The following is a 118,690-nucleotide window of genomic DNA, read 5'->3' on the forward strand; positions in this document are numbered from 1 at the left end:
TGAGGAGAGAAAGAGAGAGAGGAGGCAATGTGCTGGAAAGGGGAGGGTGTTAGTATTGGAGAGGGAGAGAAGGGTGTGTCTGTTGAGTGGGGCGGGGGGTGGTGGTAGATTTTGTGTGCTGGGGAGGGACATAGTATGTACTGGGGAGGATGTGTGTTGGAGAAGGGCAAGTGCTGAGAGAGGGAGTGTGCTTAGGTTTGGTTACGTATTGGGGTGGGTGGTGAGGGGGGGGGGAGGAAGTATGTGAAGTGTGTGTCCTGGGGAGGGTGTGTGATGGGGAGTGTGTGTCCTGGGGGAGGGTGTGTGCTGGGGAGGGTGTGTGCTAGGGGAGGGTGTGTGCTAGGGGAGGGTGTGTGCTAGGGGAGGGAGGTTGTGCTGGGGGAGGTTAGTACACAGATCAAGGGAAGGAGGAGGCAGAAGGATAGACGGTTAGTAAAACAAGATATAAACATGTCTTGCAATAATTTATTGTTTAAGGTTTCAACATGGAAAAGTACAAATATTGCAATACAACCAAAACTACCTTTGGAAACGACAACAAGATCGATCTGCATCGCTGTGTACAAAAATTGGTCAGGGGCTTCTCCAGCTCAGCCTGAGGTTGTGCAACTGGGGTGGGCTCTGGGGACCAAAGCGGCCAACAACTTATTATTAAAAAATACATTCACCTGGCAGGCAAAACCATCAAGCCAATATCACATGTTTGTTTTTAATGCACTGTTTGGGGCTGGTTTTACTACTATTATTATATTTTGGTGAATTAGCCAACTTGATGAGAATTGTAAGGGAGGCGGCACCCCGTGACCAAAGGGTTAGTGAGGGAGGGTGCTCGCGCACGTTGGTTCTAATTATTTTTATTATTATTAAAAAAACAACAACACCTGCTGGGGGTTATGATCCAGCTCGCTCTTCCCCCAGCGGCCCTCACCCACAGTGCACCAACCCTCGCGGCCTAAAACATCGGTAAATAAATAAACAGCGGTGGAAAGCTCCCTGCTCAACTTTTTGGTTAATTGTTCAGGTCCTTGCCAAAATCACAATTGCCTCATTACGAGTGACAGGAAACATGAGGGCAAGAAGAACGCGGGTGGTGGTGGCATTTTGGGCTGCAGAGCAAAGTTTGGGGCACCTTGCAGGAGGAGGGGGAGGACCAGGATAGGGGTCAGGAGGGATGGGGAGGGGGTGTTTTAAAGAGGTATATGACAAATAGAAAGTGGAGGAAGAAAAAAGAAAGAAGACAAAGGGTGGGCGAGGAAGTGGAGGAGGCAGAGGAACAGGAGAGGCTCGGCCGGTCGGCGCGCCTCCAAGAGCGACTGACAACTCAAAGATAACGGAGACCGGATCCCAGCGAAAATTGAAGGGGGAACTTACATGAACTGGCAAAGAACTTATGATCTACAACTTTGTTTAGTGTCTAAGACTGCTGGAACACAAATACACGACAAAACCAATGGTTAAGTACTTGGGTAATACGAGCAGTACAGTATTCAAACCAAAGTCGATGGGAGAGAGTTTGGCCATTCCAGTTGTGGGCGTAGGGCAGCAGTATGATACCTTCGTGGCCGCGCGCGGGGGCGGGCTGTCTCGGGGGTCCTCGTAGGCTCTGCTAAAATTATTTCTTACTTCATATCTCAAATTACAAATATGTCATCTGGATTTTCTTTTAATTTCCTTTGCGAACATGTGACCAAAATAACCAAAATCCAACCCATGGCTCTACACTCGACAAGTTAAACAAGCAAACAGATAGACTAATGACACATTAAATATAATAATATTAATAGTTAGACTACGGTAACTTATACAGAAGCGCTCATACTATATGCCTGTATATCGGATTATTACTCTAAATAAGAAGAATGATAATTATCAGGAGAAAAGTCTTACGTGCTAAAGATGTCAGGAGACAAAACCCGGGTGTGGGTGCTCTGCTGTCCCCGCCCATGCGCATGGCCTGGTGAGGGCGGCGCAGGCGTGGTGATGGTGGGTGCCAGGGCGGGGGGCAGCGCGTACGACGCCCGGAGGTAATGTAAACCATACACACAGACACCTAGCGGCGGCACTCTACAGAAGCTGAACAGTACAGAAGGAGGTGGCCATTCCATGACATGTGGCGGGGCATGGCGTGGGCGGCAGAGCTGGCTGCCGCCCACTCGGGGGCAACACAACAACCAAAGTGGCGCCTACAGGCGGCAACTGAGTCAGCCCGGGCCAGCGGTGGTCAGGCCCCCGAGCCAAGATGAGCGGCCGGTGCGGGCCGCCCGCCCGCCCTCGCCCCCACCTATCCAGGCCAGATGGATGGGTGGCGTAGGTGGGCGGGTGGGTCAACAACGGGTGGTGCGGTGACGCCGCAGGGAGGCTAGGTGAGGCTGCCTGTGCTCCCCACCACAACGGACTGGTGACGGCAGGGCTGGTAAACAATTGCATATGTAACTAGAATGGCCAGTCTAACACCAACAAAGTCCTGCCTGGTTTAACGGGCAGAAAAGTAAAGGTGGCTGCGTGACGTGGCTGGTCACCGCGGCGACCAGGGTGACCGGGGTCCCGCGGCCGCGCGCGGCGGACACCCGTGCCAGGCGGCGCGCTAGCTGGCGGCTGCCCGACACTATCATCATGTACTTCACGTGGCAAATCAAGAATTGGCGGGTGTGGAAACATACGGCCAAGGCTCGGGTCACCATCCCCAGCGGTATTTGCTCAAAAATTCATCTGTAACACTTACAAAATAGTTGTGCCAGAGATGGTGTCCCAAGGCGTTTTATAATAAAAATTTAGATTTGAAACCACTACTTCTCTTTGGATGACTTTTATTATAATCTTCATAGACTACTCTACAATAAGAGTCGGATAAAAGACATTATTGCATCATTTGTTGTCGAGGTATTCGGATTAGACCCCCAAAGTCGTTAACAAGTTGCAGTTTAGACTCAATACAAACACAGACACAGAGAACATGGAATGATTGAGTGAGAGCTTGCGAAACAACGTGGCACCAGAGAACTTCCCTCCAGGACGCACGCACGTAGACACGCACCCGCCACGGCCGCCCTCCCATCCCCACCCTCGCCGCCCGCCCGTCCGCCAGCCATCGCCGCCACTGTCACGGAGGTAGTGGCGGCGGCGGCGTGAGGGGACGATGCGAGCTGCGGTGCCGGGGGCGGAAAGGGCAGCACTGGTGGGCGGCGGGCGGCGTGAACCAAGCACCAAGACGGGCGTAGCGGGCAGCATTGGTGACGCCTGCGGGTGACGCGGCGTGCAGGGCCCGTCAGCCGGAGTGGGAGTGTGGCGTTAAACCTAGTAGGCTACAACACACAAAGAGGAGAAAAGGTTTACATTACATATACAATAAATCCAAGTGTTGGGAGACATGCGGAGTGTGGCTGTAAGGGCCATGGTGCGGGCGGGAACCGGCGTGGGCGGCCCAAGGCGCGGGTGGTTTGTGCTATCGACGGGTCCCGCCCACGCGCGCGCCCTCGCCCCCACCATCGCCCGGGAACCAATTTGGTTGGGTACACAATCTGGAGGCGAGTAGGAGACTCCGCATGCTCCCTTCTAAGAGGAATAATAATATGAACAATATTCAAACTAGACTTGAATAATATACAAGAAGATGACAAATAGATACAATAATATATTATAAATTACGATACTAGATACGCGGTAAAATGCAAACTGAATGCATCGTAATCGACAAACACATTGACAGACTGGGTTTTACGTGTGCGGCAGCGAGCGAAGTCGGAGTGCCGCACCACCACCACCAGTCGCGCCACATAGTCACTGCTTGTGGCAGAGGGGCGACGGCTCCGACTCGCTGCACCGCCCGCGTTACTAGGGCAGTGTCCGCCCACCCCCGTCCGCCGCCGCCTACTCGGGGGTGGCCACACTGCCAGCCACGTGAAGGGGCGCCGCTAGGGGAGGGCGGCACCGGGGAATTTGCATCCGTAAAGTCCTTCACTCTGTGGCGCGGTCCGGTGGTGGACAGCGGGCCGCACCCCTGACCAGGAACACGGCCCCAGCCAGAGGGGCGGCCCACCTGGCCAAACACTCCGCCTGAGCAGGTAAACTATCAACCGTCCAACACTTACACCTGCGCCCAACTTTTCCTTTGAACGAACATTATTCTGAGATCCAACTGTTAATGCACCTTTGGTTACACTGAGTATAGGATTTATCATGCAATACACGTGTTTACCATCTTAATAAATAAATCCTGAAACCAAAGTCTGTGGGTACTGACTCCCGCAAAAATGTATTGAGGGAGGCAGCGTGGCCGACGGGCGGGTGCTGCGGGCGGCGTGGGCGTGGTTACATCAGCCTCAGGACTTCCCTCACGCCCATCTCTACCTCACATCCCACTCACAACCCGCCAATTCCCCCACAAATTTACTTCCATTAACATTTAATTGTTGCTTACCGAAAATATCCCTGCAGTTCCGTGAGCAAAGGCTTTTAATGCTAAGATTTGTGACTTAAATTCCTTGCCCTGAAATGAAGCAACACAATTCATTTTGCTGGTGAGGGTTGATTAAGTAGTAGAGCTAGCGAGCGAGCGAGCAAGCGAGCAAGTGAGTGAGTGAGTGGGTGGTGGTAGAGGTGGTGAGAGCGTGAGGGAGGCACCGCTGGGGGGATAGTGGCCCCTACCCACCACCACCTATCCCGTGTGGCACCGCCGCCTAGCCTCGCGCGAGTCACCTTTGGGGCAGTCGACTAGAACGCAAATATTTGTGACGGAAAGAGGAATGTATCTGTTCACCTGCGCTTCATTAACATCAAATCTATTCAACAAGAAGTACCATTATCAATATTAATCTATTTCGTTGATTCATTCATAGAGGGATAATATGAACGGGGGTGATAGCAATCTTTCATATATATTCTCAGCATAAAAATACCTTCACAAACTACTTTTCAACAGTCCTAACAACAACTGTAATTACCTCATAGGCAACAGTCCCCAGAGTACAAACCATCTACATGTCCAGCCTAGAGAGACCAGCATCCACACCATCCTTATCTAAATCTTGGCACCGTACACCAAGAAACCCAAAACAGTGGCACCCATCTACGTCAAACCTTTGCCTTCCAGACCCTAAGATATTTTTTGCTCAATTTTTTTTTTTTTTTTACTTTTTGTATGTCCTTGCTTCCTTGATGTTTAAAATTGGGTACATGTGTGTTACATTTGTTGGCCTTCCCAAGAGGGCTTTCAACCACTTAATAATTATAGCCCCACAGACATAATTATTATAGACAAGTGCCGACAACTAGCCTTTGGTACTGTATATAAAAAACTGATAAAACTTGTTAAAACCCTCTATGAACAGAAGAACCACCGTGTCTGTTCTTAACGGGTGCTTCGGCGGGTATATAAAGAGGAGTTCCGAAGACTACAATCTCGGTAGAAAAATATCACCCGTACATACACATCTGACACTGAGTGAAATGTAGGGTTGAATAATCTGATGTGCTTCAGAAAAGTCACCCTTACAAATAGGGTGCGCGAAGGGTGAGATTCAAAATCAGACTGCAAAATTCGGAACTCGAATCACAACACTGCCATCTACATATGCTTAACTTATATCGATTGATGCAGGAATAATAATAATAATAATATTAATAATAATCATTAATTATCATTATCATTATTATTATTGACTTATATCGATTGATGCAGGAATGTTATTAGGGTTCTTTATCTAAATTTCTGTACAAAAATAGACACATTTTCTCAAGATAATCTTTAGGTTTGCATGGAAGTTTCCCTTATCCTTACCTTGACAGCAGATTAGTACAGAAGGGTCGATCGTTAAGTAGTCTTTATTGTGACACCTGCTCGAGGACCACGGCTCGAGGACAACCAGTACTTTGTGTGCTTAACTTGCGCGGTTTTATCCTCAAAAACCCAAAACACAAGTCCCAAGAAGCAAACCAAGACGACCAACTCAACGCAACGGTTGGTTATGTGCCCACCATGACGCCCTCGCCGATGCCACGCTCGCTACTCCTGCTGGGGCGGCATGCAATGGGCGGCGGGTGGGTGCGGCGAGGAACATGGGTGGCAGCAGAGGACGGGGATCCTGTCACCCAGCCGCCCGCCCTCACAGCCGCCAGTGTCAGCCTGAGTCCGCCCACTTATTAACTTGGCAGGAGCGGGCGTGGTGCGGGCGGCTGGGTGGCACCACCCCCTACTGGTGCTGTAAACACACATGTGAACAACTAAGGGACCCGTGCGTAAGCTTCGCCGTGCAACGTGTTAGTGGGGAACTAAAAGGGGCCAAATAAAGTGACAACTAAATAAAAAGGCAAACTCAAATAAACAAACTAAATTTATTTCCCAGCCATTCAGAACTAAAATGGTGATTGACATTTGGTGTATACAGAAATAAAGAAAATGTGACAATCATAAAAGACAAGAAATAAACCTTTTTTTCACATTGAAATTATTGAAAAACGTGAAACTACACCTAGGAAAATCAACCTACGATACATAATTGACTTGAAATAAAGACTAGAAAACTTGCTTACTTTTAAGCAAGAACACAACCTAAAAGAAAAAGTGAGATTCTATTGCTGCTCATTATTGACAAGGTAAATAAACACAAAATACTAAACTATTTTCCTTGACAAGGTAAGAAACAAAATACTAACTATTTTTCCACAGACTGGCAAAATAATTCCGTTACACTCATTTCTTTAAGTGTACATTAGTAAAGACAATAAAAATACACTTAGCCTTAAATATGAGATAAATATCAATAAATAAGAGCGCGTGCTTGGTGTGTGTAGGCAGGGTGGCGCGGGGGTGGGCGTGGTACATGCTCACACACACACGCCCACACCTCCCACGCTCACGGGCCTGCCTACACCCACTTCCAGCAGCGCAAACCCATTCACACAAGGTTTTGAGGACTCGACAACTTGACAACTTACAGTATTAATGATATCAGCGGTGAGTGGCGCTCAACAGAGCCCACTACTGGCCTTAGTGCGACTAGCACCTTGTGATACATCCTCACTTAGCCGACTAGTTCTGCTTTGGGATAATCAGATCATATGACTCTTGATAAATTGTTTGTAGTAAGTACGTTCTAATATACATATATTTGGATGGCGGGGGGCGGGCGCAGAACGACCTCCCCGCGAGGGCGCCTCACATGTAGTGCGGCGGGGGGGGTGTGGGGGCCCAGTCCGGGTAGCAGGGGGCCAGGCTGGTGGTGGCTGTGTACCTCAGCCGCCGGTAGCCCCTGCCGTGGCTGCTACAGACATTCCTGTCGCTGCTACAGCTTTTACTGCTGCCAGTTACGGAGTGGGACACCCCAGGGTCCTCTGGACCTGACTAGCACATGACCCCCATGGTGTGGGCCACGCCGTCGTGGGGGGGCCGTGTGGACCACACCCGCCACCGGGAGGAGACGAGTGACGTGGCGGGCAGCGCCTGTGCTGCTGCCCGCAGAGGGCAACAGCTGTGGCGCCCCCGGGCTGCAGCACCGCCACCACAGCCCGGACGTCGGGTAGCGGCCCACCTTAACTCTTGTGCTTGTTGGTCTTGAACGAAACTTGGAGAACACGGTTGCCAAGCGTGTAGCCGTTCAGAGACTGGATGGCGACCACGGCTTCGTCGTAGTTGGTCATGGTGACAAAGCCAAAGCCCTTACATTTGTTGGTCTGTAGGTCGCGGATAACCTTCACGTTCTGCACGGCACCGAAGGGTCCAAAAAGCTGCCACAGGATGTTCTCTTCGGTCTCTGGCGCTAGGTTATAAACGAATATGCACCAACCGGAACCGTTGAGGGCACTGCCGGGGAGGAGGGAGTTCCCCAGCAGGTTATCACCCGACCCGGGGGAATACCTGCGGAGAACACCATCCCCAGTTAGCATCAAACCACAACTCGTGGCACTCACCCACCACCCCATTCACACTACCACTCTTTTTTGTTAACACTCAAACAGCCTGCTTATATATATATACAAGGAAAATCTGGGTGAGTCTTTTAAAAAGTATTGCAAATATGATGAAACTTATTTAAGGCATATTCTCAAATTGAAGCGGCTGTAATTATGATGATATGACGAAAGTGACGTAGTCGTGGTACAGTCATCCCTCCACCCATGCCGGTGCACGGTGCGCCTGGAGCCTGCTGCTCCCTCTTAGTTGCAGCTGTCACTTCATAATCTTGTTAGTGACGGGAGGAATGATGCACAGATGTAGGTAGGGACTAACAGTGGAGGCTCCAGATGCGCCGGTGCACGTGTCATGCTCGTCAGGCCGCTAGTGGCCACTAGTCGCAGGTGTAACCTCCCCAGTGCCACCAGTCGGAGCTGCCAGCAGGGATGCTTGGTGCAAGCCACGCACCACTACAAACCTTCCACCAATCACCAACTATCTAGCCCTCCACCTTATCATTACTACTTTACATCTACCTCCTAGAAAAAATATCTAAAGAATTTACAAGCAATGTTCCTCTAGCCAGGAGGTAAACTTCTACACTGGGTTATGATCATTACCGGCATTATTTGGGAGATAATTTTACTCCAGCATCATCTAATATTAAAACATTAACCAGCATCAACTCTGTCATTACTGCCAGTATATAGTACATAATTTAGCCTATTCTAAGACAGTCACATGTGTAAATGTTTAATGTTAAATTCAATAAACTAAATTTACGTCTAAATTTGATTTGTTTTTCTAAATTTACACATATGCTTCTGCTTGACGAGGAACTATACAAAATCCTATTCTTTAAATTTTAAAATTAAACAAAAGATGTAGCTAATGTTAGGTTGTCTGGCCAGTCACTAAGTCCTATAGCCCTTAACCCATCTGCCTGTCAGTCACCGACACCCTACTACCACCACCTCTCACTACTGGGCGGTAACACACGTTTGTCCTTGCATTACTTAAGCCTATCTCCCCCCACCCACCTGCTGTAAGTGCCTTCTGTCACTCCTTAGGTTCTTTTAGATCATTTGTCTCTCCATACTTTTCTACACGACTCCATGCTCAATGTTTTATTTTTATATTTAGTGTTAGTCCTGTACTTTCATTTCGGTCATTTAATTCACAGCACAAATCAGCCATTTTCGCTCTCCCACTTTTATTCTCACCATGAGGCTAACACCACCCTTCCTTCTCTGTCACCCCGCCTCCCTCCCCACCCCGCCTACCCACCCACCCACCCACCCACCCATCTTCTCTCCCCTCTTGCCCACTTCTCCCCATCTTCCCTCTGTCTTCCACTCCTCTTGATCTCTCTTCTTGGGTCAGCTTCAGGGCCCCGGTCAGCAGGCGACGATCCTTGGCCCTAACTCGTTCCTCCTACAAGCTACCCACCTCCCTACCACTACTACAACAATTCAACAAAGTTAGTCAACATTAGTGAGTTTAAAATTATAACGTGTTAATAACACTAACATTAAGTTAAAATAACCACTCAATACAACAAAGAGCCTTAGCCAGGGGTAGTTCAGCTTGCACTTGGCCTAGGAGTAAGGAACACTCACTTCAGTTATGCTCCCTGGATATGGCCCAGTCATCTACTGTCAGTGAGTGTGCTTCACCTCGTCTACTGTTATCCCACCTACCTGTTGCTACCAGTCTGTTCGTCGCTGGCCTACACTCTCCTACCTTAGTCCCCCCCCCCTTTCCCAGTGACCTTTTTTTTCCACACCACCGGTGCCCGTGACTAACAAGTGCCCTTAATATTAGACAGTACTGGCTATTAATAAGTTAGCGGCTTGCTGTGTTCGGCCAGAGTTGAGTTTGGAAGGTGTGGCCATTAGTGTACAAGGGCCGGTGTAGGTGGTGATGGTGGTGGGCCGCCCTCCCCCCACCCCTCCTCCCCGTTACTAGGTTAGTCAGTGCCCGTGCCTTGGGTCTGGATCATCATCCCCGGTTGCCATTTGAGGATCGCGACCCCTGCGTGCAGCTCCCGCAGGCGTCCTGGAAGTGGGAACCCTGCAGTCACAACCACCATCAGACTAAAGTCAAATAAAGTCATGCACTGATACAAACTCAACTAGAAATAACAAAACATGCAACACAAGTTTTAACAAAGTTAAGAAAACCGGTTAACTCGTTGTTAATGTGGTTACCAAGAAAACCACCAACGGGGACCCATTAAAACCAAAATCTAAATCATTAGTAGCTACCGCTGCTCAAAGATTTTCCTTGGTTTTGTTGCCACTTGCTCGGACTTGAGATTTGAAGTCAAGCCGCGTGTGGAAGGCGGCATACGTAGGTGGGGGAGGGGGGAGTCAGGGGGGGGAGGGTCACTCAACTTTGGGTTTATCACAACTGGTAATTGAGGCTGTTACTGCAACAGGGCATTATCACTCAACTAAACAAACTTAATTAAATTATTAATACTTTGGGCAGGTTGGACACAAAACCATGTCAGATGTGTGGGGGGGCAGGAAGAGGATGGGAGGGGAGCTTGGTGGGGGGTTGAGGTAGGGGCGCAGCCAAGCGATGTGGTCCGCCGCTCTGCGCCTCATGATTGCTGTTAGTGGTGTTAGTTTGACAGTGGTAGTTGCTCTAAAGTACGGTACAGTCCCAAGCTCATGTCCCAAGCAGACTGTGAGGGTCTCGACGCTGCGCCGCCACTGACGCCGCCCACTCACCCGCCCGCCGCAGCACCGCAACTGAGGCGGGTACGGTAAAGTGGACGGGCGGGGGGTGGGTGGGAGTCAGGGCAGCACATGCGTGTCAAGCCAGTCACGACAGTCGAGTCAGGTGACCTGTCATGGCACTTACACTAACTTGCTTTTCATATCTTGGGCAAGATTTGAGGGCTCCTCCGGCAGTGAATCTATCGTTTTCACTTGAGGGAACACCAAGGAATGTCTGAAAGAGACGAGCAGTCGTTTGATGGTGTGGTCAGTGTGGGCGGCTGGCAGTGGGCGGCGGGCAGTGGACGGCAGCGGAAGGTGTGGTGTTGGTGGTGAGGGACACTACTAGGACCATCCAGGCCAAGACAGTTGCTCTGCCAAGAGTGGCTAATGCGCCTGCTCACACATTACTGTAGTGCAGTACTGAGGCTCTGCTGCCGTCACCACCGCCGCCGCCATCTGCGGACGTGGCCGCCGCGGCGCAAGTGGCAACAGTTTATCCAATCTGCTCTTCATACATCCAGGGTTGCGTTACTCAAAAAGCTAAATAAATAATAGAACTTAAAGCACGGCCACAAATTAAAAACTTAAAACAAAATAACAAAAACAGATTTAACATTAAAATATGGAATTTATTGACAAGATCACTAAAGACTGTACCACAACAAAATTAATAAATTAATGTATGGCAAACTAAAGGTAATGAGAACAAAGGAAAGAGTAACAACCACTGCTGAGTTTAAACAATGAAACATAGGTGAGCAGTATGGAGAGTGGCTACATATGCCAAATGAGATGTACGGGTTACTGTGGGGCAACAAAGCGCCTCTACACAAAACACTCACCAAGTCAACAGTTACACATTGCTTATGGGGCAAGATCTAAGTGTGTGTGTGTGTGTGTGTGTGTGTGTGTGTGTGGAGGTAGGTGGGTGGGTGGGTGTGGGAGAGAAGAAAATAAGAGGGGGGAGGGAGGGGGGGGGAAGGGACTATGTCAAGGTTTACAAGTTGGCAGGAACAGAGAAACGAGAGAAGAGAGGGGAACGAGGAAGAGGGAAAGTAAGAGTGAAAGGAGGTGCAGTTTCATCAACTTGGGTGGGCAGGCAGTGTTGTGTGTAGAGGATGTGAAGATGAGTGGTGGCAAGACACTGATGATCATGTGAGCAAAATCATAGGCGGCCCGCACCAAAAAAGGCTTGGCCACTGGTAAAATAATCTAACTGTCCTTCTGCAAATGCGCACTTGTATCACATATAAATTAATCTGAAATTCTATCAAAATATATCAGGGGGATTTATTCAGTATGAAGGAAGCATTTAAACCTAGCGAGCAGGACGATCGCCCTCCCTCTCATCTGAAATGTAAGAAAATCTATGTAATATAAATGCGCATCAGCTTCAAGAACAATTTATATATCTGCTAAACACGAGCAGACTTACATCATTAGTAAAGTAACATGGGGACTCGGGGGGAGCTGGAGGGAGTATAATTGATCAGATGTTTGGGGGTAATGGGTCAATCTTCAGTACAAATAAAAGATGGGAGTGGCCCCACACACACACACACTAGCCACCGAGATAAGGAGAATAACGAGAAGAAGAAATAAAGAAGACAGGAGAGAGAGAGAAAGAGAGGGGGGGGTAGTTAAGAGGAAATAACATGACAATAATACACAAGAACTGCACAGATTAGATCTTTTAAGACGGCAGAGACGAGACCCAGAGGAATAGTCAGGCATAAAGATTACCACCAAGACGAAGTGACACTGTTAAGAAAGAAAATGGAGAACTATTAATTAAAATGTAACAATACGGAGGAGGAGGATGCATGTGAAGGAAGGAGGAGACATTGGGGGAGGAGGATGCATGTGAAGGAAGGAGACATTGGGGGAGGAGGATACATGTGAAGGAAGGAGACATGTAAAGGAAGAGGATACATATAAGGGGAGGAGACATTAGGGTAGGATACATGTGAAGGAGGACACGGGTGAAGGGAGGATAGGAGTGAGGGAGGAGGATACGTGTGAGGGAGGATACGTGTGAGGGAGGATACGTGTGAGGGAGGAGGATATGTGTGAGGAGGGGTGTGGAGGGAGGATACGTGTGGAGGGAGGATGTGAGGGAGGAGGATATGTGAGGGAGGATATGTGAGGGGAGGAGGATATGTGGAGGAGGAGGATATGTGTGGAGGAGAGTGAGGATATGGAGGAGGAGGATACATGTGAGGGAGGATACATGTGAGGGAGGATATGTGTGTGAGGAGGGTGAGGAGGATATGTGAGGGAGGATGGAGGAGGATGTGAGGAGGAGGATACATGTGAGGGAGGAGTGTGAGGGGAGGAGGATACGTGTGGAGGGAGGATACATGTGAGGGAGGAGGATATGGGAGGATACATGTGAGGGAGGAGGATACATGTGAGGGAGGATACATGTGTACATGTGAGGAGGATGTGTGAGTGGGAGGAGGATATGTGTGGAGGGAGGATGCGTGTGGAGGGAGGATGCATGTGAGGGAGGATACGTGTGAGGGAGGAGTGTGAGGAGGAGTGAGGGAGGATACATGTGATGTGTGAGGAGGAGGTGAGGGAGGATACGTGTGGGGAGGATGTGTGCGAGGAGGGAGGATACATGTGAGGAGGATGTGTGGAGGAGGATACGTGATGTGAGGGGAGGATACATGTGAGGGAGGATGCGTGTGGGAGGATATGTGTGGAGGAGGAGTGTGTGAGGGTGCATATGTGAGGGGATGATCGTGTGGAGGGGGAGGAGGATACGTGTGGAGGGAGGATACGTGTGGAGGGAGGATACAGGAGGAGTGAGGAGGAGGATACATGTGAGGAGGATACATGTGAGGGAGGAGGATGTGTGGAGGAGGAGGATGCGTGTGGAGGAGGATGTGGAGGGAGGATACATGTGAGGAGGAGGATACGTGTGGAGGAGGATGCGTGTGGAGGGAGGATACGTGTGGGGTGTGGAGGGGTGTCGTGTGGAGGGGGGATACGTGTGGGAGGGAGGACATGTGTGAGGGGAGGATACATGTGGGAGGGGAGGAGGATATGTGAGGGAGGACATGTGAGGGGAGGAGGACATGTGTGAGGGGAGGATACGTGTGGGAGGGGATACATGAGGGGAGGGAGGGAGAGGGAGGGAGATAATGTGAGGGAGGGAGGACATGTGGGAGGGAGGGATATGTGGAGGGAGGATATGTGGGGGGAGGACATGTGGGAGGGAGGATATGTGGGGAGGGATATGGGGAGGATGTGGGGGGGGAGGACATGTGGGGAGGAGGATGTGTGGGGGAGGATGTGGGGGGGAGGACATGTGGGGGAGGATGTGTGGGGGAAACAATGCAAGATAGAAAGGGAGAGACGAGAGACTGCATGTAGGGGTAAAACGAAGGACCATGATGGGGGGGGGAGGAGGACCATGATGAAACGAAGGAGACCATGGGCGGAGAGGACCATGATGTAGGGGGGGGAAGGAAGACCATGATGTAGGGTAAATGAAGGAAACATGATGTAGGGGCAAACGAATGAGGACCATGATGTAGAGATAAATGAAGGAGGACCATGATGGGGAAGGAGACCATGAGTGGGGGGAGGGAGACCATGATGTAGGATAAATGAAGGAGGACCATGATGGGGGCGAAGGAGGACCATGATGGGGGGGGGAGGAGGACCATGATGTAGGGATAAACGAAGGAGGACAAGGTGAGGGGGGTGAGGAGGACATGAGTGATGAAGGAAACAAGGAGGAAAATGAAGGAGGACCATGATGTAGGGGCAAACGAAGGAGGACCATGATGTAGGGGGGCGGAGGAGACCAAGGAGGAAATGAAGGAGGACCATGATGTAGGGGGCGGAGGAGACCAGGATAAAATGAAGGAAGAGAAGAGCGGTGGTTGTGTTCGTGTTTATGTCGCCATAAAACTCAAATGCAACTATGGAAGGTCCCGTTGATAAAAGAGATGTATTGTCACTGTGACCACTGACCTTAAGCTGAAACAAACACAAAATGAAGTTTAAATATGAAAGTTGATACTAAAGATAAAGAAAGAGAACGTTATATATATATATATATATATATATATATATATATATATATATATATATATATATATATATATATATATAAAGAAGAATGATGAAAGCAGCAGTTCAAGCCAGGGTGAAAGAGCAGACTAAACTGCCCTCTCTGAAGATGTGAATTACACGAAAGCGCTTGGAACTTGTGTTTTCTTTCTTGTGGTTATCACATTTACCTAGATCATGCACTACAGTGATTTACATATATATATATATATATATATATATATATATATATATATATAAAATTCTCAAAATAAAAGAATGGGTGTGGGAAGTACTCGAGAGGTGTACACGGGTCGACATGAAACGGAGAGATGTATGTTGGTATTGAGGAGTCAAGGAAATGGCGAGTGTTAGACCAAGGACATAAGAGGGGAGAAGTGGGCACAGGCGCATCCCGAGGTGGACACGGGAGAAGTAGGAGAAAGTGGGTAAGGAAGAAGGAGAAGCAACATAACAGGTGATATGCTGACACAACACACACACACACACATGGGACACAATGGGTTCTCGCATAAACACTACTATACTAATATTAAGAAGGCTGCTGGGCGGTACTAGTGAGCAGAGAGTGAGGAGTAACATTTGGAAAAGTGCCACAGAATAACGTGCCGAGTTGGGGGCGGGGTCTGTCATAGTACAATGATGGGGAGTTGGGGATAATATGACAGTGATAAGAGTTGGGGAAGGTGCAATAAAACTATGTTCGGCAGTAATGGTGCCACAGAACAATGATAGCCCTCTCGGAAAATGCCACAGAACGAGTAGGAATTGGAAATGGTGCCACAAAACACTGGAGGGGATGGGGAGTACTACAGAACGATGGAGGATTTGGCTATAGTGTTTCAGATCAATAAGGGGAATATACGAGTACAACAGTGCCATAAAGCAATGAAGGTACTGGGATAGTGCAAGGGAATGGTGGGTGGGAGAGAGGATTGCCAGGAAACATGATGAGGCAGCCATCATGACACCGGACTAGAGGTCGGGGTAATTGTGTGGGTCTAAGAGGAGATCCAGAGAGGGAGAAAACCGTGCGTAGGTAGGTGACATACTGCAGGTGGCAAAGTGGTGATGGCGGTGCGGGTTGACTAATCAAAGGTTCAGCTACAGCAGCTAAAATACTTCTCTTTAGAGACTGCAGTAAAACATATGTAAAAAGGACTGAGGTGTGTGTGTGTGTGCTTAGGGCTGGGAGTGAGGAGGGGTGGTGGTGGTGGGTAGTAGAAGATGAGGTGTGTGTGGTGGTGAGATGGAGGGTGTGTGGTGGTGGGAAGATGGAGGGTGGTGGTAGGTGGATGGGTGGTGGTGGTAGAGGATGGAGGTGGTGGTGGTGAGGATGGGAGGTGTGTGTGGTGGTAGAGGAGGAGGTGGTGTGGGAGATGGAGGGTGGTGGTGGTGGTAGAGGATGGGAGGGGTGGTGGTGGTAGAGGATGAGGTGTGGTGGTGGTGGTGGGAGATGGAGTGGTGTGTGGTGGTGGTGGTGGTAGAGATGGGAGGGTGTGTTGGTGGTAGAGGATGGGAGGGTGGTGTGGTGGTGGTGGTGGTAGAGATGGAGGTGTGGTGGGTGTGGGGAGGATGGGAGGTGGTGGTGTAGAGGAGGGAGGTGTGGTGGTGGTGGTGGTGGTAGAGGATGGGAGGGTGTGTGGTGGGATGGAGGTGGTGGTAGAGATGGGAGGTGTGTGGTGGTGGTGGTGGTAGAGGATGGGAGGGTGGTGGGTGGTGGTGGTGATGGGAGGGTGGTGGTGGTGGTGGTAGAGGATGGGAGGTGGTGATGGGAGGTGTGGTGGTGGTGGTGTACAGGATGGAGGTGTGTGATGGGTGGTGTGGTAGAGGATGGAGGATGTGGCGGTGGTGGTAGAGGATGGAGGTGTGTGGTGGTGAGTGGTGTGTGGTGGTGGTAGTGTGGGAGGGTGGTGGCTGAGGATGAAGGGTGGTGGTGGTGGATGGGATGTATGTGGTGGTGGTGGTAGAGGATGGGAGGGTGTGTGGTGGTGGTGTGGTGAGGAGGGTGTGTGGTGTGAGCAGGAGGATGGGAGGGTGTGTGTAGTGGTGGGAGGTGTGTAGAGGATGGGAGGGTGTGTGGTGGTGGTAGAGGGTGTAGTGTGGTAGTGTAGAGGGTGGGGAGAGGTGGAGAGATATAGGTGGGGAGGGTGGTGGTAGAGGAGGGAGAGTGTGGTGGTAGAGGGTGGGGGTGGTGGTAGAGGATGGGAAGGTGTGGTAGTGTGTAGAGGGTGGGGGAGAGTGGCGGAGGAGAGTAGGTGGGAGGGTGGTGATAGAGGATGGGAGAGTGTGTGTAGAGTGTAGTGGTGATAGATGGTTGAGGAAGGAGCTGCCAGCGAGTGTTGACGTAAGGTTGTCAGTAAACTGACATACCGGCACGTTGCTGGACTAAAGTGTTTACCTGTACTGACATCTCAACGGGCCAAAACTCATGATCAGGTAAGCTTCGTGTTAATCTACACCAATATTCATTTAAATTATGACGTGACAGATGGATCCAGTATACCCCCCGAAATCATTAAGTGACCTTAATAGAGAAATAAGCCACTAAACTATCCTCAATGCAGGAGATAAAGCGGACAAGTTAGGCGGTCTGTGACAACAACACTCGCCAACTTTATCTTCACTTGCACTAATTTGATACGTCTTACACGGCGCAGTCAAGAAATAAGCCACCCGCACCAACACTTTACTCAAAACTTGTTGAGCAAACTTGGAGCTAAGTAATGGTGCAACAATGAACAAAAACTGGAGACCTTGTTCAGGGAGTTCTCGCAGTGTTGTAATGGTAACACACCCCGTTACGGCGTGTTTAAGTAAAGCAATGAGGCCAAAACCTATGACTGGGAAGCCCACGTTGAATGCTTAGCGGCGGTGCTATTATGGTTTGAAATTTTAAATATAAAATGACGCTATGTAGCACCACCGCACGTTAAATCCAGATAACTCCGGTAATGATGGCACTATTACAAAGGATACATTCGTTAAAACTTCCTGCTACTCTGCAACAGTACATTACCAGAGTCCATAAGTTGGGCTGCTGATACGGCACCAAAATGTACGAGTCATAATTCCATTAATAAGATGAAGCAAGCTTAAGAGGGTCTGATGTAAGAAAACTGACAGTTGCTTGCAGAGCCTGGATAAATGTCGTCCCTTCTGCATAATAACGAAGACCACATTTTCTGCCTGGTTCTGGGAACTTACTGACATCAACACAGGAAGAAACAGGTACATGGGGAGAAGTGCAGGAACAAGAGAGGGGGGGACAAAGAACAGGGCGGATACAAGTGAGAAAAAAGAAAATAAACAAAAGAGGGCGAGTACAAATAAAACAGGGTTGGAACAAGGAGCAAGGCAAGCAAGGAGCAAGGTGATACAAGAAATTATAAAACTAAGCCTGGTAATGAAAATGTCTAGCGGAAATAAACACAAAAAATGCCTGAAATGAATAAAACTCTACACGTGGCAGGAAAATGTTAGCATAAAATACCCAATTATGCAAACGTAAGGAAAAATTTAAAAGGAAACAGTAAAGTGTATGTAATATACGACTAGGAAAATACCTGTAGGAAATAAGAAATTGTCTAACAGGAAAAATGTTCAAGAAATATTAGAAAGGCTGTAGAAAATAGGAAAAGTGTACAAGGAAATAGGAAATGTGTACAAGGAAATAGAAACTGTGTACAAGAAATAGAAATGTGAACAAGGAAATAGGAAATGTGTACAAGGAAATAGAAACAAAAGGGAAATAGGGAATGAAAGAAAAAGTCTGCAAGGAAATAAGAAAGTTCTGCAACAGGAATATTGCCATGGAATGAATTTTACCCAAACGTGTTACAGGAGGAAAAAAGTTGACAATGGAAGAGGGACACAGAATAAATAATGGGGGGCACAAACAGGAGAAGGATGGAGGGAGGGGGACAAGGAAGACAAAACAGGGGGGAGGGGGGAGGTTCACGGCACAAACATGGGAGGAAGACAAAAAGGAGGAGGAGGGGAAACACAAACAAGTGGAGAAAAAAATTAGGGGATGAGGAAAGATGCAGGTAAGGGAGAGGGAAGGAGTACAAACAGGTGGGGGGAAAGTGGGGACAAAGAGGGTGGACTGGAAAGGGAGTGGGGTGCATGTTCTTCTCCATGGGTTAACCGTAATGAGAGGAGAGTCTTACATGAGGTTTGACGATAAAAAAAAAGAGGGAGAGACAAAAATATTTAACAATAGGGGGGGAAAAACAACTAGGACATTTATAAAGGAAGAAGAGAGGAGGAGGAGGGGAGGAAGAGAGAGGGATGGGGGAGGAGGGGATGGGGGAGGAGAGGGGAGGGGGGGAGGGAAAGAGGGGAGGGGGAAAGGAAGAGGAGAGGGGGAGGTGGGGAGGAGAGAAGGGGAAAGGGAGATGAGGAGGAGAGGGGGGGAAAAGGAGATGAGGGAGAGGTAGAGGGAGAGGAGGAAGGAGAAAGAGAGAGGAAGAGAGGGGGGAGAAGACGACCTAAGAACAAAAGCTTAAAATATAGGAAAAGGTCGGAACAAAATCTAAGAAGGATGAAGACAAAAAGATGTACAGTAGAGTATACAAACTTTTCACGGACGAAATAGTGACAACAGGTAAAAGGAATGTCTCTGGGAAGAAGGAAGTGAAAGGAGGAAGAAGGGAAAATGAAGGAAAGGAAGGAAAAAACGGAAAAAAGGAAGGTAAAGAGAAAGGAAGGAAAATGAAAGAAAAAGGAAAGAAGGAGGAAGGAAAAGAAGAGAAATGAAGGAAAAAGAAGGAAGAGGTAAAACAAAGAACACATGAAGGAGGAAGAGGCACACGTTAGAAAATGTTCAGGTAAAAGGAGACAAAGATCCAGCCGGAATTAACTCCCTAAAGTTAAAAAAGGAAAAATAAGAGCCAGAGGTTAAAATGTGTTCTGGGGGGACACAAAGATGAGGTTGACAAACACAAATCGGGGTTGAGGGTAAAATAACTTGGAAGTAAGATGTGTACTGAATGGTTTTAAGAGAAGGTTCAATACTGATGAGATATATACCGGACGCTGTTATAGGACCTGGGAGTGGATAGCTGTAGAGAATAGGACTTGACGTTATGTAGACAGACAGGATAGTAAAGATCAACACTGCTGTAGAAAATTGGATTATTTATCACCCAATTTTTGTACAAGAGTAAAGCAATTGTCTGCGGGTTTTTTCCCACAACAGAAAATGTAAAAAACTCAGAAGAATTATATATATATATATATATATATATATATATATATATATATATATATATATATATATATATATATATATATATGACGGGGAGGCTTGAGCTATGGATGAAACCTTTGTTAGTAGTGTCGGGATGTGGGTTAAAACATGACAGGGATTCGAGGGTATGGGACGCACCTGTTTCATACTGGTTTTAGACGAAGCTTATACACAGTACTGGGGACAAACTCATCCCTGTATCGGTAGTCTTGGAATAGCTTTATTCGGATCATGTGAGGAGGTGTATATGACGGAAGCAGCAGCAGCACAGTGACATGAATGGACAGTAAGCGTCGGTATTATTATGGTACACACAACCAACTGATCCATAGAGTTCCTGACAGCATGGCAATGTATTACAGAGGATGAAGTCAGGCAAACTATCACATACCAAATATTGATAAAACAATTGTGCATTAACGTATGATTTCTCTCAACTGATAATTACCGATTTTTTTTTATCACGTATTAAATTACAGGACAGAAAAAGTCAAATATAAAAACTACCAACACACGTTACGAGAGTTTAACTTCTTTAACACACTACACCTCCCATCCTTCCTTCAGTCTTCCCTGGGTGGAGGCAACAACAATGAACACCACAACAACTGGCGTTCATCTTACATTCTAATGCTTACAATAAACTCATTCCAATACGTAAAATATAGTTCATTTTAGGTGTGTGTGTGTGGTACCTGGAAATTGTCTGTCTGTGGAAACCTTTAACTATGATTGTAATGTCACGTGTATCACCTACGATCAAAACAAAACGTCAATGTAAATTAAATGACAAAGGTAACACATGCCACGTCAAGGTATCTCACAGGTGATGTTGAATGCGATAACTGAACGCCTCATTCTGCAACACATACACACACCTAACAAGACGCCTTCAACATATTATGACTTAACAACGGCAAATAGTCTCAAAGGGATTAAGCACGTCGGCACGCGTCTACTTGTACAGTATTGCATTACAGGCCGCTTCATTATATAAGCAATGTGTAACAACCATAACATCAAATGCTCTAATACCTCCTGAAGTTAAACTGTGAGTGTCAATACGGCTGCTGCTCCTATGTATAATATTTACGCTACTAAAGACACCCAGGCTAATAGGTACAGTCCATGAACGTGAGATAGTGTGTGTGTGTGTGTGTGTGTGGTTGAGGGTTTTGAAGGCATCATGACAAAACGCCAAAATCATCCAGCCCGTTAACTTCGCTCCGTATATACTGTAATGATATATCTTACATTAACTTGCAAGAACCTCGCTTGGCCTACTGCTAACACTTATGAAACTTGGTAGGAAAAGGGGGGGGGGAGGCAGGGGGGGACAGGAGATGGGGGAGGTCAGGAAGGGGGAGGTCAGAGGGAGTCAGAAGGGGGGGAGAGGGAGAGAAGGGGGGGAGGAGTCAGAAAGGGGGAGGGAAGGGACAGGAGGGGGGAAGGAGTCAGGAGGGGGAAGGAGAGGGAGGGGGGGGAAAAGGAGTCAGGAAGGAGGGAAGGGATCAGGAAGGGAAGGGGAAAGGAGTAGGAGAAGGAGGGAAAGGAGTCAGGAAGGGGAGGGAAAGGAAAGAAGGGAGGGAAGGGGGGAAGGAAGAGCCAGGGGAAGGGAAGGAAGTCAGGAAGGGGGGGAAGGAGGAGGGAAGGGGGAAGGGAAGGAGTCAGGAAGGGAGGGAGGAAGGAAAGGAGTCAGGAAGGGGGGAAGGAGGAGTAAGGAAGGGGGGGGAGGAGTCAGGAAGGGGGGGGAGGAGGGAAAGGGGTAGGAAGGGGGGAAGGGGAGGGAATCAGGAAGGGGAAGGAGGAATCAGGAAGGGGAGGGAGGGAGGAAGGGAGGGGGGGGGGAGGGGAAGGGAGGAACAGGAAGGGGGAGGGAGGGGAAGGGGGAGGAGGGAGGAGAGAAGGGGAGGAGGGACAGAAGGGGGAGGGAGGAGTGGGAAGGGGGAGGAGGAGTCAGAAGGGGGGGAGGGGGGAAGGAGGGAAGGGGGGGAGGAGGAGCCAGGGGGGGAGCTGGAAGGGGGGAGGGAGGGAGGGGAAAGGAGGAGGGAAGGAGGGAGTCAGGAAGGGGAGGGAGGAAGGAGAGCTGGGGAGGAGTCAGGAAGGAGTCAGGAATGGAGGAAGGGAGGAGGAAGGGGAGGAGGAAGGGGAGGGAGTCAGGAAGGGGGCAGGAACAATCGGGAAGAGGGGCAGCAGTCACGATGGAGGGAAGAGAAGGAAAAACACCGAAGTATAAAAATATACGAGGGACGAGAGAAGACTGGGAGAATAGAGTAAGACTTTCTTGACTGCCCATTATATATCAAAAATAGCTCATTATTTATTCAACTTATCATCAAACTATTAAACACTGGTAGTTTATGTATGTGGGGGGGGGAGGGGGATTGGGGGGTGACATCATCTGGAACCATTCTAAACTATCCCAAAACTACAGGCACTTCAGAAACTATCGCGCAGGACCACTCTTCCTCTGACACACATTTTAGTATAAATTCAGTAGCGTACAATTCCAATTTTTTTTTTTTTTTGTACTTTGTAGAATTCAATTTCATGTAAGTGTGTGCACCTGACAGTCTTGGGTGTTTTACCAATATTTAGCAAGACATCTTGTTCCAATACGCCGTGAATTTAATACACAAGTGCACCAAATGTATTGAAGTTATTAAAGTGAAGGATAAGCATGGCAGTATTGGCGGTTTTTGTCTTTTATAATACCCTCGCCCTTCATGCGCGGAAAAAAGGAAAGTTTTACCCTTACTCCACGTTATTTCATACACTGAATTTCATGGATGAGAAAAGTAAATTAAAGTTTTGGCGAGCCCAGAGTCCCTGCCCATAAAAGCTGGGGGGTGAGGGCGAGGGAGTGTGGCTGCCTGGAATTCCAGAAGCCAGAGAGGTGGGCGAGCAATCTGCTGAATTTTACACCATTCTGCCGCACTAAATACAATTCTTTTCTCCATTTCATAATCAACCTTGACGATTATTCATTTTTTAAAGAAGCTTGAGCCACCACCAGTGTTATTAAGCACCTTTCACTTCGTGTTTATGATGATGGCCACGAGGCACTGGACTGCTGCCAACTTCTACAGATTCCTCTATTTATAAAACAAATTTAACCAAAAGATTCTTGGTGCAGTACCCCACGGGATACAGTGACCGATTATATATATATATATATATATATATATATATATATATATATATATATATATATATATATATATATATATATATATATATATATATATATATATATATATATATATATATATATATATATAAACACGGTAAATGAGGGAGGGGGAAATTCACCATTGACTTGGGAAAAGGCACCAATAACCATTCCTTGGGACGGGACTGCGAGGTCAACAATCATCTCTGGAGAGGAGGAACGGGACCCGAATCATCCCCGAGGTGAGGGAATGAAACCACACTAAACTCTGAGGGAAGAGACAACAATCACCTCTGGGTACAATAGAGAAGTTATCCATGTATCAGGGGAGGCGTTGAGGCAACAAAGGAGGGAGGAGGAAGAGGAGGAGGAAGAGGAGGAGGAGAGGAGGAGAGGAGGAGGAGGAGGAGGAGGAGGAGAGAGGAGGAGGAGGAGGAGGAGGAGGAGGAGGAAGCAAGTGACCAACACAAATCATTGAAGAAAATGGTTTGCAGAGGAAATGAGTTGGTATCATGGCTTCCGGGTGAAGTTCGGGAAGCAACACCAACCACGCTAAGGTAGTGACGGAAACGATACTCCGAAGGCAGAACGACGACTACGACCACTGAGAGCGAAGAGGGGGAAAACAACACCATACCATGTAAGGGGGGGGAGGGGGAAGGAAGGAAGAGACTAGCTGGTCACGCCGATGACACATGAGGTAAGGAGGCGAAGTTACTCCTCACCTTAGAAAGATAAAACCCTAACTTCATCTAGGGGAGACAAAGGCAGCACCACAAAAACGGACCAAATCGACCATCAGGAGGTGGAAGGGTGTAATTAGTAGGCCAGGAAGGTAAGGGGGGAAATGACCAGAAAAGGAAGAATGGGACAATAACTATCCCAGGTGAGTATAGTGAGGACAATAACTACCTGAGGAGAGGGGGGATGGACAGTCAGAAACTACCAAGAATATCAAGGTTGTGTTCGGATATAATGGGAGGAAAATAGAGTCAAGAAGCGTTTATGGAGTAAGAGGAAACCCATCATTCAGGAGGAATACTTACGCCACCAACCAAGAGGAGGAAAATGGCTACCACCATCCATTACCATCACCATGAACATCTGAGCCCTTCGGCAATTATTGTGAGCATCTACTAGTCAATTAACATCAGTGAGAGCACCTGTGAACCACTTAATGAGCTCTTGTGAGTCACCTGGCTTCATTAGGAGAATCAATTAAATCACCCGGAGGTCATTATGAACACCTGGCATCATTATGACCACCTCATCTGGGGCCACGATACCCCGAGTCAAGACGCATCATTATGAATCACTTTTGAGTCATTATGAGTCACTTGGCATTATCTGCACCCCATGACTCACTTCGGGTCATTATGAGCACCAGCGAGTCTACATTATGAGCCTTGACGAGAGCATGAGAGAAGTCGAGGGTGATTCAGACGCCTCAAGCACCAGGTGAGGCCATAAAGGCTTACGAGGTCTCCCAAAGAAAGAACGAGAAAACTTCAAACCAAAAGCAACGCCATCGACTGAGACAAGACCAGTTAGGAGGGAAGTTTGAGTGTCACCAACCATCCAGGGAAGAGTCGATCACCACCTGAGTGTCACCAACCATCCAGGGAAGAGTCGACTATCACCCGAGTGTCACCAAACATCCAGGGAAGAGTCGATCACCACCTGAGTGTCACCAACCATCCAGGGAAGAGTCGATCACCACCTGAGTGTCACCAACCATCCAGGGAAGAGTCGACTATCACCCGAGTGTCACCAAACATCCAGGGAAGAGTCGATCACCACCTGAGTGTCACCAAACATCCAGGGAAGAGTCGATCATCACTTGGGGCAGAACATAGTTGACAGTAACCATATTGGAACGGGAGCCAACAGTCATTGAGGAGGAAAAAGGAAACTCAACAACCGCTGAGGGAGGAGAGCCAAAAACCATCTAGGAGGGACATGGAACCAACATCTACCGAGGGGTGATGAGGGGTACTAAAAGCAACCTGGAGGAGGAGTAGAGGAGAGGAAAGAAGAGAAGGGAGGAAAGGGGAGTTGAGGGAAGAGGAAGGGAGGAACGGAAGGGGTAGAAAGGGAGGGAAAATAAGAGACGGACCCCCCAAAAAGTCTAGGGAAGAAAGGAAGTGGAGGAGGAGGGGGGGATTAGATCTCTGGGCGTTAATGAGGTAATACTAACCTCCGTGGGTAATCAAGAGGCTTATCACCATGGTAACGAGGATAGCTTATTACTATTTCGCTTAATGATAAGCACTTAACACCACCTGGGTAATGAAGAGGCTAAATGATCATTATACTTTTTTTTAATTCTCATTTTAACTCGTTCCGATACAAGGTGGAGTGAGTCAAGTGGGGCTAATTAAATTTTCGATAGTCAAATGAAAACAAAATTGACTAAATACTGTGGGTAACAAAGTGTTCCACCATAATTGTGAACAAGTGAACAGGTGCTAATTACTCGGTGGGGGAGGGGTGGGGGGGGGGCGAAGGGGGTTAATGAGAGGGTATTTTTCATCTCTAGGGTCTAAACTATTACTAACGACTCCCAGGTAATGAAGAGCAGTCTATCCCCATCGAAGTCATGAGGAGTTACCACCACCTTCGGGGTACTATGGAGGGGTTATTATCCAGATAATAGGGAGAGATCGCTGTGTCGTGGGGTTATAATAGGAAGCTCTGGCTCCATAGTGCCTTTTCCCACCCCCTGAGATAATGAGATCACGGGAAAATGTTTAGAATATAATAAGAGAATATTACCCGTGGAGTATTAAGACGCCCATCTTTAAGGTAACAAGGATAAACTTACTGTAGCTGCCAACTGATGAGAAGACATTATTACTTTCATGACAGCGACAGAGAACGAGTGATGTGTATCATTCTGCCAGTGGGGAATCATACTCGAGAGCTGATCCAACCTCGTGATGTGTAACACTACCATAACCACCTTTGTTCTGTGCACTCTACTCACTCAACTACAAGATACAGTTTTCCTTTTGTCGAACATAATACTGTACGTCGGAAAGTGAGCTTCATCCTAACTTATTAATAGCCAGTAACTATTATCCCACCCCTATAGATGTCAATCGAGTAAAAAAAAATGCGAACTGTAACTCCATATTGAAGTGTAGAAATATTTCCTGCTTCAGAAGTGTGGTGGTGTAGACGTGTCCACAGTGTGTAGACACATCCGCTGCCTCAATGAAACCAGTGTACAGGTGGCATGAGTTGGGCGAGGACGGGGAGAGGATTAAGGCAACACTACTGAGTTAGGTGTGTGTGTGTGTGTGTGTAGTGGTCAAGACCAATACTAAAACTGTTTAGTGACTGTTTGTTTACACTAAAATGTCTTACCAATGTGAAGCCCAAAAAAGTTGATAGTTCAGCTGGTGTAAAGACAACACTAGGGTGTAGCAGTGGAACACAGAGGGAGCATGTTAACACTATCCAGAGGGGGGAAGAAGTGACAATATTGAGAGGGGGAAGCAAGTGATGCACTGTGGGGAAAAGAGCATGTGATCATTTGTTGAGAGGGGGGGAGCATGTGAGGGGCGGGGGTGTGAGCGTGGGGGGATGAGCGCGGGTCTCCAGCCACACAGACCCACCTGGTAAGGGGCGAGAGGGGAATGTAGCGGAAGCGGCCTGCTGGATGGTGGATGGGTCCGCCGTAGCGGCGCGTCAGAGGGGACAGGTACGCTGCCAGGGGCGGCACCGTTTTGTTGTTATTCGAGGGGTTATTGGCGAATTTGACAGTGATGGGCTCTGCTGCGCCTTCTGGGATTGTACCGTTCAATTTTTGGATAGCTCGCTCCGCCTCAATACGCTGGTCAAACCGGATAAAACCCACGCCCTTTGACAATCCTGGAGGACGAGAGAAACAGTCTTACACACTCATTATGATAACAAATATTTAAATGATTTGGGGGACAAAATAAAATAACCTAAAACGTTCATATAATTCTAAGACAGGTGTAGCAAAATGTAATAATACAATTTCAGAACTCAACCTACCACATTCAGTAGAGTATCACGGGATCACCCCCACTAACTTAAAGACAAAGAGGGAGGTGTGTGGGGCTACACTCACCTGTAATATTGTCGCAGAGGATTCGAGAGGTGATGATGGAGCCGTAGGCGCGGAACATGCCCTCCAGGTCCTGCTGGGTCATAGACTTGGGCAGGCCCGACACGTATAGGTTGGCCCCCTTGATGGCCTCGCTACTCGGCCTCGCGTACGACACCTGTCAAGATACACCGACCACTGTACAGTACACTCTTCATACACACGACACTCACATACTAACACTAGACAGTCATACAATCCATGTTAACGCTACAGTATATAGCATATTCTCAGTGACGTCCAAATCTTCATTTGCTCGACCTAACAACTAGTGCCTACAGTACACTGCATTATCACTGACGACTGACTGATACACATTGTACCTCAGTCACAGTTAATGAGCATTATTTTCTTCCCAAAAAGAGAACTACAAAAAGGGTGATGGAAGGGAAGCATGATGGTAAACGTGTAAGTTGTAAATAAACAATAAAACAACGTATAAAGTAAATTCAACCTCAGTCTTTTGGTTTGGAGAGAAATGCTATGATTAACACTACAGTCTACACCTAAATTAAAAATAAATACTGTAGTATTTAAGCAGTGAGGTGATGGCCCAGTAATTCCCCAACTGGTTGATGACATTAATGACATACAGTAAATAGACATAACATTGAACTGACTGATTCATGATGGGGGAGACATAGGGGGGGGGGAGGAGGACCGGCCTGATGAAGTGACCGAGGAGTTGGAGGGGAGAGGTTACAGGCGCCAAACAACACCAAGATGGAGATGAGGAACCAACATAAGGAGGAGGCCCACAGCGGGACATGGTCTGACCTTAATAGTTTTGTTTTGGAGTCGTAGCCCGTTGAGCTGGTTGATGGCTCGCTCAGCGTCGTCTTGCCGGACATAGTTGACGAACCCGTAGCCCAGGCTCTGACCTGCAACACACAAACAACAACACTGTTTAGTTCATCTGCCTCGCCCTCACCAGGAATTATACACAGCTAATATATTTTACACATACACTGAATATTGATATCAATTCATCATTAATTCCCATTCACGAAACACATCCACACTGTCTGATGAAGAGATACAGTCTGGCATTACATCCTAATCACAAAATCCCTTTTACTCAATGAACACACCTCAATCAGTCTATCTTTAAATCCCATTCACAAAGTATACTTCATGTAAGTCACTTGGCTGACACACTACAATATCTACAAAACAAAATTCCCTCAATATTTGGTGTATGAATAAACTACCGCTAATAGCACCAGCAACATTTTTAAACAGGATGAAGGATATTGCGCCTTTAACAATTCAGACAAATTACAAGAACTAATACAACACAGGACGAACAATCAACAATACTCTCAATCATTTACGCATCAAACACTTGCTTCTGTGTTATCATGTTCATCTGTCTAGTCAATAATTACTGCTCACTTGTATACTAATCCCAACTCCTGCACAAAAATGCTATCAAATATTTTTTTTTACCAGAAACAAACGTAAAAAGTCACCCTAATCTACTTTTCATATGATAAGTTTACCATGACAACTGGTCATTTGTTTACCAGTGAAGATCGTAAATCTGTTCGATACCTCCTTAATGTCAACCAGCAGGGGTAGAGGAGGCAGGCTAAGGTGTAATTAACAGACAAGGTATATTTATACGTCTCCAGCAACTATCACACCCGGCCAGGCGCCAACACGACAAACAAACGACACACTATACCGTTAGATTTCTTCACTTATCATCACCATCATTACGTTAAGAAGCTACACGAGATATCACCTTGATGTACTGTACCCATTCTTCAATATACAGACTCAAACCCTATTTAAATGATTGTATTCATTAAATCTACGGGAAACGCCATCCCACATTCCACATACTCGGCCAAATGTTCCTCCGCTACGGTGTAGTGTTGAACATTCTCCGGTACATAAACAGCATCAAGGGAAATTAGCAATGTAATTCTCCCCTTCAACTTCGCGATATAAACATTTAAATGAGCCACATGTACATTTTGCCCAAGTAGCAACTCTCCTTTAAGACGCAACCACTTGGTCCTGTAAGTGGCAGTACAAAGTGTAGGAGGCGGCGGCTTAAGACGGTCGAAGTAACAAGCGAGTCACCTGAGGAGCCACGTACAACAACCAGCCACCATTACTCGAGGCACAACACTGATACTATCCTTTACCTATAACCTACCAATACTAACATCTATTTACTGCACTAAGACCTGTCCATTAACTAGGCGAGGTGTTAATGTGATCCGCTTCATAAAACTTAACCCGAGGCACCTGGACGACCTGCTTAGATGTCTACCTCTTTAGCCACGACCCAACCAAAACACACCAAGGCATTTGTTTACATTCCAAAGACACTTTTTTTCCTCCGGGATGAACACCGTAATCAACCGTCCTAATATCAAAGAAAGCCGAACCATACTACTGTGTTGGCAGAGAACCAGCCGCGCCCTGTCTCTACTAGCTTGACTTGAGCACACAGTGGACACGTAGATTACAACTGATGAACGGGAAGCACTAAGTTACATTCGCTGACCACAGAGTTTACGTACGAGAAAATACAACAATTACTATGAATAAATATGGGGAAGAGTTCAATGAAAGTAGAGAAATAGTAATGTGACCTACCCCCACACACGCGGCCTTTCCTTAAACATCCAGGCTGCACGGAGTCAGGTAACGTGTAAACAAAGCGAAAACATTACACTATCACATCCCAGGAAATTAAGATGCCAACTAAAATCAGAGTGAATGTATTAACCGTCGTCACAAAGATCGCCACAGACGTTGATGTGAATGGATGCCGAGGCGGGTTTAAGATTACCTTACTCACTACTTCGTCAGGTGGGAGTTGGAACCAGACACGAAATTTTACGAATGTTTTTATTCCGATTTTTGTGCCAACTGATAACACGTCCCTGCACAGTCTCCCCACGAGTGAAAAGGTGTTTTTAATGATATGGACAATGCAAGTGTGTGGACAATGCAAGTAAGAGTGAGTGTGTGTGTGTGTGTGTGTGTGTGTGTGTGTGTGTGTGTGTGTGTGTGTGTGAGCGTACGCGCGTCTGTGCATCAAAACATACACAATCTATGCATCGCTATTTAACAGGAATTTATAAAAACTAATAAAACAACGATTCCAAACCGGTAAGCAAATTTAAAAGATTACTCGTTAAAACCCACACACCTGGCCTTAAGCTTCACACCTGAGCGGAGGAAATATAAGTCATGCATATAATTGGATCTTACTTGAGTGACGGAAGGTTTTACGCGTCCGCACCAATTCCCGCCTCTAAAATATTACAAGGTCGAGATGTTTATTACTACGTCACAGCCAGGAATGAGTTCTCTTCCTGCCTCTTGTTACACGTATGTCAAGTCATTTGGCGAGACAGCCGTTTAGAACAAAATTATTCCTTGTGATAACTCAACACATCTCTATGGTACTTTATATACTAACCAAAGCCGACACTGTAACAAACCTCAGCACAGGTGTTTCAAGATAGTAAAAATAATATTAAAAAAATCTATCAATTATAAGATGATTTTTTTTTTTAACGTTTTGTTGGAATCGAAGGGACGAAACCTGTACATTAAAATCCTGGCTGTTGTGTGTAGCTGAACCATAACTTACACTGTCCATGAAACCCGGTTATCTTGTATATATATATTTTTCCAATATCCCTCATACACGTACTGTAAGTTTTATTGCAGCCTCTCCTTATCTCTATACACACAGCTCACGTACCAAGTTAACAGATTACCCGATACACATACGCGGAAGTCTGAAATACACTGACACGCATACATACATACATACATACATACACTATAAATTACGGTACTCTCAATCGCACCCATAAACCTGATATAAAGCATCAATTCCCCAGGTGGAATAGAGGAATAGAAGGCAATTATTTTCTTCAGGTTCAAATCGACAGCCTATGTTTAACTTTCTCAATTACACACATACACATTGTCGAATACGCTACACTTTTTGCCTAAGTTTCATCGAACGGAAAGAAATTAAACCTGAGGCTTTTGTAATTCTTATAGTTTGGGAACAATAAAAGAAGAGACAGGAAGTACCCACGACAACAGTACCACTGGAGGAGGAGAAGGCAACAAAAACATCAAGGCAAGAGAAGACGAGACGAGACAAGGCAAGACAAAGCTCCATCAAGAAGGTAAAGCAGTAAAGTATTCACATCAAGAGCAACAAGAGGCAAGAACACTTGGACGGACAAACAGCCAACAACAACAAGAGACTAACATTATCAGCAACAAACGGAAGATCTGGAAGGAAGTAACAACTTGTACACGAGGAAAGAACATTTAATGGAAACTGCAACAGTGTAGGAACGAAGAGCAAGAGTCAGGAACACCGGGAGAGAGAATAACAGAAGGAACAAGCAGTAGCGACTGGCGTGCGTAGAACAGTTTGCCGGGGCGTGTGGTGGTGGCGTGGCGCTCCCCCTCCTGCTGGCCTCCTGCTCAACAAGTTTATGATGCCATTATTCTTGGGCAGCGGAGGGTCGGGTCGCTGCAGGCCGATCACCACCACCACCTGCTAGCCAGCCTGCCTGCTAGCTGCCTCCAGCACCCTAAACACTAACTGACCTTGGCCGACCACGCCAGCTGTAACGCCACCCACCTCACTCACCACCTGTTCTTGCTAACTACCCCCCCACCACCTATCGTTATCTCACACCCTCCTCTCCCCCACCACCTATCGTTATCTCACGCCCCCTCTCATGGACAATCGTTACATCACGTACCCCCCTTTGCCCCTTATACCTCACCCTCCTCCGTTTCCACCATTCAATTACCAATATCCCCTCTCACCTTTCTCATTATACACCGTTAGCCAAAGACAGTCACCGTTACCAAACTCGTCGAATTAACGTTACTACTGGTCTTGCCTCTTACACAGTCTTCAAACTTCTTGGTAAATTGTCCTTCCTACAGTTATTATACGAGCCAGTCACTTATTACACTCTACACCAGCCGTCATTACACTCGGCACCTGCCATTATAATACTCGCCATCTACCGCATGATACTCGCCAGCCACCGTTATCATTCCCACCAGCTACTCGTCAGTCACCGTTATTATACAGTACTCACCAGCTGTTATAATACTCGCCAGCTACCGTTAGAATAATCACCAACTACCGTTAGAATACTCGCCAATTACCGTTAGAATACTCGCCAGCTACCTTTATAATACTCGCCATCTACCGTTATAATACTCGTCAGTCACCGTTATTAAGCAGTACTCACCGGCTGCTGTTATAATACATACTCGCCATCTACCGTTATAATACTCGCCATCTACCGTTATAATACTCGTCAATCACCGTTATTATACAGTAGTTACCATGTACCGTTATAATACTCGCCATCTACCGTTAATACTCGTCAATCACCGTTATTATACAGTAGTTACCATGTACCGTTATAATACTCGCCATCTACCGTTATAATACTCGTCAATCACCGTTATTATACAGTAGTTACCATGTACCGTTATAATACTCGCCAGCCACCGTTATCATATCCCCCTATCTACTAGTAATAACCCCCCAAAAAATCTATCGCTATTATACCCCCCAAAAAAAATTAATTCCCCATTATTAAGCCCTCCGTTATTATACTCCCCCCACTACTGTTATTAAACTCCCCAACCTGTTATTACGCCCTCCCCCCAACCCCCGTCATTACCCGTCTCTCTCTTTTCCTCAGTTATCGGTCTTGCTTCTATCCTCCATTTAGCGTTACATTACTCCTCAACCTGCCATTTATCTCCACGCAAAGCTGCTATATTCCCTCACCTTCATTTCCAAGCGGGGTAGGAGGATCTCTGGCTAGTCTCCAGGGCCTAGCGTGAGGGGGGGGTTAACTGATTCTTTGCCCTTAAATAATATTTGTCCAAACTCCACATCCCATTAAGACTTGTGCCAATAGAACTCCAACATTCACCTTTTCATCAATGTGCCATCGGTCAGTGAGAAAGGGAGGAGGGAATGGTAGGGGGTAAGGAAGGGTCATGGAATGGTAGAAGTGGGTAAGGAAAGGGGGGTAAGAGGGGGAGGAAGGGTTGGGTGGGGGTAATCCTTCAGCAATAACTAAATACCGACCAGCTAATACTCCGCTGCTCCAACTTAAGTTAAAGGGAAGCTCTCGCGCGGATCCTCCCTACCAGTAGCTCCAACACCAGGCGAGCAGGAAAGCTACATTTAATATATTTTTCTCCCCGGTAACACGCGGAGGGGAAGTGGCATATCACAAGAGGAGGAAGATGCACAACAGCCTGTAGTGTCATCTGTACTGGGTAATACAACGTAAACAACTAAACTAAGAACTATGGAGAGGATCGGTGAGCCCAGACATGTTTAAGGTGTAGCTGTGGGGCTTCTCTCGTCTCTGCGCTAGCTAGACATTACTCACACGTCTCCTGGACCCCTGGCGACGCACCCCACTTACTCACCACTACCTCAGCCACGTACCTCACACACCTTGCATTCATAACCCCCCCCCGCCGCTACATACGTCAACTTAAAAGAGCTCTTCGTCCCTTCAGTGCTTCAAGTAGACTTTCATTGAACGTGGCAAAAGTCGACTTATGACATTCTTCACTATCCAAGGCTTCAACTACACCAGAATGCTACACGTGAACTTAACTAAGTTGTATACTTTCCAACCTTCAACTTTATGTTTAATAAACGCAACACATGTCAACTCGTGTTCGCTGCCCCTCACGACTTGACTAGATCCTTCCTGATGAACGAGTCCTTCCTTCACTACAACTCTTGCTATAACAGTGACAAACTTATGTTGATCAATTGACATCTTTCAACTTGATTCTTCTAGCTCACTTTCTTCATCTCAGTTTGAAATAAACTTAACAGAAGCGGCTGGTCGACTGGCAGCCAGATCAACATTTCTGGTTCTTTTCCCCCTTCGTTTGGAAGAAAGATTCCTTCAGATGTGACACGTCTAGTATCCCAAATCACAAGAATGCCGTCTCGACTCGCGACAACAGAAGGCTGATCGATTGGGATCTTTGCCGTTATTTCTTTCGTGTTCGGAAGGAAAACTTTTGGCATCAGACGGCGGCCTCCCTCCACAATTTGCCTGCCACAGTTATGTTATGGTCGACTTGGTATATCTGCGGCGCTACCAGTGTTTTACTGGCGGCCACGAACATGGCAGTAGTTGTCCTTGGTGTAGCCGAGCACGGACACCCTGCTGGCCTGACCTCCCGTACACCATAACCTCAGTCTACACCAGCACACACGTGTTACTACAGTAGTTAGAAAAACTAACGATTGTCGTAGAAATATCCTAATCTAATATTTCTTCCACTAACATACACAGCTGTTTATAACTTAAGAATGTTGCCTGGTTAATAGTTCTCACTCACTGTACGAGGCAGTCTTATGCAACCCGCTATATGGTCCGATATATAAGAGAAGAGGGGGGGGGGATGGAATGGAGGGAGGGGAGAGACCCCCCCCCCCCACCGTGAAAACATAATAGAGCTTTTAGATCTCGTCAACTGTGAACAGAAAAATAGCTAAAAATAGAGAATGAAAGGGTTCAGTTTTTTCTTAATAAAACTTTTAGTGTCCGGCAACAGTGATTTGCATGAAAATGTTTATTTTTTGCCGACAAAAATAACCCGCGTCCAGAACACACTAGTTATAATACTTTATTCCGCCAAGTTGTTCTTATTACGACGTCTTTAATTATACAATCCAAATACTATACAATAACCCCACACAATTAGGGTATTTCTCCACGACTGAATAAACTTTGTACAGTAGGTGTGGTAACATGTAAGCCAGACCATCGTTGACGTCAGTGTGTCTCCTCGGTACACAAGCATTCTGACAATCATGGAGGTCTACATATCAGTCTCCGGCCAGTATGCTGCCTGTCGCAGTCTATTCGTGTCCCGTTAGTCGGACGGCCAGGTCATGGTAAATAATCCCGGCCAGCGCCCCCAAACCAAGTTGACACACAGCACACCACACCCCGGGGACAGTGCTGGTGGGTGCCACTCTCTCACTAGTGCTGGTGGGTGCCCCTCTCCCCCAGGTGCTGGTGGGTGCCCCTCTCCCCCAGGTGCTGGTGGGTGCCACTCTCTCACTAGTGCTGGTGGGTGCCCCTCTCCCCCAGGTGCTGGTGGGTGCCACTCTCCCCAGGTGCTGGTGGGTGCCACTCTCCCAGGTGCAGGTGCTGGTGGGCGCCACTCTCTCCCAGGTGCTGGTGGGCGCCACTCTAGTGCTGGTGGGTGCCACTCTCTCCAGGTGCTGGTGGGTGCCACACTCCCCAGGTGCTGGTGGGCTCTCCCAGGTGCTGGTGGCGCCACTCTCCCCAGGTGCTGGTGGGCGCCACTCTCCCAGGTGCTGGTGGGCGCCACTCTCCCCCCAGGTGCTGGTGGGTGCCACTCTCCCCAGGTGCTGGTGGGTGCCACTCTCCCCAGGTGCTGGTGGGCGCCACTCTCCCCAGGTGCTGGTGGGCGCCACTCTCCCCAGGTGCTGGTGGGCGCCACTCTTCCCAGGTGCTGGTGGGCGCCACTCTCTCCCAGGTGCTGGTGGGCGCCACTCTCCCAGGTGCTGGTGGGCGCCACTCTCCCCAGGTGCTGGTGGGCGCCACTCTCCCAGGTGCTGGTGGGCGCCTCTCCCCAGGTGCTGGTGGGCGCCTCTCCCAGGTGCTGGTGGGCGCCACTCTCCCCCAGGTGCTGAGTGGGCACTAGGTGCTGGTGGGCGCCACTCTCCCAGGTGCTGGTGGGCGCCAGGTGCTGGTGGGCGCCACTCTCCCCCAGGTGCTGGTGGGCGCCCTCTCCCAGGTGCTGGTGGGCTCCCACTCTCCCAGGTGCTGGTGGGCGCCACTCTCCCCCCAGGTGCTGGTGGGCGCCACTCTCCCCAGGTGCTGGTGGGCGCCACTCCCCCAGGTGCTGGTGGGCGCCACTCTCCCAGGTGCTGGTGGGCGCCAGGTGCTGGTGGGCCTCTCCCAGGTGCTGGTGGGCGCCTCCCCAGGTGCTGGTGGGCGCCACTCTCCCCAGGTGCTGGTGGGCGCCGGTGCCAGGGCGCCACTCTCCCAGGTGCTGGTCCCCAGGTGCTGGTGGGCCACTCTCCCAGGTGCCGCCACTGGTGCTGGTGGGCGCCACTCTCCCAGGTGCTGGTGGGCGCCACTCTCCCAGGTGCTGGTGGGTGCCACTCTCCCCAGGTGCTGGTGGGTGCCACTCTCCCCAGGTGCTGGTGGGTGCCACTCTCCCCCAGGTGCTGGTGGGTGCCACTCTCCCCTGGTGCTGGTGGTGCCTCTCCCCAGGTGGGTGCCACTCTCCCCAGGTGCTCTCCCCCAGGTGCTGGTGGGTGCCACTCTCCCCCAGGTGCTGGTGGGTGCCACTCTCCCCCAGGTGCTGGTGGGTGCCACTCTCCCCCAGGTGCTGGTGGGTGCCACTCTCTCCTTGGTGCCGGTGGGTGCCACTCCCTGGTGCCGGTGGGTGCCACTCCCTGGTGCTGGTGGGTGCCACTCCCTGGTGCCGGTGGGTGCCACCCACTCCCCCAATGGTGGTGGGTGCCACTCTCCCTGGTGTTGATGGGTGACGCCCCCTGGTAGCGAGTCTGCAAGAGACTGGGAGAGTCGAGCCTGGTACACCCACGCCACCGCCACTCAATAATCCGCAAAAGTAAATATTTAGTTAGTGGTCTGCGACCCGACCACCATCACGGTCTCCGGTCTCCCGCCGCCACTCCCCCACATCAACAGCAAGAACAAAGAAACTAAAAAGTACCAAAGGCTAAAGAAACAGCAGATAGAAAAAAGGCACAGCAAGATATACAGCACAGTAATAGACAGCATTATCCCTCAAGCAGAAACTTGCATCAGCAGGAATGTCATTACCCGCAGCAGCAGTGAGCATCAATAGCAAGATAAAAGGTTCGGTGTGGTAGTAGCAACACACACACACACACACACACACACACACACACACACACACACGTACGTACGTACGTATCACCACTAATACCATCACACAATCATAAAACCCCAACACATCCATCACACAAACGCCAATATACATCACATATCAACATATACTAAACATACACCAGCATCGGCAGGTCAATCACTCCTCTTAAGGGACAAAGGTAGTAACAGTGACCAGGACAAGCAAGGAGCGGTGCCAGTCGTTTTGAGACCAGCCAGCCACCCCCAGCAACACGTAAGGGTAAGACACCAATGACGACAACAGCAGCAATAATCAACAGTAACGAAACCAAGGATGGAAAGCATCATCCAAAGCACACACACACACACAGGTAGCCAGTGTCAACCGAGAGGCAGGTTGTATGTCGAGGTAATCTCTTACTACTGCCATTAATGTCAACACTAATTGTGATAATATTTCTTCTTTGAGTCTCATATTGCCAGTTGAAAAATATAAATAAAATACGGTTATATTAGGAAGTACAACCCGATGAGAACGTTAAAATAAACCTGAAGGTGTTTTAAGACATCAGTATTTCCTAAACGTGGATGATTCTCCTCCCGCGTGAACTAGGGCTAACGGTGATACAGGTGGTGAGGTGGGTGGTCAGTACCCAGCTGAGGGAACACTGCCGGAGTAAGGGACGAGCTGGGAAGTGGACAGTACCACGGAAAAGGAAAGGTTGGAAGGGGTTGGGGAGAGGAGAAGGGGAGAGGAGAAGGGGGTTGGGGAGAAAAGAAGGGGGTTGGGGAGAAAAGAAGGGGGTTGGGGAGAGAAGAAGGGGGTTGGGGAGAGAAGAAGGGGGTTGGGGAGAGAAGAAGGGGGAGATTAGCATCGCGCGTGTGGGCCTCATCCTCCAGGGTGGGGGAGCAGCGGGCGGTAAGTCAGACCTACCACCAGCATCGCCACCACCAAGTCACCCGAAATAGCCACGTATAAACAAGCACACACCCGCCGCTGCCCCCCTAAGTCGCATGTGCTCACTTCTTCCTCAAATGTGGCAGAACCTCTGGTGTGTCATACCTACATTTATTCTCTCATTACATAATAAATACAAGTAATTTATATTACCACTAACACCTGGGAATGACTCATCTACGCGTGCCACACATACTCAGTCGTAAACACTAAGAATGTGATTCACGGATCATTCACTTAATACAACTGTCTGGCTGAATGTTTGGTATCGAGAAAGTAAAGTTATGAATTCACCCATGCTTTGTCCTCATCATATTTTAATATTTATGAATTATAATATATACAAGTTTATGTTTACGTGTGTTTGACCCCAGTCCCCGAAACAGGTCAGACACAGGTAGCCGCCTCCAGGTGCACCTTACCCGCCCTTCACCCACCAACCTCGTCTTTCACGCGCCGGACAGACGAAATGAAACAAACAAAAAATTCCCAACACTTGTTTTTGGTCGATAGAAATTAAACCATATAAATGATGCTTTCATAACTCCCAACCCACCGAGTTTGATTACCAAATTCCTCATAAATTACTAATGACTGAACAAACTACTCTGAAAAAAAATATAATTGCACAAACTACATAAAAACACATACTGTACACAATTTCCGGTTAATGCATTAAAAAAAAAACACCACCACTCGGTAATGTACAAATCCCCGAAGACTTGACAAAAACAATGGTACATACTTAATAAACCTAAAGTGTAAAATGTGGTGACAATTAAGGCCAGCACCGTAGCCACATGCCAAGTACCCCCTCCCTCCCACCCTCCCTAACCTGCTCACTCTTATTCTTCTTTACTATCTCCTCCACCTTCTTTTCTCTCTCTTTCTCTTTTCTTACTTAAGGTTTCTTCTTACTTTCTAAACCCTATTTATACTCTATGAATATTTTCGCGTTTTTACTTTCTAGTCTTGTCTAGTCTAGTCTTTATTCCTTTCACTTACTCCACAAACTACGTGTACTTTATCACCATTCATCGTTATTCCCCAACTGTCTTTTATCCCTCTACACTTTCTCCAGATGCCTCTTACTCCCCTTACACTTTCTCCAGATGCCTCTTACTCCCCTTACACTTTCTCCTGTCACCTCTTACTCCCCCTTACACTTTCTCCAGATGCCTCTTACTCCCGACACTTTCTCCAGTTGCCTCTTACTTCCCTTGCACTTTCTTCAGTTACCTCTTACTCCCCTTACACTTTCTCCTGTCACCTCTTACTCCCCCTTACACTTTCTCCAGTTGCCTCTAACTCCCCTGACACTTTCTTTAGTATCAACATGCTCCTCGCTCGCTCTCTCTGTTGCCTCAAACAAAATATATCACAAGACGCCTGACATGGGGTTTATACACCTACATGAACTATACACCAATGTGACACCGAGTCTTAACAACACGTCACGAGGCCTACCTTCCTCCTGGTAATACTTAACAACTGTATAAAGTAATACCTATTCATAATTCTACCTTTCCTTCACACCGTATATGCTATCTACCACACACGACTATTATCATTATTTGTATCATTACCATCACCATTATTGACTAGTTAAACTTTTACCCACACCCCGTCAACTCCTTCCCATAGCCTACGGTAGCCAAGACACCAATACCACACGCATAGGCATTACTGCTGACTCCACCTTAGTCTGTATAAGTAGGATTTACGCTGACACTTCCCAACGACGTTTGTCATTTGGGTGTTCAACTGCACCACCACCACTACTACCATGACCACCACCTACCATCACTGCCTCCTCCATGATAATATATTCCTCACCAGCCCCACCAGCGACTGAGCCATGAGCCACCAGGCAATGGAAAGAGGGAGGAAGGGGGAAGGGGAACGGCAGCAGAGATAGGGAAGGGAAGAGAGCCGGCGAGACGATGGGAGGGAACGATAAGAGAAATGAGGTCACCATCATATAGCCCGTCGAAACTGACCAAAACTCTGGTTTATGTATTGAAACTTTATCCTGCCTCCCTCTCTCCCTCACACACCACAACCCTCTCCATCTCACACACACACACACAACCATCTTTCTCCCTCAAACTACAACCCTCACAACCTCGCTTCAACACACCACAACCTCCCTCCCTCACTCACTCACTCACAACCCTCTCATATGTAAACACTCCTCCTCCCCCAACCTCTCCATAACCCCCCCTCATTCTCCCTATAACACTACAACTCACATTCCTCGTCCTGGCTATATGTAAGGGACCTGACTACGGCTAAATGCACAGAGTACCCATGGGTGTCCATTGTGAAGACTGTATAGCAACACAACTCACGTGTCTATTTTAAGGAGCGTCTTACAGTTGTATATTAAGTAGAATATAAAAAAAAATACCTTCACACACACACGACAAATCTCTTTAAAATTACCATTAGAAACAATGACACCTCCCCCACCCTCAACAAAGCCTCGACTGTTACTGTATGTGACGGGAACAACCCAAGCTGGTGCGAAGCTGTGAGCGGCCTCTTGTTTTACGGGGCAACATTCTTGGCATGCTCAACCAACAGGCTGATCATACCTCATTCACACAAAAACACAAACACGCGACAAAACAAACACCATCCCTCATCAGCTCGCCTTCGATAACGACCTAATACGCAACCACGACAGGAATCTTTTTAACTACATAACATCAATAAAGTTGCCCCTTTAAAGTTTTGCCCGAGCGCTCACCGACTCGTTCACTGCATAAGGGAGGAAGTTAAGGAAGGGTTCAGGGTGAAGGAGGGAAATGAGGCAGCAGGGAGGGACGCCAATGGAGTGAGGGGAGTGGAAGGCAAACTGCGCCCGCCGGGAGGGAGGATCGAGGACGCCCCGAGCCATGAATTAAACATGGTCGGTCACACTTCACTGAATGCATCTTTTTGGCAACTTAATGCCGAATATATTCTTTGAAGAAATGTGTGTTACGTATGTATGTATACATATCTATGTATGTATACATGCATGTGTATGAAGCTAGGCATGGATGTGTTCACACGAGTATGTATGTATGTATGTATGTATGTATGTATAAATGCATTAGCAAACACTGCACGCACTTATAAAATGTACAAACATGCACAGGAGGGGGAAAAATGCCTTAAAATATAAAGGGGAGAGACGGGTGACTAACAAAATCAAAGGCCAGTGTCTCTTGACGGCTTGTTGTGACGGAGTTGGCAGAGTCACTTACAAAAACATCCTCAATATTAGTAAATACATCTTCCTCCCTCACACTATTAACCCGTTATGAAGACAATAAATGTTGGCTCCTTCACCAAGAGCAGCAACCTAGGCCAGCAACTGTTGGGTCTCCTGCACTAAATTAAATGTCAGAACAAGGAACTTTGACTACTAGGAGCGGGACTAGTGTTGTAGTCCTTCAACACGTCACACTTCTTCAAGGACTTACCACACTAATACATTCTCCCTCCGTTAAGACGACGTGTGGTGACTGAGTAAGGTGTTCCCCAGGTGGTGGTGGTGGCCGATAGCAGGTGGGTTGTCAGCGGCGAGGGTCGTCCCTAATGAAATTGGAGGTTAACAGGGCGTGGTCCCTGCCGCGGCCACACGCTAGGTGCCTCCTCACCACCTGCTGCCACCTGACCACCACCACTTGTGAGACACCCCCAGCTACCATCTTCCCCAGCCACTCCTAAGACACCACCAAAGTCACTTTATATTACGTCACCATTTTATTGAAATACAAAAGTTAAAAAAGTAGAAAAAAAATTAAAAAAAAATATAGTAAAACCCTAAGTGAGGTTTACCGAGACTTCCTTTTAAAGGTGAAGGTATAAGTCCCTCCAGGGCAGTACATTAACAACACACATTATATGACTCCTGCCAATAACATCTACGATCGAACAAAATTCATCTGTGTCAACTCCAGTTTAAAGGTTTACAGTCTCGCCAGTTAACAGTCATGAACCTTGTAGGGAAGTCAAGTCAGCTCTTCTAACCTCGGCCAGAACACTCCGCCCATCAACCCTGAACACACTGCTCCCATACTTACAGTTGTTTAGATTCCATTTAAACAAAATTCCTTTCACTGTAAAGCATCTTATTGACAACTGACAATTTACAAAAACAATAAAAAAATAATAATTAAATAAATACAATCCAAACATTTAACGAACGACTTTTAACTATACATTTCCCTAAAGAATACCTCAGTAAATAACCTTAATAAAACACCTAAATAAGGAATCACAAACACAACACCACCGACTCGGCAAGTTTGTCTCCCTACAATAAATACAAACTAAACCAACACACGGACGTCATCATCAAGAGGAATATTCGATGGTAATGTCCTCTAAACAGCCGCTCATTTTACTACTGCCACTGTTTAATTGTTTATGAACTCACGCCAACACAAACAATCTGATTTATGTGGGGGTCTCTCTCTCTTCTCTTCTCTTCTCTTCTCTCTCTCTCTCTCGCTCTCTACCCACCCACCCTCCCTCCTCCCAATCTCTCTCTTTCCTACTCGTTTCCATACCTCCCTCCTCTTCCCATCACCTTACAGTCTTCTCCTACATTGCTTAAAATCATCATTTTCTTCATCATTTCTACTCCCCGTCTATCCTTCTCCTCCTCTTTATCTTTCGTGGTCTCGCCTCCCCGTCCACTTTTCCCGGTTCTCTCTCCTTCCTCCTCTTCCCTGATCTCCTCTTCCCTGGCATCCCCTCCTCCACCCGCCGTTATATCAGGACGTTTTCTTCACTTTACTGCTCCTCTTATGAGTATCGAAAATCATTTTTATTTTCAGGATCCAGATATTAACGAGGCTGTTTTTCCTTACTGTTTCTTCAAATAAAAACAACAATATCCTTAATAAATCTCGTTTACTATATTTACAGCATTTAATGAAGTAATCTCCGGGGTCCTCTAACACCGAGGTGATGTAGTCAACCAAAAAAAACTGACATTTTGTTTTCAAAGTTTCCAAATTATTAAAGCTTTTCTTTTTAAATAAATCAAAGAAGACCGACATTTAAGTCGTAAAGATCTTGGTATTTTAGACATTAAAACAAAGAAGACCGAAGATTCCGGCCATTTAATTCGCCTAAGTACAAGTATTCCGGCTATTTACCCCGAGAAGCCCCACCACCCACACCATCAAGGCACAAGTTGCAGCTTATATGAAACCGTAAAGGATTTAATATTGTCCATATATTTTTTTCTTGGGAGCCAGAACCCAACCTCAGGACACGACGCCATCAAGACCTGTGTACTGCTACCACACCCGCCACATAGGACCTGTTATCGTGGAGGTGCTGTACAATGTGGTGGTGTGTTATCCTGTACTTGTATGAGGTAGTACATTATAAGTACGAAAGAGAACCATAATAACGATTGCAGTAGTTAGCTATAGAGTACACTGAACCTCGGGCAAGACAGTATCGCTTATCTTCATCTGTGTACGTACGTTAACACGGGAGGTTATATCTAGACTATCTAACAGCAAGTAGCAAGACTCGAGAGGCATCCCTGACACCATTCCTTCGTCAGCAGCGAGACGCCAAGACCAACCCCGAGATAGCAAATCTCCGGACTGGGTCGCGGGCCAAAACTGTGTGGTGACGACGCGACATATCCGGGAATAGGGTGAGTTCCGCTGACGACAGGTCCTCCCTCCCTTGCTCCTCTACGACCACCACCACCACCACACTTCCTCCACCAATACCGCCATACACACCCGTACCAAACAAACTGTTCTCAGGTAGAACCATCGTAATATCTATAAAACTCAACAACCACACAAACATCTCCTAAATATAACTCAGTATCTTGACCACATCACCACAGACTACTCTATCTCCCTGCATCAGATACGCTGCCTTCAAGCACCAAACAAAACTGGTCCTCACAATCTCCTACACAATACAGAGCCCTACATCTACACACACTATACCAGGGACTTCATTCACCGATACACATCAATAAAACTCTTGCCATCGTGAAATTCCCACACTGACGTGCGGGTTGTATTATGAAACACACTACATCCCACTGCTAACACCCTCCCACATACACCAACTATAATTCTGTCAGCTTACAAAGTGAATGCAACATTCCGAAGTGAAAATGTTGCAGTATCTCACGACACGTTCCTGTGCTGCAAGTTGCATGATTGTTTTACATTTTGGCGGGCTTTGTGTCACTTACTGGGAGCCCGCTGCTAAGAGTTGTCGCTGTTGTTTGGTTAAAAGTTAAATTAACATCAATGAGTGTAATCCTCAAGCGTACTGGCAAATTTGTCAAGAATTTGTTGCATTCGAAAAATGTTGCACAATTTGTAGGATGCAAAATATGCAACACACTCGTCTATTTACACAATAAATACTTGTACACAGCGCACCTGATATTAAGTAATAATACTATTTTTTTTCTTCAGTTATCTGGCCCACCTGCTCTACCTAACACAACACAGTCAATGGTACACAGCCTGGGACATTTTTTGTCTTGTGTGTTCTACTACCTACCTTACTAATATGTACTACAGGTAAACTTACAAACCCACCAGTACACACAACACATGTGTAGAATAACACGAACTGTACACAATACAACAATGCATATCTACTCACACTCGTACACCAATTCATACTACGTGTACCCATACACAATTGTAACAATACTGACTCCTTATACACCAGTGTCAACTTGCACAAAACACCATTCACAAAAATGTACACACACACACGAACAAGAAACAAAAGTACGAATGGTTCCTTATCGTTCAAGGTATTTTTCCACTTTTTCGTTCTTCTAACTAGTTACGTAGCCACCGATGTTTAACAAGTACAATTTTCAAGATATCAACAAGGCTGAACACAACAGTATAAATTGACAACGGATATTCTGATGTGGACACAAACATGTACCACACTTTCATCAGGGCGCTCTTAAACACTTGGTATAAAATATTTTGTTCGTTGTATATCCCATGCCATTGAGGCGTCGAGTTATTTAAATAATCCACTAATCCTTGAATGTTTTATGATGCTAATTATGATTGGCGGACAGTTTTTTACCTAACTTAATTACACACACACACACACACACACACACACACACAAAGGACCCTAGGTGATCAATTTCATCATAGTCAATATATAAGTTACATAAAACTCAACCTTCAATACGTAGTTATGACTTCATTAAATTTGTATAAAACTACGTATCTCCATCCTCGCTGTGTACATTCATGCTACTACAGTCTAACTAAAGGACCCATCCCCTAAAATTTAAAGAACCACCCCCTACAATTAAGGACCCAGTTCACAAATTAAAGACCCACACCCACATTAAATCCCAATTTAGCTATAAATAAAAGGAATTGTACACACACACACGTACACACACACACACACACACGCACACACACACAGTCTCAGCCAAACACAATCGAGCATCATCAACTATGCCCGAGTCCTTCCTATATTTAACCAACACTGTGTATTCATGAGGGTATTTTTTTTTCAGTCTTACACAGTTGGATAAAAATATGACCAGATTATAAACGACACAACAATGTACACTTGGCCTCAACAGCCACGCCGGGCTACTGCACGTGACCCCACACAAGAGAAACACCTCACCTGGTCGACACAAGGTAGGATATGATTCGTCTTGGTTGATTACATTCTGTCATGCTGTTTTACTCGTCTTAACAACAGCTCTCCAAAGTAGTAGAAGTAATAATAAATAATAATAAAGATGATAATAACAACAATAATAGTAATAATAACAACAATAATAGTAATAATAACAACAATAATAGTAATAAAATAATAGTAATACTAAAATAATAAAAGTAAAAAAAATAGTAATAATAACAATACTAATACTGTACCGGTAACAATAATAGCAGTAGCAGCTACAATAATAATAATAATAATAATAATAATAATAATAATAATAATAACTGACCTTACACACGGCCTGGTGGGTTGAGACCGTGTGCACGTTTGCCCATCAATAGGCTCATAACTCCTCAGCTATACAGAGTATTATAATGCTCTACCTTTGTCCGCCTACAGCACAGTTACTCCCTCTGTACAAGCATGGTTCAACGGTCTAGAATACAGCAATTCCCCACAAGTGAAGGTTGAGGAGATTCTTTATCAATGACAATAGCTGGTTTTAATAGCCAGGGTAGGTGAGGGCTGTAGCTAGACCTGCTGCTGTGAACAAATACACGGTTTAATCTCAGCTATGTCGTGGTGTTAGTTCTCCCGTGATGTATGTGGCAGTACCTCTCTCTCTCTCTCTCTCCCTCTCTCTCTCTCTCTCTCTCTCTCTCACACACACACACACACACACCTTATAAATCTGTCACTAGAGCAGCCTAACAATAATGGAACTCAGTTATACAGTAAAACAATTACATAATAAAACTGTTACACGCACAATTATACAACAAAAACTAATGCAAAAACAATTACAACTACAATACGAACAGACGAATACAATTATACCATAAATACTAATACAAATACACAATTATACTAAACAAACACAGAGATGACAACTAGCGCTAATAATTCGTATAAATTAAAACTAGCGTATACATACATGCAGTCACAAAACAGCATACACAGATATATATACGGAACAAATACAACTAAATACACAAACATAGGAAGTGCCACACAGACAGTCATGTATACACAGCCAAGACAAACTAGTACACACACATGTACACGACTGATTATTAACAATAGGAAGCATGGAATCAAAACACACACGAACACAACTCGTACTAATACACGGGTAATACCAAAGAAAATATATATAAGCACATTAATATATAACACAAACATGTAACCACCTACACAGTTAATACATAAACATGACATACACAGCTAATACATATACACACACATACAGACGTACAGTTAAATGCAGAAACACACACAGCTAACAAACACGGACACATACTGTAGATACACAGTTAACAAATACACACACACTCAGAGCTAACACACACATACATACACACAGAGCTAACACACATGCATTCATTCATAGACACAGAGCTAACACATACATACAGTACATACACACAGCTAACACACACACACTCACACATTCATTACATACACACACACACATACAGCTAACACAGACACACACACAGGTAATAACAGAAGAGAGACCATCACGACTCACGCTTCAGTCCCCCGGCCACCAGGCCTGCTTCGTCACCCTCTATCTCACCTGCGGGGAGAAATAATTAAGACACACCTGTCGCCTACACAACACTACCGACTATCTACGATATCACTCATATTACACACACTATATTAGTCAATATTATACACACGCAGTATTTCACACTCCACTGTTAACTACAACTAGTGTAAAAATAAAAAGAATAAAAAAGAGGAGAAAAGAGACGATGAAAAAAGCGGCGGAGGACCAGCAGCCACCTTTGAAAACATCGCCAGGAGGTCTCAAGAATATCCCTCGTTTGTGGCAAAAATATCCTTCACAATAGTCGGAAATATCCCTCGGTTGCTCCACAATATGCCTCCCGGTACTGTGGAAAATCCTTCTTCATTATTTCAGAATAACCATCCTTAGCTCCCCCCAAATATTATATACACGGTACCTGATAATAAAGTCGGATATATCCCTCGTGGTTCCAGAAATGATTTGTAATGCTGTCGGAACTACCCCCCCCCCCTTCATCCTGACATTATGAAATTCCAAGAAAAAAAAGTTCCTAATACGACTGAGATATACTTCAATGACCCTCTCCAGCTGCCTCCCCTACCCTCTCCTCGCTCACTTCTTTCCCTCCCTATCCTCGCTCACTCCTTTCCCTCCCTATCCTCGCTCACTCCTTTCCCTCCCTATCCTCGCTCACTCCTTTCCCTCCCTATCCTCGCTCACTCCTTTCCCTCCCTATCCTCGCTCACTCCTTTCCCTCCCTATCCTCGCTCACTCCTTTCCCTCCCTATCCTCGCTCACTCCTTTCCCTCCCTATCCTCGCTCACTCCTTTCCCTCTATCCTCGCTCACTTCTTTCCTCCCTATCCTCCTTTCACTCTCCTTTCCCTCCCTATCCTCGCTCACTCCTTTCCCTCCCCTACTCACCCTTTCCTCCCCTTTCCCCTCCCTATCCTCGCTCCTTTCCCTCCCTATCCTCGCTCACTCCTTTCCCCTCCCTATCCTCGCTCCTCCTTTCCCTCCTATCCTCGCTCACTCCTTTCCCCTCCCCTTTTTCCCTCCCTATCCTCGCTCACTTCTTTCCCTCCCCTATCCTCGCTCACTTCTTTCCTCCCTATCCTCCCTCTCCCTCAAGAGCGTTGTCGTCCTGGCTTCATTTACGCGCCCCCCCCCCCTGCCAGCGTCCCATACCCATCAAGATGTCACTTGGCTAATTTCGTCATGTAGATCGTTTCTTTTTTTAATCATTTTTTTAATAAACTTAAGATGAATGAACTGTATTAGCAGTGGAGGAGGGAGGGAGGGAGGGAGGGAGGGAGGGAGGGAAGGGGACAGGGAGGTATGGAGGGAATGACAAGAAGCAGACCGACAGACAACATCAAGAAGCTCAGGGGAGAGATACAGTAACTGCCGGGATGACACACAGTCGCATCAATCAGTAATGGATGAAGCGGCAGTGGCACAAGTGGCACCCGGGGAGCAAAGGAGGGCACCGCGGCCTAACAAATTGCCGCCAGTCAAAATACCAAGCACCAATTACATCCCCGTCTATCTTCTAGGCTCTCTCCCTGCACACACAAGTAACCTTTCACCACTACGGGCTGATGTATGATTACCAGTGGATTATCGGATGAAAAGTGTTCAAAGAGGATTAATCATATTCAAAGGAAACATTTAACAGGTCATTATTTCTTAAGCTTAATAGCAGTCGTATTTAATGGCCGAAATAACACTGGGTTAATTACCAGTATTTGCCGTGGTGATACAAGGCTGTCAATGTTAACTCTAGTCCAATATTTACACTTAAAACACTCGCCCTGACAGTAACTCCCTCCTGAGGCTCACAATTACAATTGATGAATATTAACCACTGTCCAAAATAACTCCACACATAAGTTTACCAATAAAACAAGAGAGATTATCTTTAAGATGGTGGCCAGGAGGTGGTAGCCGCTCCACACACACCCACCCTTTAAAGACGAGAGGGAGACTCGGCGTTCTATTCAGGCGTCGCCTTCACAACACTGCGTCATCGGAATAGGAAACTGCGCGATATTCGCCACCGAGGCGCTAACGGCAACCTGGCAACCGAGGCAGACACAACACCATCATCATAACCTGCTACCTCACATCATCAATCAATATGGCCCGCCCCGCCTCCACACACGACAAACTTAAGATCTGCTGACAATCAACCAATACTAAATACTTTCGTTCGTCCAACTCCCAACCACTTCTCTCCCAACGTAATTAAACACACACCATAAACCTGGATCTACACACTTTTTTATTAAGCTGACCACCCTCGAATAAAATTAGCCATTGATCAATCTGTCATAATTCACAGGTAATAATTAACGTGTTCTCACCAGGCGTCAAGAGGCCTCGACTAGACTGAGGGGCATGAGAGCACACGTGTACCTCTACTTTAGTAATGTGCGACGTGCTCAGACAACCTGCCCTGGCACTGGTGTAGGTTACCTTTGATACGTGTACGGTTTATCACGTGCCTGAACCACCACCAGCCACAGCAACCACGTTCCTCAACTACCTAACAACCACATAACCTCGTACCAGCCCTCCCAAACAACCACCTGCCACACAAACCACCTACCCTTCAACCAACAGTCTAACTCGCCAACCATGTCTTTTTCGACAACACCACCCATGTACCCTTCCACTTCCACACAAACTACGTACTTACATCAACCACTCACCTGCCACATGAAACCACGTAACAGCGCCCTCAGCCACCCACCTTCCGTACAAAACCATCCCACCCTTCATTCAACCAATCGCCTGCCATACTAACCACTCACTCACCCAGCCTCCCCCGCTTAACCTATCCACAGCCACCCATCATCAATCCCAACAACCACCAGCTAGCCCTCCTCCCCCCCGTTCTGTCACCCTCCTGGTATGCCGCGATAAAAATAAAAAAAAGTGACAGCAGCAGATCATACAAGAAAGATGGTCATTAAATACAGCATTGTGGCACGTTAACCTACTGTCAAACACGCACAACCTGCCATATTAAAATTGTCACGCTAAATTACGGTCCCCATGAGAAAGAACATTGGCAGTAAATAAACATGACGTAGAGGAGTTATACGACACACCAACGATCCCACTGCAGGCGTGTCATAGACCAGCTCCTCCTCCTCACCACCTCCCTCCCCCAACCTCCCTCAAGACCCCCCCATTTGCTCCTCTACCCCCGCCCCCACCACCACCCAAATACCCGAGCCCCACCAGCTTAAAGGTAAACACCTAAGGACAGACCGTCTTCACACACACACACACACACACACACACACACACACCCCCTTGCGCCACCTTTGCAAACATTTACACTAAAGATCCACATTACCGAGAAATCTTTCACCTAACGATGACGATCCATCTTGAGATGATAAAACAAACGCAAATATTTTCAATAGTGCAACATTTGAGTCACGCCCCCGGGGTGGAGCCCAGACCTACTGTGCAGTGTAAAAAGGTCGTGAGCGCTTATTAATATCGCGGTTCGTGGAAGTGTGAGGGGTAGGTACCAAGGGAGGAGGCATGGGGAAAGTCAGGAGAGACACCGATGGAGGAGGGAGTCAAGAGGGTAATTTAGAGAAGGAGGGAAGAGCAGTCAAGGAAGAATATGAGGCAGCTTTTTGCAAGATTGTGTGCTAACAGTTCCAAAATTAACCAAACTAACAGTGTGGTGAAATTATGCATTGGGCTAGTTATTGTAGATAATTTTAGAGCCATTTGACTGGTTGGCTGCACGTTTACTCGGCCGGCACTGGCACTAGACACCCTGCCCTATCCCATACACAGGCGTTCTGAAGGCCATATTTCACGTTCCGCCGACCTTAAGGGTGAATTCTGGTATAGGGAGGTTGTGTGAAGTGGAGGGAGGTACCAAAAGAAAGGTTAGAGGAGAATTAAGATGGAGAGAGAATAAAGGTTGGAGGAAGTTAAGGAAAAGAGTTACAACAGGTGGAGAGGGGAAAAACTAAGGGGGTAAGGGGAATGGTGACGAGAATAGATATGGGCAGCGGGAGATGGGGAGGTATGGGGAGGTATGGGGAAGGAGGAAGCAAGAACAGAGGGGAATAATAAAGAGGAGGAGCAAGGACACAGGCGAGGTAGTTGCAGTGACAGGAGTAAAGGGACGAAGGTTGAGAAGACAGTGAGAGAGGACCACCTTGACGGGTCCATACATAAGCTAACATCACTATAGTCGTCCCTCATCACCGTCAACACACACACACAGGCCACTAGCAGTAGGTGAATGCCTGGGTGGTCGTGACCCAGGGGGGGGGGTGTACAGTGTGTCAATGACAGCGTTACCCCTCACAGACACTGGCCAAGGCCCGAGACAGATACGAGGTGAACGTTGACTGGCCCGTGTCAGACGCCGCGGCACCGTGCATCACAGGTGTGGCTCTACCTGGCACCCCGCCCACCCACACATGACTAGTACACATGTATGTATGTATGTATTTATTTTATGTTTGTATGTACAGTATGTACACGCAAAGAAAGTTTAGTATCTCAAAATAAAAAATTGGAACCTCACAATATAAATTCATTATGTTCTACAGCAAATTTCAACAGCAATGATGTTTACACAAATAAACCGTACAGGTATAACGAAAACACAACAGTAAACCAAGACCATTCATGATAGTGAACAGTGAGAGCAGCAAGAGGCCATCCACTGCCCCTCCCTTGACACGGATAAATTAGTTCATGTCAGTCCAGAGGCGCGAGTGTCGCAGTGGCCGCCTCCACATTTGTCCACACATCACACCATTTGTACTCGTCTAGTTCCCTGCCGCCCAGTTGACTTTCATCACTCACACGTAAAGTTACAGCTAATACAACCAACCAATCTGCTCCAACATCCGTCAAAAGGCCCTGTGACCTTCCGGGCGACCGCCTTGACACGCTCAACCTGTGAGGGGTGTCGCTACTGCCCCTCACCATGACCTCGTCCTACTCCAGCCCGGGGGACTCCCTTATCCCAACACCATCATTATTAGCGCCGTAGCCCCATGTTAAGTTCCCTCCTCCTGCCTGTGTTGAAGGCACCTGAGCTGAACCTCTACGGTATGTTAACTGCCAGTTTAGAGAGCCAGGTAGTGGCAGCAAGGCACCAGCACATCACCTCTTAAAACAAACTGCACCGGACACACCATTAATTCCGCACCCGGGCGAGTAGTGTCTTCGCCCACACAGCCAACGGTCACAACACCACACCTTGTGTCTACGGCCAGCAACCACAATGAAACTCTGCTGCCCCACATAAAATGCCTGGCATCTCAACACGGCGGCTACAAAAACCTCCAGTGTCCCCGCGCCAGATCCCGCCACACTACCACAACGCTGCCTCACGCCGCACCACGCGCTACCGTTGCCTCCTCCACATACACACCACGGGTCACCTTTGCCCAAGTAAATACATTTCACACAAACATTCATTCTTACCTACTGAAACAAGATATCGTTAACGCGTGTTCTCCACTCTCCTCGCGTATTATCAAGCTCGTAGAAAAGGATCGAACATGTTCCAATAAAGACACAAAAATAAAAACGTTGTAGGAGACAGCACAGTGCCAGAGTAACGATCAGGTAGAGCGGACACTAACGACGCCACCTGACAACACGACAACACTCCTCACGTAATAAAAACTGCAGACCAAGGTCAGTAGAGAGAATACTCCCGGCAGGACAGAACCAGTGAGAGAACACCCCTGGCAGGAGAGAGCCAGTGAGAGAACACACCCGGCAGGAGAGAACCAGTGAGAGAACACACCCGGCATGAGAAAACCAGTGATAGAACACACCCGGCAGGAGAAAACCAGTGAGAGAACACACCCGGCAGGAGAGACCCATTGAGAGTACACACCCGGCAGGAGAGAACCAGTGAGAGAACACACCCGGCAGGAGAATCAGTGAGAGAACACACCTGGCAGGAGAGAGCCAGTGAGAGTACACACCCGGCAGGAGAGAACCAGTACACACCCGGCAGAGATCCAGTGAGAGAACACACCTGGCAGGAGAGAGAGCCAGCGAAGAGAACACACCCGGCAGGAGAATCAGTGAGAGACACACACCTGGCAGAGAGCCAGTGAAGAACACACCCGGCAGGAAGAGCCAGTGAGAGAACACACCCGGCAGGAGAGACCCAGAGTACACGCACAGGACAGAACCAGTGAGAGAACACCCCTGGCAGGAGAGAGCCAGTGAGAGAACACACCCGGCAGGAGAGAACCAGTGAGAGAACACACCCGGCATGAGAAAACCAGTGATAGAACACACCCGGCAGGAGAAAACCAGTGAGAGAACACACCCGGCAGGAGAGACCCATTGAGAGTACACACCCGGCAGGAGAGAACCAGTGAGAGAACACACCCGGCAGGAGAATCAGTGAGAGAACACACCTGGCAGGAGAGAGCCAGTGAGAGTACACACCCGGCAGGAGAGAACCAGTGAGAGAACACACCCGGCAGAACACACCTGGCAGTACACACCGAAAACACGCATAAGAGAACAGACGTAACAGGAGACCTGAGAGCACTAACTGTGTAAACAAACCAGAAATAAAAACCCGACCTCAAAGAGAAGGTATAGTGGCAGCTCCGACACACCTGGTGAGGATGTGGACCTGGGGGGGGGCACACACACCGCTAGGTCGCCATGACTACCTCAAACTGCAGCAGTCGCCTTGGAGCCCCCCTCCCCCTCGAGGGAGTATCAGAACCACGACCAACACAACACTGCACACTGACAACTTTGATCAGTGTAGTGACCTTCCGCTGTGACCTTGACCCTGCTGGTCTACCTTTTAATGATTTGTCTTAATTATTTTATTAATGTGCCAAGTTGGTTGATTAAAATGTGATGTGTAACACCGAGTGCTATAAACAGCTTTAACCTTATTCCTGCTAATACCAGACGATTTTATTCAGTTTGGAGGAACATTTGGCAATGAGAAGCTTAAGTAAAATACATGTCGTATACTTATAGCTGGCCATGGCCTCTACCAGACACACCCACACCCAACCTAACGAATGAATCCCCATCACAACAGGTGTACAAGTTTATATCTATTACAACATATACAACGCTCCCGTCTCACACGACCGATCATCACATGTACACTATACTCACAACACACAAAGCCTTCTTTATTGCATGACTTATGTTTGTACACGAGTGACTTAACACTAAAACCTGTTGATGGCTAATGTACTGATCTTGGATACACTCTCAACCACCTTAGTTGTTGGAGTGCAGGAACCTAAGTCTTCCCTAACACTAAACAGCCTCTTTTGACCTCAAGTCCTCCTCCACCCCCAAACAAACATACTGTACCTACCTCCTCTTCCACCACCACCACTCCCATACCAGCCAGCTCGACGCCACCGTCATCACTAATACAGGTACAAGAGAGGCTAATCAACAGCAACTATACAGGTGTGTCCCGGGAAAGACTTGGCTCGCTCTTTACCTACCCTCACACTGCCACCGCTACTCTCCCCTATACCACCACCGTCCTTGCCCTTCCTGCTCCCATATTCACCAGTTTCCACACCTCAGTTACCACCCTCACACAGTTACTCACTTAAACCCAACTAAAAGTAACACAGATGAATACTTACTACTACCATCCACTTAGGACCACATCCCCACCCCCACACTTCAGGCACTTTTGGTTCTCACAAGACTGGGGGAGGGGGAGAGGAATATTCCCCTGACGCGCCATCATAATCCCCCCTTTTAAACCTCCCTCCCCTACCAACGTCACACCTACCCCCCCCCTCCCCCTCCTCTCCTTCACCACACTTTTCTATCTAATTATATGCTTCATACTCGTTTTCTATTTGGAGAAGATAGTGACTTAAACCAACTACAGCCACCACCACCACCGTCCCACAACTAACACACATGACCATCACCACAACCGCTGCTATTGCCACCACCACCAATGCCCAGTCATCAAACTAACACAACTCTCGACAAATCCAACCACCATCATAATCAGCATCTACAAGTACTACCACCACTATATCACCACCATCTACAAGTACTATCACCACTTTATAACCCTCTATACTAAATCATCTCTGAAATAATAGAGAAGGCAAACAAAATAAATGCCACAAATACCACCTAACATGACCCCAGCACAAAAAAATAATAAATTTCAGACACGAAGAAAATAATTCCCAAATGAAGTTAAATGATTGGGTCATTTTGTGAAGTTAGTTAGTTAGGGTCTGTAGTGTAATCGATGTTGCTGTAAAGATACTGAGGTGTGTTGCCAAGATTGGGCTCAACCAACACTACTTTCACGCTACGGCTACAACAAGGCGAGAAGAATCCTCCCGGGAATGGTGCCTAATTAATGTACTTTTTTAACTTACACGGATCCTTAACGTTAATTATAATACCCATATCTAAGTAAACATTTCTCCATGTCACCTGATGCAGCACCTGAAGATTTGCCTCTCCACCTTATTTCACCTAATGAGTCAACAACCTAAAGTTACCTGGGGGAGGGGAGGGGGGTAGGTGAGGTTAGGGTGGCTAACCTTCAGGTGCAATGAGAGAGAGAGAATAATCAAGCCAGCCGCAACTCTGTCCGGAGGTCACTCAACCCAATTCTCCAAGACTGGTGGTGAACGTACCGTACCCTCCTCTCCTCTCACGTACCCTAACGAGCTCCTCCCCCTAAAACACCTCGACACGTTCCTCGTCTCCGGCACCAAGTTTGGACCAATATATAAGCCTGACACACACTGGAATGATTTTCGGATAGGATTAAAAGGGGCAGAGTGGCAGTTGATATCTTCCAAGTATCGGCCAAACTGCCAACTTCTCCCACAAATCTGGATTAAGGTCCGCCGTTTGGAATCGAGTAAAAAAAATCGTGGGACGTACGTCACGTCCCTACAGCACCTCAAACTCACTTGTCAAATGAGCCAAGAAACACGCAGCCCCTTTACCCAGACTTTCCAGAGACGGGGGGAGAAAAAATTAGGTCAGTCTAAAGAGAACTGGTGGCCACTTTTAACCATGAAATTATTACCCAAACAAATGACCGCGTTAAAGTCCAGCCACACCAACCCTAGATGATGATAAAATAAACTTAATAGCTTCCAACAGCCTCCACAAATATTACAGGTCAAGTTCACTGGAGAAACTGCCGCAGAGTTTTGACAAGAGGAAGCCCCACCCACCCACCTTCCCCCCACCACCTCATCCCACCACACCCACTCACATTTTTCATCTACTTTATTTCGTATAGAAAACTTTCTAATTACGGCCAATAACTCAAGCTAGCTGGCAGGATATTGGAAACTTGGAAGCCGACGGCCGCACTGGGGGCTGGCGGTGACATTTGGAAGATCTCCCTCTAACTTTAAGGGGATTAATTTCAGTAAGGGGGAGAACGTAAGGCGACTTTCTCTTAACTCCTATTTAATAAGTTCAGCTCCTTGACTGGTAACACCCTGGCGCTTAATATTGCACGAGGATGTGTGAGGGGGTACTGGGAGGCGAGTGAGGCGGGTGTTGGGAGGTGAGGCGGGTGTTGGGAGGTGAGGCGAGTGTTGGGAGGTGTGAGGGGGCGTTGGGAGGTGTGACGGGGGTACTGGGAGGTGTGACAGGGGTACTGGGAGGTGCAGGTGAGTGCCGAGAGGTGTGAGGCGGATGTTGGGAGGTGTGAGGCGCTGGGAGGTGTGAGGGGGCGCTGGGAGGTGTGAGGGGGATGTTGGGAGGTGTGAGGTGGCGTCAGGAAGTGTGAGGTGGTGTCAGGAGGTGTGACGTGGTGTCAGGAGGTGTGACGTGGTGTCAGGAGGTGTGAGGAGGTGTCGGGAGGTGGTGTCGGGAGGTGCTAGGTGGTGTTGGGTAGCTGTGAGGAGAACCGGACATAAAACAGACTGGATGAAAACCGTGAGTGGACATAAAAAATAACTAGTGTATTTTTCTTTAATCATTTTTTTCGAAAGGATCATAAAAAAGTCAGAACACAATCAAATTCGCGTTGAAAGCAAAAAGTGCTGAATCACTGACCACCCTCATCTCTCACGTCTCCACACTGAAAGATGTATTTTTACACAGGAGCCTCCCGATACCCTCCAAAACTCCCTCCCTAAAAACTCTGTGTCCCAAGTTCCCTCCCTAAAAACTCTCCCTGTACCCAAGTTCCCTCCCTAAAAATCTCCCTTGTTCCTCAGTTCCGTCCCTTCAATACCTACCAAAACTCTTCCCTTGTTCCTAAGTCCCACCCAAAACTCTTCCCTTGTCCCTAAGTCCCACCCAAAACTCCTCCTCCCTGCTCCTCAGTTCCGTCCCCTCAATACGCAATGTTGTCTCTGGGCGTTGGAATTAGAATGCGTGTAAGCACCATCAGGCGGGAACTACAGCAGGCAGCGGGTCCATCTGCTGGCGGTGGCTCGTGTCATTTAATTTGAATGTGGAGTTATGTAAGGACTACTCCCCCGCACACCCGACCCAGACGAGCGTGCATGATCCAGCGACCTCATACTATACATCTGGTGCCATTTCATCTCCTCTCAACAAAGTCTTTCCCTTCAAACTCGGTAAAAAATAATACCTCGTGCAGTACTCATCCTCGCACCATGGCAGACATCAACAAGCTATGCATAAATTACTCACAAGTCCTCCACGCTCTAACACAAGTAACAACGCGTATAACTTGCAACTCCTAAATCCCGTGTACAAGATATATAACAAAAACTGGAAACTTCTCGTGTCAATAAACCCGGAGGCGTATTCTTATTTCAGGGTGTGTGTACTACAAGGTCGTAACGGCAGGCGAGAGAAGGAAAGGGGAGTGGAGAAGGTATGGGGATGACGGTAGTGGTAATAAGTGATAGTGGTAGAGGCGGTGGTAATGGTAGTGGTGTCAGTAGTGATGGTAGGAGTGGTAGAGGCGGTGATGGTAGTGATCTCAGTAGTGATGGTAGTGGCGGAGATGGTAGTGATGGTGATGTGTATGAAGAGAACTGGGAGGTAATTAATATGGATACGAGTGTTGGGCGGCTCCCCACACAAGGGCGGTGTCGTGGACTGAGAGAACGTCAACCAATACCTACCATCACCTGTACCCAATCACTCTCCCCCTCCTCCAATCACTCTCTCCCCCCCCCCATCCTCCCTCCTACTCTCTCTCTCTCCACTACCAAAGGCCGTTAATTAATTACACCTCGAGCCAAATTTCGAAGTGGCAACTCTACCACACAACTTCATTTATCAATTTCCCGTTTGAGTGGCGTCAAAAACTAAAAGGAAACTTAATTGATATCACGGAGTTCCTTTCTCAATAACCCTCCACCTGACCCCCTCCCTACCTACGGGTTATGTTGGGGGTGGGGAGAGGGGTTCTTCCTATCCCATTTCGCGCTCACAGCAGAGGGTCCAAGCTCTCACTTTAGCAACCCCCTCCCCCCCCGCACTCTCAATCCCTACACACTCGCACACTATTACATCCATTACAGGGTGCAAGAGTACACCCCATACACACACACACACAAGGTGCCTCTCCCCTTCTCTCTTAACCACTGGAAGAGCTATGAACTCGCACAGAAAAGGAACACAGAATCACCGCTCTAAATCCCGTAATCTAATTATGTAGACCGTAAAAGAACATATGAAAGGCCTTTCTGGAGGGGAAGGTACTGATGATGGAGGCGAGGCGAGGGAAGGAGAACGGGGAGAAGATGGAAGGCCCAGGGGGAGGGGGGGAAGGAGAAGACGAGAAAGGAATGGCAATGGCCCTCCTAGATCACAGGTTTGAGGGGAAGTGGCAGAAGGGAGGGAACTGGTCCAAGTCAAGTGGTTCGTCTCGTGTTTATAACCCCAAGTCAGCCATCAATAAAGAAGAGAAGTCCTCTGTCAGGCTTCACGATAAAGCAATTACTCAGGGCGGAGGGAGAGAGACAAGGAGGGAAGTGATGTATAAGCAGCAGATAAGACAGGAGGAGGACCAGACGAAGCGAGAAAAGGGAAGACGAGCATGAACCTGTGTTGTGGAGCGTGATGTAGGCGGAGAAAGGAAAGCATGGAGGAAAAAAACCCTGTTGAAGCCTGGAGCCAAATTAAACCGCTCACAAAAGAGGAAGGTGGGTGGGCGGGTCTGGTGTTCAGGAGACGCCGCCCAAGACAACCACGACGTCTCCAGTAACCATAACCAACCACGACGTCTCCAGTAACCATAACCAACCACGACCATCAAAGTATAACATCAATATTGACAAAAATAATAATCATAAAACTCCAGACAACCATTCTATCGGGTACATAAAAACTGCCTCACCTGCGTCACTTGTCATACACCTACACCTTATGGCTTGCTTCATAAATAAAAGGAACAGATTCAAACCAGTTCTCCGTGGTAACATTACGATCGGATACACAGACAGCCGGATGAACCAGAGTCAATCCTAAAATCTCTTCCGGTTCGAAGGAGTATTAATCCTCAAGTTCCTTCCAGCCTCACCACCACTAGCAAGAAAACAAACCACCATCACTAGCAAGGAACCACCACTAGCAAGAAAACAAACCACCATCACTAGCAAGAACCCACCACTAGCAAGAAAACAAACCACCATCACTAGCAAGAACCAACTAGCAAACCACCATCACTAGCAAGAAAACAAACCACCACTAGCAAGAAAACAAACCACCATCACTAGCAAGGAACCACCACTAGCAAGAAAACAAACCACCACCACAATAACCACAACTAACCCTGCGGAGAGGACACACAACACAGGGAGGTGGTGATGACTTTCCCCATAACATCAATTGACGCCTAAATGGGTTACAAGGATGGAAGCGTGTGTAGGACGTGGGGGGGGGGGTGTGAGGGGAAGAGCTGCAGGTGTCAAGGGATATGGAAAATAATCGCAATATCTTTTAAGAGAGAATTACCACCACCTTACCTATTCGAGAGAAGAGGAGCTATTAACCTAACCTAACACAACCTTAACCTAGCACAAGTCCACTCTAACCGAACCTAGCACAACTCAACCTAACCTAACGCAACCTTAACCTAACCTAACAACCCAAACCTAACACAACCTTAACCTAACACAACCTTAACCTAGCACAACTCGACTCAACCTAACCCAACACAACCCTAACCCGACCTTAACCTAACTTTATATACGCTACATAAATAAATAACTATATCCCGACTTTTTTCCTGCCCCAAATTATGTCTTTTCCGGTGACTATTTTCCCCCACACGCCATTAAAGAGTCAGTTTAATCCCGTGTTAGTCACTTAACTTCCCTAGACCTTGATGGCAAATATTATAGTGTGTGTGTGTGTGTGTGTGATGTAGTTCATTCTGTATCACCCTCGTAACTCCACCCCAGACCCTCTTTGTCTCTCCCCCTTCACCCCAGGCTCTCTTGTCCGGACCCCTCCCCCACGAAGTTCTCTCTCCCTTCAGTTGGGCCTTGTAGTCTCCCTTACTCCATGGTGCTCCCTCAGCTCTCATCTCCCTCCCTCCCTCCCTTCCTTTCCCCTTGGCTGTCTCTCTCTCCCTCAGATCTCTCAAGGTTTCTTCCCCCACCACCCTCTTACATTCAATCCCCAGAGCCTCTCTTCTTTCATCCGTCTCTCCTCTCCTCTCTCCCCTTCGGCGCTCCCCGCCCCCCCTCCTCCTCTCCTCTGGCCCTGTACCTCAATTGGCAGTTTTATCAAATCCCGTCGAGTTAAAAGCCTGAGGCCAGACAAGAACGCCGCCGTGCACGAAATAAAATATCAGCATGGTACACTGAGCACGTTCAATGGCTGGGAAGCTTACAAGACAAAAGGGGAGATGAGGTAATGGTGGTGATAATAGTGATAATGGTGAGAACGGGGGATAATGGTGATAACTGCGTTGCATAGCCGCCGCGGTCACCACCGCACCGCAGCTCGTTTACTTGCAGCTGCCTTAATGGCAAAGCGCTAACCGCTCGCCAGCTATTTTCTCCCCCTGGATCTGTGTAAAGGATTTAACTCTACAATAATACTCGTACGCGCTATTACCACTGTTTGTTATGGAGTTCTTAGCAACAGGAGCTGCAGTCCCAAGCTAGTAATACAGGCGGGGCATACTACCTGCTGTGAGTGAGAGGATAGCAGATGGAGGAGGGAATGGCGGAAAGAGGAGAGCTAAAGAGAGAAGAGGGGAGGAAGAGCGAGAAGAGGGGAGGGAAGTTGGTGGTGTTGGAGAGGACAAAAGTGTTGAGGGGAGTGTACACGGGGGAGGGGTGTGGGGACAGTAGGGAAAGGATTAGGAAGATAAGAGAGAAGGGGGGAGGGAAGTGAGAGACTGGTGGGAGAGGAGAATGTACCTACAAATGATCGTTGTGACGGTCTAGGTAGCTACCAGGGATGTGTTGGGTGAAGTGGTGGTGAGTGTAGCTACCAGGGATGTGTTGGGTGACAAGTGGTGGTGAGTGTAGCTACCAGGAGTTGTAAGACCATAATGGTAATTATAACTCATTACGAAGGAATAAGTAGTGACGATACAGTAACCAGTAGTCGAGGAAACCGGACTAGGAGAAGGCTGAAGGATGCGGCGGCAGCAACACGCCCGGCTGGGTTGAGCTCCAGCTGTGTGGCGTGAAATATTCAGCATCCCATTGCACGGGGCCTCACCTGCTCCATTATACACAACACGAAGAGACTAGCCGGGGCCAACACTGCTGGACGCGACGTGCCACAACTCACCCCCCCCACCCACGCGAGTACGTCACACCCATAACCACAACAACCTTGTCCTCACTGATCCATGTATCACCTGCCCTCCACCTGACCCGTGTCCACCCTCCAATATGGGCAACGATGCACCACCTTAGGGCGTTCTTCTTCCAAGTCGACAATAGCGAGTCTTTACACATGCATCCTACAAGGGGGTGGAGGGGGTTTGATGGCAACGACACACTTGGTTAAAGAGGAAAGGGATGACCGTGCGGAGGTGAGGAAGAGGGGGGAGAAGAGGGGATGTTGGTTGAGGGGAAAGAAGTGTTCGGTTCCAGGCAAGGGGAAAAGGTTACAAGGTAGGGATAATGCATACTTGTGAGGTGAAAGGCGAGTGTTATTAAGGGAGAACGGAGGGTGTTTATTTAAGGGGAGAAAATGTGGTTTAAAGGGGGGGGGAGGATAATTTGGGGGAGAGGAAGGAGGGTAATTTGGAGGGGAGGAAGGAGTTAAGTTTTAGGAAGTGGAGTGGAGAGGGTGTTCACGTGGGTGTGCATAAAAATAAAAGGAAACATTTAATATGGACAGAAAAACAAGACGCTCTTAGGATGGAAAAAGGTGACACTAGAGTTTTTCCCCAGGAAAGAAAGAGAGAAAGGTAAAGCTAGTTTAAGAAGAAAAGGTCAGGTAAATACACAACACGTGCTGATACTGAAGAGAAGCTGCCACAATTTAGAAAGCAAACCTCCCTAATCCTACCATCGATTACATCCTTGTAAATCCTGCCCCCAGGCATACCCGACCATCACAACCCCTCCATGATCAAGGATTAGGATACAGGAGGGAAATACTACATAATATCTGCACTGCCTAAACCCTGTGTGTGTGTGCGTGTGTGTGTTCAGAAATGTAAATACGAAACCTAATCCAAGCAGGAACTTGTGGAGCAGGTTACAGGCGCCAAAACAACCGAGTTAGAGGTACAGAGGATTCCCAAACGCCGAGGGAAGATGTGTGTGTGTGTGTGTATATATAACAGCTATGACTATTCTCATCGCCACTATATTCATAAGAGAAAACGAGAGAGAAAGAGAGAGCGCGGAGGAGGGGGGAGACAGTATTTATGATGAAGGGAGGGACGGGTGTTGATCATGATAATGGTTATCATCTTGATAGTGGCGGCGGAGGCGGCGTGATCAAGGTGTGGGACGTGAGGAGAGACGCGGCACACAAGGGCTGGTGAGGGCCGGCACTCACTGCCACCGATAACATCCTTGATGGACGTTTGGCACACGTAGGCGGCAGCAGCAGCCCCCACTCACACTATCTTTAACACCACTAGCTCTATCACACACACACACACACACACACATACGTTAAGAGGGTTGAAAAGAGTGAAAAATTCTACTCTGAATTTTACAATTATTTACAAAAAAAAATCATATATGAATATTGAGAAGTTATTCCTGGATGGAAAAAATTGCACGAGGTTAAGCAAGTGAGGGAAGGTGCGGGCGAGGATTAAAGGGAAGGTAGTAATTGGGAGGTGAAGGGTGAGGGTTGGCCCTGTGTGCCACCCTAGCGGGCTGTCAGGGCCCCCAAGACCTGCTGATACCTGCCCCGTCCTCCACCACGGGGTTATCATGGCTCCAAGTGCCCCTCCCTTCCTCCCCGGCGTCTTATCCTCCTTCTCACAACCTCTCCTCTTCCATAGCTCTTTCCTCCCTTGTGATAGTTCAAGGCCTTTACGATGTTACACACGAGTAGTAAATCCAGCATGTTAATTATCAAGTCATTTTTGGTTTACTTCATGGAATGTCAGCAATCAATGTTTTACTGAGTGTGTGGTTGAGGGGAGGGGAGGGGCCGGGCCGCATTGATCACACTGGTAATGGCCATGACGGTCTGTGAACCTGGCTACCAGTACACCGCGCCCACCACCTGTCCCCTTGTCCCCACGCCAAGCCACGCGACTGCCCACAATACTCGACAAGCGCATGCCCGTGATATACGCCACGCTACGCTACTCACACTCCCGCTACATAAGTAACATCACGCGCCTGCCTCCTACAGCTGCCACACCATAATGCCCCCCCTCCCCCACCGCCTCCTCCTGCAGTACACGCCACGCACTTTAACCCCCAAGAAGTGAAAAATGGTACTCCCTACTTTACACTTGCACACGACTTAAGCATGTTAATTCACAATAAAATACAGGCTAGGCTGGGGGTCGGAAAGGATACAATCTTTGAAATCCTTTAAAAAAATATATTAACATTTCACATAAGGGTGCAAGTATGGCTACATTATAGACATGACCCCATAACATGACCCCACACACACACACACACACACACACACACAGAGAGCAGGCAAGACCCTCCCCTCCCTCCAGTGTAGCCGCACTACAGCACCCTCCCTTCCCACACACAAACACACAGCAGGAAGACCCCTGAGGGTGGCCACACAAACACACACCAGAAAGACCCAGATCCATAGTTACACGCACGAGAGAGAGAGAGAGAGAGAGAGAGAGAGAGAGAGAGAGAACAAGAAGGTCCCCCAGAGACCAACAACCACCTTTACTGCCTCACAGCCACTGACTCACTCCTTAAAAACACGACCTTAGCACGACACCACCTCGTACACCACCACCACGCAATAGCCGCCGCCTCCTACCTGAAATGTACGTCGCCACCAGCTCGAGACGCCACACCTACAACTCTAGCAACCACAAACTGACAATACAAGCTAACATGACAACCCAACAAGAGAGAGTGTTACAGGTAGAGAATATTACAGTGTTGAGGACTCGAGCTAGACGTACTGGAGTGGACGCTTGGATGGTGAAGTTATTATTGGAGACAGTAAGTCGTCCGGGTGTTGACAAACAGGATGGAATTACGGATTTAAATGGACAAGAGGTCCCACACCAGCTGATCCTGTACCCTCCACGACCGCCACACCAGGGTTCATACACTCCGCGCTCACCTGTGTTGACGTTATACACCTTTTAACCACAATCTTTAATTTTAACCGCACTGCAACTCCAGGACTGTATCGACCGTCTGTAATTATGCTATCGATTCTAAAACACTTCCCGTAATTCTGTTCTGATGACAAATTTCCCACGTAATTATTGTACCCATAAAATACAACACACCCACGATGCACATGAAATATTAAACGCGAGACCTCATATCACCCAATGGACATTACGACCAATAAATTTGATCAACGATATGAAATAAAGATCGAGAGTTGAACTAGACAAGACCCTGTATATAAAACAACACGATGCGTCTATAATGTGCATCTACCTCTTGTTTCAACACTAATTAACTCAACCAGGTATATAATTGGAGTGTTGGTCCCCAGGTGAGCCTGTACAGTGACGTGGTCTGGCTCATCCACCCAGTCTATAATCCCTCTCTGAGTTACCTCGCCAAGTACCAGCTTACACGAGCCTACCCCGGGCTCATATGGGAAGAGGTTATACACACTAGCCAACTCCACTACTTACTGCCACCAGACCATCCCACTACTATTTCCACTATCCACGCTTTTCTGTCCCCCACCTTTCATTTCTCCTGTTCCTCTCCTCCTACCTCGACCACCCAACAGGCACCTCAACATTAATTTATCTCTTACTACCTAGCTACCTGTGAGCTAGACCAGGTATCAGCGACATGCAGCTCTCTCTCTCTCTCTCTCCTATCAATCGACTACCAACACCCAAGTACACGAACCCACGTATCCCTTGATGGCAGTTCTCGGGTGTTCTCAAGTGATAAGCTCAGAGCACAGGCGGCGGCGGCGACAGAGGACAATGGTTTGGAATACTCTTGGGACGTAAGAGCAGAGGTCGACGCTGCAACAGTACTATCCCCGTTAAGAGCAGTGGTGGCAGGGGGAGTAGGAGAGGGCAGTACGGTGCTTTCCCCTTGGGTGAGCCAGCCAGCCCTTCTCCTCAGGCGCCCCAAGCTGCCCCACTCCCCCTCTCCACCAGATAGCCGAAACAGCCCCCTCGTAACATTCATCGTCCTGCACCACCATCAAAGTCTCACCCCTCCGACACCCACCCCATGCAGTCCATCCTCCCTCACACCACAACCCCCAAGCCAAAACTCTATACACTACCTATAATGTACAGGTGTAATTCATTACTGTCATGTTGTACTAGTCTAGCGCGAAGGTATCCAAAACACAGCACTAAGAAGATACATATGATGATTAATTATATGCTATAAAGAAAGGAGAAAGGTGTTGTGTGTGTGGGGGAGGGACACTTGTCTTGTGATAAAAGGTAAGGCAACAAAAGTTCAGCCCGGGTAGCAAGGTAATGACCCACAACAAGATGTAGACTCAGCCAGGACCTTAACACCTGCCCTCCAACAACCACCATCACCGTCCAAGATAACAAAAAATTAACTTGTAATAGTAAACCATACAAAGTTTATACATTTATCTCTCACTCCCTCCCTCACGCGTCCCGAGTTAACTTAGCCATTAGTAATTAAGGTTCATGTTTAATGCACAGACACAAAGGTGGATCACTATGGCCCCTCTAAACGTGCACCCTTTGATACCTCCAGTCATTTGCCACACAAGGCTTCAACTCATTACACTACCTACCTCCTACTCTATTCAGCACGCACGCGCACACACACACACACACACACACACACACGGGCCGCCACGCCAAAAACAGTTCTAGAAGGGCCCAGGTGAAGCTTGCATTACTTACTAGTGCAGCAGTTTGTGTGTGTGTGTGTGTGTGTGTGTGTGTTCGTCTTGCCCCAACAATCTGGCTGCTCCACCCTTGAAACAAACTCCCCCCAGTACTACATAATGAGGTAATAAGATGTGTACATTCCCCAGGGCGGTAAACTCAACAACAAAATGAGACCAACGGGGAGAGGGAGGGGGGAGTATAGAGAGGTAGCTGGAGGGGGTGTCTGGAGCTTGATCCCCACGCGGCCATATGGTCGCTGGGGGTGGGCGGCCATCTGTCCCCCACACTCCAGAGTTTGTTTTACCTACCTCCTCCAGCCGTGCCATCACTAGCCCTGCCTCAACCTGCAAGACTTGTGCCGTTTGTTTTACCACGACAAACCTTCCCCGCCACACCTAACACTGGCGCCTCACCGACGCACTTGGCTAACCTACACACTTCTACAATATGTCTGTTGATCATTATATTCGTCAGGGATGTTTATAATAATGAAAATCTTGTGTTAAGGTCTTACTCTATACAAACCGGTTTTTATATAAAAGTACATTACCTTTTCATGGTTTATCTACAAAAGCCTCTTATGTCAGGAAGAAGACCCCAGAGCGGCCATCGTGTGGGGCCCAACAGGACATACAGTGCCACCCTGACTTATCATATTGTATGCGGGTTACTTCCTCGCCACCCAGAGCGCCTCACAATAGGCTCCCTGATCTTTCTTCTCGTCTTCCAACAATGAGTAGCGTCATTCTCCCACCGTTATATACACAAACACGAGTACCCGCCACTGACAGTCCAGGTATACTGTATGTGGCACATACATCAGCACAACAGGGTGAGTGACAGTCAAGAAAACGTAGCCACTATAAGTGAAGGTTTATAAGACGTCAGTAATGCAGCCAGGAGTCTGGAAACTGTCAACTGTGACTGTAATTCTAACATACGTCGAGTAAGAGCCAAATACTTCATACTGGGAACGGCAGGTATTATATTCTGTCAATCAGGAATGTCAGGTCATACACACTGCCAAACTGCGAACAGTGGAGACCAGACCAGGGCCTCTCAACTCACAACTGACGGAGTAAGAGGTAAACAAAGACCTTGTGTACCGTCCACAAAGAACGAGTGATGTGATCCTTAACCACAACAAATGGTAGATAAAGTCAAGGTTCACCATCCGCCTCCGGTTGTTACCCATAACCACCTGCCTCGCCACATTACCTCCACCACCCCCCCCCACACCTTCCTCCATATATCAAGTCTTTCCGACACAGCAACAGCCTCTTTAATACATTGAAATAAGGCCCCCCCCACACACACCCCCTCTCTCGGAGTAAGATCTGGTGTTCGATTACGTCAGAATCAGAAGAAGCAAAACATGAAAATTAAACTCACGGGGAGGGGTATCAGAGTCCCCGTCAGGTGGTGCCAGTCTCCCCCACCGTCACCACCTCTCGCCCCTCTGTTATTCATAAAAATCTAATGCAAACACCTCATGTACACACGCGAATAGTGTATAAACGTGTTCGTGTGTGCTTTTACAAGTTATACACCAAAGATTATATGATATATTCCTCAACCATTACTCTCAAATCATACCGCCAACAATACAAGACCTCAGCCTTCTATAGCTTTTTCGGTGGGTATTTCGGTTCACTGTACAATGGGCCAAGTGAAATACACAAACCTTCCTCCTTAGACAATACGAGACGAACCCTATTCATTTGTCTCTCGCCTTGAACTAATGTTTCTGACAACTAAAACGTCGACACTAGAGTCATAACACCCCCCCCCCCCAACCACGAGAACATCTTTGCATAACCTGAATGACACGCGAGGCCTCTGACAGCTCTAAGTACAGCAGTATAAACGGATAAAGAGCTACACTTGTCAACATTTTAAGCCATTCACACGTATATTTTTACCAATTGTAACCGTCAAGAGTGCGAGTAGCATGTAAATTAATTCAGTTCATTCATACAGCCAACAGCAACATCGTAATACAAAAATAAATAAGTTAATACTCTAGATTATCCATACTGTACGCTCAGTGTTCAGGTCGCTACCCAAATATACGACCACCTTGGGCGCTGTTGGTCGGTGGTCCTCCTGCGACAATGCCTTCCCCTCCAGCCAGCTGCGACCTCTCATCCACCCTAATAAACAATTCCATACCCCTTCTTTCTCCCCTACACGTACCCTCTCTACCACCCCTACATGCATCCTTACTACCCCTTTATCCCTCCTCCCCCCTCTACATGTACCCTTCACATGTATACTCAACTACCCCTTTCCCTCCCAGAAACAATTCAGCTCGGCCTTCCCCTCCCCCACACACCCTCCCTATTCCTCCATTAGCAGCCAGCTATCGGCTTCATCTCTCCGCGTTCAATTATCACCTCAAATAAGAGCCGCACTAAGGGTTAAAGTCAAGACCCCAGTCCCCGATACACTAACTAACTACGGCCGTGCAATGAGGATCAACCGTACCAATGGAATTAAGATTAGCCAACGGCAAGTCGGGGGAAACTATCGATTACCGCAGCCGGAGTAAACAACGACTGCAAACAACCAACTTATTGACGTGCAACCGCGTCGCTCCCCAGACCTAAAACCCTATACCTTTTACTGACGTCTGGCTGGATATTACTAAATTATACAACACCTTTCTGGAAACAATCTAACTAATAATAAATGGATACTGAAAGTGGGTCCCGGCCCGCTGGGGCCTGTGTGTATACATATCAATGTATTCTAAACATCAGATATGCAAGAGTTAGGGTGACCGGCCCTGCACTCGACAGCCTTCACTTCTCCAACTATAAAGTCACCATTTACAGCTAGACGGGCCGGGAGCAACCCGAGATTAAACCAGCTACCCTTAGGACAGGAGGCAAACGCTGTATTCACTCGGCCACCGCACCTCAGACATTACTAACAAAAACCGTTCTTAAACTGACAACTAATAATTACACTTGTGATCAGTCAACACGTTAATTCTTAATTTAAATTACAGAACGACTTTCCACACCTTAGTAATGACAAAAACAAAACAGCGAACACCCCCCCCCCCTAATACTGCTCACTGATGTAACACACAATAAACTCCGAGTGATAAACCAACCTTGCCATTATAGGTGCTGCATTAACCGGTCCTCGTCACTAATCCTATAACTAGTAACTATATAATTAGTGATAATAAAAAAACAAATGAGATATATCCCCTAATTATACTGCACGTCGCTAAACTGACCATCAATCAACACATTAATGATTGAGCTTCGCCGCCCGTCATCACCATCAGAGCTTCACCTACCGTCATCACCATCAGAGCTTCACCTACCGTCATCACCATCAGAGCTTCACCTACCGTCATCACCATCAGAGCTTCACCTACCGTCATCACCATCAGACCTACCGTCATCACCATCAGAGCTTCACCTACCGTCATCATCAGGCTTCACCTACCGTCATCACCATCAGAGCTTCACCTACCGTCATCACCATCAGAGCTTCACCTACCGTCATCACCATCAGAGCTTCACCTACCGTCATCACCATCAGAGCTTCACCTACCGTCATCACCATCAGAGCTTCACCATTAAAACTTCAACTCGTCACCAGTAAATCATTACAGCTGAACACTGCAGCCTCACCGCTCATACACAAAGGACATTTGCCACCTCGAAGAGCAATACACCATTGGTGACGCTTCAAAGAGCACACTAATAAGACCAGGCAGGGAGCGGAGTGTACGAGCAGTGGGCGGGAGGCCTACCGGCAGGAGGTGAGGTGAGGAAGAGAAAGGGCGGGGAGGTGAGGGCTGAGGAGGAGCAAGGGGGGAGGTGAGGGCTGAGGAAGAGCAAAGGGTGAGGGGCTGAGGAAGAGTAAGGGAGGTGGAGGGCTGAGGAGGGGCAATGGGGTGAGGGCTGAAAAGAAGATGAGGATTGGTATGAGGTCTTGGGTGAGGGCAGGCGCTGGGGAAAGATGTGGAGAGGCAGCCCTTGGAGGGAGAGATCCGAAGTAACTGCTGCAGGTCAGGGGAGGGGGTGGGGAGGGGATTGTGGGGAGGGGATGGGGTAAGATCTTTTTAGGAGGGCTTGGGGAGGAGACCTTGGAGCATGGCAAGAGGGGAATGACTGGTTGAGGAGGGCAAGAGGGGAATGACTGGTTGAGGAGGGCAAGAGGGGAATGACTGGTTGAGAAGGGCAAGAGGGGAATGACTGGTTGAGAAGGGCAAGAGGGGAATGGCTAGTTGAGGAGGGCAAGAGGAATGGCTAGTTGGAGGAGGGCAAGAGAATGACTAGTTGAGGAGGAGTAGGGCTGCCCAGAGAGAAGAGAGAGAGAGAGAGAAACAATAGACTGCCAGAGCCGACTTCGATCCCAACGCGGTTAAATGACCTCCCAGATGAAATAATCAATACTATACGAATCCTGGATGACGCCGAGGATGGTAAGGAGAGAGGAAGAAGGAGGAAGAGGAAAGGAGAAAGAGGGGGGAGAGGGGAAAGGAAGAGGGGCAGAAAGGCATGGTTAAGGAGTGGTTGGGGGGGAGAGGAAGAGAGGGTGTGTGTGTGTGTGTGTGTGTGTGTGGGGGGATGGAAGGTGGTGGTAGAGGGGAGGGCGGCTGCGAGTCTGACTAATCTTGGGTGTTGTCTAAGTTATTGATTAGCCACTGTTAGAGGAGGGCTGTTTGTGTGATCCCGGCAGCTGGCGTAGACGTACCCACTAGCTTTGAGGAGCGCGCGCGCAATCACTATACCCAAGAATACACAAACCATCATCCTCAACTATAACAACAACAATTACCGTAAACCACCACCCCCTGGCAACAACTACCACGTCCACCAATTCCTGCATGAACGGCCATTATCTTCACTTCCGCCGCCCTAATAATAATAGCACGTTCACCACCCCTTTATTTAAAAACCCCGCCGCCGCCGCCGCCTTTGGCAACAAACAAAAACTCTCTCTCCTACAACAACCACCACCACCACTACCATATCCTGCAACCACTATCACCATCCTGCACCAACTACCATATCCTGCAACCACTATCACCATCCTGCACCAACCACCACCACCTCCCTGCAACAAACCACCACCTCCCTGCAACAAACCACCACCCTCTTGCAACAAACAACCACCACCTCCCTGCAACAAACCACCACCCTCTTGCAACAAACAACCACCACCTCCCTGCAACAAACCACCACCTCCCTGCAACACGTAAAGGCCTGCAGCCTATTACGTCTCCATTGTTTTTCTCGCTCACAGCTAATGACGTTTCTTCCAAACTTGATTCACGATGGAAATTTCACATCAAGAGCCATCCATTAATAAAAAAAGGTAAATAAACAACTAAAACTGATACATTACACACGAGGGACAAAAATAACTCGGGGAGGGGAGGGGAGAGGTGTGGGGAGGAAGGGGAGAAAGGAGGGGAGGAAGGAGAGAAAGGAGGGGAGGAAGTTGGAGAAAGGAGGGGAGGAAGTTGGAGAAAAAAGGGGAGGAAGTGGGAGAAAGAAGGGGAGGAAGTGGGAGAAAGAAGGGGAGGAAAGGGAGAAAGGGGAGAGAAGGGGGGAGTGGGAGAAAAGGGGGAGGGAGAAGGGTAATTCCATATAGAGACCCCTGTTAAGACGCCACAAGTTGGATGAAAGTTCTCGTTGCGGGGAAACTCAACACTGGCGTCAAACTTGGCTAGCCCCGATCACTTTCGTCACTGCAGCAGCATATATACAGCGTGTTCAAAGTAAACAACTCGCGCTACACTCCAGCCGCATATACCGAATTCCGGCAAACAACAGTGTCGCATATCATACCAGGTGGTAAACAACGGGGGCCGTGTTAGTAAAGGTAAACAAAGGTGGGATGTGTTTTAGTCAAGTGGCGTATTAAACAATCGAGTAGTATAAATAGCTATACGTTACAGCCGCATAACGAATACAGACAAACAGAGCCCCATAACGAGTATACAAACAAACAGAGCCCCATAACGAGTATACAGACAAACAGAGCCCCATAACGAGTATACAAACAAACAGAGCCAGGCTGCAGCTACATTTAAAGTATACTATTAAAGCAGGCAGCAGCACCAATGTTTCACCCGAGTTAAATGCAAACAACACAACCTGGAGCTAACGACGCCAAACTATCTGACCTTTTTGGCGTTTCTACAGCAGCCAGAATGACCCGCAAAATTACGGTTTATTTTCCCGTTTTCTTTTCACCACCACCAGAGGAGCAGAATCTGAGCTAGATAGGGACTTTTTCCAGGGATTTTTTTTTTTTTATTCTTTTTTTTTTTTTTTGCTGGTAGGATCAGGGTTAACTATACGCTGTTACTATTACTTTCCTGCCCCCGATTACTGAAAGGGGTGGGTTGGGACTTGAATGTCGATTGGGCTGGCTGGTTCTGCGAGTACCGATCGAACCCTCAAGCCTCCCTGATACTGTTATAACGAGCTACACACACAACACACACGCATGCACACACATCTGACATGAACACGTATATCTAACATGCAATCACTCAGTCACTTAATCACACACAATTTAATACACACACACACACACACACACATTCTCACACCAACACACCTTCGACGTACACGCACTCACTTGATCCACACATTCGCACACCAACACACCTTCGACGTACACGCACTCACTTGATCCACACATTCGCACACCCACACACCGACGAACACGCACTCGATACACGCACTAACACAAATTCTTTATTGTCGTGAAATCGTCTTGTGTCGAGGTAAAAATGACCCGGTTTACAGTAAACTACTACCCATTAAACACCGTCATAACACACAACACTATCAACTTGAAAACTCCTCTCCCGTCATGAACACACGGGTCAAATAAGTTAACTCACCTCCAATTACATACATATCCTACAAAAAGAAGTTAACTCTCTACCCTCCAAATACACTGTGCAAGGTCTCCCTCCCACTCACATCGCGTCCTACAGGGAGTTTACTCTTGCCCCAGCCAATCATACAAACTCCCTACTCAAGTTAACTCCCCTCCCACCCAATACATATATACACATCCAACCAAACAGTTCAATTCCTCCCTTCACAAAGACACTTCAATAACACCCGCCAACTATGGCCTCTCCCTCGCCTTTGTTTACAAACACACAATCCCTGTCACTAACTCTCCCTATAGTCTCCTCTCGCCCCATTCTCGTCGTGTGTGTGTGTGTGTTTGATCTCAACCATATGCAATGAAGTTTAATCTCCTAAATCTCATATCCTGTATACATTTCATATAAATGTAAATAACCACCACCATTATTACCTTAAGCATGACATGTTATCCTGGAGGCTGGCCGGGTGTCCCCCTGATACGATAATATTAAACCAATAATTCTTAAAAAAAAAAAAAAAAAAAATCGGAATTTTGACCCAGCAGTAATCCAGCTCACAAACATGGGGTTGTGAAGGAAAGAGGTGGTGATAGTATGGTGGGGGGGTTGGGGTAGGGTATGGTGGGGGAATTTATTTATTTGTATTCATTTTTAAATTAACATACCTGCACGTGAGCTATATACCTGGCTAGTAAACGTTAATGAATGGAGATAAATAAACAATACCATTATTCCTTATCAACTATTTTCTTCTTTAATGAATTATTGTCTTAACAAAACATTATTCAGATCACCTCCGCAACATCATCTTACAGTCATCAGATTCTAACACTAAGTCACAGCCATCACCCATATTTGATGTCTTTCTGCGTTCTTGCCGAATTTTGATGTCACCTTTACGTGTTATAGCCAAATTATGATGTCACCTCTACGTATTATAGCCAATTTTGATGTCACCTGTACGTGTTATAACCATTTTTGAGGTCACCTTCCTAGACTGGGTCATGCACGATGCAGGAAAAATGCAAGTCAAGTGTTTCCCTCGAGTTTCCCTTCTCTATCTTCTTCCTCCATCTGTATTTACGAGTCAACAACAACAACACACATATATACATCAATAAAACAAGCAAGATCCTGTAAATAAACCACCATAAAGTGAACTCCGGTCATTAATCCCTCTTGAAACTAAACCACTTGTAAATGAACCACCCAAAAATTAACCAGCCAAAATTAAACCACCTGTAAATGAACCAGACAAAAAATAAAACAGTAAATTATTCACCCTAAAATAAACCACCTGTAAATGATTCACCCTAAAATAAACCACCTGTAAATGATTCACCTCAAAATAAACCACCTGTAAATGATTAACCTCAAAATAAACCACCTGTAAACGAACCAGCCAAAAATAAACCTGTAAATGATTCACCTCAAAATAAACCACCTGTAAATGATTAACCTCAAAATAAACCACCTGTAAATGATTCACCTCAAAATAAACCACCAGTAAATGAACCAGACAAAAATAAACCAGCCAAAAAATAAACCACTAAAACCACCTGTACATAAACCGACTAAAAATAAACCCCTGTAAAACCATATACAACAATAAGCAACTAACTATACCCGCATAACTACCAATACCTTACTACCACACCTGACACAACCCGACCTAATACCCCCAACAGCTGTACAAAAAAAAACCTACAACCAATTACCCAATGAACCGCTCATACCCCAAAACAACTTGATACCTGATACCTGTTATGCCAGGTACCGGGAGGAACAAACAAGAATGGATGACAGACACTTTCACCAAAAAAAACCACGACATTCCAAAAACCTACAATCAAAACAACAACCACTAATAACCCCCCCCCCCAAAAAAAAGACTACAGAAACCTACAACCCCAAACCAAACAACAACTACCACCACAATACCAGTACACCGTCAGCACCTACACCCAACCCCTGAGGACCACCAAAGACGGCGGGCTATGGACCGCAGAACGCCCTTTCCCTTTAACCAATATCCTGCTACTGGCGCCCTCACGAGCTCAATTATTTCCTTAGTCTTTGGTTTAAAAAGAGTTGGTTAGGATAGAGGCAGACATTAAAGGCAGCCCAACGTAGCTAAATGCCCCACTCTTTAAAGTCCAATGAGACTATTCCCACAAAATACTGCAAATGAGTGGCGCGGGGCCTCCCGGAAGAGAGCGAACAAAATCCCACACCAAGCGGCAGACACCGTAACAGGATTTCCAGGTCACTTTGGATTGGAACATTTCTATTAAAGGATTTTTTTTTATTTTTTAGGGGGGCGAATGTTTATAAAAATAATATTCATCTGGTTCGTAAAGGATTTTTTTTTCCTTTACAGTTTATGATTTTAACATTTGAAGTCAAAGGCGAGGCAATTTCACTTTATAATTTCCTCAATTGGATTAACCTCACTAAATGACAGTCACCTCAGCTTCTACTCCCAGGTGATCAAGTAGCAGTACAATCAAGCAGGCACGTAAATACAGCAACAGCAGCACGTGTAGACAACCTTGTTACTGTTCACGTATTGGACCGCTCGCGCCATCAACCGTGCAAACTATTCCAGACTTGTTCACCATTCACATCTGTAGCACAGTTCGTGTTGGGGGCCAGAAAACTTTGCCTACTCCTAACACGTGGATGGGAAAGGTCAAATGGCGATCGGCCTGAGAGGAGGAGGAGGAGGAGGAGGAGGTGGTGGTGTGTGTGTGTGTTTTCTGTGTGTTTTCTGTGTGTGTGTGTGTGTGTGTCTGTGTGTGTGTGTGTGTGTGTGTTTTTCTGTGTGTGTGTGTGTGTGGGCCATGAGAAGCGTATCGCGGTCTTCCATCACACAGCAGTGCTAAAAATTAGTATGCAGTGTGTTGTAATGACATAATCACACACACTGCTGTAGCTACATGAAGCAACAACCTCCACACAAATTCCAGTATTTATGTTAATCACATTTTCCAAGTAGTTGATTCTCTCACACACGCTGTTACATTACTCAAGGTGTGATAACATCTAGCCTTCACTACTGTACTGTACGTTAACCTGCACACGACATAATCACTATACTTTGTCCTCGCGAAATTACCTCAGGATGATGACAAAAAAATTACAATAATAATATTCATCTAACAATAACAATAATAGTAAAAATAATAACAATAATACAATAATAGTAAAAATATCATAATAGTAACAATATAATTATAACAAGAACCTCAAGGGAAATAGTGAAAAAAGCCGTACCGGATTAGACTGTAAAAGGCAACCACTATGATAACCCATAAAGAAGACCTTTAATTGAATTTTGAAACCATTCACCTTCTACAGATGAAACTCAGACTGCCAGAAGGTACCTATTTCTTAGTCATCCCCACACTTAGCTTCGTGCAACAGGGGATGAGGACGATGACGATGATAAATGGACGACGAAGACCAAAAAACAACACGGAGACGAGGAAATATGAGAAGAAACAGTAGGGAATAAGTGATGACAGAAGAAGGAACCGAGTATTGGCGTGGCAGGGAGGGGAGGGGGATGGAGGGAAGGGAAGGGGGGAGGGAGGGAGGGGGAAGGGTGGAGGAGGGAGGAGGAGGGGGAGAGAGGGGGAGGAGGGAGGGGGAGGGAGAGAGGGGGAGGGGAGAGGTTATGGTGCGGACGTTACCAAGGAAACGCACCGTCCTGGCCTCGGTTTGGCTACCACCTTCGCCGCCGCCGTCATCGCCACCAGACACAGACACGCACGCTTCTCTCCCCCTCCCTCCTCCTCCCCACCACCAAGGTTCAGATTACTCATGCAAAATTCTCCTCAGCCTGTCGTTGTGGCCGCTCTAGGGTGAATAATTACGACGGTCCATGTTCAACTGCAGAATAAACGGCTCGAATTTCTCTATTTACTGGTTGGGGGGAAAAAATTCCTTCCGTCTGAAGATCACAAGCTATCTTCCAGGACACGTGGGGGATTTTTTTTCCACGCGGAGAGTCCCGTTGATGCATAGTGAAAAAAATAAAGAGGGAAAACAAATATTCCCAAAATACACAACTACACCTGCAAAACTGGTCAAGTCAGAGGAAGAAGCCCAAAATAAACCCTTTAACACTTTATATTGTTACATACTGACGTTTTAGGTTACGAAGTTCAGATAGCAACTGGGAAACACGTCTAGTTGATACATCACCTACTTCATGTCAAGTAGTTCACACACAGTCTTATGTTCCTTCCTCTCTCCTTCACACTATTACAATGGTCTGATACTGACGAAAACTTGGTTCTTATTCATTAATCTGCTCTCTAAATGACACTTCAGAAGTCCTACGGTCACAGGTATAGTTATTATTAGTGTGTGTGTGTGTGTGTGTGTGTGTGTGTGTGTGTGTGTGTGTGTGTGTGCGCGCGCGCGCGCGCAGGAGACGGCCATTGTCCACACCGTCCACTTGACACCAGCCCATTGTCCCACCCCACTACTGTTACTACTCCTCGCCAAAAACATGAACGTGAGAGGTGAGGATAATAACCCCACCCCCATACCAACACCAGGTCCCATAGTGATGTGTTTTCTTGTGTGTAAGTCTTGAGTACATGTCCTCTTCACGCCTAATAATAATAATAATGGACACGCGTCACTATCAAGTCAAAATGAGACCATCAAATCTCCGCAAAAGGAGTTTGAGATTGAGAGGTGAGGGTAGGTTCACAATAGTGCCGTGTGGTCATCATCAGTACTTTGGTAAACAGGCGTGGTGAGGTTGAGTGTGGTAGAGGTTGCGACACACGAGACAAGGGTGTGGGCGACACAGGCACTGGACCACGGTTGGCCCCCCTGAATATTTCACGCCAGGTATCGACCACCAACAACACACACCTGGCGCCGGCACCCACCACCACCACTACGGTTACTGGCGCCACCACCACCCGCCCTCCCTGCCACGCCACGCCCTCACCAACGCCACGCCCGTAAGCACCCCCCCCCCTTCATATATCACCCACCACCGTCACCACACCCTCACACCTCAACCACAACCACTAACACGCCCATCCATCACGTCTCACCACGCCCTCACACTCGCTATCCACCCATCAAGCTCTATCATGCCACAAAACGCTTCCGCGATACCGCACTATGTCCCAAGATACCAATAACCCACCTGGTCACGACACAGAAAAAGGCCCCCCCACACACACACACACTGGCTACGTCAAAAACACTCACATACACCTGGCCAAGTCACCGACACCAACTAAAACCACTACACTTGCCAATCAGTTACACCCAAGGACCATGATCTCACACACACACTCAGAGTACCAGGCTAGAATAGACTTGGATAACGTTACATACACCTGTCTTAGCTCCCCCCCTACCACACACACACACCAGTAAACCTCCCCCCCAGCAGTGAGTAGGACGGACACACACAGGCAGCCTAGGGTGTTCCTGCACCACGGGTCAATAATTAACATGGCAACACCAAGGGCAACCAACAACTTATAAATAATGGTCACCACCCTCCCCCACCCAACACACACTCACCCTGACTGACCGTCCAACCATCATGCGGTTTCCCCCATGCGATATACACCTTCACCAATCACAATGCCAACTTCCCCGTGACACACATGCCTCCACCAATCGTGTGGCTTAACCCTGACCCGTGCTGACCAATTACGGCACAGGAGCAGACAGGGAGCGAGAGCTAAGGTTTCTGGTTCAGAGGATCTCTATGTTTCTACACTGGAAAACTGGTGTAATATTAATCAATGGTGATTGTATGCCATTAGCATGCAGGCAGCACACGACGCCACGCTACCTCAACCTTACGCTCATTTAAAATACTAACCAAGACCAACTGTCCAGGTCTAGACACTAACACACTCCACATTTTACACACGAGTTCATTCCTTGTTTACTCTGCTACTCTTAATAGTGCCTCAGCTCATCAAGATTATTTAAATTTACACTAATATTGAAAAACAGTTTTAACTCCCAATATTAAATTTAAAAGTCTCTAAATCCACAAATGTGTTTTGCAATATTGACAAATAATATTAAACCTAAAATCAATGTTTGGCAAACTCCTTAAATGTGTTGACACCGCTCCCGAGGCCACTATGTACACCCCCGCCCCCCACACACACAGCACTTTCTTCACTGAATAAAAAAAAATTTCCTTAGTTAAACTTTTCTCATCACTAACACCACTACTTGAGCGTACTAACTGTATGTAATATTAGCTTTATTTGTATTATCATCACCCGTCAGTCAACCAAACCTGACCTGACCTGACCTAATCAAGCTAAAAAAAATTTACTGTTGCTATCAAGTATCTAACGTAAATTATCCCTTCACTACCCCACATAACTGCCGGCGTCTTCAACAATGTCGCTCTTCTCGCCATCCATCTAAGAACAGTACAAGTTTTCCCCAAAGTGGTCAAGGTGTTTTGGTTATCAAAGTCTTATCGATCTTTAAAAATAACTAATAAAAATAAAATATTTCCTATACACGACTGACCACCCAACTCCCTGTTCCAGAATAAACCCCCAACCAGAACGACAGTAGAGGAGCCACCATCCCAGGTGGGAGAGGGTGGAGAAGAGGGAGGGAGGAAGGGGGGGGGATGTCCAGACCACCAGCGGCGCCGTACCCCTCCGTCTGCGCCTTCCGTGACTCACGAAGCCAGGCCACGCCGCGTATTCCCAGAAATAGACCACCACACCGGTCGATGGGTTATGATCAATCACACATCCACTGACTACAACAACCCAAAGCCATACTGTAAAGTGATGTCCGGTAGTTAGTGTGTGTGAGTGTGGTGACGTCAGGAGGGAGGTGGTGGTGGTGACGGGGTGTGTGTGAAGCAGGCGTCAAGACAAGTGAAGTTAGCGTATAACGGTGTCTTAGTCACTTACGCTCATCACTACTTTCCCCTTCAAATACACCTCTGGAACCTTCTGCCTCTAGAACCTACTTCCCCTCCCAGTAAAATCTCGTACTCCCATCCACCCTCTTCCAGGAGACCTCTGAGTTCCCCCCTCCCCTTCAGATACCTCTTTAAGAACCCCCCCCTCCCCCAACACCCCGTTCCTTTACCTTCAGAATCACTTTTCTCTCAAAAGTATTATACGTGCCATGACAGCTAAGAAGAGCCTTGTATTTAATGTGTCAAACTTGTACTGGACTTCAGCATCCATGTATTAAAGGTAAGAACCAAAGTATTAGATAGAAAACCCACATCAGGTCATATTACGTGTATAACATAGTAGCAATAGACGCCCATGTCGCTCGCCCCGCCACTCTTGTACCACGTCGCCCCGTCATAAACGCCTGAATTATCTGTCCATGAGCCTCTCTCTCTGTCTCTCTCCCTCCCCCACAATAACAGGCACACATTTCCCAGTGTATATAACAGTGAGGGAGAGTCCGTGCGGAGGGAGGTGCGTGGCTGTCAACACGATCCACCAACTAATATGTCGTCTGTCACATTGTCGGATAACTGTCGCCCATCATGAACTGTGATGACTGACATGTGGGGAAAGGACTGGGGGTCAGAATTAAACAGCTGATTCAACACTGTGAGGCTGTAATAGTGCAACAACATTTAAATATTCCTTCAACCCGAATTTCATCTTATGACAGGAACCCCCGCACGTCTTCTCTTACCTCGACAATCCTACACCTTTTTCAATTATAAATTTTGTCCATTTTTAAGTTACAGAGTCATTTATAAACATGGCAGATATACAGTATATGCGAGAGAACGGGTTGAGGATGAGGGAGTGGAGGGTGTGTGGTGAAGATGGGAGAGATGATGCGAGGGGAGGAAGGGAGGCAAGGGATGGATAAGAACACACACACACACACTGTACTAAGGCGAGTCCAAGCACGAAATTGGTCGAGCGAAAAACCTGTACCCAAGTAGATGATGATTGTTAAAGAGACTCACCGAGACTCACCGATGCCTAAGGAGGGTATTAAAACACGGTAATTAGTAGTTGGTGAGGCGGAGGGGGGAAGCGGTAGCGGCGATATGTTGGGGAATAACAGGTGGAGCGGGGAGGAGGAGGGAGGTAATACCAAGAGTTGAAAAGAGAAGATTAAGAAGTGAGAGATGGGTGAGAGGGGAGATAAAATGGGGGAAGAGGGGACTGGTTGAGAGGAAGAGATAAAAGGAAGTTGGATGAGAAAGGAGAGATATAAGGGGTTGGGTGAGGGAAAAAGGGGCAGATTGGTCGGTCGAGGACAGAAAACGAGGGGAGAAGAGTGGGGTAACGGATAGGAACAACGAAGGGGGTAGGTTAAGAGGAGAGATAAAGGGAGAGCTGGATGAGAGGGGGAGAATTAGGGGGGTTACGAGGGGAGAGAAAAAATCGGGGCGAGGAGGGAAGGTTGAATGACTGATGAAGAGCAGCGTGACGTAAGAGAATGACAGAAGAATGGTACCACCCCCCACCCTCACCCCCTCCCCCTTCCTCTCCCACCCACTCCCTAATCAGTGCCGTGTATTGCAGTAGTGGGAGTGATGAGAGAGGGGAAGTTGTGCGGGGAGGTGTGGCGAGGAGGGGAGAAGGGAAAGGTGGAGTGAGGGGTGTTGGGCAAGGAGAAGGGAAGAGAAGAAAGAGGGTGTGTTGGACAGGGGAGAAGAAAGGGGAGTGGTGGGCAGGGGGGACGAGAGCGAGAGGTGTTGGATATGGGGAGGAGAGGAGGGTTAGTCTTTGGTAGGGGAGGAGAGGGGTGATGAGTAGAGGAGGAGGGAAGGTTAGGAGAGGAGATGATAGGGAGGGATGGAGAGAGAGGGATGGAGACAGAGGGGTGATGGAGTGGGGGGAAGAAGAGAGGGAGGGCCCCAAGAACACTGAGATAAGAACCCTTACGCCGTCGCGAGTCTCGACCCCACAACTCTCGGGTCGATTGTGGATCGATTCCGAGACAAAGGAGGGGGTGGGGAGGGGAGGGGGGAGGCAGGCGCTGGTTGGGTCGATATCGGGTCTATTACAACGAGCTGGTGTGGCCGCTACTCACGCCATGAATGTGACTCTAGCGCGCCTCCTCCGCCTTCTCCACGTCTTGCTGTTTGCTCCACGCTCCCTCCTCCATTACTCGACACAACAACCAACAACACCATCCCCGCCACTAACACCATCATCCCGCCACTAACACCATCATCCATCACCATCATCCCGCCACTAACACCATCATACCATCTCCGCGAAATACCACCGGCGACATGACCGCCCCCGTCAACTCTTATACCACTAATACCAACCACAACCACCCTGTCACTCCCCTACCACACTAATACCAACACCATAACCACCCGTCACTCCCCTACCACACTAATACCAACGTACCCGTCACTCCCTACCACACTAATACCAACACTCACTCCCCTACCACACTAACCAACACCACAACCACCGTCACTCCCTACCACACTAATACCAGCACCACAACCACCGTCACTCCCCTACCACACTAATACCAACACCACAACCACCGTCACTCCCCTACCACACTAATACCAACACCACAACAACTTTTGACACTCAGGATATACGACACCTGATGGGAAGAAGGTAGTGTTGGTGGGAGGTGAGTCGAGAAAGGTAGGCAGTCATGGGTGGGAGAGGAGTGGGACAGGGGTGGGGAGGGTGTGGGAGGGGTGGGGTGGGGGTGGGGGGTGGGGTGGGGGTGTGAAGGGAGTGGGTGGGGTGGTAAGGGAGGGAGGTGGGTGGGGGTGGTGGGAGGGGGGTGGGTGGGTGGGGGGTGGTAAGGAGTGGGTGGGGGGTGGTAAGTGGGTGGGGTGGTAAGGGAGTGGAGTGGGGGTGGTAAGGAGTGGGTGGGGGTGGTAAGGAGGTGGGTGGGGGTGGGGTGGGTGGTGGTGGGTGGGGGTAAGAGAGGTGGGTGGGGGGTAAGAGAGTGGGTGGGGGGGAAGAGAGTGGGTGGGGGTAAGAGAGTGGGTGGGGGGTAAGAGGTGGGTGGGAGCAAGAGAGTGGGTGGGAGTGGGTGGGTGGGGGTGGGTGGGGGCAAGAGAAGAGGTGGGTGGGGCAAGAGAGCAAGAGTGGGTGGGGGAGACAAGAGTGGGTGAAGAGCATGGGAAGAGACAAGAGGGGTTGGTGAGTGCATGGGGAGAGGGAGAGTGGATAGGGAGAGGTGGAGAGTGGATGGGGAGGTCGAGAGTGGATGGGGAAAAGTCGAGAGTGGATGGGGAGAGATCGAGAGTGGATGGGGAGAGGTCGAGTGGATGGGAGAGGAAGAGTGGGTGGGAGCGAACGAGTGGGTGGGAGAAGACTAGTAAAAGAGAGTGGGTGGGTGGGGAAGTGGCAAGAGTAAGTAGGTGGGGGGGATGGTGAGGAAAAGAAGTGGGTGTGATGACAGTATTGATGGTTGGAAAGACAATGGAGGGAGGGAAGGAGGGAGGGAGGGTAGGGTGAGGATGATGTGAGTGGCGTGGGATGAAGATGGTGGTGGTCGTCATGTTTACAAACATTTGGGAAAATTGTGGATGGGAGGAAAGAAATTTTATATATATATATATATATATATATATATATATATATATATATATATATATATATATATATATATATATATATATATATATATATATATATATATATATCACAGGGGTGTGGGTAGGGGGCGTTAGTGGTAGTGAAGGCATGAACGAGACATCGTGACAACTAATGATCATGACGTCCAATGGTTCAGTGTTGACGCTTCCTATCCAACCCCTTCTCCCCCACCAGCTAGATCGTCTCCGCCAAGCTGCTCCCCCTCACGCCTCTCCCACACAACTCATTGTCAACACAGACCGTAATTTGTACCACTAAACTGGACGATTTAAGCAAATGAGTTCAGCTAAAAGTAGAGTAGGGTCAAGTAGTGGGGAGAGGACAGGTACGCCCATTAAGGAGACATGGGCAGTAAGCTGGGGAGAGGAGAGCTGCATCACTGGCGGAGGGGGGACGCTTATGTGGAGTGCTGCTGCTGCTTGCTGCCGTCAGGGGAGGCATCACAGATCGATAACCTTCCCTACGCCGCCTCACTGCATATTCACATCAACGCCACCTCTTAGGTAAACGTTGACACACACACACACACACACACACACACACACACACACTCTTCAGCCAACTCCTTTAAGCTACAGTATTTAATCCATCGTCTCCTAAAGTACCCCGCCCACGTCATCACCAGCCCCCATCTAAAAACCCTTGACGACCCGAGGGGAACATTCACATACCCAGAGAATTTATCCCAACCAAAATAGTTCCCCCTCCCCAAGACCTACCTCCACCCCACGAGATCTATTCCCTGCAGTAGAGATTGACCTCCTCCTGGTGAAGACTGGCTCCGTCCACGACAGGCTGTCCCGACCACTCTAGCTCTACAATTCTGCCTTACCCCACAGCTCCCCGGGACGGACGGACGGACGGACGGACGGACAAAGACGACAGGAGAAATGGATATTGAAGGAACAACGATAGGACCGGGTTTGCTGATGAAGCTATAAGTGAAAGTAAAAATTTAGCTACAATGTATTATTATCAGTCGTATTTTCCAGCGTCCCTAAAAATATGAAACCTATCACTATGGAACAATGCCTCGTTGTACCCTACTGAGTTCCCTCACACAACACTCCTGGACCCTGAACTAAAGCACACAGCTGTACCCTCCCCTCCATAATACATGTTGGGCACAGTTGTATTCTACTGAGGACATTTACACCCAAGGGTCCAGTAACGAGCGTCCACAAATAACGGAGGCTGCGTGCCGACACCCTGGTTGCATAATCAGCTTGTCATTCCCAGCAGGACACCAAGAATCACTGACATGGACGCTCGCGGCTTGACGTCGCCACTGACCACTACCTAAACTTTTCTCCCAACCCTTGATAATAACTTCTCCTGCCTACCAGCACAGTAATAAAACACCACCATAATACTTGTCTTGTATAAACAGTGACAAATGTCTCTCGAGTCTACTTTTCAAATCCCTTGCCTTCAGTTCCACCTTCCTATACTTGGCTACTGGTCACACACAATACTGCCGGAAAACATCATTCGGCTCGGAATACAATTACGAATGTTTCTCATCCGAACAGCAGTCCACAAGCTGAGTGATACACATGGTACAGAAGCTCCCTCGAGTGCACAACCCATCTACCTAGCAATAAACATATTGAGGTGCACTCGGTAGTCCCTACAAACTAACATCTCTGGTCCCATAAGGTTGTTAAAGCCTCTTTATACTACAGCATTTTATATATACCTAACCTAACTCTAAGTCTCCCCCCCCCACCCTTATTAGGTCACCCAATCCGAAAATGACTCCGACAGTTTCCAAACTGTTGGGATATGACAAGCCCTCAATGTTTCATCACTTTCTATAATTTCCCAATTCACCCCCACCTGCTGAGTTAACCAAAGGCAGGTACTGTTAACCCTCCCATTCACCCAATATAATCACCCCACCTGCTGAGTTAACCAAAGGCAGGTACTGTTAACCCTCCCATTCACCCAATATAATCACCCCACCTGCTGAGTTAACCAAAGGCAGGTACTGTTAACCCTCCAAATATAATCACAAGGGCACCACACTGGCTAAACATGCAAATTGATATAATGACAAAATTATACTGAGAATGAAGTTGAATCTTACAAACTAAAAGACTCGAGAAAGAAGAGAATATAATCTTACAAACTAAAACATTCAATACAGGAGAAGAGGAGAATAATCTTACAAACTAAAAGCAGAGAAAAGGAAGAAGAGTTTAATATACGACTCAAAAGTTGTGGACAGGAAGAAGACATGAATCTTACGAGCTAAACAGATAAGGAGGAGAAGGAAGAACTGATTTTTTTTTTTATAAACTAGGCATGCGAAACAAACAGAATGATGTCGCACCTGACTCACCTGTGACCTTGTCTCTGATTAATTTGCAGGACTCCAGCTCGCCTATAGATGAGAACAGGGAGCGGATTTCTTCCTGGGTCATGTTCTGAGGCAGGTAATTAACGATGAGGTTTGTCTTGGACTCCTCGATGTGGCCGCTCTGGGACGAGTTGGACGAGGCGGTGCCATTTTGAGTGCAGGAGTCCATGCCGTTCATCATGCCGGACATCCACGACTCGACGCTCACCTTGAAGCTGCCGCACAAAGAAACACAAAACACACACCGTCAGTACACACACACCTGACCACGCCCACCTCCTCCTAAGCTCCCCCTAACGCCTGACTCCTTATTCAACAATTCTTCTACCTATTTAAAAGCATCTGACAAATCCCAAATTACTATCACCACCTAAGAGTGAAGTACAATAATTATGGAGTCGGCACTACTGTTACTTCTCCATGACCTACTGCTGCTACTTCTGCATGACCTACTCTTGCTACTTCTGCATGACCTACTCTTGCTACTTCTCCATGACCTACTCTTGCTACTTCTCCATGACCTACTCTTGCTACTTCTCCATGACCTACTCTTGCTACTTCTCCATGACCTACTCTTGCTACTTCTGCATGACCTACTGCTACTTCTGCTGCATGACCAACTGCTATTTCTGCGGCTTGACCTACTGCTACTTCTGCGGCATGACCTACTGCTACTTCTGCGGCATGACCTACTGCTACTTCTGCTGCATGACCTACTGCTACTTCTGCTGCATGACCTACTGCTACTTCTGCTGCATTAACCTACTGCTACTTCTGCAACACCTACTTTCTGCTGCTGCATGACCAACTGCTATTTCTGCTGCATGACCTACTGCTACATCAGCTGCATGACCTACTGCTACTTCTGCATGACCTGCTGCTACTTCTGCTGCATGACCTACTGCTACTTCTGCTGCATGACCTACTGCTACTTCACCAACATGACCTCTACTGCTACTTCTGCTGCATGACCTACTGCTACTTCTGCTGCATGACCTGCTGCTACTTCTGCTGCATGACCTGCTGCTACTTCTGCAGCATGACCTACTCTACTACTTCTGCTGCATTGACCTACTGCTACTTCTGCTGCATGGACCTACTGCTACTTCTGCTGCATGGACCTACTGCTACTTCTGCTGCATGGACCTACTGCTGCTTCTGCTGCATGGACCTACTGCTACTTCTGCTGCATGGACCTACTGCTGCTTCTGCTGCATGGACCTACTGCTGCCACTTCTGCTGCTGCCTACTGCTACTTCTGCTGCATGACCTACTGCTACTTCTGCTGCATGACCTACTGCACTTCTGCTGCACTTGACCTACTGCTACTTCTGCTGCACTTGACCTCTGCTACTTCAGCTGCATGGCCTACTGCTACTTCTGCTGCATGACCTACTGCTACTTCTGCGGCTTGATCTACTGCTACTTCTGCTGCATGGCCTACTGCTACTTCAGCTGCATGGCCTACTGCTATTTCTGCTGCTTGACCTACTGCTACTTCTGCTGCATGGCCTACTGCTATTTCTGCTGCTTGACCTACTGCTACTTCTGCATAAACTATAGCTACTACTGTACGACCTACTGTTATTTCTGCATGACTTACTGTTACTAGTAATTCTGCATGACCTACTGCTACTTCTGCATAACCCACTGCTTCTGCTACTTCTGCATAACCCACTGCTTCTGCTACTTCTGCATAACCCACTGCTACTTCTGCATAACCCACTGCTACTTCTGCATAACCTACTGCTTCTTCTGCATAGCCCACTGCTTCTTCTGCATAGCCCACTGCTACTTCTGCATAACCCACTGCTACTTCTGCATAACCCACTGCTACTTCTGCATAACCCACTGCTACTTCTGCATAACCCACTGCTACTTCTGCATAACCCACTGCTACTTCTGCATAACCTACTGCTACTTCTGCATTACCCACTGCTACTTCTGCATAAGCTAATGCTACTCAGTACACACTATAGGTTCTCTCTGATCTACAGCTGTAGCCTACACACCTTGTATACATAACGCCACTACACCTACAGGAAATATTAAATGTTACAATGTTAAAAGTGATTATTATCCAAACTCAAACAATTATTTTAGCAAGTCATTAATTCAACACTAATGGTTAATATCTCACAATAAAGCAATAAGTCAATTATGAAACTGCTATAATTAGTAACAAATACAAATAAAACGAAAAAACAAACACAAAATTTGAATTGGTAAGTAGTGGTAAAGGGTTAAAAGTGTGGTTAGTGGGGAAGGATCAAGGGTACCTTACAGTCAACACGAGCCATACAAACACCAGCTACCATCCACAACCGCACCACCAACACCACAACTACCACCAACCCAACACGTTAAAAACCTCCGCCAAACCTAAAATAACTTAAACCTGCGGGCACACAGAAGAGAACAATGAGAGAGAGATAAAGAGCGAGAGATACTGTATATGGAGAGAATTCTAGACGACTAATATCTATTATCACAACTGAGCAATACCCGACAGCGGCAGTCCACTCCTCCAAATAACCCCCGACAGCGGCCGTCCGCTTCTCCAAATATTCCGACAATGGTTGTCAATACCCCCGACGGCCGTCCACTCCTCCAAATAGCCCCCCGACACCGCCAGTCCACTCCTCCAAGTATCCCCCGACGGCTGCCGTCCACACCCCAAATATCCCCCGACGGCGTCAGTCCATTCCTCCAAATATCGACGGCTGCCGTCCACACCCCAAATATCCCCGACGGCGTCAGTCCATTCCTCAAATATCCCCGACGGCCGTCCACTCCAAATATCCCCGGCAGCGGCCGTCCACCCTCAAATATCCCCCGACGGCGGCCGTCCCTCCCCAAATGTCCCCGACGGCGGCCGTCCACTCTTCCAAATATCCCCGACGGCGGCCGTCCACTCCTCCAAATATCCCCCGACGGCGACCGTCAATTCCTCCAAATATCCTCCGACGGCGGCCGTCCACTCCTCCAAATATCCCCCGACAACAGGAGCCCATTTCCCCAGCCGAGGCCCTCTCTTGCTCTCCAAGGACCACCACAACTTCAATGCCTTAACTTTCTACCAGAATAAGCAGAGCAGTGACCCACAGTGGAGCCTCCTGGATCCTCCTCTCCTACACAATGGCAGGAAGATCCACTATGCAAATGCTGCTGACGAGGACACCCGTGACGACTTGACATTCGCGCAAGTTTCCTCTGGGCCCAGCTGGTGATGCGCGGGCGGGCGGGCAGGGGGAGGTAGAGAGGGGGCGGGAAGGAGAGGGAGGGATTGTCTGCTGTTTCATTACTTCCTCCACACAAACACACGCACCAACAACGTTTTTATTATGCGTGCCGTATTCATCACTACCGGATATGTGAGAGAGAGACTGAGGGGCAGGGAAGGAGTGAGTGTGTGAGAGGTAAGAGGGATGGGAAGCGAGTAGTGAGGAAAGAGGGAAGAGAGAAAGGGGAATGATGAGAGTAAGAGAGAGAGAGAGGAGAGAGAAAGAGAGAGGAGAGCGAAAGAGAGAGGGAGAAGGAGAGAGGAGAGAGAAAAGAGAGGGAGAGAGGAGAGGAGAGGGAGAGAGAGAGGGAGAAGAGGAGAGGAGGGAGAGAGAGAAAGAGAGAGGGGGGGAGAAGAGGAGGGAGAAGAGAGGGAGAGAGAGAGAGAGAGAGAGATGCACGTAAAGGAAGGAGAAAAAACGAAAAAGCGAAACGAAAATTGAAAACAAGAGTAAAACCCAAGAAAGAAAGAAAGAAAGAAAAAGAAAAAGAAAAAGAAAAAGGTAAAGGAAGAGACGACATCCTCAATATCCATGCAGGCAAGTCTTAAGAGTTTCGCGAATTTGCAACTTTCATTTTAGTGACAAGGTTAGAGGAACACCCCCACTCCAAAAAATAAAGGTCTCGCATTGCACAACACCAGTATAAAAAAATATATATATCTATACAATTCTCCGTTATCAAGAAGCACGCGTCGTTAACACAATGGCATTTTACCGTCCTACTGCCCGGGTTATTACGACTGAGAACAATTTACACGGTACAATTCGCCTGTATTTAACACTTACACGGGGCCCACCCAACACTGCAATCAGTATTAATAGCTTGTATATTACTACATCTTCACCCCCCGACAAGTGACCCTAACACGACGACGGTCCGAGACGAGGTAAGTGTTAGGAAGGGTCGTCCAGGGCAGTGTCAGGGAAGGGAGTCGTCCAGGGCAGTGTCAGGGGAAGGAGTCGTCCAGGGCAGTGTCAGGGGAAGGAGAGTCCAGAGTGTCAGGGGAAGGAGGATCGTCCAGGACAATATCGGGGGGCTGGGGGGTCGTTGAGGGCAATACAGGGTGGAGGGAGTGTTCGTCCAGGACAATCAATGGGAGGCCCTAACAAGACGACACCAACAAGCTACCTCCGTGGTGGTGGGTGTGGTGTAGTGGTGGTGGTGAATGTGGTGGTGTGGCTGGCGTTATGGCCAGACACGCGACAAGGGCTATCCGAGATATCGAACAGCCAGCTCCACTTGGCAACAGTTAAATGTTCGATACAGTGAGTCCCTTTAAGTCAAGTGATCGCGTCAAGCAGCTCCCCACAGTATCACTTCAACATGATGGGTGTATCTACGCGCCTCATGATGGGTGTCACAGTAGTGAAGCTTACTCTGCGCCCTCATGATGGGTGTCACAGTAGTCTCTGCGCCTCATGATGGGTGTCACAGCTTGAAGCTTACTGCGCCTCATGATGGGTGTCTATCTAGTGATTACTCTGCGCCTCATGATGGGTGTCACAGTATCTAGTGAAGCTTACTCTGCGATGGGTGTCACAGTATCATGATTACTCTGGGATGGGTGTCACAGTATCTAGTGAAGCTTACTCTGCGCCTCATGATGGGTGTCACAGTATCTAGTGAAGGTTACTCTGCGCCTCATGATGGGTGTCACAGTATCTAGTGAAGCTACTCTGCGCCTCATGATGGGTGTCAGTGTCTAGATTAAGGCTACTCTGCGCCTATGATGGGTGTCACAGTATCAGTATCTAGTGAAGGCTACTCTGCGCCTCATGATGGGTGTCACAGTATCTAGTGAAGGCTACTCTGCACCTCATGATGGGTGTCACAGTATCTAGTGAAGGCTACTCTGCGCCTCATGATGGGTGTCACAGTATCTAGTGAAGGCTACTCTGCGCCTCATGATGGGTGTCACAGTATCTAGTGAAGGCTACTCTGCGCCTCATGATGGGTGTCACAGTATCCAGAGAAGGCTACTCTGCGCCTCATGATGGGTGTCACAGTATCTAGTGAAGGCTACTCTGCGCCTCATGATGGGTGTCACAGTATCTAGTGAGGGCTACTCTGCGCCTCATGATGGGTGTCATAGTATCTAGTGAAGGCTACTCTGCGCTTCTCATTCCGATTTACGAATGAGGAGATCTTTACACTTAAAAGAAAAGGCATTGGTTTATACGGTTGTTTTATATCAATTACATACTGTATGTATACACACACTAGCCCACAATGCCACATCATACCACATTTATTGAGGAACAAGGAGCGGCGTGGCTACCACACACTCGTCTGATAACAGAAGTCGATAAAAAATAAAAACGCAACTAAGAGTCTGTCTGTGAAAGACCAATGCAGCGCCACCTGCCTCAATAATGCAGCTTCCCAGACCGTCTTCACACGCACGCACGCACGCACGCGCGCACACACACACAGTGTGGTGTAAAGTTTAGGTGGTGGGTAGGGGTGGTTTAGGTTGCATGTGGGTAAAATGTGGATGGATGGGGTGTGTGGGTGTTAGGGGTTGGGTGGTGTTGGTGGACGCGTGTCTGTGGAGGGAGGGAGGGAGGGAGTGAACGGGGGAAGGAGGGATGACGATGCTTCGTCGTTCCAGGCCAATCAAGTAGATTACCACGGCATTCCCCTAGGGTTACATCCCAACCCAGTCCAATTTTCACTCCCATCTCCCCTCCCTCCCTCCCCTCTCACACTCAGCCTCCTCACTGTCATCTTGGAGGATGGACACACCGCACGCGGCTCGGTTTACACACACGGTGGCCCTTCAACAATCTTCCAGTTTAAGACAGTCTATTTTCCCCCTTTTTAACACATAATACAAAGCCCGGCTGACTAGAGAAAAAAACATGGTGTCCCTCCCCTCTTGCAACAAAAAACTTGAGTACCCCCCATAGGCTCCAGGCGTCAGCTTCCGGCCCGAGTAGTATGTCATTAAGAGGAGAAACTTGCTAACCAGGGATTTGTCCATCTCCCACAACTACCTCCCAGGGGGAAAGGGGGAGAAAAAAATAACTTCAAAGTGGAGAGAGCTAAGTGGTCCGTCGCCAAGATATTAAGACGGGGAGCGACGGCAGCTGTGTTGCAACCAATTGTTAATCAAACTAAGTGCAATTACCAAGGAATGAGGCGGATGAAGGGGTGCGGCCCCCACCACAAAGACCTCCGCAGTTGGTGGGAGAGGAGAAACACACCCACAATAGTTACACCACAAACCACCCAAACCTATTGTGTCGCTGTGTAACCCTCCCGTCTCCCTATCTATCTTTATGGTCTTACACGTGCTTGACAGTAAAGGTGCTTGATCACGGATGACTGGGTACGTCTGGGGGCTTAAGATCTCTTTTATGATATCGCTCCGTACGGCTTCTGTTGTGTGTTCTTTAGTTAACAGATATATTGTTTTGCCTCTTGTCTGCCTTACACTGTTTACAAATTAAACTAACGAGGATCTGAACGACGATTTACGAGTATAAACAAATGTTTGTCAACTTAAGGGACAAGTTCTGGTGAATTAAAGACCCAAGTTGAGGTATATTTTGTCAACCATACACCAACAGGAAGCCCCTGCCAATCACACAACTGGAAACAATGTCAACCTAAATACCAAATAACCAAACTCAACAATCACTACGCCACGATCAATAACATTTGCAAAATTTGATTACAATCATCAAACCCTTCATATTTGCTACACGTGGGGTTCATAGCACTCGGTTTTTTCCTCAATTATTCGTTCTAGTTCAAATAATAGCGGACAGATTCCAACCAACTTTACATCAGGTGAGGTACTATACTGGGGTTGTATATTGGTACTTTTTTTTTTTTAGATAATAGAAGACGTCACTATCCACGCCGCCACCCACACACCCAACTCCCAGTCAGGAGACTACTACCGCTACTATCATCAATTACTACTACTACCATCACCGCCATTAACGCGTATTACTACCATCAATAATCTACTACCACCAACAGGTACAGATTACCACCACCACCACGTATTATACCTCTCATAAAACAAATCGCGGGGAACTTGTATTACCTATGAACTCTTGTGACATCGTTAAGCAGACCTGGAGGCCAGCCTACTGATGCAGCTTATATTTTTGTCTGGAGATAAGAATAGATATACAGTACTTTATTTCTAACTTATGCGTCGTAACTGAATTCACAACTGGAGTTCATTTTCAATTCGCAATATAAAACGGATTAATCACCCGTTTTAGTTTTGATTAAATAAGGAAAGCATTTGAATATGAATCCGGTTTACACAGACACATACACCAGGCTGTAGACCCACCCACCGTGTACAAACTATGATACAACCTTCCTCAAGAACCAAACTAAATTACTGACTAAACCTATGGTGGAGACTCTCTCTGACTCTCTCTCTCTCTCTCTCGTCCTGGGAATAATTATATACAAATAAAAAACGTCCCATTCTGCCAAATTACCTGTATCACTGGCGGGCGGGGGAGAAGCAATGGCTAATTACTTGTTTGTTTTATTCTGGTGTCAACAAGCAATAAAACTTTGTGTATGATTCTTACCTAATGAATTACCGTCATCTAATGATTTACCCATAACAATCAATCTTAACGCAGGGCCAGTGATATATAACCATAGACTAGTGTGTGTGTACTAACGTAAGCCTTTCTACGCAGCAACAAAGTCATGAAAATTACTCCATTTCCTCTTGTTCTTCAACATCTGATATTTACCTCAACACACTATCATACATAATTTAGGGGCACGGGTGCACACGCCCGCTCGAGAGAGAGAGAGAGAGAGAGAGAGAGACCTCTCTCCCAGGCACAAAGTCAACTAAGAAAATAAGAATGGAGAAAACTGCAGCGGGCCTATAGGGCCAACCCCTATCGCTTATATATCCATCCAACCTATGTTTGAAGATATCCACCGTAATCTAGTTAATGATGATGTTTGATAACTTGTTCCACTACTCTTATTTCCAAACCGATGTTCACCGATCTCGTGTCTGTTCTCACACTTTCATCATAAACATTGCCTAGTTGAAGGATGTCCCATGTCAAGGTCAACGTAGGCAATAAAACAGCTTATCATCCCTCTCTCTCTTTGTATTTAATGTTGACAGAGGCATACTGCACATAAATAGGGATACTGAAGTGTCTAGTTGGGTGAGGAGGAATTGAAGAACGATCCCTAGTTCCTTATAATAATGGGTCACTGCAGTACGCTCTAATGACCACACTGACCAAACAGGGGTGAAAGGTGTTCACCGCCACGTGTACGGCTTCTCTGCTCTTTCTCCCTTCTCCACAAGGCAGTCGATGATGATGCGGGTCAGGTAACCCACTTCCCCCTGCAGGAGATGGTGTCATGTTCACGGCTGTTACGTCTCCACTCCACACAACACATGTTAGAATGCTAGTGTCACATCAAAAAGGGGATTTGCTGCTGGCTTGCCTTTTAGTAGAGCACATCGCTAACACCGGGACAGTCGGCAGAAAAGATCGCTCCAAGATAGGACGTGTGACCAGAACTGGTCTACCCTCACGTGGAGGTAAAAAAATAAAATAAAATAGAAAGGTGTCCAAAGAATCTCATTAATACATTTCTGGCCACAACAGTCACCTATCTCCCTAACAATACATTCCACTCACTAATCATCAGCTATGAACCAACGAGGTAACCAGCATTAACTGGAGGATAAATCAACTGTCTGGTAGGTCTCGTGGCCACTACCTCACATAACACACCCACATACTTACTCCATCAACAAGGGCCCCTCAGTGTGTGTGACAGAGACCCGAGTACCACCGTGTGTACAGTATTAGACGAGTGACGGAGGCAGATCAAGGTCACATCAACATCCTCGCAACATTATTCAAGTATGTCTCCCTTAGTGTCACCTGATGATCGCCTTAACACATGATGGCCTGCCACTATCTCTTTCACGGACTGACTGACTGACTGACTCTCTCACACACACACACACACACACACACACGGGCGACCTACACCACCGCCACCTGTCAATGGCCGTCCACCAAGTGCCTCGACTCGTTATAAGTGCCAGGGGTTATCCACCTACAACGTGCAGTCACCTGTCGACAGCCGTGATACGTATCCTCACCTGCTACTGACTACCTCCCCCACGACGGCAACACGTCCGGGTTGGGCGTGGGGCTTCCTAACGTTCACTGAAGCTATCTGGTTTACATTCTCTTACGTGCATCACTCACAAATCGCTTGCCTGTACTGCCCAAGTACTTCACTTGTGTCCTGCTCGAGCTTTTAAAAATATGCTTTTCAATACAACAGTTATTAATGTAACTGTACAGGTACTTGCTCCACTTAACAACGGCCTCTCAGTGCTTGGCTCAAGTTCCCCGTGTTAGACAAGTGACGGAGGCAGATCAAGGTCACCAACATCCCAACAACTCACTACTTCTCACTAGCCTGACTATTAGTAAATTAATGTGTTGTTTGGCCTCCATGAGTACAGATGGTTGTCAGCACTTTCAAGTTAAAAATAAATAAATATCCACACGAACAAACACTACACGTCACATCCCCATTGTAGGCGGGAAAGACCAATAGCTAACCCCAACACGAGCACCCCCAGGGATGTCTTTAGTCGGTGTGGATGACTTTTGAGTACAAAGCCGAGACAACGACGATGGATACAAACATTAACCTAAGTGAGGAACAGAAAATTATCAAATGTGCAAATCAAAATAATACTAAGACTGCCAACTCCTTTCTCACTACAGTTGAAGACAAATTTGTGTCGACATAACGAACCAAGACGCAGACGACCCTCACTCTCTCCCTTACTGCCTCTCAACCCTAATTCCTTTTCCGTTCTAGAAGCAGCATTACGAGAGCACCGGGAATACTCGTATTTCTCCCAGTATGATGATGATGATGATGATGATGATGATGATCACACACACTGTAAACCCCCTCAAACCCCCAATGTTGCCAGAATTAAGGAAACTTTAAAACAAATACCAAGAAACACCAAATAAACAAACCATGTTAACAGTAGCTACTTTTTTTAATTGTCTGACATTACGCGAATGTTTGGGGCTCAGTACCGTGGCCGGGTCGAGTTACCAAATATGAACCATTACAACAACCCTTACACACACACACACACACACAACAGAAACAAGATATTACATGACAGTGATACTCCAAACAATACCTTTACCCTCACCAATCAACTGTACTCCATTCTCTGCCACACACACACTACAGTAGACACAAACACCTCAAAATACCCACAATGATGAACCTACACAAGATATATATACCAGTAATGGTGGAATATATCCCCCGTTATGGTAATACAGCAACACCCCTTAGCAACCCCCTTCTATACACACTACCATTCACTCAACTATTGATATACACACAAACTTTCCATACACTATTTGTAACTATTTCTGAGTTATGTTCGGGAGACGAAACTCTGACGAACTTAACGATAGAAACTTTCATTTCCATATCCCCCTCACCTCACTTTACCTCCTTTCATCTCACCTCCCCTCATATCACCTTCCTTCCCCTCCCCTCATATCACCTTCCTTCCCCTCCCCTCATATCACCTTCCTTCCCCTCCTCATATCACCTTCCTTCCCCCATATCACCTTCCCTCCCCTCATCTCACCTCGCCTTCCTTCCCCTCATCTCACCTCGCCTTCCTTCCCCTCATCTCATCTCACCTCGCCTTCCTTCCCCTCATCCCACCTCGCCTTCCTTCCCCTTCCCTCCCTCACCTCCTTTACCGTAACTTTTCTGAGTGAGGGATAAAGAGGAGGAATCGTTTATGTGGATTACATTGGCACAAGATAGTTACCTCACTTCATTTAAAACTTTATAAGGGAGGTTTATGGACTTCGAACCCGTGCGTGGAGTTGACTAAAATATACGACTAAACATCGAGACAAGTTAAAAAATTCCCTTACAACGACCTTCTGTAATACTCAAAGAATACGGCGCTACTATTGTGTGCGGTCTACCAATATATCACCCAACCCAACGTAACATAACCTAAATTACTTTAACGTTAACCTAACCTAACCTAACCTAATCTAACCTACCCTAACATAACCCAACCTACCCTAACATAACCCAACCTACCCTAACATAACCCAACCTACCCTAACATAAACAACACTCCAACATCAACCACCAACATAACCCAACCTACCCTAACATAACCCAACCTACCCTAACATAACCCAACCTACCCTAACATAACCCAACCTACCCTAACCATACGAATCCACATAATACCAACTAATAATTATATTCCATTCACTACCATAACATCTCGCCTAGTTCTAGTCGTTACCTATATACCAGCCCAGGACACCACACACTTACTATGGTCTCTTCAAAGGTGATTTAATACACCTCGGCTATCTCTTGTTCCCTCATACAGACATAAAGAGGTAATACACTATTTCGTCATTTGCTTACATCTCTATACGGTTCTAAAGGTGTTCTCCTCTCCTATAAACACACACACACACTAACATTACAAACACACTAACATTACAAAGACAATAACATTACAAAGACAATAACATTACAAAGACACACACAAAATCTCTCTCTCTCTCAAATCCAGTAGTACCTATACAAGAATTTTAGAAGCCCTTAAAAAAAAAAAAGACTTCCTTCATTTCCCAGTGCCGTTACGAGGGGTTTCCATAAATTTCAATATGAACACTGCGACTCCTGTGGTCACGGTAGGGTTGTCATAATCTTTCCTTCGTTGTGTCAGATTGTTCCAACAAAAAATTTAAATTAACTTTTTTTTTGTAATTGTGCACCATCACCTAACCAACCCCCCTCCCCCTTCCCCAATGAACAGTTACGAAGCAACCTAAGTGACGCGAGAACATTGAGAAGCCAAGTTGTACTCTGGGTAAAAAAAAAGTTGAATCAGCATATCAGTCCATAGTTCCTGCCGTCCTCGGAGATTAGGATCAAATCCTTTTCAGATGAGAACAGCGAGTGGGACGTAACAAGGGCGCTATTCCTCCCCCACCTCTCTCTCTCCCCATCCTTTCATCTTTGAGCGCTCTGGATACCACGTTCAATGTCATGACAACTACTGGTTCCGGGAGTCCCCACAGCCATAAAGAAAATCTAAATAAAGTAAACCATCTTGATTACTTATCCATCCTTTGATTATATATATATATATATATATATATATATATATATATATATATATATATATATATATATATATATATATATATATATATATATATATATATATATACTCTCTCTTTGTACTACCCTTAATTTTACAATATCATAGAGACGGGGGAAGGGAGGGGTCACACATTCTTTCTGATCTAAATCTCAGGAGCTCCTGCCTGAAGCGCCACTCTTCCAATTCAGTGTCAGTCTTGTAAATCGTTCCAACTAAAAAAGACAATCCTGACGTAACTGTACAATCGCTCCTACGGGACACAACCAATTGCTCGGCATCAATGTACACGACCAGGTAACCAGAGAATCTTGAACGAGCTCTTACTGTGGTGATTTGATCTTGGGCTTTGATATTCACGTTCAAAATTAATTACTATCTGCACTATGCAAATATTCTAACAAAAACATGAGCCAAATAAGGACACATTCACATCACTCGTTGCAGCACAACAGATAATTTTAAAATACCCCCCCCCCACCTTACCTATGTTGCCTAAACTCGCTTCACCGATAATCGTAATAAATAAAGGTGTTTCTGAATTCATGATGTAACTCCGCATTCGTCACACGATCCCTCAAGTTTACCCCAAAACAATACTCGGTGATCCGTGATACACATGTCCTATTACCAGAGCTCATGGTGTCCTCAAGCACATCTCTCGTATATACCCACAGCACCGTTTAGATATATACAGTACAGGTTTCTGTAACTTAACGCTCAGATCAGGTCTTTTATCCCGTGGCGGTAAAGAAGATCCTTACACAGACCAAATATCCGTATAAAATAACATCCGAGACAAAATATCCGTAAGGGATCATATCCTATACAAAGAAAATAAACCTGCACGAAGAACAAACTCTAATAAACAAAACATTGCGTAAGAGAATCATTCTATAAACAAAATCCGCAGAAAAAAACAATTTTATCAACACATTTTCCAGCGCACACAACACAACACGCCTTGGGCACCAAAAAAGATTAAACCAAGGATAAAGCTTTTCAGATTGTGCCGCCATCAACAACAAACTACTGTAGTGGCGCCTCTGACAGCTGGGTAATCCCCGCTACGCAGCCCCTCCCACACCCACCACCACTTAACTACGGTAATACAAAGAAATAATAAATGGGCTTTATCGACTTGTTTCCGCGTACAATCATAAAATTACATACAATATATTTACAAATCCAATGCCTTTCTCGCTACCTCACCTCACCGTTTACTGAAGAAACGTTGTCTGGAAAAGTACGATTAAATCCCGAATATTTCGCGCAGGTAACATCATAACACCCCGGTAAACCGCGTTACCTGGCGTAATGGAACATGAACCTCGCCAGGGTAACAAAGATGATCAGTTTTTCTTACAAAAGGAAGGATATCCCATTTTTTTTTCTGGTGTAGTGGACTCGATACACTGCTTTGTCCCTCCCGTCCATTCCGCGTCACTCAGAGGGCCGTACTGTGCGTCTACAAGGGCCACATTCATTCCAGGTTCGCCAATGACGAAGCCATAAAAAATGAACTGAACTGTATCGCAATGCAGAGGTATAGGACGGTGTGTAAATTTTATGCAAATGTGATTTTCCGTGTTGTGATGGGGCGTGGCAGAGTGGGGGCGTCGGCAGCGGCGTCAGTGGCATGGCGGTCACGTGCTGCGTTGCCAAGGTAACGACGGCTGTCCCTCCCGCGCGTTGCCTGGCGACCACCAGCCTCCGGCCCTACAACCCCACTCTCCTCTCTCTCATTGTCTCGTTACTCTCTCTTCCCTATAACATACTACAAAGTGCCCACGCACACCCACTCTACACGCCACCAACCTTACATACTCTCTACCATTCACGTAAGAAACCTGCCAGTACCGTCTATTCACTCTCCGCTGTTTTACGCTAACACTATATATACAACAGCGCACAGGTACACGTGCTACAAATACACTATTCTTAGTATAAATAAAAGGTAGAGCCAGCTATTTTGAGCATGACGGGATGATCGTAATTTTAGCGCATGAGGAACTTTTACCTTCCACGTACGTGTGTGTGTGTGTGTGTGTAATACTTACATAAACCCAACTTATTCACCTCCTGACAAAATTACATTGTAAAGGTCACCATGGGAAATACTGTAATAAATCAAGGGGGATGATTACATGGTAGCGCACCCCCCCCCCTCCCCCCAAAAGAGTTCTTGGAGTCTTTTCACACAAAATCTCAACGTTACTCAGCCTACAACAGCCCACCACCTCTCAAACTATCCCTCCAAAACAGTATGATACACTTCTTGCCTCAACAAACCCTACACGTATGAATTTACTTCCTACATACATACCGGAAAACATAACCTCGATAAAACTACTTATGTCCAATAGACCTTTATATCCGGTTTACGGAGATAAATAAATCACGTTAATAACTCGTCTACTACACGATCTTCAAGCAATAAGAAATCAGTCAGTTTTTATAATTCCATCTTTCTTTCATTACCTTCAAGTCTTAAGAAACTCGACTGATCAAAAATTCCGTTTCCGTAAACTAACCATTAAACAAGAACCTGGAAATATTCTCAAAGGCCAGACTCCGACTACATTCAACGCTTACAAGATCTATACAATATTCACTGACGGACAGACGGATGGTAGGCAAAACACGTACGAGAAGCAAAACACATTAGGAGGTGGTGGTGGTGGTGGTGTGTTTACCTGTTTGTCAAGATGAGTCACCTAACCTAACCAAATAAATTATCATAAATAACCCTCCAACGTCTATACAAGAGGCGGAGAAATTTGTATGCCCTATGATGTAACTTGTTTTTCTTAATAAATTGCATGATATTAAGCTTGAAATCACACTTAGTTGACACAAGATTGAAGCAAACATTCAAGGTAACGATAAACACACACACACACACACACAGTCTCGGAAGATAAGTATCTCAAATGTATGCAGAACGCCGTAGAAGAACAGTGAACGCCTCAGTGGGTACAGCAATGTGTCTCATCCAGGAGTGTCGATTCTCTCTCTCTCTCTCTCTCTCAATCCCTCAACTGTGACTGACTGACTGACACTCATACGGGATGACACAGCAGCGGTCACAGGTAAAGAGGGGTATTGAGAGGATATAATCTGGACTGAGGGAGTGATAGTGAGGCGCCCACAACGTCTTATGAAGGAAGTCCCCCCACACCCTTTTTGAGGTGGGTTCTATCCCCTACACATTCCTTTGAGAGTCGAGCAATAATCACCTGGGTCTAGGGTACACCATCTGCCTGTATCTCCTGGGTCTAGGGTACACCAGGTGCCTCTATCTCTGGGTCCTGGGGTACACCATCTGCCTGTATCTCTGGGTCTAGGGTACACCAGGTGCCTGTATCTCTGGGTCTGGGGTACACCAGGTGCCTCTATCTCTGGTCTAAGGGTACACCAGGTGCCTGTATCTCTAGGTCTAGGGTACACCAGGTGCCTGTATCTCTGGGTCTAGGATACACCAAGGTGCCTGTATCTCTGGGTCTAGAGATACACCAGCTGCCTGTATCTCTGGGTCTAGGAGTACACCAGCTGCCTGTATCTCTGGGTCTAGGGTACACAGGTGCCCCTGTCTCTCTGGGTCTAGGAGTACACCAGGTGCCTGTATCTCTGGGTCTAGGGTACACCCAGTGCCTGTATCTCTGGGTCAAAGTGCACACCAGGTGCCTGTATCTCTCAGGTCTAGGGTACACCAGGTGCCTGTATCTCTGGGTCTGAGGTACACCAGGTGCCTGCTGTCTCTGGGTCTAGGGTACACCAGGTGCCTGTATCTCTGGGTCTAGGGTACACCAGGTGCCTGTATCTCTGGGTCTAGGGTACACCAGGTGCCTGTATCTCTGGGTCTAGGGTACACCAGGTGCCTGTATCTCTGGGTCTAGGGTACACCAGGTGCCTGTATCTCTGGGTCTAAGGTACACCAGGTGCCTGTATCTCTGGGTCTAAGGTACACCAGCTGTCTGTATCTCTGGGTCTAAGGTACACCAGCTGTCTGTATCTCTGGGTCTAAGGTACACCAGCTGTCTGTATTTCTGGGTCTAAGGTACACCAGCTGTCTGTATCTGGGTTCAGCACTACGAGTACATATTAGATTTCTTGAAAACAAAGGTCGATACTCAACTACAGTAGAGGGTACAGGACTCGTGTCCCTTGTATACATACTGTACTATTATTTGACCATTGAAGGGTTACTGTTCTCATTAACCTGATTGCACTCATGGAACATATTTGTTTAAACATTGAGAAAACTTTTTAGTTTATTAAAAAAAATATATTACTCAGAAGTTTTTATTTGGAACCACGTCCAAATATAGACCCTACAACTCGGCCATCTTTTTTTTTATTTATTTATTTATTTTTTGAGAGGGAGAAGAATTGTGGTTAAGATCTACTATAGGTTCCAGTTCCCTTCCCATGACAAAACTCTGCTTGCCTGCCTGCCTGCCTGCCTCCCACCCACACACGTCTCAATGGCCCCTGGCTGACCCAAATTGTACACCTTGAGGAAGCCTTATAAAGCCAGGGATCATGAGGTAACTTGATAACTACACTTGCTTAGATGCTTTCAACAGCTTATTAAGTAATCACCGATCCCGTTTGATGTTTTCAATAGTTTACTACATAATTAACGATATTTCTGCATACTAATTATTAACCAGTACGGCTTCTGATTGCATAAATTTCTAATGAACCTTTAAGTCTTCAACAATGAATAGCTCACCACCATCGCCTGTGTAGTTATTCCTTTCATCACTTTATTCACTCATTCCGTTGCTTCCAATTTTCAACCTAACCAATCTGACGGCCATCTTGGATTTGTGTTCCCGCAGCTCAGTAGACTCGAGAGGAATTTTTTTTTGTATCTTAAGATAATTTGAGAAAACTTAAGAACCTTATTCGAGTTTTAATTGAACGACTTTGACAGTTCTGATAACGTGACACTTTCCGCGTGATAACTATACTCATTCTGGTCCAATTTTCATCAAATTTTACATAATGACTGTGTGTGGCCATAACCTGGGATGATGATAAGAGCCACTGGATATTTATGGGATGAGCTTCCTGTATTCTGATTGGCCGACATCGTTACATGGGCGGAATCGAATACTTACCGAGTGCGTCTACGCTTTATCACTTGGCAAAATACTTACAGTTCCCACGATCACCTTACTACAGCGACCACCCTACACCAGAGACCCACTTACTATAACGGCCTCTTTACTACACCGACAACGTAATTACTTTGCGGCTTCATTCCTTCTCATTTTTGTCAAGTACTTCAAGATCAAATCCAATTAATAATAATAATAATAATAATAATAATAATAATAATAATAATTTAAATATGGTAAAAGGCCTGTGGTGGGAACAGTGCCCGCATGAGAGGGAACATTACAGAAGTGACTCTTACACTTGATCTTTATGAAAATTGTTCAGCTTCACAAGAGCCAGATCTCCAAAAAAATGGCAAATGGAATTGTCTCAGATCAGGGATGAGGGTCGCTGGTGCCTGAATTACAACGCCAGAGACCATCATCGATTTCGTGCTCTCCCACACACACACGCTATATATTGCAGAAGCCATACATGAAAAACTATTCAATCCAGTTTCTCATGCGCCAGTCCCAGAAAATATGCAAATGAAGCCAACCAAATAAGATTATTATTGCCGTATAATTATTATTATTATTATCATCATATTTATTTGCTTTTACTGCTCAGCCAGAGGTTCCCAAGGACAAGGACAGTGTTTCAAAAGCAAGCAAAAAAAAAAACACACACACACACACACACACACACGAAGCAATTACGGATTTAATTTTAACTTTTCTCGTCATCCTTTTTCTTTTAGTTATTTCCTGATCAACAGCTAATTCCGAGGCTCAAGGCCGGCTCTGTGATGTACTGTAACACTAGCAGGCATCTATAGGTCATCTAGCGCTGCTGTACCCTTATTTTACCTTGATTAACCACCCAAGCTTATATTACCTTGATTAACCACCCAAGCTTATTTTACCTTGATTAACCACCCAAGCTTATTTTACCTTGATTAACCACCCAAGCTTATTTAACCTTGATTAACCACCCGAGCTCATTTTACCTTGATTGACCACCCGAGCTTATTTTACCTTGATTGACCACCCAAGCTTATTTTACCTTGCTTAACCACCCAAGCATATTTTACCTCTATTAACCATCCCAACATTAACCTAACCCATTGACGTCATTCATAAACTCATCCTCACAAATCTTATCATTACCGTCGCCAATATTCCTCTTCATCCCAACTCATCTTCCCCACTGCCCTCACTCTCACTAATCTTCCTCACCAAACTCATTATTCTTCCTCATCAATACCCTCCTCACTCATCCTCATTACCCTCACTCATCCTCATTACCCTCCCTAATCTTCCTCGTCTCTCCCGTATCTTCCTCATCTCCCTCACACCTACTCCAATACATCCTCCACCAGTACCTCACCACTACTCCTCTCCCTCACATCTCCAACACATCCTCCACCAGTACCTCACCACTACTCCTCTCCTCTGTCTCAGCATCCTCCACCAGTGCCTCCACCACTACTCTCCTCCTCACATCTCCAACATCCTCCTGATGCCTCCCCACCTCCTCTCCCTCACATCTCAGCTTGTCCCTCTTTTTCAGTACTCCACCACTACTCCTCTCCCTCCATCTCCAACACACCCTCCACCAATACCTCCACCACTATACTCCTCCTCACATCTCCAGCTTGCCCATCACAGTACCTCACCCTTTCTCCTCCCTCACATCTCCAACCCATCCTCACCAGTGCCTCACCACTACTCCTCTCCCTCACATCTCCAACACATCCTCCACCAATACCTCCACCCTCACTCCTCTCCCTCCACATCTCAACACATCCTCCACCAGTGCCTCAACACTACTCCTCTCCCTCACATCCTCAACATCCTCCACAGTACCTCTCACTACTCCTCTCCCTCACATCTCAACACACCCCTCCTGTACCTCACCCCTACTCCTCTCCCCTCCACATCTCAACACATCCTCCACCAGTGCCTCACCACTACTCCCTCTCCCCTCACATCTCCCAGCACATCCTCCTGATGCCTCCAGCCTGCCTCCTCTCCCTCACACATCTCCAACACATCCTCCACCATTACCTCACCACTACTCCTCTCCCTCACATCTCCAACACATCCTCCACCAGTACCTCACCACTACTCCTCTCCCTCACATCTCCAACACACCCTCCACCAGTACCTCACCACTACTCCTCTCCCTCACATCTCCAACACACCCTCCACCAGTACCTCACCACTACTCCTCTCCCTCACAATAGTCACCAGCAACACATCTAATACAAATGCTTCAATTTTTTTTACCCCATCCAAAAAATTATTGAATTTATTCTATTTTGTTTCCACTGAACTTCACTGGTAATATGTTCGAGGCCCAGGGTACTACAGTAGCCATATTGAGCTCCACAGTACTACAGTAGCCATATTGAGCTCCACAGTACTACAGTAGCCATATTGAGCTCCACAGTACTACAGTAGCCATATTGAGCTCCACAGTACTACTGTACAGTACCTATCTGTCAGAGCGCCAGTAACAATACTCAAAGCCCGTAATTAGAAATCAGCTTGACCTTACGATACACCATGACAATAAGTTTGGGCTCAATGGTGCTCAAGTAGCAGTCAGCTTGGGGATTCTTGACCTCAATGGTGCATAAATATCAATAAGCTTGGGCAGGATGTTTTTGTTTTACCATTAAGCTTTAGTTCAATAGTCATCTACAGTATAAGCTTAAGACTAGCATCTTCGTCCATAAGCTTGGCCTCAATGGTGTAATTTGTAGCTTTCATCAATAATCTTGAGACTTCATGGTGCATTTTTCAATAAGCTTATGTTCAAATAAATGAGCCTCCAAACAACAGTGTCCTTATATCAATAAGCTTGGGTGAAATAGCTTTTTTTTACAATAAGCTTAATATCCATACTGTTTTCATCAATAAGCTTGGGCTAAATGGTGCACTTTTTCCCAAATAAGCTTCACAGTTTCTATACATGAACCTGGAGTCAAGTATCTTTTTATCAAGCTTAGACTGTTCCCCCCGCCATCAACATCTTGGCCTCGGTATTATGGAAACCGGACTCAAAAGCTCAACACACCTGGACACTCACTCCCAATAACCGTGTAAGTAGAGGCGTGTCTACAACCATCCTGCCCAGCCCACACGTTCTGACTTTACTAAAGGATACGCGACTCACAGACGATAATTGTTGTAGGATATATCATGTGGGTCAGTTTAAGAGTATCCTGCAGGACACATCTGGTCTATTTTTGGATTATTTTTTCTTGTGGGATTAATTCTGCACAACATTGTATCCAGCAAGACACTTCATTATATATCTCCCTGTAAGACAGTTTAGTGGGTTCATACCCAGTTGGCAGCAGACAGTAACAGTTGTACAGATTATTTCACCTTAAAGCCTCCACTACATTTGTTTAAGTCTGTCCCTGACAAACCAATTTGGCTCAGTTCATTTATATAAGGACGACCCCAATGCTGACAATGAGAAATACATATAAATAGACTACTGGTTCAATTGTAATTCTCCGACTGTGAATTAACAACACTCAAATGAACTTCAGGATAATCTCTAATTATAAAATACATGGAACAATGTGGAAGCTGTAATAAAGAGTTAGATTATTTTCAGAACTAGGGTGAAGCCAGTACCAAGATCCTGCCAGGGCCACGGTTAACCTTCAACCACATGCGGTGAGGGGGAAGCTGTTCAGTCCCTCCACTACACTACACTACACTCGTCACCGCTAACAATCCTCTTCAAGACTCGCACTGGGCAACTACAACCACTCTCACTGGCCAACACGTTCAACTTTACCATCGACTGCCTTATGGGAAATATTTCACAAATATATCCGAAGAAGTATTTTCCTCTTATCAAACTGTCCAGTCTGTTACAAAAGGCATCACCTGTGCTGTGATATAGCAGCTTCCAGTTTCCACCATTTACTTGGCATAAAGAATCATAAATAACATTCACAAGCACCAGGAGTGCGGGACACAGCCACAATCGCATGATAAAGGTTGCGGCTCCCAGTATAAGCTGGTAATAAAGAGAAACTGACGCCAGGAGGCTGTCAGCGGCTGGAAGCGTGCCCCGGTACCAGCCGCCGAGATAACGTCCTCCGTAACCAAACAGTCTGCCTCCAATCTCTCAGAGAACATTTACAAACGGTAACCACGACTGCATCATTATCACTTCATATATAAAGTATGTTACAATTAAGAGAACACTGTGAGCGTCCACAAACACAGCCAAAACTGCTTGTGTTCGAGCGAAAATGTGTAACCTCTTCTTTGCGTGTCGTGTACCTTAAGTCCCATTACTGCGGAAAATTCACTAGCAGTTGTTGAGGCGGTGCCAGTTCCTGCACCCCACCATCACCACACACACATATTCCACAATATAAAAGAAAATAAGATCACCATACGTACAAAATAAACCCGGCGGAGTAGAGCGACTATATACGTGATCCAATCCCTGCCGTCCCCGAGACCGAATGCGCCCGGTTACTTCCCAGACCTCCAGCCACCCCCCCTTCCTCCCATGTATCGACCATTTCTCCCCCCCAACCCCCAAACCCCTCCCACCCTCCACCATACATTTACTTTCCTCAATTGTGTCCGTCGCTAGTCCTAAGCGTTCCAACAGGACATGCACAACTCTCGCCACCAACACACTCTCACACACACAAATCTAGAGCGAAAGGGGAAACCGCACAAGTTGACTGGGCAACGACACACATCCGGGGGAGGAAACTGAAGGAAACAATACGTTATCAACACGAGCCGAGTTATGACTACCAGCACAGTGCAGCAGAGGGACGCTTTAACGAGCTAGATGGAGACTAGAGGGAGGCTTTTCCAGAGTAGAGGAAGTTCACTACCGTTCTAAAGCCTTGTGCCAAAGATCACCACGAAAATAAAATTACCGAGGAAAACGGATTAAATATTACTTTGGAAAACTAACAATACGATACTGAGGAAAACTATAAACATCCAACTACTGAGGACAACCTTCAACCGACCAATAGGAAACCTCCAGAAGTCTAAACAAAAGTCCTACCTTAAAAACAAAACAAAAAACAAAAATAGGAAAAATGCAAGTAAAGACAAACGAGTTTTCATTTCCATATAGGAAGGTTTGGTGAGGGCGAGGGGAGAGAGACCCTGGCAGTGGGTGTAATGGAAAGCAATAAAAGTAGTCTGGGGGAACCTCGCGTCACTCCAATATTCATGAACCATTGGCAACCCCCCCCCACCCCCCCATACACAATGACCATCCCCCAACCTCACCTAAGATACCCCACCCAGCTGTTAACACTAGTAGGTTACCCAAGTCCTTCACTACACAACTAAAACAGAGTATTTCATCAGTCCCATAACCACCTTCATGTTGGTCTACCACACTTGTAACACCTGCAGTATATATGGCACTACCTACTACATCGCCTCCTACAGTAGTGAAGACAAACCTCCTACATCGCTTTTAATCAATATCAAGGAGGCAAACACGGCAAGAATTTAAACGCACACTACGTTATACATAAAACATGGACCAGCACAAACACTCCGCTAAGTAATGGAAAATGTTGCAGCAAACCTTAACGAAAGACGGAAGAAGCGTCTATAATGAAGGCTAATTAGTGTAGAGACAGCCAGATTAACAAATAAAATGAGGAAGACGATTTTTGTTAGTGAAACAAAATGCCGTATAACAATGCAATATATATTAGGAAGACTAATTACGCGCACGGTTGAGTGATGTTGTCTGTAGCCCTTGTCATAGTACCCCGTCAGCATCGACCAGTGAGCGCACTATTGCCTACACAGACCTGCTAAAATAATTTTTACTAGATTGATAAACACTTCGAGGGAGTATGTATGATTGATAACTGTATTTGCTGTAAAACACAACTTAATAAAGACACAACTTAATAAAGACACAATATGTGTACAGCGTATAAATATGAGCATAACGCAGATATAACACTACTGTACAAACCTCCACCTTCACAACAGCCAAGCGACTGCAACGAAACCAGTAAAACCTCTAATTTTGATGCACTTTACGTTACAACCATAATGACAAAAAACTGCTCAATGGATTCCATTGTTCTTTTGTAAAACACAAAGTGTGTGTCGCATCAAATGCTCTTTTTTTAGACGGGTCTCCCTCCCCCCTACCGCACTCCAGCCCAAATATGAGGCAAAAACCTTATTTGCGGCACAAACCCAAGAGCCCATATACCATCTTGCCACAAAGGAACAAGAAACACAAGCAAATTTGTGAGGCGTACCCAGATACAAAAGAAATAACTTTTTTCCCTTCCTCCAGGGACAATGAAATTCCCCAGGAAAGTCTAGCCAAACCTAAAATGTGGATTTATGGTGGGTGAAGAGATGCTAGTTATAGATATGATAAATAACCATCGTACATCTCACAATATCGGTGCAGAAAATGGTTCAACATACGATGGAGAAAAACTAGTGGGAAGCAAAAACAAAAACTGTGGAGGGAAACGCTGGACGTGTGCAAGATGTTCCAACAAGGGAATTTAAGAGTCGGTATTTTCAGGGTGGCGAGGCGTCAGATAGGGGCAAGACAAGACTAGCGGTGGAATCCACACCCGTCACATCACGAATGATTGAAAAGATTATCTGTCTGAAAGTTGCTCTAGACAGAGACAAAGAGGGTAGTGGGGGGCGAGTGAGAGCAAGGCGGTAGAGGGAATGGAGAGAGAGAGAGAGAGAGCGTGGAGGGTGGTGGTGGGTGAGGGGAGCGAGTACGCCAGCCCCACAGCGTCACCAATTATCGATTATTTCAGCCAAGCCGCAAGCGGACGGACGCGCGAGAGAGCCACTGTGTGTGTGAGGAGAGAGTGAGAGAGAGGAGATGGGGGGGGGTGGGGAGGCTCAGAGAGAGAGGCAGAGAACACATTGTGGGAAAGGCTAAAACAGCGCCAGTGTCAACGTTTGTGAGCGGCATGCCTCCAATGATTACATATTCCCGTCAAAATTAATCCCCCCCTGGCGCAGCTGGTTGTCGTCTTGTCGGTGCTGGCGTGTCGACGACCCTCAAACAAAGATAGCTGCTGTGCTCCTCCTCTTGTACATAGCCTTGACCTTTACTATAGATTAAACTTTCCGGAGCGGTATGAAACAAGCGTGGTTGGCTGGCTGACTGGCTCTGGCCTTTTGAGGGCGGCGCTGCTGGCGTGGCCACGGTGGGTTAAAGACCATCACATTTGGTGATATAGTGGAGACGGGTTGGCGTGTGCTGCAATGAAGAGCGCGGGCGTGGGTAGAAATAGCTGGGTGGCGGCGGGTGGTATAATGGCCAGCCAGGCACGAGTGTCACTGTGTAGGGGGTCGTGGGAGGCAAAGTAAGAATGGGTAAGACCAAGAGTGAGTGAGTGAGTGCTGTGTGTGTGAGTGAGAGAAGGAACTGTGGACAAGGTCAGCGTGTTAAAAGTATGCGAGAGCTTGAGAGCTTTAGTGAAGAAGAGGAAGAACTGACACGACCTGGGACTGTTGGAGCAAGATGGATGAGGACGGTAGTGAGGGAGATAATCAAGGTGTTGAGGGAGAGTATCAGGGAGTTGAGGGAAATTATCATGGTGTTGTGAGGGAGAGTATCGAGGTATTGTGAGGGAGACTATAAAGGTGTTGTGAGGGAGATTATCAAGGTATTGTGAGGGAGAGTATCAAGGTATTGTGAGGGAGAGTATCAAGGTATTGTGAGGGAGACTATAAAGGTGTTGTGAGGGAGATTATCAAGGTGTTGTTAGGGAGAGTATCAAGGTGTTGTTAGGGAGAGTATCAAGGTGTTGTTAGGGAGACTATAAAGGTGTTGTTAGGGAGAGTATCAAGGTGTTGTTAGGGAGACTATAAAGGTGTTGTGAGGGAGATTATCAAGGTGTTGTGAGGGAGAGTAAGAATGGACTAATCAAAAAAAGGTAACAAAGCGATGGGATAATAAAATAGGAATTAGAAGTAGGGATGGACCAGGAAGGAAGGAAGGAAGGAAGGAAGGAAGGTCAGATGGATAAGATAGATAAGGTAAAGTCAGTGTGTAGGTTGTTAGGGGGGAAGAGTTTAAGCCTGCACAGTCAATAAGTGAGTGCGGTGAGATGGTACGAGAGGCGGGACACGCAGAATGACTTGGGGAAGGTCGGGAATGAGATAGTGTGTGTGTGTGTGCGTGTGTGTGTGTGTGTGTGTGTGTGTGAGTGTGTGTGTGTGGTTAGGAGGGAGACTAAAGATGATAAGAGGGAGAGTACCCAAAAAATAAATAAATAAACGGACACTGGTATGGCTAAGAACACCGGACTCGTGGAAGCAAGAGCAAGACTGGACAAGTTCACAATATGGGCGAGATCAAGACTTTGTACATGGGTGTTAGAAATGGCTGAACTGTACAACAAAGGAGGAGGAGGAGGAGGAGGAGGAGGAGGAGGAGGAGGAGGTGGTGGTGGAGGTGGTAGGCGAATAATGGCATGAGTGGAGATAGTAAGGGTTAACGATAAAAGTCAGGATGTATCAGTGTGAGTCAGGGTGTACAAAGACGAGGAGGGATAGTGTGTACAAAAGTGGTTAGAGTAAATGTACATAAGGACAAGGATGTACAAAAGTTATGCGAGTCAACGTGTACAAGCACAAAGGGTGTGTGAATTGCGGTGTAGGTGAACAGGGGTCATGTGTAGCAGAGTAACATAGGGGTGTAGCCAGGTGGGCGGTCTTACCTACAACACGCACACACACCAGCTGGCCACGCCTCGCCTCGCGCCCCACAATAAAGTGAAGCCTGCAACAAGCGCTCCACCTCGACTTGACACCAACTTTACCACTCCGACCAACCTGCACTAGACAGTAGCCACGCCTCCTACAACTCCTTACACACCACGCCCCTTGTTAACAATTTCCAGTAATTATCGCAAAGTGATTTTTTCATGTCCTAACTATCCCTTTAACAATAATGCACATATGAAAAATTTACAAATTGTTTTCTTGTCTTAGTAATATATATATATATATATATATATATATATATATATATATATATATATATATATATATATATATATATATATATATATATATATAAAGAAAACTGATTGTAAATTAAACTAGTTGAAGAGTGTATAGACAAACTGCCTCCATGTTCCACCACGCAGCACTACTCCGCCAAAATAAGGAATAATACCTATTGTCTAACTTCGGTAACATCACGATAACTTTTTTCCGGTACAGTATCCAGTAAGGTGAACTTTCCTTCATCAGAGTACAACACATTTCTGAGTTTTGCTGAAGGGCATCAAAAGGTTAGACACTAAACAACCAGGTTGTAGACAACAACTGCGTCCTCAGAACACGACAAACCATATCAACTCTAAAGAACAGAGCAACAAAATGTGCCAGCGTGCCGACGCGGGAGGTGGGCAGCGAGCTCCGCTACTGCAAGCTTGGAGTGCCACTCTAGCACTGCCGCCACTGACAACACAGCACCACCACCTACCCCCCCCCCTGATGGCGGACCTCGAGGAGGAAGAGGAGAGGAGTGGACTGCCAGCAGACATGCAGGGGAGGGAAGCGGCCAGAGCGTGAATGGCTTGAGGTCGCGGGCGTGTGGGCGTGCTCACCGAGGTCCGGCACGCCCGCGGCCACGGCCCAACAACGAGACAGAAGAGGATCACCTGGCGGAATCTTCCATGGCGTGAAGATAGACGGGAGAGGAGAGGAGCGGAGGTCAAGAGCTCACCTTACGACCGTCCCTTGCTCCGCCGCCCGACAACGGCAGCCACACTATACGCACGACACACACAGCAGAGGGCGGCACCACACGGTGCGGGGCTCAATGAGCAGGCGGCCACGGCGGGCGGCGATGGTCAACACTGCACACGGACTGGACTCCCACGGGCGCTACAACAAGGTCCCGGCCACCACCTGCTCACCAGACCACTCAGCCAACACTGCCGCACCCGCTCCCCCCCGACGCTCACCACTTCCTCGCCCGCCCGCGCGCGCACGTACATACGAACACACGTACGCGCACGCGCCACGCACGCGCCACCACCACGCACTCGTATGCCTCGCACATTTCACTCCAGCAATACAAGCTATCTTCTTGAATTTTTACCGTACTGTTTGCAGTTTCACTTTCATCTTCCCGTAAGCATTCTTTATTGCAGCCGTTGGTTTATTCATCTATTAATGAGCTTGAGTAAAGGGAATGAACGCAAGAGGGGAGGGGTGGGGTGGGGAGCCAGGCGCCGCCCACCAATGACTGGTGGAGGGTGGCCCGTATCACACCGCCCGCTACTACCGCCCACTATCTACACCCAGCCACATGGGATGCCCGTATACACTAACCGCCCACCAACACACCTCGCCTTGCACCACAACAAAGGCGCCAATAACCTCGCCCGCTGTCACCCGCTTACCACAACTAGTGATGAGCCATATTGACGCTCAAACAAAACACCGACTTCTAATTTAACATCACTCCATAATACTCTATAAGCAGCTTACAAGGTTGACGCCGCCCAGGAATAATTTGACTGGGCATACTTGATGTGATGTTTCAAGCTAGTTTTACAGATTTCTTCCTGGTGCTTTATTACTCTTGGTATTAACACCAAAAAATCTAAATATATCTAAAATTTTCTTGAATACAAAATATAATACATTGATCTAACCTTAAAAACGACACATACACACACATCGGGATATAAACCAGATGCACACACCACACCTAACCTTGGCCTGTGACTTTCCTCTCATTAAATCAGTCGACAGAAATTTACGAAAATTTAATGGACGTAGCGTGAATATTAATAAAATCACATCAGAGTTGACCCGCCAATATCTACGTCGGGAAACTTTAGTGTTTTTTTTGTTTTTTTACCTGCACACTTACGTTATTTGATTATAGTGTTTCCTGGGTGTTTCTTAAGAGAGTTTTGACTTTTAATACGACACACACACACACACACACACACACACACACACACACACACACACACACCTTCCAGTATAACAGCTACAATAAAACGGTGTAACATTGTCTAAGGTATAACACAGACAGACAGATAGCCAAACACACAGACACAAACACGGAGGGATGCGGTTTAAATGTCTCTATATACCAAAGACAAGAGATATATTTGTGGAGCAAGTTTGTTTAGTGAAGGGACGGATGGAGGGGGGGGGGGGATGTTGTCATTCTGCATCCCGATTACCAAGTGAGAGAAGGACCTTTAAATCGTTGCTTAAGATGGTAGAAGGTCAAGGTGTTCGTGGCTACGATTTAAGGGAAGGTCCGTGGCTACGATTTAAGGTAAGGTCCGTGGCTACGATTTAAGGTAAGGTCCGTGGCTACGATTTAAGGTAAGGTCCGTGGCTACGATTTAAGGTAAGGTCCGTGGCTACGATTTAAGGTAAGGTCCGTGGCTACGATTTAAGGTAAGGTCCGTGGCTACGATTTAAGGTAAAGTCCGTAACCGTGGCTACGATTTAAGGTAAGGTCCGTGGCTACGATTTAAGGTAAGGTCCGTAACTACGATTTAAGGTACGGTCCGTAACTAGAACTTAAAGCAAGGCCCCAGGTTAGGATTAAGGTTCGAATTTTAGGACAATACTTAAAATTTAAAGGTATGAAGGGGATGTAAAACTAGTACCACTGACTGTCTGTCTGTCTGTCTCCCGCACACACAGCCTCTACTGCTCCAGACGCTCCCTTAAAACCGGTATGGGACACCGACTCGTGAACGCCAACCTTGACGCAAATCACAACGCCGAAGCCAGGGGGAAGGCGGAGAAGGGGAGAGGAGAGGGGGATAACATCCCTTCACCCTTCTACTGAGATGCGAATTAAAACGGGTGCGTTAAACAGCAGGGGGCAGGGAGGGGAGAGAAGGGCTAGTACAAGAGAGAGAGAAGGGGTAGGAGGAGGAGAGAAAAGGGGGGAGGAGGAAGGAGCGAGAAGGAAAAGGAGGAAAGAAACAGGGAGGACGAGAGAAACGGGTAAGGAGGGGAGAGAATAAACAGGGAAGGAGAAAGAGAGAGGGGTGATTTATGCAGTGAGGCTTGAGTCAAACCAAAAAGTTTCAATTGCCTCTAATAACACCCCCCAGCACCAGCTGGCGTTCTCTCTCAATTTAATCACATTTAAAAAATTAAGTTAGTACCCATCTTTTAGCACATGGGTCCCGCTCTACTAGATATTTGAGCTATTTTATGCTTCCGTCACCTGTCACAATACGGATCAATTAAAAATAGCCTACCCAAGGTGCTTCATTTGGCAGCCTGCTCTCTCATAAAGCTCTGCTCGCTAGGCAAAACCTATTACTGACGTCGTGTACACCCTACCTGCTACCCCGGCCCTCACACTCCACTCTGTGCCACCCCGGCCCTCACACCCCACCTGTTACTCTCGGCCTCATTAATCTACCTATTACCCCGGCCCCTCACATTCCCACCTGTTACTCCTGGCCCTCATACACCCCACCTGTTACCCCGGCCCTCACACCCCACCTGTTACCCCGGCCCTCACACCCTACCTGTTACCCCGGCCCTCACACCCTACAAGTGCTCGCCGTTCGCTTACACACTCTTCGATATTTGCTGTGTACACTGTTCCATACCCTAGCTAGATATACAAAACGTGGTGTACACTTTCAAACCACCCTTCAAGTACACTGTTCTACACCCTAGATGCACACGGTGTACATTGTTACATACCCTAAATTTGTGCAGTGTTTCATACCCCATGCGATGTACACTGTTCTACACCCTCAATGTACAGTCAACGAGAATTTAAAGAGGGGTGGAGGAACGCGAGGGGATGTTGAGGGAAATAAGGGTGGAAGCGGAGAACAGGTGACGAATGAAGAGAGAGAGAGAGAGAGAGAGAGAGCGTGGACGGTGTGGAGGGAGGGGAGGTAGAGGGAGCAGGTGACGCGTGCAGTCATCTGTCTCACCACATTTCGTTGTTCCCTCACACACACTATATACGTGAAGACAGGTATACTATGCTCTGAGGTACATAGTGAACAACTGAGCACAAGAAGACGCGGCTGTGTATTCGTGTTACTGTGCATGCAAGGCAGTGTGCACGAGCCTTGTGTTTGCCCTGTGCCTCTGAGGGTGCTTGTGCTGCCTGAAACATCTGTAAACACAAACAAACAAACAAACACACACACACACACACACACGCACGCACGCACGCACGCACGCACGCACGCGCACGCACGCACACACACTCTCTCTCTCTCTCTCTCTCTCTTCCTGCAGTTTAATGTTCCTGACTATCTCTCGGAGAGGCCATTATTATCCTTGTTTTCAGAGGATTATACGTATGTTAAATTATTTCTCTAAAGTGTTGAGAGTGGCAATAGGCCGTATGAGGTTCTCACTGAGTAAACATCCACACACCGTCTCGCGCAGCACACACCTGCTAACACCTATAGCTATGGATGGTGTGCGCGTCATTTACAACTGGCTATACGCTCCGTTACTACGGCAACTGTCCCAACACTATACACTACAATGCTCTACATCAGCGAGCGACTGTTGATAATTCACGTTTGGCTGTAAGTGTTGTTAGAGCCGGTGTCATCCTTCAAAGCGTCGCTCCCCTCCTGAACGTACAGTTTTCATTATTAAGTGCCTGTCCCTCTATCCCAATCACGTAAATTTCGCTCGGTGAATGCTATTGTACTCGTCCGTCCAGGGTAACAAGCAATCAAAGTGACAACACCCAACCCATCGATCACCAAGCCAACTGTGTTATTGTATCCTCGTGAAATTGTGATTTTGTCCCTCATAAGGGCCTTTGAGCAATAATGAAAGTTATGTCGTGTATATTATCAGAAAATTACCCTTGCCAGCATACTGTGTACAGAATCAACGGCCCATGCAGCACACCATCAAATTATAGCCAAAGTTAGGAGTCTAATGAACACAACTTAGCTACACTCCGGCCAGCGCCAAGGTCACGGGTTTCGGTAGTTTTATTCCTGGACTACAGTACGACGGTCTCCCCGCGTCTACCATAAACTCAAGAGGACCATCTTCAACACCAGAAAATCTGCCACAATGTCATGCGTTCATCTCAATTTCTTTTGCGGAGGAAACTAGACAGATGTGTATGTTAATAAGACCTCCTCATTACTGCCCGACCCACCAGTGATCTAGGACAGCCTCGTGCGCCTGAATATGCCAAGAGAAGAGGAGTTTCCAAGTTCCAATTTACAGCCCAGCGAGAACAAAGGATCCACCTTAATTGTGAAAGCCCAACACCTTACAACGCCTGGTTCTTCCTGCTA

General features: G+C 47.0%; 1 protein-coding gene across 13 annotated transcripts; it reads right to left on the bottom strand.

The window, feature by feature from the left end:
• Positions 1–447: 447 nt before the first annotated feature.
• LOC121857167 (ELAV-like protein 1) lies at positions 448–114,348 on the bottom strand. 13 transcript variants are annotated; one of them, XM_042353071.1, is made up of 8 exons: positions 114,124–114,348; positions 86,706–86,947; positions 47,417–47,464; positions 28,045–28,148; positions 27,232–27,385; positions 26,750–27,005; positions 10,760–10,849; positions 448–7,852 (listed from the first exon to the last, which is right to left on the bottom strand). In XM_042353071.1, exons 2-8 carry the CDS (start codon positions 86,920–86,922, stop codon positions 7,528–7,530), a joined length of 1,194 nt encoding a protein of 397 aa, XP_042209005.1. In that variant the 5' UTR covers positions 86,923–86,947; positions 114,124–114,348; the 3' UTR covers positions 448–7,527. The 13 variants fall into 13 exon arrangements, with proteins under 13 accessions (XP_042209005.1, XP_042209003.1, XP_042209004.1 ...); XM_042353069.1 differs by having other exon boundaries at positions 86,715–86,947; positions 114,059–114,348; XM_042353070.1 differs by lacking the exon at positions 10,760–10,849 and adding an exon at positions 9,875–9,946 and having other exon boundaries at positions 114,059–114,348.
• Between the last annotated feature and the right edge of the window lie 4,342 nt (positions 114,349–118,690).

Source organism: Homarus americanus, unplaced genomic scaffold (genome assembly GCF_018991925.1).
Source record: "Homarus americanus isolate GMGI-L3 unplaced genomic scaffold, GMGI_Hamer_2.0 scaffold20465, whole genome shotgun sequence".
Lineage (NCBI taxonomy): Eukaryota > Metazoa > Arthropoda > Malacostraca > Decapoda > Nephropidae > Homarus > Homarus americanus.

Coding starts and splice junctions, on each gene's coding strand:
- LOC121857167 (XM_042353066.1), bottom strand. Junction 47,465..86,705: donor CAAGGTCACAGGTGAGTCAG/GTGCGACATCAT, acceptor TTCTCCCCGCAG/GTGAGATAGAGGGTGACGAA. Junction 7,853..10,759: donor GATATGAAAAGCAAGTTAGT/GTAAGTGCCATG, acceptor TGTTCTCCGCAG/GTATTCCCCCGGGTCGGGTG.